Here is a 111,751-nt window from a genome sequence, read left to right on the forward strand (position 1 = left end):
CTGTAACAATGTCAATTAAAAAAATTACTACCAACACTTTACTCGTTTTGTTGCAATTTTTATTGTTCTTTTGATTATAAAAATAGAAAAAAATGAAAGTTATCGATTCTTTTTGACGAATATAATTAAGTGCACAAAAGAAAATCGAATTAGATTTTCTGAATAAAATATGCTTTTTAGTGAAAGAAACTATTGAAGCAATATTAATTGGCTTTATTTTCTTAACCAATAGCTTGTTTCCTGGCTATAGAAGCATATTATATAACTGGGACCATAAGCTATCTCAAAGAAAATATATTTCTATTACAGAAAAAACATAAGACCTTTTAAAAGGAATTTCCATTGGTAAGTTTGAATTATTTTCAGATTGAATTCAAAGTAAAATATTTCTTATTTGATTTTTTTTTCTTGATTAGTAATTGTTTTCTCGTTTTGAAAACTCTCAAAGAATATGCAATTGGCGATGATGTTTTTGTTACACTTCAATGTATCTGTTGTTCCATTATTTTCTCATATAGTTCATGTGTTTCCCTCGGTTTGAGCTTGTAACCCGGATTTGTTTTCACTCAAACTTAAATAAAGAAAAGAGTAGTATACCGCTGTTCAAAATCGATTTGTGATTTTGAACAACGGTGTACTACTCTTTTGTTTAGTTAAGTTTTCCAAAAACAGATGAAATGTCATGGTATAATTTTTTTTTTTAAAGAGGAAAAGAAAATATTTAAAAATATATAAGTGAAAGTCTAAAGAGTAGAGCATGCAACGACATACTAGATAGCATCGTATAACTTTTATACTTTAATGGGGTTTTCTTATTTGCCCATATCTTGATCTTTCCCTCAAGACTGTCACAGATTGACGACTTTAGACTAAAATCTATGACAAACAGGATGATTTCAACTTCCCAATAATTAATATCCCATTTATCAGAAGTAACATACCGGCTGTTCCGTCGTATGGTATTTATTCAAATGGTACGTTATGCTCGTGCATGTCCACACTATACTCACTTAGATACGCGATACGCAGAAACTGCTCCAACAGAGTTATGAGGAGGAAAGATTAAAAAATGAGATTCCGTAAATTTTATGGACACCAGCACCAATTGGTTGATCTATACAATGTGTCTGTGTCTAAACTAACTAATAACGTTTTACCACGTCTAAGATTGTGGTTTAATATCAATGACGTATATCTGCCAAGTACATGTACCTTTGGTATACTGCTTATGGCAATATAATGCCTATTAGTCAAATACATATTCACATTAAAGACTTAATAGCAACTTTTTTCTCTCGTTTAAACAAGGAGAAAAATATTAAAAACAAATTCAGCGAAACCATTTAACTTTTTGATAGTTCTAGTATTTCAGATGATTTTGTTGGGTATTTATTCATCAATTGCCTATTTAAAAATGCCCTTAATAACACATATATTATCATTGTCTAGAATAAAACAACTTGCAAAATTTTGATTCTTGTTTGTATTTTTTAATCTATACCCCTCCTTTTTAATTTCTTTCAGCAAACTTACAGAAAGCTGGTAGCATGTATTTCAAATTTGATGTTCAGAATATAGAAAGTATCGTTGTCAAGGCCGGATTGTTTGGGATAATTCTCATTACCAACATATTTGTTGTCACTATTTGGCTTTCTCGAAACATCAGAACACCAGTATATGTTCTCCTTTCCATTATAGCTATATATGACACACTTGCTATGATGTCAGGGCTTGTAAAAATGATTTCGTCTTACATTTTCGGAAATTGGCCCCATGTTGCTGCTTGCTACGTAGATTTAATATCATTTGTATTAGCCTTACTCTTTCATTCCTTATCAATTCTTTCGACAACTTTCCTTGCTATTCAGAGAGCTGTTGTTTGCGCGTTCCCATTTACAGGCCCACGGTTATGTGGGATTAAGACGACAACATTCTTTGTTGTTGTTTCCTTTGCAGCAGTGATGATTTTCTGTATACCTTTGGTTTTATTCCGAGATGTTCAAAGTATTGTTAAGCTATCGGACAACAATGCATCAGCTATGTACTGTAGCTTTGATAGCATCGTTTGGTTCAAAGATATGTGGAAGATGTACTCAATTATACGATTTGTTACTTTACATCTTACACCGGCATTTGTAACAACTATATGCATGATTATCTGCTTGTTGACTATCCATAGAAGACAAATGGTGTCAGGTCAGTCGTCTAACCGACAAATCAAATCAAGAACAACCATTATGCTGGTACTGGTTATGTTTATATTTGTACTGGGTGAGCTACCCACGACAGCGTTGATGTATTACTACAGTTTCATTCCCAAACAGCCAGCATGGATCAAGACATCAATGGGTGTATGGTTTTGTAACCTCACTCTAAATATTTCATACATGATAAATATATGGGTTTATATTGCGATGTCTAAACAGTTTCGAGATCAATTGAAAGAAAAATTCACTGCATGTGCAATCAATTCTGGTCAAGTGAAAACAAGCGACAAAAACAGGCAAATTACCAATGAGGAAAGTAACTTACCAACTGAGTGATATATTTGTCGAACTTGATATTATTACATTCGTAGATACTTTAGTGTGTTTTCACGGGTGCTTGGGACATGAACCCCTTTTTTGTGATTGTACTTTTTTTAACAGTAGCATGAATAGAACTCAATTAATTATGAAATGCTGCATTGTACTTTCCTTTCATTGTCAAGGATTTCCATATCGTTTCTTTCATATTTCATAATGATATCGTGATTATTTTACGAATAGACATTTGTCTTATTTACGGACATGCCTTGTCGACATCACAAACCCTTTACATAGTCCGGTTTGAATTATTCATTCGGACAAGAGTGTTGTTGCTAAACCACACATTGAGACATTTGTGGTTCCCATACTCTACTTACATCTACCGTATCCCTCTTTTACGTTGTATATACTGTATAGTCCTGTAAATAACATATTAAACCTTTACAGAGAGGATATATTTATACATTATCAGATTATTAAATGACATTTTCTAATCAGATTTATTATAAGCCCAAGGTTCAATATCAGCCGAAGAGCTAGCAGTTGATAAATTTTTCATATCGGTCTCTTAAGCATCCTTTAGGAAAATATGGAATTCGTGTGTATTTAATGCTTTTATTATGCTGTAAAATGTTATTTGCTCTAAGTATATGATAAATAAATATATATTATAAACTGTTCAAATCTGAAAGGGGCACTAGTTACGAGATATATAATGAATAGAACATTTGTTGTTGTTCAATCATAAATGAAAAAGAAATATTGAAATAACAAATCGTTTTTAGCAACCAGTATGGTCCATTTTTTCCAAATAAGCTACAGTAAGAAACATTGATGATGAATTTACCACTTGCAAGTGAATAACTCAACCTCATTAAATCCGTCACTCGTGTGAACTTTAATATAACCCCTTAGCTAGAGATAGATAACGTAGAATTGTGTATGTGTTGGATTATTTAAAGATAAAGAATGAAAGTGAAACTAATGTAAATCATTTAATTTTGTTTGACTGATTTGATCTTAAAAAAATCATTCTCATACAGGTAAAAATTATGATTAACATATTTTTTTAATCTATAAATGAAATTAAATAGACATAGAAGAATCAAATTGCACGAGTTGTCTTTCAATTATGTCTATATGCATGTTTATATGGGCATCAGTTGTCTTCATGAGGTTAGCACGACAATTAACTAGATGGCGTCTAGACTAAAATACAGACGAAACAAAGCTACATATTACCGAGTTCATGGTCTGTAAATTGTTCGTTCTAGACTTTACGCTTTTTAAAAAACAAATATGAGAATTTGAGTCAAATCAGTGAACTTGAATTTGACAGCTAGTGTCCCTTCAACTCAATATATGACACATCTGGACATTCACTGCAGGAGCATGATTCCATTGCAAAAATAAAGTCTCATTTTATTTCCCATCATTTTTTTTACGGCAATGTAATTTATAAAACTACCATGTTAAGCAATTGTCCTTCAAAAAGTTCTTGTTTGCTTCACATAGTTTCCTGTACTGGTTATAACTTTTATCTGAAGTGAAGCCACAGACATTAGAGAGTTTTGTTGTAGGTTACGTATGTTTTAAGCTTCCTTTCAATAGTTGCGAACATGTATTGAAAATTTATTATTGTTTAGGTCTGTTATATATTGCAATTTTATTAAAGAGTAAACAGCTTTTCATGTACTGATTTTTCTGGTATTTTTTGTAGCTTCTCTCATCGAGATTAATTTAAAAAGGTGGGAGATTAAGATTTCTAAAAAAATTGAAGGGAACAATTATTAGTACACTTTCAGTAGCTGCGTACAATTAATATAAAGGAACAGATTATTATTGTTAATTTTGTACTTGTATTATGTTACACATTAAAATGTCATGAAAAAGTAAAAAGCTTTTCATGGACTAGTTTTTCTTGTTTTTCTTTATGTAATTTCAGCGGTCGAGATGGATATTAAGATTTCTAAAAAATCATTATAATTTTTGGGAAACAACAGAATGTGAATTTTTAAAATAATAATTTAGCAGAAATCAATACCTGCCTTCTGGAAATCATGTCAAACATTGAAGTGATATATTAACAAGGACAATAATCCCCAAAAATGAATCTGCCCATTACCGGGCAAAAAAGAAATGCATCGTATTGATTTCCGTATTACTTTTCTTCATTAGAAAAATCGGACAATAGAGAAGTAAAATAAAAAATAAGGAGAGTTCATATAACTGCATAAAATTATTGATAAAAAATCCGTACAGTAAAGGTAACAATAAAAGGCCCCGACATGAAAAATGTGAAACAAGTGAAAACAGAAAACTAACGACTCAATTTATAACAAAAAAAGAAATATGACAACCATGAACAACAACCCTTGAACTTAACAGGCTCCGAACTTGGGACAGGTGCATATAAAATATGGTTGGAGTTAAGCCTGTTTGTGAGCTCTCGGTCCTCCTCTTACCTCGGACAAGGGTGTAACAGCACAGCATTAAAACACACTGTAAAAATCCGTTGCAATTGGCTTAACTCAATGGTACGACGGACCAAAACCACAAACAAAAAAACAAATGAATAAAGGCACCGATTTAAGAGAACTCGCAGCAACTGAAAGAAAGCTCAAACCAATTACAACTAAACAAAAAGTCACGTTTTCCAAGATTAACGTAGTAATCAGTGCACATTCTCAGTGTAAAGGCGTCATATACACAAAGGTTCAAGTTATGCATCAATGCAACGAAATCATACACAACACCATGATTAGCAACTCTGGTAGAAATCACCACAGATAGACTCATAGGTATTACCCGTTTTGAAAGTCAATAAAACTATTCGTTAAGATGAAGAGCTTTTTCTTCTGAATTCATTTCCTTCAAAGGGTCAAGATAAAAAAAAAAAAAAGTTAAAATCTACTGGAATATTGAATATATATTAAAAGATAAATGATTTTTTTTTATGTCAAAGCTTACACTCCTAAGTGTCATCAAAAAAGATACCAGAACACCATTTACACATATAGTTACATATTCAAGTTATTTACAACAAATGGTGCAACAAGGCATCCAGAGGTTATAACAACTACATTTAGACTGAACCACCTAAAATTTTGTGTTTAGACTTAAACAACTGTCATTGTTTAAGCAGCATGCCATAATGTCGTTCTCAGTGTAAACGTATGAAGCTACAATAATATTGTCAATATTAGGCCCAGATGTTTTTCTTCAGCGGTGTGAAAAACATTCAAGCAGAAATTAACTGTATCCCTTTAAATCATTCTGAAAAATGGGAAAACAGTGTAAGAAGTTTATTCAAAGAGATCAGACATTTTCAGTGGCGGATTCAGAGGGGGGCGTAGAGGGCGTACGCCCCCCCTTTGCTCGGACTTTTTTTTTTTTTTTTGTAAAATGATTTTATCAGACTAGACTTCGTGAACTTTGCCATTTCCCGTGTACTCTTTATTTTATTTTTATGCGACAATTCTTTATTTATAAAGATATTTTCGCTGGAATCTACTGATTATCAAAGTCATGTGTCTGTGATTCGCTATATGGTAGATTTGACCAGTGCATCGAAAAAACCGTCGCTCAGTCAATTTTATATTCAAATTACAGTAACACATTGCTTTTGCTGAGGACGACATTCATGACACATTCAAAGCGACACTGGATTGAGCAAGAACGTATTGACTTCTGTTTCATTATTCCACCAAACAGAAAGTAATACTCTCTATATATAGACTATTACACTCTCATGACAAAAAAGTTCCGCTTCAATATTAAACACCTACGAAAACATGTTTAACCCCAAACGCCCCAGCCTATTTTAAAATAACATAGCTGAATAATGATGCTTAGTCAGTATAAGCTCTATATACATTTAAAGTCTAATGTACGAACAATTTGATGTGAGGAGACAGTCTTAGATATTGGAGAGAAAAAAAAATGATTCTGATTTTTGCCTTTTTAAAAACAAAAATTCTGGTCGTATCTGGATTGAAAACAATAATCTTGTCCACATCTTTGCTATTAGAAACGAAAATTTCCAACAGAATTATTAAGCATTCAATGAACATGATGAATAAAAAACGGTTATATTTTATTTTGTGGCAGGAGTTTTCATGTCTGGCCGACATATCTGTTTCGCCGAACTGATAAATTGAATATTTTTTTCAAGACCAGACTGCAACCTGCCTGCTGGGTGTGGCCTATATGTCTCAACTTGTCGGCTGTCAATCATAACTTTGTTGTCATTTCAGACTCATTATGAGTATTAGCCTTTGGATGATTTGAAAACCCTCACTTCCCTTAATTTTGTTGGGTGAAATATGAAAACAAATATTTGGATAAAAATTGCTTGTTTAGTCTTTTTTAACTCGTGACTGTCGTAATTTAAATGTAATCATACAGCCCGGTGTATATCTTGTTTAGAACACGAAATTTGTGAGGTTATGATAAACTTATTACTTGCAACAAACCGGCGAGAATTTTCCATGTCTACTTCTTACTGATAAGTCCCATGCACATCAAATTTATCAGAACATAGCTTTGGATCCATACTACTAGCATCATTTAATGGTAGACAATAATAGGGAGAATACAGAATCGAAAATATCCAACCCTTACACTTTACAACAACTACAAAATATACATGCCCCACACCAGGACCCGTTTAAAAAGTGCATATTACACTTTATATTTTATGTTTTTAGACCAAATAAGGTCCCAAAATTTTTTAGCCTCGATCCGCTCGGCGAAAGTTTAAAACTTCGCCCCCCCCCCCTTTTCAAAATCCTGGATCCGCCCCTGATTTTTAATCTGTAACCCGGAAGAATACACTTAATGTTATAAGCAGATTATATCTGGAATGAAAAATAAGCATTAAAACAGGAGAACACGTTTGCAACATAGAAACAAAGGGGAAATGAATAAGTACAATAACTATTTTCTTTTTGTAATCTTAAGTATAAGCCAGTAATTAATAAAGCAATAATGCGGATTAAATAGATGCGATACGGGGATTTTTGATACAAACATCTTGATGCATTATACATGTTATATTCGCTGCATTGTTGTTTAGATGAATACAGGTTATACTGAATTTACAGAGGATAAAGGGTTTGAGGATTTAAAGCCTACACATATATACACACAAAGAAATTTCTAAAACAAGGATGTAATGAAGAAAAAAATATTAATCAAAGACAGAAAAAAACAACATTAAACAAAAATGAACATGCAAATTAAAAGTTAAGTAGGAAAGATCAGCCGATCAAATTTAATTAATAGCTGAGGAATCACTATATAAAGCAATAGATAAAGAATGTGTGTGTGGTGGTCTAGATACGTACTAACTTCAGTTCTACGTCGTTTGGTCTCTTTTTGAAACGCTGTTTAATTGTTAATCATATCACATCTTCTTACAACATATCAAAATTCGTCATCCATCGAAGGTACGAAAAAATTGAAATAAAATGAAAATTCATAGACACTTCTTTTGATTTTCAAAAGTCAAAATCCTTTAGCACCGCGTGAGAGAATGCACACGAAACATGCAGAGGATTGTGATTGTATAACTTCATTTTTCTTTTTCTATGTAATAGAATTATTAACTTAAGGAACACTTTGCAATCATTGGTAATTACCAAATATAAATGAACATGACTTTGTGTAATTGAATTGATAGAAGATTCCGGTATGGTCTGGTACTGAAAGTCAGGATGGACATGCATAATACCATGATTGCATGAATGTCATACGAAAAGCACATAGAACAATGCAGAAAATAGTATAGACTATAGTAATAAAAAATCATACGAAAAGCATATAGAACAATGCAGAAAATAGTATGGACTATAGTAATAAAAAATCATACGAAAACCACATAGAACAATGCAGAAAATAGTATGGACTATAGTAATAAAAAATCATACGAAAAGCATATAGAGCAATGCAGAAAATAGTATGAACTATAGTACTAAAAAATCGCAGCTAGGTGGATTCGTGTACTCCGGAAGGGTTGGCATTTCCTACTTTAGACTTCCAGCAAGTAACCCATGGGGTTGCTCTTTGGGAAAAATACATATTGCAAACCAACCAGGATGAAAAAACAACATGATTTTGACTTTTTGTATTTGATTTTTTTTTTAAATAAATCTAATGTAGCCGTTTCTATTTCAAGGTTTATATTATTTGAACCTATATGAATATTTACAAATATGAAAATAAAGATGTGGTATGATGCGGCAAAAGACCAACTGACAGAGAAAAAACAACGATAGGTCACCGTACAACCTTCAACAATGAGCAATAAAAGGCAAAATGACAAAAGTAAACAATACAAACGAAAAAAACAAAGCTAACGCGGGCCTTACAGTGGCGTAGCTAGGTCATTTTGACGTGTACGCCCGAACCTTGGCGAGGAATCCAAGGATCCCAAAACGGGTCTATGTCAAACAATTGCTGTAGTGGGTTAGAGCTAGGAAGCGAAGCCCCCGGAATCTAAAGAGTAATCTAGAATGGATACCATTCCTGTCATCAAAAGCTCATCAGTAGCAACATACTAAATGGATTATTTGTTATGTTAAATTATTCATTTTTGTTAAATTGATATATAATGGTCATTGGATTTAGAGAAAATGTCAAAACCAGTAATTTTTAAAATAAATTATGTTTAAAAAAGAACCGTTGGGGTAAATCACTCAACCAACAAACACACCTATTTTATGTCTAAACGCAAATGAACATGTAATCATTAATCTTCAGAGATGTTCAGGTGCAATATTAGATATGGTAATGGGTTTTGTAGAACCCTGGTTCTCGTCTGGTATATTCCTCGCAAAAGTGAATCCATTTATCAGTCCATTACAGGATTTTAAAAAAAATCAAACATTTTCTTTAGATATTTTTTTTATCTGGAATATTACTTTTGGCCCAAGTTTCATTACTGTCTATGCAGGGTTGTGCATTTATGAATTTAAAAAGCCATACAGTCTGTCAGTATAATACTGCAAAATGAATAAGCAAATTTATTTTCAAAACTTTGCTTAAGACAAAATTTGTAAAAAAATCTTGGATTCTGCTAAAGTTTCATTTAATGAGATGAAGTTTTGACAAAGAATTTGGTGTGTAAAAAATGTTAACCAGGGCCGTAACTAGCCTCTTTTAAAAGTGAGGCAAAATATTTGCCGAGCGTGGCGAGGCGAAAAAATTTTGGCGAGGGGTCGGGGCGGGGGGGGGGGGCTGAAGGCCCCCAGACGCTCTGAGAAAAATAATGCAAGATCGTGCATTCTGAGCTATTTTTTCAACAATATTCTGGTCTCATAGCAAGAACAATAATTCATTGTATTTTAAGACTTTTAGGTTTTAGTGATAACATTAAAAAAAGATCGATATATATATGATGGATAAAGCAAAAATCGTAATTCTCATAATCCTTAATACCGAATCTGTCTGTCTGTTCTTGTCTTGTATTGAACTTAGACTTTGGTGATTTTTTATGACTAGATTTAAATATAGTGACAGTGCAGTATTATACTTTAAGTACTTTAAAAAAAGAAGATGTGGTATGATTGCCAATGAGACAACTATCCACAAAAGACCAAAATGACACAGACATTAACAACTATAGGTCAACGTACTAGTACTAGTACTGTTAAAGTCGACACTAGGGACCATCTTGACCTTGTTTTACGATATTAATGATTCTTTTATTGTTGGAGACCATCCAGTAACTATCAAGATGAAGGACAGGAATTAAACTTTAACAATTGATCATTCTTATTTTTCTATACATTGACTTTGTGTGCGATTAGGTTCCGTGCACGTGTACTCAATATTCCCTTTTCTCTGTTAAAAGAGTCTGAACATGACTTAATGCAAGGGTAACCCTTCAATGTAAAAGGTCATATGGCAATACATTGTAAGGTTGTTGGGTTTTTTTCATTTTTTTTTTATACCGTGGAATTGGTGACCTTATTTCAATTTAAACCAAAAGTCCATGTCAGCTTTCTAGTTTTATCTACGAAAAAAGCCAGTGTTGTTCTCTTTTATATCAAGTACAATTCTCCATGCAGAAACGACGATTCATTTCTGTGTCTTGTAGCATCGTATATTCATAAACTATTTTCTCGCACATTGTCTGGACATCGGTTGGCATGCAACATTGCAAAGCCACACGTTTACAAATGAAAATCAACACTCAGACTAAAGTCATTAAGTAGCACAATAAATTAACAAAAGACAAACCCGGGACATAGAAGTACAAACAATAGACCGTCAACTCTGATAACTAAAAGTAAAATAGAAACATGGATCACGAAAAACATAAAGGGGCTACATCAGAGACTGAAGAGAACTGGCTTCTTGCAAGACACTTTCCGTCAAAACAATTTGACAATCTTTTTGTTTCCGTTTTTTTTTTTTTTTTTGAAAATTCAAACATGAGGCATTTGCCTCAATTGCCTCAATGTAGTTACGGCCCTGTTAACCCCGCCTATAACTATTAGTACCTGTTAATTTTGTCCGTAAAACACGGTAAACTGCATATAATTTCAACATTATGCTCTCAGTCGCCGGAAAATCAACAAATATACTATCTGATACCATTGGCTGAAAAGTAAATTTCCGCAATTACAAGCCAATGAAGAAAGAATTATAAAGCTGATGTGCTTCTGACAAGTTCTTTATATTTTCTTTAGATTAAATTATCATTTTATCAAAATTCAAGTGTACGCCCGGGCGTTTTGACGTAAACGTAGCTACGCGCCTGATTGTACGTATTATGCCCGACTACAAATAAAATTTACTTACTTACTTACTTTTAAATGATAAAACAATTGTTTTACAACGTTTTCCCTGAGACTACTATAACAGTAATCTCAGGTTTTCCTCTTGTTTGATTTCAATGATTTCAGTTCATTCAAGGATTTTACTATACAAATCCTGGGTTCATTCAGAGACTTATATGACCTTTTATACTGCACTCGTTCTATTTGAGCAGTCAAAATACGTTGACCGTATATTTCTATGTCATATACAGTCACTGACCTGATATCACTTTTCCTCATGAATATTTAAATAGAAATTGTCGAAATTATATTTAATTATTCATACGACCTCTTCAACCTGTCAGTCTTGTTTTCAATGTAAACAACGATGCGTTTAACGACTCAAACTTGTTTCTTTTACAATTTTTGGGAAAACATATTTCACTTATTAATATTTTTTTGTTTGCAACCTATAAATCATTATGTTTTATGTTTATTGTTGATATTTTAGTCTGTAAACAAACGAATTCGTTCACCATAATGTAATGGTAATGATGTACATTTCATCGTGTTGTATATTTCTCCGCCTGTGTGATATGAGGCCTTTTCAAAGGGGGATTTTTCCAAATATTTAAATTAAATAAATAACATAAACACACTAAACAACAATTCAAAATGTTTTCTTTTTTAGATTGCAGTATAAAGACAATAATAGTGCACTGACTTGACATATCAACGATATAAGGATTCGGCCCGAAACGGGGAAAATGCTCGGCACAGCCTCGCATTTCCCCGTTTCTAAGCCTCATCCTTATATCGTTGATATGTCAAGTCAATGCACTATTATTGTCTATATTTATAGATTATCGTTGATCATCTCAACGAGATTGATTTTCTCGCTTGAGCTGGTACATAGTCCTAAAAACCTTCTAGGGGGCCTGGAAATACATTTTAATGTTTTTTTTAGCTTCTTCATACTTTTGAAAGCCGAAATGTCATTGTAAAATTAATTGTTTTGTTTAAATTGTGGACAAAATTGATCTTTCAAAATTTCAATTTGGGAGGCTCCATGGGGGAAATCTCCCGCAAATATAGACAGTTGGCAGGTATGCTTGTCGCTTGTTGTAGCTAAAGTCCTTCTTGTCTCTAATTAATGATCATTAATAAAAACCCTTCAGTGCGGTGCTCTTTCATTAGGAGAAATCAAAACAAGTACCTGTCCCCTTTTACGCATGCGTACGTCGATGGCTTCCTATGATTCAAGATGGCGGCTTTAAATTGGTGGCTAAGGACACAAACATTTAAACTTAACTCATTTTAAACTTTTTCAATACAGTGTAAAGTCAAAATGTATGATGGCTTATTTGAGAAAGTGACCACACTACCGACTCTCATTTTAATTGTTGACAGTAATGTACAACAAACCTAGAAGTCGATTGACTCTAACAAGAGAGGTACGACAGTCGAAACATTCACACAAGCAATAAAATATGTAATAACACAAATTTTACAACATTTGTCAACTGTGGACTTTAATTTGAAATAACACAACCTTTCAAAAATTTTGTGATTTTCTTAGCTCTCCAATTGTGGCATCGTTATAGAAATTCTTTGAAAGGTGTTGTTATATAGTGTTGTTGCCATTGAATCCTGAATGAATGTACCCTCTATTCTGGTATTTTAATTAACCATTAAGTCCTTTCGTTTCATTAACAACAGCAAATGAGCAGATTTATCATCCAACATTGTGCCTATATTAGGAATATCATGACATATGCTGCTGCACTATTGTGATACATACCCAAAAGATTTTATATTTCTGAAAGCTGAATTGCATTAAGATTTTATATAGCTGGTGGATGCCAGTCCTTAAATTATTGGCTTAAAACTGTTCCAACTAAACTGGTCATGCTGGATATAGTCAGTACTCCAACTCTGAGTAGTTTTTGAGGAGTAATTATAATTTATAATCCACGGCACTGCATAAAGTTTTCACAGGACCATACATATTCAGTATGATTGTTCCTTACTTGGAAGAAGAAGAAGAGTAAATACAGCCATTTTTGTTATAATGTTACATCTGCAACATATTTCAATTAAGGAAAACAACCCATTTGCTCTCTGTCATGGCAGCCAAAAGAAATAACCTCCTACTCATATTATGTCAGTAGGAACCTATCCATAGTACATTTTTTGTAGCAATGATAAGTAAACGCTCCTAAATCTATAAGATTTTGATTTAATTTTCTGATAGTGCCAATGAAGATTTTTTTCTTTCTCAGAATGTTTATACATAGTCAGCAGGCTATCTAATGTTTAGTCTAGTTTATTTAAAGCATATCTTATTTGCTAAATTAATGCAATGAATACATGTATGTATATTAATAAGACACATGAAGCATACAGGGATGGGCACGATTACTGATAAATGTAATCGATTAATAATCGATTACATGAAGGATTTTTGTGCAATCGATTAATAATCGATTACTCAAATTTTAGTATGTAATCGATTACATTATCAAAAGTAATTACATTACTTTTCGATTACTGTCAATTACATGCTTCAACATTTCAACAAAAAAATAACATGCCTGAGTAAAACACAATTATATTGCTCAACATTTGTATAGTGGAAATTAAGAACTTTACCAAATACATCAATTAAAGCATTGTTTCTATATTAGAAGTTAATAGCTGTTGTTTAGATCAAATCTCTTAACATGCGTAATGAAGATTAGAAATATTTAAAAAATCTTGAAATTTTGACTTTCAACATAAATGTAAGATGTCATCGCATCGCAACAATCACTTATTCATAACTAATTGTTTTTCAAAGATTTTGCTTTCTTACTGACTAACGTTAGCTTTTTTGTTTTTACTCTTAAAAAAAAATTGTTTATGCATAGTTAATTATAATGTTTAAGGAAATATAAAAAAAAAAAGTAGAATAATTAATCAGTTCAGCTAATTTTTAAGATCAAAATTATTAAGATTATAATGACATGCATGATTTAAACCTTTTGTTTGGATTACCATCCTAATTACAGATTATTAAACTGCCACTGGAGTACAATTTATAACCTGGGGCTAAATATTGTAAATTTCCTTCTTAATTAGACATAAGATAATTGAAATAAAAACAAAGTATGTTTGTTATTGATTAGAAGACTTTGATCATCTCATTAGTAAAGACAAGAATGTTGTTAAGATTTGTTAACTTCTCCAATCAAATTATATACAAAATATATCTATAGTGTCAAAGGGATACATTTATCTATTTCTAAAAAAGAATTGCAATGCATTGCCATTGGTTCATTGTTAAAAGGATTGTGTGTTCTTTTTTAATTTAACTTATATACATGTATATCATAACATTTAAGAAATCAACTGTTTATCTATTCTAAGCTTTAATTTCAACTCTGATTGAAAATGATGTTTTCAGGAAATTTAATACAAATAAGCTTACTACTCTTAAAAATGTACTACAGAACTTAACAAAAGACGGACACATTTCTTTTTTAGATCTATTTTATTATTTCAAATCTATTTTCTTATTTTAATATTAAAGCTCTTGAATTATTGACAAGCACATACATCCATTTGTTTCAAAGGCTGGATATAAATTAAACTTAGGTAGGGGATCTGGTTGCTCATAATGCAGCTTGAGACAATAGATAGAAATAAGGCAGTTGCTTAACTCTCAAGTATTGTTGATGCATAATATTTTGTCTGTACTACAAAGAGATAATATACATATTTTCCTCTGAAATAGGTTATTTTTCATCAAAATATTTTACTAAAGTAATCGAAATGTAATCGAAAAGTAATCGATGATTACATCCAAATTTTTGCTATAATCGATTAAATTACGATTACATGTAATCGAAAATGTCTTCGATTACAGATTACTGTCGATTACTTGAAAAAAATGTAATCAATGACAATCGATTACGATTACGATTACGATTACAGATTACGATTACCCCATCCCTGCTTCAAGCATAGCAATATAGTACATGTATTTCCCATAGAAAGTAACCAAAAGTTAGTGTGCAATAAATCTTCAAAATTCATGACGTTACCAATGATAAAATCTTAGTTTAAACCCATTTTACTTTCAAATATTATATTGCTATACAATAAAAGGGTTATTGTATGAATTTTGGGGAATATTGTCCCTCGTAGAACGTATATATTGCAAGCTCGTGCAATATAAAATTCTACCTGGGACAATGTTCCCCAATATTCATGCAAAAACCCTATATTATTATTAGTTATAGGAAGTATAAGATCCATTTTTGTACATGTACAAAATGTAGGTCAAGATTATGATATTTTTTCGTTAAACTTAACAATTCTAAAAGCCTATATTATGTGAATAGTGGTCCTTGAACGGCAAGCTGGAATAAAGAATTTATATAAGAAAAGATGTTTTGGTATAAGAAAAAGTGTTGTTGCTTAATTCATTCATTTTGTCATACTTGATGTACGTCATGTAGATTGCAAACAGTTCTACATGTACTCAAAATATACTCAAATATAAAGACCTGCTGCACAGAATTCCAACTATTCACATCTGTCAACCTTGTGTTTTTATCAATCATGTTGGTCATTGAATCAATAAAAATAACATTGTATCACATTTCTAAAACATGAAAACAAAAACAGCCATTAACATGGTTAAGACTTAATAGATCATGTTATAGGTTTGGATGAGACTACAAAATGCATATTCACTAACTTTTTGGTGGTTGTGTTGCTGTTTAATTTGAAGTGTTTTTAATGATTAACAAAAAGTTTTATTTTATTGCAGACTAACATACATACAACTAACTCATTAGCCTCCTTACAAATAGTTCCTACAGTTAGTAGTGGTAACTCACAAAGTTCGCTTTTCTCAAGACACACAGTAAGTTTTATATCTCAATAAAAAAGAAGTAATTTACTGTAAAGTCTGGTGTTTTTTAAGGACTTGCACACTGTATGTATATGATGGTGATGTATTAGTTTGTACAATGTATGTGTATGCAGCAGATCTTGTATATCTTTGATCTTTATAAAGAGACAGGTACATGTAGTTTTGATATCTACACTGGACATGTAATAAGTATAAAAAGTAGAACTGTAAATCGAAAATATTTGCATTCATTTATTATTGTGATTTTTGAAGAATAGAAACATGCGAGATTAATTATTGTGATCTAAGATTAAATCTACTGTGAGATATATGTATCATACATATAAGAATGTGAGTTATTATAATTATAGTGATAATCACCAAGCCATATTATTCACATGAATAACACAGAAATGTCACTATTGTTTTTAAACTCATCTACAAATTTGGGTTAAAACCAAATTGATACCATGTTAAATATTAATAAATATATAGATCTAAGAAAAGTATAATGACAATACAAAACTACAATATTCCTTAAACATTTCATACAATATTCATTACGCTTTTATACCATGAAAATACTCAAAGTAAAAACAAAGCTTCTTTCCAAACTGCAGTTTTTAATATTTTCATCTCAATTATTACTAGATATAACTTTAAGTCATATGAAACCAGTGATCGGTGAAAAATAATATTACTCCAATTCTTGAACCAATGCATACAAACATCATAAACTCATTCTTCTGTGCATAATTCTATCATTTTTTTCGCATAAATTTCGTATAATCGCCAATCGTCAATTTTTTTTAAATGGGCCAGTGCTGTTGTGAAAATATGGCAGATAATTAAAATCAGTGTTTTGAAACCGAAGTTTAACGATTGTCACCTGTTTTTTCAACACTCACTAAAAATGCATGGATATTGAGCACATGTCTAACATGTACAATCAGATAATATTTGAAGGACATCCATGCGTATTGTGATCACTGGATTTTTACGAGATGGGTCACACTGAGGTCACTTTGCATATGTCAGGGAATTGCTTCCTGATTAAAATAAAGTAAACTTCTTCTATATATGAACAAATTAAAGAATTTTCTTCAGAAAAAAAGTATATGTACATACATTTGTAAGTTTTATAATGAAAACTATCAATTGAGTTATAAAAAAAACATATGCATTATTTTTTTTGATTTGAGGTTTCTTATGACTAAGAAAAGTGTTAAGCCTCTCCAGAAGATGGGGGAAGTGTACATTGTTGCTTTAATCTATCTATGATTTAGAAATGTATAATCTTTCTGTTTTATTTGGATTTATTAACTTAAAATAATGTTTACTTTTATTCTAAAAAATGACACTTTTGAATACAGAATTAGGATGACTATTTATATTAAACTTGTAGTAAATGACTTATGGCCATTTGGATTTGGAGATTACAACAATACATGACTTATAATTTTCTCATGAACAATGAATTGCAAATGATTCTGTGACTCGGAAACATTTATTAGGTATCTAGGATATATACTAGCTGTTACCAGAATATTCATATATCTTTATTTACTAGATTCTTATTTTTCTTGATTCAGATGGAGGTGTAAAAAGTTTATGCCCAACTTTTATCAGATAAAGATGAAATTCACAAAAAAATTACCCTGCTAAATGCTGGAGCTCTCACCAACACCAGTAATTTGATGTTTCCTTTAGGCAACACACACATGGGTTAAGCAATAGTTACTAGTACTGCTTTAAAAAAAAGCTTGTAGTAACTACTAGTTGGATAATTTAAACTTCTGCTGATATCTATGTCATGCCCTAGCTTACATGTACTGCCAGTGCAAAAAGACCTGTCCTTATTCTCAAGTGTGATCGAATGACAGTAATGGTTAATCCAAGTATGAATTCTATAGCTATTTGCTGATATTTTTGTTTTTATTTATAATTGAATATATATATTTATATAAAGGCAGTTATGCAAAGTAAACAAACAGATGTGAAATAAAGAAGATTTTAAAATCTCAAAAAAATTAAATGACTTTATACATGAAGTAAGTATAGAAATGGTTGAATTTAAAATTAATGCTTAATAAATCATTCTATATGAGTAAAGTAAACTAAAGAGGATTTCTATTTAAATTATTAATGTATTTTTAATATTGATTCAAACTCTTTATTTTTTTTGGTCAGATAAACTATCAAATCATACAAGTAAAACATAAAGTTAGTTTAATAATATTTTATTTATGCATTGTCATTTTGAGCTTCCAACATACAACTTTGTAATACTTTGGTCGATGGTAATAAAATACATGTAGGTTTGTTTGAATGACTTAAAGTATTTAAAGTTAACATGAGAAGAACATATATACAATGGGAGTTTTAAATTAGATTTTTTTCTTACAGCTGCAAAGTTTGATTTAATTATTCAGCTTGAAAAACAATTAAGATTATTAGTTCATGTAAGAAATTCATTACAAATGAAAAATTGGACAAAATTATGCTGTAACTTTGAAGTTTTGACATTTTGTTAGAGGTGAATCTGTTTGTGATTTGAATTGTAAAATAAGACAATGAGAAATAAGGTAAGAACAGACTCATAGAAATGTTCCTCTGTTTCAATCAAGTGTACTTCAGAATTTTTTTCAATATCAACTTTTAAAATAATCATTTTAATTTGACATGCTAACACACTAAAAAGACATAATAAGAGCTATGGTATACTAGATGTGGACATATATTTTTTTTTATCAATATACAAAACTGTTTACTGTACATGTATAAACCACAACCATCTTATAATGTTTGTTGTGTCACAAAATCATATTTTTACAGAATGGTTTATTCCCGTGATGTGTGAAGTCCTAACCTATTATTTAAGATAAACCATATCACATGTACATTACAATTGAAATGATATACAAAATATTCAGTTTGATTGCTCTTGTGACAGGGATTGAACTTAAGACTTTGGCAATTGTAGCCCACAGCTTACATTTTGTAGCCTAACATATAATCCTGTACAAGGAAATTTAAGTAGCTCACACCAAATTTTAGGGGCCATTGTCGAGTGGGCCCCTGCTAATTTCAAACCCTGCTGTGAGAATTTTGTGTAAGATATTATTTCTTCAGTTAAATTTTGATTAATATTCAGAATTTTAAAAATGTTTCATATGTGTTGAAGACTTGAAGTATAAATTTAAAAAAGATGTTGTATAATTGCCAATGAAACAACTCTCCACAAGAGACCAAAATGACACAGAAATTAACAACTATAGGTCACCTTACGGCCTTCAACAATGAGCAGAGCCCATACCACATAGTCAGCTATAAAAGGCCCTGAAATGACAATGTAAAACAATTCAAAGGAGAAAACTAATGGCCTTATTTAAATAAAATTGTCCATTGAAAATTTAATTTGTTTATCTTGTGTAGTTTGGTAGCTGTCTTATTAATGTTTATCTCAAATGTCCTTTTACTCAATTTAAACCATTTACTTTTATTTTATTCTTTAAATCATATGGTTTGGTAGCTGAATGAAATTTTAACATTTCATTGTCATGGCACTTGATGTAACTTATATGATTTACTTTTAATTTGATAATGATTGCTTTTTGCAATAATTTCAAATTAAAAGAAATAAAAAGAATGCATATATGTAGATCTGTAGGTACTGTAAAAGACTAGTTTTAATCTTTTTGAAGTTAAAATTTTAATATGCAGTTGGTATGTTAAATAGTTAAATAAGTGTACTAAAGCAACATAATATTCAATTATAAGTTTTTTTCCTCTCTCCCTTTATAATATATATATGTATATACAATGTACATTTACCCAATGTTTATGTTTTAGGAATGCAGAGTAATTATTCAAATATGAGGGTGAAAATAAACCGAATTTCTGTTAATCAGAAAGACATGAGGACTGAGGTATCTCCTGGTTGACCCTGCCTCCCCATCAAATCCATTTACACACTTTAAAATTATAGTGGATTTTTCAATACCCATTTTTCCTACCTTTTTTTCTCTCCTTTTTTATATCAAGATACTAAACTGGTTTTTTTTTAAATCTTGTATTAATTCGGGTCATTGTCTTAACTTTAAAATAATTTTATACGAATTGACTAGATATATACTTTTCCCTTGCAGTGAAATATCTAAAACAATTTTTTATATTTTTACATTAGAAGTTGGAGATATTTTATATACAAATTAATTGGTAGTGGATTCATAGTTTTTATCTGAGTTACTTCCCTTATAGCACTGAATACTCAATTTATAGCAGCACAATGTTTAAAAATATATATACATCTATGCATGGCCAATGCAGTCATATCAATATATTGTTCAGCTGTTTTAGGGAAATATCAGTAATTTGATCATCTGTTATTTTAAATATCATGACATTTTTATATTTCTGACAGTCTACCATCATTTTATCTGTAATTCTGTATAAGAAATGCATAAAATAAGGATATTTAAGAGGTAAAAGAACATGTCATAAACTGAAAATTCAATGAATTACAAGAAAATGAAATGATAAGTTACACGTACCTAAAAATACAAGTGACTCCTTAAGAAGAACTTAAAATAAACACACAAATTATTTTTAATTTTTTAATTTTCAGACAGTACAATATACATGTATGTATATATGCATATCAAATAACAAATAGGAACTTAGAATACAAGTTTGTACAGCATGATATTTTGATCACATTTGACCTTTTAACCTTAATTTTTTTAGCAACAGTTTGATAAGAGCACTGTTCAGCCTCAAGACCAAGTGATATTTCGTCCAACTCAGATACTACCCAGTGATGTAAACATGAAGCGCTACACTCACCAAGGTACACCGGATTTTGCGTTGAATCAATTTGCAGGTAAAAAGAAATGATCAGCAGAATTGAGAAAAAGAATTTAGAAGAAACAAGTAGTTACTAGTATTGATAGTTTCATGTAGAACAGTTTTATAAATGGATCATTTTCTTGAATTTTATGTTAATTTGTGGTGGTTGACACATTTAATTTTACTGCACTTCTTTTTTAGTTACAAGTATAAGTCATTAGCATTCCTCAGTATGAACCATATCATATTCTGCAAAGGCAAATTATTGTAATATGCAGTATAAATATATACCAGGATTTTGTATAAATTGTAAAGGAAGAACACTGAGTAAACAATATTTGGTTAGTGGGTTGTATTTTTTTGGGCTTAATGTCAGTGGGGTATTGCATGACCTTGACCTCTACTATTGTGTGATAATCTTTAGTTCATCATTGGGATTATACTGTCATTACTGACTATACATTTGTTTATGATAGACAAATATCCCTGAAATGTTGTTTTATATTGCAGAATGTAATTGTCATCTACAAAAGATTGAAAATATTAGATATGAATTGAACATACATGTATTGATCTGTTTTAGTTTGACCTTGACATTGGTTGAGGGTCCATTGTTTTTTTAATTTTGTTAGTGACCTCTTGAAGCTCAGTGTACACCCGACAATGAAGCTAGATTAAAAGGGAAATTGAAATGTGTAATCTTATCTCTTAAATGACACAATACTAGCTGAAAACTACCAAAAAAAACGATTGCTGAAACTAAAGTAAGGTTTTCAAATGAGGAAATTTTCAAACAGGAGTTGAATCTAACATGATTTAAATTTATGTATAAAATAACCGTGAATAACTTTTTATGGATGTAATTTCTCATGTCCCTAATATCCATGAATGAAAATGAAACTACAATCATTTAGGCTTTAATGATACTTATTTAAACTACAGGTTCAGATCAAAAACCAACTGGTAAGATTTGATTTCTTTTGTTGTAGTTTGCACTAATTTTTTAGATGGTGAAGTGTAGCATGACAATAAACTTGGGTTATCTCCCTTAAGATGGCACAAATTCTTTAACAATAAAATTGAGCTATCTCCCTTTACATTGCACTAATTTTCTAGATGAAGTGTAGCATGGTAACTAATACAGGTTATTTCCCTTGACATTGTACTAATTTTCTAGATGAAGTGTAGAATGGTAACAAATATGGGTTATTTCCCTTGACATTGTACTAATTTTCTAGATTAAGTGTAGCATGGTAACAAATATGGGTTATTTCCCTTGACATTGTGCTAATTTTCTAGATGAAGTGTAGCATGGTAACAAATATGGATTATTTCCCTTGACATTTCACTAATTTTTTAGATGAGGTGTAGCATGGTAACACATATGGGTTATTTCCCTTGACATTGCTTTAATTTTCTAGATGAGGTGTAGCATGGTAACAAATATGAGTTATTTCCCTTGACATTCCACTAATTTTCTTGATGGTACAGTGTAGCATGACAATAGACTTGGGTTATCTCCCTTGACATGACAATACATTTGGGTTATATCCTTTGAAATCTCACAAATTTTCTGAAGGGTGAAAAAGTTTGCATGACATTGAACTTGGGTTATCTCCATTGACATGAAAATCCTCTTAACAAAATTAATGAAGTAGATTTATTTTATAACTCTCTGTAACAGCATGTTGCTATCTACACTTGGTATACTTGCATATTTTTCAAACTTTCTTATCTTGCAGTGTTCACCACTTTTTGTGCCTTAAAGTTCTTAATTTTATGCATTGATTTATACTTTTACCCCATAACATAAATTGAAAAAAAAAATGATATGTGTATAAATGATTACATTTGATATATTTGGTATTGATACAAGTTTCATTTTTAAGGCCTTTGATCATTACATATCTACTGTGAGTTCTTTCTGATAAACTGTAAATTCAGAAAGTAATGAATACACTTACTATTGTGAAACACTCATTACTGGTAAAAATGCAAGATCTAATTAATTTGATCACAAAAAAATAATTTTATCACAAATGTTTTTTAAAGGAAAATCACTACTGAAATTATGAATGAAAGTTTTATGATTGTTAACTTGATACTGTCACATTTTTGCCTTGATGAATAAATCACAATAATTTTCAGAATAAACATGTACAGTACAGTGTGATATCTAAGATCATTGAAAAAGAAATGATCGTAAAAAAGGAGGGTGATGGATTTTTCAAGTAAGGGCTAATTTCTAAAGGTTAGGATACCCTTCTAGGTTTGAGTTATAAAGCAAAGTTTGTTTGGTATTTTGTAAAGAAAAGGGATAGATTTATCACATTTCAAAATATTCTCTTCATATGAGGACTGTGGTGTTCAAAGCATAATGTCAATGTTACATATATATCTTACAGAGTGTTTTATTAGTATTTGTTGGCACTATGCTTAAATTCTGCACTGCTGAATGTGTAACAGGGAAAATGCAGATTTTTTTATTTTGTATTTTAGTACTTCAAAATTTGAAAATTTAAACTAAAAGAAGCATTTAAAGGGCAATTTGCCAAAATATATGCTTGTTTAGAATTAATGGTGGTTGAATCTCTTGCAAAAAATTGAATTCTATCAATTTTGATAAATATTTTCAGCTTCATAAAAATCAGTCTGAGTTTAATTGATTGTCCTATTTGCTCATAGTAAAGGATTTGTTATGAAAGTTTCCCATTGTTTGAAATGTGGGACAGCCATCACTTAAACATCTTTTAATCTTTATCAAAACTGGATTAAACTTGCTATTGTACATAGTTAACTCCAAGCTTTGATTGACTGATTGTTGTATGTTTTTTTGTCCAGTGGCAAATATTTCTTGTAAATTCAGAACAACTGGCCACTTCAAAAGCTGACTACTATCTCATTGACAATTTAACCATTTGAACATTTTGTGCAGTAAATTGGTATTGCATTATAATTCTTTTTCTAAACTTTCATTTTTATCTCAACTGGCCCAAAGGGATCACAAACTTTTCTTAAACTTGATGTACAATGTAAGTCATTGTTGTCATTTTCTTGTATAAAAATCTTCTCCTCTGAAACTACTGGGTTAAGTTTAACCAAACTTCTAGCAATCTGGGGTTATTATTTTAAAAATTTGTATGATGACCCTGCCAGCTAACTAGCATGGCACTCAGACATGGTGATAAACAGAATATTGGGGTAAAATGAAAGTTATGTATTATACTTGTAAAACCTGGAAAAAATTATGAATAGAGAAAATTACTGGGGCCGAAATGTTGAGAATGTTGAATTCTTCTTGCTGGCCATTTACATCAAAACTGTCAGTCATCTAGTGCTCCTTATTGGAGTTATTGTCCTTGAATATTGCTTTATTGTCCAATAATTCACAGTGACCAGTGGGGATGAAAAAAAAAATCTCTCATAAAAATTGCAGTTGTTGTACATTAGTTTCCACAAACATGCCTGGAAAAAATAGGGTAGGTATACGTAGGTAATATGAATTTTACAAACTTTTTTTAGCTGTTTACTACTACGGAATCTGCCTGACTTTAACAGTGTTTGTTCAAAAATGGCATAAAAGGTGTTAAGGTAGGCACTAAAAATTAGGGTAGGTACGGTTAGCGGAAACACATGTATATTTTTTTTCCCGCCTCCTGTAATTTCCACAAATAGTTAGTTGTGAGCAGGGGTGGAAATTGGCGCTGGTCCAGTGGTCCAAGACCAGTAGAATTTGTGTCGGACCAGTAGATTTTGTCAGCTGGTAATCCGGAGGACCAGTAGAAATTTTTCGTTAAAATTAATGATTGCATCTCTATCTCGGTTTGTTTACAAAAAAATAAACCTGAGAAATTATTTTTAGGGTATTGGGGGTGCTATTTTTGGAATAAAGAAGAGGAAAGCAGCTGAGGAAAATAAAACTAAACATCTGTCATATCTTTTAGTGGTTATCAAATGAATGTCATTTTTTGCAGGACCATCAAATTTTGAGCCGGACCAGTAGATCTAAAGTCTACTGGTCAGGCTGGCCAGTACACTAAAAAGCTTAAATTCGACCCCTGGTTGTGAGTCTTGATTTTAGTCCAACAATAAACCAATTACAACAATGTGTTGGTTCTGAATTAAGGGGTTGAGATTAAGAAAGGATGTTTGTCATGTTCATTTAAATTTGGTGGGTTTTTTTAAAACCAAAATATAATTATGAAAAATTTCAATTTAGTTTTATACAAAATTTCACCCCTACCTTTCAGAAAATATTATCCTTTGTTAATAAGTCAGAAGAAAACATATGTGTCAAGTGTATTATTTAGAAACTATATTTCAAAACCTTTACAATGTATAAAGGATCTATTCAATTTTAAGACACCTTTTAATTGTAAATCTCTTGTAATGTTGTATGAAATATATCATCTAATAATAAAAACAGATTTAAAAGCGAGTATAATCCTATTAAGTCATTCCTGTCAATTTATTAGTCAAAAGACTGTGATTATTTTCTATAGAAAAGTCTCAGACATAATAAAAATAGTAAACTATTAAAGTGTTTTAAACTAGGCCATGGATGATAATATTTAAAACTTTTAAAATATGTATTATAAACAAAACAAAGAGACCATACAATTTTATAATGGCATAACACATTTATGATACTGTTGGGCCTTCAGGATGGAGGAAAGTAGCCCAGGACGCGTTTATGGATTCAGAAAATATTGTCTTATGCCTGGTAAATGGTTTTAGCTATTTAGATTGGTTTTTTAAACTTAAATTTGTTGGGAATTAAATTCAAAGTATAATTTTGTGGGATAATGATCCATAAACACATTATAATCACTAGTAGATTATATTTTCAGCAGTTATGATTTTGAGTCATTATTATAAGTTGAAGCAGTGACTTCTTTTTGAAGTTTGTTATTTAAATGATTTTGTGGAATGTAATTTGCTTGTTTTCAAAAATGTTGAGTATAATTGAATCTTGACTATCAGGTGTTCGAAATAACAAAATGACTTAAAAACATATTATCTTGTCTGCTTTCTTTTTATATGTAAATGAAAATAATTCATTTAGACCAAAATCTTGATTCTTTTACTGAAAGTTTTTAAATGTTTACTCTAGATTGAATGACCCATTTAAAGTAAATGTGCTATATATTGATTTGATTGTATCTAAAGAAAAGTTTGTTGTGAAAATATTGATATTATAATCAGTTTATTTAAGTATGAAATAGTAGAATTGGTTATCAGTTCAAAAAATTAAGGTAGAAATGAAATGAAAATTGGATCTTTTATATACTGTGGATTCATAAATATTAGTTGGATACCAATTTTTGTGGATTTCATGGGAACAAGGGAACCACGAATTTACATGTTCAACAAATTTACTAAATGAACATATGCAGACTTTGCCAACACCACGAAATTTAATATCGACACAATGCAAGTTTTCCTCATTCCATGAAAATTGCTACCCACGAAAATAAATTAATATCCACAGAAATGTAATACACTAGATCACAGATTAAGATTCGTGAATGGTTTCCATCCATGATTCCATATTATCAATATCCATATTTTTGAAAAGTTGCATATTGGTTAAGTTGTAATACAATCAACTTGTCTATTCTAAACTCACTTGCCCAAATCCAAAGGGACAAAATCTTAAATTGACTTTTACTGTCCTTGCCCATTGGTACAATAATAAAATCATGTAAAACTTTGCACTTCTAACTTACCTGATGAAAATAAATCCAGGAAAGCGCCATTTATGCAATTCAATTATTATTGTTTTCAATTTTCTAATATAATCTTTTTGATATATAACTCATGGTGTTCTATTAGGCCTGTACATGCATGATTTTCTGTAATATCAAAAACCAGTGCCTTCGCAGGACACATCCTAGTAGCACTAGTCCTATCGTCATCAAGATTTTTCTTTAATAGCTGTAAAAAATATCCAAATTGTGCTTCCTGTCTTTACATTTACCATTTACTTTAGTTATACATGTCACTCTTTTAAGGTAAAGAATTAAATATTTAGGAAAATTAGACAAATATATCATATAGGTTATACAAAAGGAAATGGTTTATAAGTCTACAAGTGCTATTTCTCTGTTATTTGACTGACAATAAAACATCTTATAATCTTTAATAGGTGACGAAAATATTTTAATCCCTAATCCAGAATTATAAGAAATGAATGCCGTATAATATTATATTTTTAAAACATGTATTATTTATAACAAGTTAATACACAAATATGATAGATTCATCTCAAGCACTGAATTGTATGATTATAAACATGATAATCTTAGTAAAATATAGATTTGTTACTGTAAACACAATCATATGAAATTATTACCGATGAAAAAGACATAATTTTTAGCTCACCTGGCCCGAAGGGCCAAGTGAGCTTTTCCCATCACTTTGCGTCCGTCGTCCGTCGTCCTGCGTCCGTCGTCGTCCTGCGTCCGTCGTCGTCCGTCGTCGTTAACTTTTACAAAAATCTTCTCCTCTGAAACTACTGGGCCAAATTTAACCAAACTTGGCCACAATCATCATTGGGGTATCTAGTTTAAAAAATGTGTCCGGTGACCCGGCCAACCAACCAAGATGGCCGCCATGGCTAAAAATAGAACATAGGGGTAAAATGCAGTTTTTGGCTTATAACTCAAAAACCAAAGCATTTAGAGCAAATCTGACATGGGATAATATTGTTCATCAGGTTAAGATCTATCTGCCCTGAAATTTTCAGATGAATCGTACATTCCGTTGTTGGGTTGCTGCCCCTGAAATGGTAATTTTAAGGAAATTTTGCTGTTTTTGGTTATTATCTTGAATATTATTATAGATAGAGATAAACTGTAAACAGCAATAATGTTCAGCAAAGTAAGATCTACAAATAAGTCAACATGACCAAAATGGTCAGTTGACCACTTTAGGAGTTATTGCCCTTTATAGTCAAGTTTTAACCATTTTTCGTAAATCTTAGTAATCTTTTAGAAAAATCTTCTCCTCTGAAACTACTGGGCCAAATTTAACCAAACTTGGCCATAATCATCATTGGGGTATCTAGTTTAAAAAATGTGTCCGGTGCCCCGCCAAACCAACCATGATGGCCGCCATGGCTAAAAATAGAACATAGGGATAAAATGCAGTTTTTGGCTTATAACTCAAAAACAAAAGCATTTAGAGCAAATCTGACACGAGTAAAATTGTTCATTAGGTCAAGATCTATTTGCCCTGAAATTTTCAGATTAATCGGACATTCTGTTGTTGGGTTGCTGCCCCTGAAATGGTAATTTTAAGGAAATTTTGCTGTTTTTGGTTATTATCTTGAATATTATAATAGATAGAGATAAACTGTAAACAGCAATAATGTTCAGCAAAGTAAGATCTACAAATAAGTCAACATGACCAAAATGGTCAGTTGACCACTTTAGGAGTTATTGCCCTTTATAGTCAAGTTTTAACCATTTTTCGTAAATCTTAGTAATCTTTTAGAAAAATCTTCTCCTCTGAAACTACTGGGCCAAATTTAACCAAACTTGGCCATAATCATCATTGGGTTATCTAGTTAAAAAAATTTGTCCGGTAACTCGGCCAACAAACCAAGATGGCCGCCATGGCTAAAAATAGAACATGGGGGTAAAATGCAGTTTTTGGCTTATAACTCAAAAACCAAAGCATTAAGAGCAAATCTGACAGGATGTAAAATTGTTGATCAGGTCACGATCTATCTGCCCTGGAATTTTCAGATGAATTGGATAATCGGTTGTTAGATTGCTGCGCCTGAATTGGTAATTTTGAGGAAATTTTGCAGTTTTTTTGTTATTATCTTGAATATTATTATAGATAGAGATAAACTGTAAACAGCAATAATGTACAGCAAAGTAAGAACTAAAAATAAGTCAGTATGACCAAAATAGTCAATTGACCCCCTAAGGAGTTATTGCCCTTCATAGTCAATTTTTAACAATTTTCTTAAAATTTGAAGATTTTCAATAACAATTACCACAGAAAGTACTGTTATAGATAGAGATAATTGTAAGCAGCAAGAATGTTTAGTAAAGTAAGATCTACAAACACATCACCATCAACAAAACACAATTTTGTCATGAATCCATCTGTGTCCATTGTTTAATATTCACATAGACCAAGGTGAGCGACACAGGCTCTTTAGAGCCTCTAGTTTATTTAAGGAATGACTGTAATATTTTTTCTGTCTATGAAGTAATAACATAAAAAATTTGGTGCACACTGAATAATGCGCGTAGCAGGTTATTTAACAGTGTGCACTACTTTTTTTATGTTATTTCGAATAGACAGAAAAAATATTACAGTCATTTCTTATAAGTTAATTCTATAAACCATTTTAAACCGTAGAAAACCATGAAAAAACATTGATGACGTCACGGTCACATGACTAAATTATGTCTATGGGCTGATAACAAAGTAACGTCAGCCAATCAGAAGACGCGTTACATCCAAAATTAAATTATTTGATGATCTTTACATCATTGTCTTTTCTGGTCTTTAATGGATAGTTTGTTGTCTCATTGACAATAGAACACATCTCTTTTTATCATATATTCAACAGCTTTAAAACATTGGTTTTGTAAAAAAAAATTATACAATACATCATTCTGTATTAAAGGATTATTGGCTAGTCAAGCATTTGCCCATGTCTTAAGATTTAAAAGATTACAATATATATTGAAAAAAGTTATACATGTAGATAATATTTATCTATACATGCATTTATTTGGAAAATAATACCATCCTAATACAATTTTGACAGAATATTCAATATCTTTTATTGAATAAGATGAATTTGATCTTTAGAGAAAACAAACTATGTTAAGAATTGATGATAAAACAACACATACTGATTTGACGTGTCAATCATTGTACTGTTACATTGATTGAAAGTATTTAATTTTATGACCAAATTTATTTCAGAATGTCTAGTTAGCCATTTCAAACTTATGATGGGTCAAAAGGGAGGGTTGAGTGCTGAAAAGAAACTATTGTACAGTCAAGCTTGTCTATTGATAAAGGCTAGAATTTTTGCTCTCCAAGTCTGTTATATGAAAAGAAGGAGATGTGGTATGATTTGCAATGAGACACTATCCATCAAAGTTCAAATGAAGTGGATGTAAGCAACTTTACACAACCATACAGCCTTCAACAATGAGAAAAAAACAACACCTTATAGTCGGCTATAAAGGCCATGACGTAAAAATATGAAACAATTCAAATGAGAAAACTAATAAAATACAACAAATATGACAGTCGTGAACCAAAGACAACCACTACTGGCTCCTGATTTGGGACAGGCACATACAGAATGAGACAGGGTTAAACATCATACATGTTTGAAGGCTTATTCCCACCGACTTTACTGCCAAATATGACCTACTTCCAAAACCCACTGACACACATTCAAATATTACCTACTTTTAAACTTGCACAAACGTATAATTTCTGGTGTAATATACCTGAAGTGATTGACAGACCAGTGCAAAACACTGTAACTTATCTAATAATATCTTATAACTGTTGGCTGCATATAATTTTCTTATTGAAAAAATTGAAGAATGTCCCTTTTATAGTGCTTAATATTCCTCAAAATCAGAAATCTTATTTTGACTTATTTAGCCAAATATTTAGGAAAGATAGTCTGAAAAAAAGATTATGATGACATATTCCAAAAAAATTCTGTCTTACTTTAAAGTACTGAATGTTACTCTTTTCTTTGACATAAAATTAAAAATTCACTTATTTTCATTGAAAATTTTAGAGTATCATTAGAAAAAACAAGTTTTGAAGACACAAAATGAATATATTATGATGAATTGAACCAATAGAAAGTTTTGAGAGTGACCTGTAATACAAAGAAGTTATGATTAACAATTTGTTTTTGAAAAAGATATCAAAGTAGCACAATTTTAAAAATTAAATTTGAACAAACCCATTAAGGTAAGTAAACTTTTAACTTTTAAAGATTTTTTTAAATCCTTGACTCAAAATTTTAAATTTAAATTTTAAGTATAATGTGTCTTTTAAATTTAAATTCTTTTTGAAGTCAATTATGAATATTTAATCTTGCAGTTCCGACGGATTAACTTGGAGAGTGTCTGTATTTGGCTAGTCTATAAAAAAGTTTTTGAGTAATAATGCACACTTTTATTAAGGACCTGATTTGCATGAAATCACACATGCATAGTTGATACTATGGATTAATGAACTATTAATATATCAAATGAAAATTCTTAAGTGACTTAAAAACAAATTGAACACAAATATTATCTTGTGGAATTAAGTTTTTAACATAAAAAAAGTTAACATATTTGAAGTTGATTGATTTCATTTGAAATTGGATGAAGATCAGGATTACGTTGTATCAAGTCCTTCTTTTGATACTTAATTGCTTAAATCCTTAGATACTTGGAATATTTCAAATAGATGACTTTGCATCACAGCATGATGTGATGGAAGTAATAGTTCTGAATTACTACTGATGTTATTATAGTACTGATGTTACGGTTAGATAAGCCATTCAAAATACTTTTTTTTGTAGCTTGATCAAATCTGAACTGACATGTTTTTTTTTGTTGAAAATGAAATTACAGGTGTATGCCATTTTCAATGAAAGGAAGTGCAGAATTACACATTGATTAACTTTTATATTAAAAAAAAGTGAAATTTGCTTTGAGAAATACTCAATAGGTTCAGTCAGTTTAAAAAGAAAATTTATGCTCCAATGATTGCATGAAACCAATGTAGTAGCTACTTAATTTGTTGATTCATATTGATATGGAATAATTCTTATAATATATGTAAATTTGAAGACCTTGGTATCAAATATTTCGTTTTAATTTAATGGTTAATGAATATTAACTCTGGATGTAGTGTTAATTGTGAATTATACTATTGATTCAAAGTTTTATAAGCACCATCAAGTCGCAGAATAATATCAGATACTAAGTGCCGATATTGTTCCTATGAAATACTTATTGAAAATCAAACTTTTACGAGTTTTAAGGAGAGATTGTTGTACAGTTAATAATTTAAAGAGATAGTACATGTCATACAAGTGATAAAAGCTATCTATTGGAATTCATAAAGGTTTGATTGCATAGATCAATAGATCGTGTAAAGATTGGTGGGAATGAGAAATATGGATCGGTTTATTGTTGTCAAAATTTAAGTAATGGAAGTGAGAAAATATTGGAAGTTGGGATTTAGAATTGCATTTAAGTGATGATAAAAGTGCATGTTTTACATGAAATAAGTGGAATATTAGTAACTTGTACTTGGCATATTGTAAACTTTGTCAAATGGAAGCCTTAGAGTGATTTGATTGAATTTGGAATTAAATTTGATACTTTATATAAATGACAATAGTATTACTGTGGGGTATAATAATTATACATAGAGTAGTGTCAGCATTTTTTGTAACAATGACAGAAGTTATATAAGATCTTAGGTCATCATTTCAGCATCGCTTAAAGTAGACCAAGGAAGTGTGCTTTGTCTTCTTGTATAAGAATGTGTGATATATACATCTGTTGAGTCCACATTCAAATTTACCTTCGGATAATAGAAGTATTGATGAAATTTGTACTGGGAATTGCAGTTTTTTATTCATATTAATACACAATGTAAACATATTGGATTTAAAAACAAAACCTGAGGAGATTTTTTCAAGACCAATAGCAATGGAATGTAAATAAAAGTTGATCTTGTTAATTAAAATGAATTTACGTCGGGAGAGACGTGATTCTGTGATTCCTATGTCCTATTTTGTGGTCTGGATGAAACATCCCGCCAGTTTGAGTGGAGGTAATGTTTACTTTGACTCAGGTGCATCTATAAGTGAAACTTTAGGTATTTTCTGACGAGGAAATTTCTGTATAATATAAATGTATAAAAGGCTTAAATTACAGCCAATAATTTTGCATCTATGTAAAACTTCCTAATATAAGTTGACTACATTTTCACAATTTGTAAAGGGTCTGCAGTATTTATCGATGAGACAGCATAAAAATAAACCCAAAAAATCCAAACAAGTCTGTTTATTATTCAAAAATGCACTAATAAAGCATAATAAGAATAATTTAGTGTACATTGATTGGAAAGATAGCTATGAGAAATTTCTTGACTGGTAGTTATTAATTATGTGTCATCACTATCTTTTAGAAAAAAAGTTTTTTCTAATAAAGTACTATACATACTTAACTTTAATAACTTTAAAGGGCTTGAAAAATGCTGTATAATTGTCAATTTCTCAGCTTTGAAGTCAGTTTAAGGAGAAAAAATGTTCTTCTGTTTTTGTGTGTTTGTAGTGCAGTAAACAAAAATTATTTTATGTGCAGATTAAATAATTTTGCTTATCCTTTAGGATTACGGCACAATATTTTGTCTATATAAGTTCAGAAAAGGTTGAACAATTAGAATATATAATCTAATTCTCTTTGAAGGATTATAAGAATTTAAACTGACCACTTAATTCACTTTAGTATGAATTGAAACATATCACTTCTAGCACTGTGCAGTAACATTAATACCACTGAAATCAATTTTTAGAAGAACATGGGTTCATTTATTGTTGGGTACCAATATTCATAATAGTATAAATATGGAATGGCATGGTGTCAATCAATTATTTGTATTTCAAAGAGAGATTATAGACAATTTAGTTATATCCCTAAAATTACATTTTGCATATTACCAGTATTACTTTCTAATTAGCTGACCTGATCAAAGGATCAAGCTACTGTAATCAGATGTCATTTGTTAACTTTTACACAAACTTCTCTTATATTCTGAATACCCTGGTAAAGAATATTGGTTTCAATAAAAATAATAAAATATTTAACTACACTTATGATTTTATGCAGTTTTGAATTTAGATTTCAGGGCTATGGTAACATTATATGCACTAGTGTGATTTTGATGGTGATGGTTGCTTTATTTCAGAAAAAGTTCCTATTCACTACAGAAGTAACAAGAAACAAATAGTTCCAGCAGCCGCCTTAGCACATGATCTAAATGCACCCCCAGATATAGTTCAAGATGTGGAGGACAGTGGGAGAACATCACGCTCTAGTTCACATTTGTCACCCAATACACAAAAAGCACCTGCCTTTTTACCAGGTTTGTAGCAGTATCATGGTTTTGTCTTAAATAGACCAGGTTTAAATCTTTTTTTAAAGGCAATTTAATCTAAATTTTTAACCAATGATAGTCGCTTACAGATTATCTATGGTTTTGAAATCAAAAAGATCAAAGCAAAATTTAAGAAAATAGCAATACATTTGTAAAAACAAACAATCTATTAAAATATCACTAATTTAAAATTAGTTCAAAATATAAACTTTTATGATTTGGGTAAAAATGTATATTTCCAAATTATAATAAAAAACAAATGTATATTCTTGCGTAATTTTTTGGGATAGTTAACTGCTTAAATCTGGTTTGTTTATTGTTTTTCATTGCACATTGCCAAATTCACTAAAAGGGCTGGTCAGTAAATGTGAAAGGGTGCACTGTACATAATTAACTTCAAGCAGGGGTTTCTTTTTAACCTATGAACAACTGGTGTATTATGGTAAAGTGATGTCTCTCTTTTTATTTTTCCTATTGTTTGTAGTAACTGAAGTTTGGGTTGATCTTCACAAAATATTCATTGTGTCAAATTTATGTATGAAGACAAGCTAGCTCTTTTTATATTTTACAGATTCTTAAAATTTATTGTTCAAGAGTTATGGGACTTAAATTGTTAAATTTTAAAACTTTAAAGCAAGTTTCCTGATAAATCCATTTTGATTTGTTTTGATATTCTAGATGGATCAGAATGTTTAATTAAATTTTTACATAATTTATGGTCCAATTTGATTAAATGATGTTTAGATTTGTCATTCCATAGTTTGGGGATTTTATCTGCTTTATTCAGAATATTGACATTGTATGTGACTGGGGATTTTATCTACTTTATTCAGAATATTGACATTGTATGTGACTGGGGATTTTATCTACTTTATTCAGAATATTGACATTGTATGTGACTGGGGATTTTATCTACTTTATTCAGAATATTGACATTGTATGTGACTGGGGATTTTATCTACTTTATTCAGAATATTGACATTGTATGTGACTGGGGATTTTATCTACTTTATTCAGAATATTGACATTGTATGTGATATGCATAGTTTTCTCTCTCTTTAATCCTCTGCAACATTATTTTTAGTTATAGAACCTGTAAATGTAAGCTCCTTTCGATTTTTCAATATTTTCAGATGATAATTCTAGAGTTTAGATACCTTAATCGACAGGTCAGAATTGGGGGATGCTATTTTTGTTTTGTTTATTATTCAGCATACACTCCCAGAGTAACTCGAATAATTCAAGCCCTTTCCGTGTCCGATTTTCTCCCACACGAGGGCTTGAACTCCTTATGATCATTGGCCGCATCGCCTGCTCTCTGAGAGAGAGAGCCAATCGGCGGCGATCAGGATAATGAGTCTGCGCAACTGTCTTGTAGTTGTCTTACCAAACACTTACCAAACACGTGTGTTCAATTAACACAAATCCGATAATAATTAATTAACATCAATTAACATCAGTTTACATCATTTAACATCAATTAACATCCGAAACTCCTCCTTCTTTAGCTGCCAACTTAAATCAAAATTCCCATATTGCATAGCGGTGTGAATTTTCCAGTTGACGGTCGTCTTTATTGAGGAAGACGTTCAGGCGTTAATGTAGCCTTCGTAGATCAGCGGAATATAACGACAGAATTATTCGGGTTACTCCCAGAGATGAGAATAACTGTGTTTACATCATGCACCCATTGTGCTGTTAATTTAAAAGAATTTTCGCCCTCTTCTTGTGAAAAAAGATCCACTCATTACAGTAAAAATGAAAACATGCCTTCTGGAATACTTGAGACCTTCTTTTTAATAGATTTACAATGTTTACAAAGACTAAAAAAGAATGAAAATAAATTTACATTTTATGCACATTATCTGTAAGGAAGAATTGAAACACTTCAAATTGAATGCAAATTACATGGTTGATGTTAAAATATTTCAATTTTTTGGTACCCAATAGACAAATTTCTCTTTTCAACTTTATATCTTTTGATATATGATTTAGATATTGCCTTTGTATGAATTTTGTCAAGTGATAAGATTAATCATGTTCATTTAAATTGTGGAATATTATTTGATTTTATCTATTAAAATACTTTCACATTAAGACACGTATGGAGCTGTTTACTTCATATAGACTTTTCTATTTGTTTGCTTTTCATTTGTTTTATTTGCTGAACAATTGATTTTATTTTTAAAGTTAGAATAACACCTTATATATTATACTCAATGAACAAGTTGAATGTCAGTGCATTTGTATTTATTATATTAGATCTTGAGAATACAATCGAATGACGAAAAGCATAGCATGCCACAACAGAGGATGATTCAATTAATTCTGTAAATATAGTCAGATTGGCAAGTTTGCACTGTCTGCAAATAATTTGTTAAAAGGTTGATTGGCGATCAAAAGATTTATGTAATCAGATGTCTAGAAGAAGTTCATTAGTCTAATAATAATTGGTCGGTGCTTAAGAACTGAACTAACTTTGAAATGAACACTAGAAAAAAAAAATGAAAAAAATGAGAGTCGTGCTTAATTTGTTAGAAATTTTCACTTGCCTTTTAACAAGTGCACTGAAAACTAAGAGAATTTTAAAAAAATCTGTGTTGACAAACTTAAGCTTGATATTATAATGGCAATGTTAACTCGTGCATAGTTTGAATTCAAAGAATGAGAAAAAGGTCCAGAGAACTTTTCGGCTGAAATACTTAGGTCTCAAATACTGGTATCGATTCACTAATAACTTGATGAGAAAATGTTTTCAGTCATGGGCAAACAATTTTCAGAAATTTTATCCTGGTTTGTTTATTTTCAAGAATATGCACTAAATCACTTTTTTGAGAAAAATTATAATCTACAAAATACAACTTTTTTTTACAGCATCTTAAAGTGGATAAAACAATTCCTTTTATATATGCCAAACAACAGTGAACCAACCAACGCCTGTTAAATCTTTAGGACGATAAAATCACTAAAGTGGATACCTCGATATGCAGGGTTGTTTTGATAAAAAAAAAATGTGAAAGCAGTCATAAAAACTACACTTTAAGGATTGCAACAGTAATTTATTGAGATCTACATGTTTTTGTGCCTTTTTAAGTATTTTTTATTTTTAAATTAACAGGTGATAGAGTAATATTTGCTGAAAGTCCATCAGCTCCAGGAATACCTGTAGTTTATAGAACACCTGAAGAAAGATCTTCAAATCCAGACAGACTTAATCTAGACAGGTATTTTATTTAAATGGCGAATTATGAACTTTTACATTACATAATATAATGAAACAGGAGTAAACTTAATTATTAAGTGCTTAGGTAAAGAATAAAGCACAATATGCATTAAATAATGAAGCTTTCGTACACCTTAATTTTTTAGAGGGAAATCATGGTCTAGATATATCTGTAGTTTTACCAGTATAAATAATGAACTCTGTGTCATTGAATTATCACTGATTTACTTATCACATATATTCACTTCAAGACAATATTCCTCTCCTTAGGAAGTTGAGTCATAGAAATAAGGGAGGAATAGTATAAAAAAAGACTACAAAATTTTCTATAATAATTGTCTTTCGAAACTACCAAGAATGAATCCAATTATGATTCCTTATTATTATGCATCAATGATACATTGTATAATTACAGCCCCATTAGATTGATTGAGTTATTTGTTGCTTGATATCCATTGGCTAACAATCTTTTAGACAGTAAAAAATAGTTCAGTATCACTTCATAGACCATTGCCTTTATTCTTTTATACAACATCTTATGAGATGTATTATGGCATACCCTTGTCCATCCCTCAGTTAGTCTGTCCATTGTCAGCATGTTGGGACAATAACACAAAAAGGCTTAAATGATAAACTTTTACAAATGATGACTTGGATGGAGAGTTGTCTCATTGGCACTCATACCACCTCTACCCCTAGCCAATGTAGAAAAAACAAACACACATCAATAGTAAAACTCAGTTCCAAAGAAGGCCCGATGTCAGAATAGGTAACAAAAGAAACTAAACAAGAATGACAATGATACATGAAATAACTTTCTCCCTGCATTCAAGACCCATTGGTGGCCTTCAGCTGTTGTCTGCTCTTTGGTCGGGTTGTTGTCTCTTCGACACATTCCCTATTTCCATTCTCAATTTTATTAAATTTATTCCTTTCGTTTTAATAAATTTTAGAATTTAAATCCTTGAAAAAGCCACAGGGCACAGCTTTTCATTGTTTGTAATAGTTATATATTTTGAAAAACCATGGTGTTATATATCTGTATATCTGTGTTATCTAACTACTATAATCTTTGCGCATGCACATGTGCATGTAGTACATGACAATTCCTCACCATTTGGGTCACCATTAATTATATTTTTTGCTAGAGTTACTATTGTTCTGTTTCACATTAAAGACTTATTGACATTTGGTATGATATTTTGAGGAATTTTTGAAATTGTCGGTCTTTTTTATTCTTTTGTATTATAAAAACATGAAAATTAACACAGCATGACAATTACTTTAATATTTACTACTCTGTTTAGAAAGTCTATGTTACTTATACTATGTGATTATATTATTGATTAATTGAATAATGAATCATTAATGTAATCTTTGCCTGCAAAATATTTACATTATCTAATATTTTCAGACGGAAACTAACAGTATGTCCAATTTTGGAGGGAGAAGAACAGCTACGTCTGCTCAATTATCAACACAATATGATCTGCAAAATCCAGCATCTGAGTTCATTAAAACGTTTGATATTCTTAGATTTGTATGACAATCAAATAGAAGAAATAGCGGGATTGAATGCACTGAAATCATTACGGGTTCTTATGTTAGGTAAAAACAGGTTAGTATACTAGGAGAGTTGGACCTAATCTGATTTTTTTTATGGCGGTTTACCCTTGTCTGTCTGTATGTACATCCCAAAGTAGGTTTCTGTTATTTAACTTTAGTTTGCCTCAACTAAATGTTATGAAACTTATACACAATGCTTATTACCACAAAGCACAGATCATGTATGAATTTTGATTGCCTCACTTTAACTGTTTCAGATTTATGCCCCTATACAAATGAAAAATTGCCAATTTTTTTAGTTTTCATTCTCTAACTTTAGTTTGCCTCAATTAACATTATACAATCCTTATTACCACAAATCACAGATTAAGATTGAATTTTGGTGGCGTCACTTTTACTGTTCTTGAGTTATGCCCCTTAATAAATGAAAAATTGCTGATTTTTTTTGTTCCCATTCTTTAAGTATGCCGCAACCAAATGTTATGAAACTTGTGCATCTGCTATTAACACTTCACACATTTTGAGGTACGTACAGTCAAACCTCAGTAAACCAGACCCTGAATAAACCGGATTCCTGTTTATTTCGGCCGAAAATTAAAGTCCCATTTTTTTCCCTTCAAAGACTTTGTTAAAATACCCTTTGTAAACCGGACCCTGTGTAATCCAAATTCCGGTCTTATGATGCAGTCCCAATACTCTTAATTGAATCAAAACGTGTCAAACGAAAAGACACGCCTAATATATCTCGAATAGAACTTAAAATAATTGGAACTTGCATATAAAAAATAAAATCACAGAGTAAGATATTTACATCGTGCTTTCGAAATTCTGGGTTCCCTGTTGTGAACCCCTTAACCAATGACCCTGATAATGTAGAACACCCGGATGACAACAAACAATATGTATTGAACACTGTAGGACAATGTTTCGACAGTGATGAAATTTTGTTTGAAAATATTCTGGCTTTTTAATCGGCAATATCAATGTTTCAAATTAATGATCATGGAAGTAAATCAAAACTCTTGTCTCACAATCCAAACAACTCAAATATTATCATGCAAATGAAAACAATGAAAAACGAAGTGAAAGTGAAATTGTCAAGTCGGAGACTGATGCTACCGAGGTATATTTGATATACGAGGACATACGAGGATATGTAAAACACGGTGATTTTTTTTTTAATTCGAGGAACAACCAGTATAGCCAATGACTATGAAGATTCAAAACAACGAGCATATGTTATTTCGTTGTTGGGTTCTGTATTTTATTTTATCAGTAAATAATTTACAATCAAACAGAACTTTTACATACAATATATTGGACAGCACAAGTTATTTAATTCTGGTCAAAACAGACACCTGAATAAACCGGCTCACTGTCCAAACCCGCTCATTTTCATAGTCCCGTAGCTGGCCGGTTTGTACAGGTTTTACTGTATATCTATCTTCTTTATTCTAGTTAAATTTTCTGGTTTTTTTCAGGATAAGGAGGATAGAAAACTTAGATACTTTGTTCAAGTTAGATGTTTTAGATTTACATGGAAATCAGGTAAGTACAGTGAAATATGTCTGATAGGTCACCCTGTTCACCACTAAATATGTCTACCAGACAGGTGGATTTATTAAGAATTGGGACAGAAAACAGTCATTCTAAAGAGAATAGTCACACAAGAAATCTTCTGATTTGTTTATAAATAATAGTTGATGACTATATACTGCAAAATAACTGTTTTTCAAATATTGTTTAACACAAAATACTATATTGCTACCACAACCTATCACAACCTATCACAAACTACAACAACCTACTCATTTGATTTATTAAATGATTTATTGATTTCAATTTTAAGATTAAATACGGTCTGAACCAAAAAAACACAATAACCTGAAACACATGGGGAAAAAAAATGATAGTTGTTAAAGCAGCACTGAAAAGTTATTTTTTCTAAATAGATCTTCTCTATTAATTGCATAAAGATCTTTAGCCAGGTATGAAATGCAAATTAAATATTTACTTGATTAAAAGAATAACAGAAATCTAAACAGACTTAATATTTGGATATACTACAAAACAATGTAAAGAATAAGGCCGTTTTTATTAAATAAGTTGGTTTACAGATCCGCCGACCCGAATTTTCGCTAATTCAAATAAAAATAAACGCACATTTGCCCTTAAAAATTATTTCCGCCGACCTCATATTTATCGATTTACTAAGAAAATTTTAAACGGTATTTTTGTGTTTACGTTTCGTAATTCTGGTTCCTATTACTGCATTAAAAAATCGTGAACCAGTGCACTGGAAACGTGACTGGTTAGCTGTTCACGTGTTTGCGCATCCTTAAACCCTGACTTCCGTTTAGGAAACAGATGATATCAGGGCATGGTTTGTTTACTATGAATGAACCAGTGTACATCCATCTGGATGTGGACGTCCTAAACAATTCAATATTATCAGACAAAAAATTTGTGAAATGCCTTCGTCATGAAACCATAGGTCAAGTCGTTAATGAACAATTAGAAAACTTTAATGTTGTGATTGAAGAAATAAGGGCCGGCAGTAGTGACCACGGCAAAATAAATGACAATGGAACCGTTACACCTGAAACTACACCGGTTGACGTTCTTATCAACTTTAATACCAAGTACCTTATGATAAAATGCTGGGAAATTCAAGAAACACCGGATAAAGAAAAAGTCCTTAATCCTCCAGCCCAGGATGCATTGGTTTTTGGGCATATTTTCTTTTTTAATTGACATGTTATATAGGTGTTGACATGCAATATGCATGTCAACACCTATAGATTTGCCTTTGTCTTTTAATATTGACTTGTTCTATGTGATGTGTTTTTGTTGTCGCATTTATTAATTCCACAAAACCTACAAAAGATGCTGAATAAAAGGTATTATCAAAAGGCTTTTCAAGTTTTACAGAACTATAAATAAGTCTTTTCAATCAAGTTTAAATTGTTTTTTTTTTTTCCTCCTACCCTATTTTTTTGTGGCTGATATCCGTAAACCAAGTAAAAAAACAAAAACTGGAAAGATCTAGTTTAAATTTATTTTTTCCCCTCCTCCTACCCGAAGATTTTTGGGCTGATGTCCGTAAACCAACTTATTAAATAAAAACGGCCTAAAGGGCTTTAAAAATATTAATCAATAGTTAGATTTAAAACCAAACGTTTTCATTAATAATTGGTCAGTTTCTAACATCCCTATATAATTAGCAATCAAGTACAATTCTTGAGTGCTTCAACAAACAATTCATATTTCAACATTAATCTTTAAGTAATTGGTGTTAAGCAACAAGAACCAATCATGATATAAATGAGAGGCTCTTGGCTTTTCAGAAATCACTCTGGTTTTAGAGTATGATCATTTTTAAAAATATGTAAATTTTTTCTGTTTTAAGATTACATTTACCCTATTTATTGTATAAAGGAATTTATCTATATAAGAAATCCCAAAATGTTTTTTTTATATTATTTCAGATTTCCAATATAGAAAATTTAAATCATCTGACAGAGTTACGAGTGCTTAATTTAGCAGGAAATCACATTGTACATGTAGATAACTTATCGGGTATGGATTCCTTAGCTGAGCTAAACCTTCGACGGAACAAAATCAAAACTGTGGTATGTATAATGTTAAAATGTAATGTAGGATCGTAAATTTTAACAATAATAATTCAAATTATTTAGATATTTAAAATCTTCTGATCTTCAAGGGAAGGGAATTTACAATGTATCTCTATTTAATTTAATTTTGTTTATTTACGATAAAAAGTGTTGCTTTTAACTTAAAAAAAATAACCAAAAGCATTTTGTTAATGACAAATCCTATTGCAAGTTGAAATTATGCATTGTTTATTTTAATGGCCTTTTATGGAAATCAGACAACTACAGTTGTTTTCTTCAGATTTTTAGAAGTTATGCAAAAACAGTAAATACAATATAAAATTGAGAATGGAAATGGGGAATGTGTCAAAGAGACAACAACCCGACCATAAAAAAAACAACAGCAGAAAGTCACCAACAGGTCTTCAATGTAGCAAGAAATTCCCGCACCCGGAGGCGTCCTTCAGCCGGCTCCTAAACAAATATATACACTATTTTTTGGACTTAATACATTTTATATGGTGTTTCATATTATCACCATTATGTTCTATTTACAACATTCTTATATTCCACTCTACATCATGACAAGTTTATCTCTGGGTCAAGTGGAAGTAATTTACTGTCATTATGTGATCTGTTTATTTGAACTATCTTCTTCAGTTTAGAATTAAAAATCATTAATGGAATTACAATTAGAATTCCTTTAAATCACATTTGAATGAAATATGTCAACTCATAAACTAAAACTTTCTATACATGAAAATTGAACATGAACAAAAAAATCCTTTTAACTTGGGCAGATTAGACATACCATTAATTATACCCCCGCTTTAAAAAAGGGGGGGGGTATACTGTTTTACCTCTGTCTGTCCGTCAGTCCGTCCATCAGTCCGTCAGTCCGTCCGTCAGTCCGTCCGTCAGTCAGTCCGTCCCATGAAACTTTCGTCACATTTTTCTCAGGAACTACACATCCACCCTTTCTGTAATTTGGTATCAACATTTATATATGTCAGCCATACCGTGTGATGCGTTTTCAGATTCATCACTTGACAACTTCCTGTTTACCGAACACTTGTCTGATTTTACACATTATAGCCAAGTTGAAAATTTTCGTCACATTTTTCTCAGGAACTACAATACAAGGATTTCTGTAATTTGGTATCAACATTTATATATGTCAGCCATACCGTGTGATGCGTTTTCAGATTCATCACTTGACAACTTCCTGTTTACCGAACACTTGTCTGATTTTACACATTATAGCCAAGTTGAAAATTTTCGTCACATTTTTCTCAGGAACTACAATACAAGGATTTCTGAAATTTGGTTTCAGGATTTATATAAGTCAGCTATACCGTGTGATGCGTTTTCAGATTCATCACTCGACAACTTCCTGTTTACCGAACACTTGTATGATTTTACACATGATAGCCAAGTTGAAAATTTTCGTCACATTTTTCTCAGGAACTACAATACAAGGATTTCTGAAATTTGGTTTCAGGATTTATATAAGTCAGCTATGCCGTGTGATGCGTTTTCAGATTCATCACTCGACAACTTCCTGTTTACCGAACACTTGCATATTTTTACACTATTAATATTATCCACTTGCGGCGGGGTTCGTCACATTTTTCTCAGGAACTACAATACAAGGATTTCTGTAATTTGGTATCAACATTTATATATGTCAGCCATACCGTGTGATGCGTTTTCAGATTCATCACTTGACAACTTCCTGTTTACCGAACACTTGTCTGATTTTACACATTATAGCCAAGTTGAAAATTTTCGTCACATTTTTCTCAGGAACTACAATACAAGGATTTCTGAAATTTGGTTTCAGGATTTATATAAGTCAGCTATACCGTGTGATGCGTTTTCAGATTCATCACTCGACAACTTCCTGTTTACCGAACACTTGTATGATTTTACACATGATAGCCAAGTTGAAAATTTTCGTCACATTTTTCTCAGGAACTACAATACAAGGATTTCTGAAATTTGGTTTCAGGATTTATATAAGTCAGCTATGCCGTGTGATGCGTTTTCAGATTCATCACTCGACAACTTCCTGTTTACCGAACACTTGCATATTTTTACACTATTAATATTATCCACTTGCGGCGGGGGTATCATCAGTGAGCAGTAGCTCGCAGTTTCACTTGTTTAATCACCTGTAAATTGTATTATTTTTTTTCTTTATATACATTTTTTGTATGTTCCCTTGGTGGGCTGTGTTGACTTTTGTCTCTGATAATTTCTCTTTGATATAAATCTAGAAATGTGTAAAGACTGCATCAAACTGGTTTCAATTACTTCAACTTGACCATAGGCTATTAGAGGGTAACACTTATATACAATAATTAGTTGATTCATAAATGACTTTTTCAACAGAGTAGAAAGGTAAATATTATTGAACTAAAACTCTATATAGTGCATTAATTGTTGTGTCTGCTAAAAATCTGTCTGCTCTCTTAGTCCAGTTATTTCAGCTTTTATGGAATTTTAAGAACTATTAATCAGCAGGAGTTATCTTTCTTTGAATGGATACTGTCTTATGGAAATCAATTTTTTGATGTACAAAATGTTATTTGGAGTTTGAGTGAAAAAAATGTTTAGGTATGTAGGTAAAGATAATATCATCAATTGCTTGTTAGCTAAATTGTGAAATCATTATAAGGTTAGGTATACTTGCAGAGTACCTTCAGAGTAGTCTACACACAGATAGGTTGATTATCTGTCAGACTAGTCTTCTCTTAAAGGAGGTGAGTATACCTAACCTAATAATGACTTTACAGTTCAAGTAGCAAGAAAGCTTACCAAAGATATTACCGCTACCTACACACTCAAGTCATTTGGCTGTAACAAATGAAAATGATTAAAATACAGTTGTTTATATCCTACTGAGTTGTTGAGTAATCTAAATGTATATTATATCAGTCTATACATATACATTGTAGTATATGAAATGTTGTGTAGTTTTATTAGATAAAAAGTTAATATGTATTACGACTGAAGCGATTTAATTGTACATGGAACAGCATTATCTGTCTACCTCTCAGTCAGAAATTACATTGACCAAAAATTTTAGAAACGTGGTCTGTTGGTTAATTTTTGACAATTTTCATTTTTTTGTAACCCAGAGTTATAGGACTGTAAAGCGTGAAAAATACCGGGTAAGCAATTTTTCACACGAAGCACTCTAACTCAAGTTTGCCATAAGTGGTTTACTTAAAACATCATCAAATTATTTTTTAAAGTCTGTAGACTTTTAAACAATATTCACTCTAGTCTTTTCAGTTTTTAGAGTAATGGGAATTTGAATATAAAAAGAAGCAATATCTAACGTACCACACTCTTATCCAAGTATGCCTTGAGGGATTTTATTCCAAAATTTGACAAATTATAAAGAGTGGTGGTTTGAGGATCAAGGCACTTTTTGACAATTTTCACTTTGTCTTTCTACAGTTAAGGGAGTTTAATCTTCAAAGTAGTAAGGAATTCAAAATTAAATCAGTTAAATAAACATGTTTAGTCATTGGAAAGAAGCATAGGACTTTGTAAAATAAAGTCGAAACTTTTTTTAAGAATTGTTGGGGAATGGAGTGTTTATGGTGCAGCAGTTTATTAATATATATTTAGTTTATTCTTGGACTGAGAAAAAAGTGGAAAAAATTCAGAAAAAAGAAATTGTTCAATTTTTTTTTACATGTATCATTTTGAGTGTGTACATAGATTTATAAGGTTTAAGTTTTCTTGTTTGCCAGTCAATGTTTCATTTCAAATTTGAGAATGGAAATGGGGAATGTGTCAAAGAGACAACTACCCCACCAAAGAACAGACCACAGCCGGTTTGCTAAATTTTGAAAGAGTATAAATTATTAATTTACGCTAATCAATTAATGGAGCATGTACCAAAAGTATGGACTATAAACCTATTTGAGCATTTTGTTTCTATAGAGAATAGAGTGAGTGGTGTTTCTATACTTGATGAATATCTGGTTCACCTAGCAACCAAGCAAACTTTGAACTAAGTACACACTTAAATGATGTACCTGTAATTACCAATTTTTTTTTATCATTAAATCAAAATCATGAACAATGTCACAAAAATTACACAAACATTGAGTTATTATTGCAGCAACAATTGTTAACAAAATGTCAGAATTTTAAAATGTAGTGGAGAATGGTATAATGTGAAACAGATTTATGATAGATTGCTCAGTTTTGGAAACAGAATAGATTTTATATGCTTTATTATATGTAATAGCAGACACTTAGGAATTAAACCAAGGTTAGGTCACTTCATATGGAAAACTTGTTCTTCAGGCGAAAAGCTAAATTTGTATTTTTTAGGGGGGTATTTTTCTAAATTGAATATTTTAGCAAGCGATACTTGAAGTAAGAGGAATGGTAGTTCAAATTTCAATTTGTAAAAATTTTGTTTTTAGAATCAGGAAATAATTGCACACTCCAATCAACTATAATTCGCTGTGAATTGATGAACAAGCTATGGCATTTTGAAAAAGACTGTTAATTTAATTTAGAACGAGAGATAATTCATGTTTTGTACAGAGAATGTCTGTATATTTTTTTTTAGGTTTCAAAAATATTGAAACAAGTAAATCTGAAGAACTACGAATCAATGTGGAGTGGCCTTTACTGTGAAATGCAGAATTTCCAAAATTTCCAAAATTTAGAAAAAGAGGGTAGATGAAGAAAATGAATAATATTATGAAATGTTTTTAATGTCAAATTAGTGTACCTGTTATAGGAAACAAGGAATTGATAAGTTATTTAACCTTTTAGTATGTTTCAGTATATGTGTAGCAAGTATCAGGTCATTTTTGTCATGTGTATGCCTCAATCAAATGTCTTAATACTATGGATTAATACATAGCTTAAGTCCAAGAAGGTATTATCAGCTCAGTAGTAAGTTCATCAGTAATGACATTTATTTATTACATAAATACCTTTCCAAATAATTCATTACGAATCAAATGGCAAAATCAAAAAGCTCAAACTCATCAAACAAATGGATAACAATGGTCATATTTCATCTATGTCCTGTGGTCATATACCTTAAGTTTAAAAAAAAAATATAAATTGACCACATATATATCAACTCTCATTTAACTTTGTACCAATCTGTTGAGATAAGCTGTTTCCATCTGATTTTTATAAAAAATTGATTTTGATACTTAGCTGTACTCCCACTCTTCCAGATAAGGGAAAGGGTTGAGTGCTCAAATACATGTTTTAACCTTGACACTTTCTATATTTTAGTTCCCAGTCAGGAGCCTGTTCTTCAATGGTTCAATGATTGTCATTGATTGCTGTCTCTCATATATTGTGTTTGTTAATCAGTTTTGTCATAAATCTGGTCGTTTGATTTCTTGTTTAAGATATGTTGAATTTTGTCATGTCTGGGTATTTTCTTTTTTTAGCTTTTAAATATTTAGTATGGGTTTCACTTGACATGCTTGATACATTTCAAACAGAAACAATGAATATTCTTGAATAATTTTATCTTTTTTAACCTTTGTAATCCAAACAAAGTACCTATGAGAGGTCAGTTAAGACAGGTTTTATTATATATGAGAGAGTCATACTATTTTTTTCATTGATTTATATATTCAAAATTTGTTGGAATATTGGATGGTGTGAAATAAGCAACAGCCTTACATATAAACTAATAGTGATTTGAGTAGATTATACTATAGTCATGTATTGTTTTGTTAACCTATAAACTACAAGTATACTGTAAATAAAAACTATTATATATAAACCAAGTTTTATTTAAACCTTTTTTTTAAATATTGGCTTTAAACATTTATTTTTTTTTCTTTTCAATTTATGCTATTTCTATGTTTTCATGCTTTCACATGTAAATTTATTTTCATTTATTTTTTGACAATATAAACTACATTTCATAATAACTATCTTCACATTCTGTTAATTGTGCAAAAATGATCTCAATCATCTAATTAATTTACAATTGATTCATTTCCTTTTGTCCTATTTAGTATTGAATAATAGATGTGAAATAGGCTTTCTTTATTTAGTTGTCTTTCCATGTTTTTTTACCTTTTGTTAGTACATATATGCACATTTCAGACCAGTTTCCAAATCTAGGATGCATTCGTATATCAATTTGTGTTGTTTATTTTCAATAGTGTGGATTCTTTTTTTTTTGTTGGTTTCAGTTTCACGTTTCTGGAAGAAATTGCTACTCTGAGAGATTCAAATTTGATTGCATCATAAACTATATACTCCAGTACAAAGTATCTAAGACTTTGTATTTTGTCCAGTTTTCAATTTTTTCAATTTTTTGTTTTCCTCTACCCTCAAATTTCATGGAAGATGATATTCCATGAATGTCAGTATCCTGAACATTTTTTGTCAAAAAGACTTTAAAGTCATGACAGAGTTGTTTTTCTTTGTTTTATAATTGAATGTTTAATCAAATAGATGATTTTTCAGGTTGATGTGGACAATTTACCAAGCTTACAGAGGCTGTTTCTGAGTTTTAATGAAATTTCGAGGTAAGTTATACAGAGTATGTATAATAAAAGGGTATTCGTTGATTTAATGGCATGTGGTGATGTATTGAATGTATAATTCTCAAAGCTTGATACATTTTTGAGAAAGTTTCTCTTGATTCACAGAGTTTCACATTGGTGACAATGTTGCTGAAAAAACCATTATGATAGATATAAAAAAAGAAGATGTGGTATGATTGCCAATGAGACAACTATCCACAAGAGACCAAAATGACACAGACATTAACAACTATAGGTCACCGTACGGCCTTCAACAATGAGCAAAGCCCATACTGCTAGGTTACATTTAATTGCTGCAGTCATCTTACATAGTTAGGCAGCATATCTAAAAGTGACTGACACAAAAGAAAAATTTATATCAAAATTATATGTATACAGTTTTTGTTTTACTTTTATTTATTTTTATGAAGGTGTTCTTCACATGCTGACTCAGAATAGATTTGGAGTAAAACCGTATTCTTCTTTATTCAATTGTCCAATTCTTACTGTGACACCTTGTTTACAATTGTAATTTGTCATTATTGAATCTGAATTGAAGTGCATATCAACTTTAAAGCTAGTTTATGGTGAACCACTTGGGCCAGGATTTTTTAATTTGTTGGTTTACGGATCCGCCGACCTGATTTTGTCTATTTCCAGAATAAAAATAAAATTGACTTTTCATGCTTTTTCATTCCCAACGACCCTAACAAATGCATTATCCCTGAAAAATAAATAAATTATCCTTTTTTTTATAAAATGAAATGCATTAATCACTAACAGAATTGATAACACTTTCTGTTGTGAAAAAATGAAACGTCCAGTTTACGTTTCTAAAAATAGATAAATCAATTATTAACGACCTTGACATGTCGTTTGGACAAATATTTTTGTGGAACGAAACTAGTGTTTAAAACCAATTACACAATAAGTTCGTTTCTCTTATTTGTCAATAGTCCGTAAGATGCATCTTCTCATAGAAATAGACTTGTCCAAATGTGGACAGGTGGAAGTTCAGGACATCAAGTTAAAGTACTGAATATTAACAGATCATTTAAAATTTTCTTGTTTCATAGATAATAAAAAAAATTCGTCCATTTGGATAAAAACGGGAATGCGTGACAACAGGTTAACCCGATATTCTAGTTTTTTCCAGTGGACGAGTCTATTACGTTTTTGACGCGTGTATTGAAAATTATTTTCTTACCACGCTTTTACATTTATTTCTTTATCAGTTTTCGTTCTTGAAGATCATTATTCACCAAGTTTTCTGGAATTGATTAAGAGCTATGTGAATTTGTCTTCCTTTATGAAATTTAATTACGTCTTTGTCCGTGCACCCCCTTTTTACGGGAAATTATTAGGCAGTGTCATGCAATTTTTATTACAACTGAGTAATAATATTTCATTAAACTAAAATTTAAGAAATGATGACAAAATAGGATAACAAACATATTATTAGAAAGGTGAAATATATATTTATTTTGCATATCAGTCTTCTGTCTTGAAAGATATTATTTAATTTTTTTCCCGACCGACCGACCCGACTTTTTCATGGAGAAAATCCGTAAACCAACAAATTAAAAAACCGTGGCCTTGTGGTAAGTCAAAGATATTTGGTATGCAGTTGTATAAGTATTGGCACATCTCATTACCATGGATATTATTTAGCCCTGCCCCCTCAGTTATGCTCTATTGACTTTGAAACTTTTGCTTAGTTTTCATGTATTAGGTTGATTAGGTCAGTTTATGGGGAACCACTAGTGGTAGGTCAAAAATATTTGGTATGCAGTTGTATTAGCATCGGCACATCTCATTACCATGGAAATTATTTGACCCTGCCCCTAAGTCATGGTTTATTGACTTTGAAATTTTGCTTAGTTTACATGTATAAGTTTGTGTTTGGGATTGATTAAAGGAAACTATGTATGATAAGTTAATGGTATTTGGTATGCAGTTGTATCAGCATTGGCACATCTCATTTCCATGGAGATTGTTTAGACATGGTTCATTGACTTTGAATATTTGCAAACTTACATGTTCTTAGTGTTGCTATTTTAATATTTTGCATTATTGAAATTATAAAAAAGCAAGACAATTCTCTGTGATAACAGTTTATTAACATTAGTTTTTATGCCCCATTTATTGGCATTATGTTTTCTGGTCTGTGTGTCTGTTTGTTCGTTCGTTCATCCGTCTGTTCATTCGTCCGTCTGTCCCACTTCAGGTTAAAGTTTTTGATGAAGTTGAAGTCCAATCAACTTGAAACTTAGTACACATGTTCTTTATGATATGATCTTTCTAATTTTAATACCAAATTTGAGATTTTACCCCATTTTCACGGTCCACTGAACATAGAAAATGATAGTACGGATGGGGCATCCGTGTACTGGGGACACATTCTTGTTTAAAGTATTTTTACAGTTTCATAACAATGTTAATCATTACAAAATATCAAAAGAGACATTAAAATAATGAAAAGAGGGTGAAGTATATACAAATAGGGATCAGATTTAAAATGAAAACCAACAAGCACTTTGAAGTTAAATTTTCATAGAACATCTTATAGAATTGGGATGTTATGAAAAAAGTGGATTGAAGTATTCTTTGAGTTGTTCTGTTTTAAAATTTAATGTAAGGCGGTTGATATAAATAGAAGATTTCTGCCCTATTGCTTCTAGTATATTGTATCATGATGACTACACATTAAGGAAATGGCATATAAAATAACCTGTTTATTTAAATGCATCAGTTGAAATTTCTGATCAGTTGAATATGTGTAATCATGCGATATATTAATTTTATTAAGGTTCTAATAAAAAAAAAATCAGATATCAAGTTACTTTTAATGATTTGTATGTGTTATTTATAACAGAAATAAGTTTAGAAATTAAATTTATAGAGAGTACTAGTTCATTACCATGTATAGGAAAGTTGTAATGAATACCTCGGTTTATAAAAAGCGAGTCGTCTTGTTGATAATTACAGAAGTTTTTTAATTAACTCATTCATCTCTATACAAAGTTTTCAATCTTTTGCTTTCTTCAATCTTTTTGTGTGTCCCACTTTTAACAAAGAAAATCAGAAAGTAAAATTGAAAAATTGAATAGTTTTTTAACTTGTAAATGCATTTAGAGTGAGAATTTTAAAAATTTGTTTTGTTTACTTGCGTGTGTGTGTTACAAGGCAATATTGATCAGAAACACCAGTTTGGTAATTTGGTTTATTTGAATGTGTCTTTATTCTGCCAAATATGATTTATATGGTTTCAGTATGATATTTGACATGTTTGACTAAGATATATTATAGCTATGTGAAGTGGTATTATAGTTTGTTCTCTTTTGAAAGTATAATGAGCTATTTGATATACTGTATCAATTTAAAATGGTCAAAATTGGTTGAAAAAAAGTTGATAAATTGTGGTATAGATGTGCATTTTCCTGTTGGATACAATTTTACACAGAATTTGAAGTAAATGCACCAGCATGTGTTCTGATTCACTGCAGCTATTACGTAACATTTACTGTAACATACTAACACAGATTTGAAGAAATAAAAGAAAACGTAGAAGTACAATAAATTCTTGACTGAATTTCAAATCTTCATATTTTTAAAAGTTAAATATAATGAGCAAAAACAAAGGTCTTAAAAGTTTGTTGACTTTGACTCGAATGGACAGTAAATAACTTATTGAGGGATTAAAGTTTTGGAGTGGACTATTAATAATGTCTCGTAGAGAGATGATGGATTTTGAGAGATTTAAACAACAGTTACTTCACTGTCTGTGTGAAAGACATAGGAAAATGGACAAGTTAGGTGTTAAGGGGATTTCATTTTCAATCAAAAATGCCAAAAAGGTAGACAATCAATCTCTGGAGCAGGATGTGACTCCGCGGCTTACTTGGAGGAGAAATAGGTAAATGTTTTCTTTATAGAAAGTACTCTTTTTTTTTAGGATTTATGGATTTTGATTTTGACAATTTAGGGGCCAGCTGAAGGACGCCTCTGGGTGCGGGAATTTCTCGCTGCACTGAAGATCTATTGGTGACCTTCTGCTGTTGTCTGTTCTATGGTCGGGTTGTTGTCTCTTTGACACATTCCCCATCTCCATTCTCAATTTTATAATTGTTTTGTCTTTTCAAATCTAGTTGATCATGGTTTTTGTTTGTCATCTGTATTATACCTCCTCTCTTAAAGTAGGGGGTTATGTTGGATCAACCTTGTTCTTCAGTAAGTTACTCCAACAAATATTTCTGTCACATTTTTATCAGAAATTACTACTACTATTGGGTGTTTAACGACATTGACTACCTATAAGAGTCTTGCAAGGTGAAAATCAGAAACTATTTTAAAGCAGAACTTTATATGTGGTCAGCAGCTTGGCAGTGAAGAATTGTAACACTCATAGTCAACAGCAGTAGTACATCTACAGTTATAGTAAAAGTGTGTGATATAAATCGTATCTTTTCCAATCTTTCCTAGATAATACACATGGGGGTAAAAAGAACCCTTTTAAATTTTGGTCAAGGGTTAAAGTTAAAGCATCAAATAAAAGACTGAGATGTGGGCATTTGTTTTTAATTTTCACATTTGACATAAATTGTCAACATACTCTAAGGTCATCTGGGTACTTGACACAAACATTTATTTGTTTCTTTTTGCTACAGATCCATAAAGATATAAACTCTTATTTTGCATCAATGATCCTTTTATAATTTTCTTTTGAAAAGCAGGATTAAAAAATCTGGCATTCATTGTTTGGACAGGGTGTCAAGTTTTAGAAATGATATCTGATATGTATGACCAACCACAATAGCCAATATTGCTAATATATTCAATAGAAAATAATGATAGAACTTCAATGAGTTTGCACACTTCAGTTTCGGAATTTACTATTAATACTAGAGGTTAGAATAATTTTGTTCAATTTGCACTGGATATGAACAGGGACATAAATCTTTGATTTCTCTTTTTTCTGAGAATTGATATCAAGGATATCAAAATGCTTTCAATTGAACTGCAGTTCCCATATCTGAGCAATGAAAATCTATTCAATAAGGTTTGAACAATTTTCACCTCCATCACATATGCTAAGATTAGTTTGCTCATGGAGCACACTGTATTTATATGTTAATGTTTCGAATATATACATAGATCTGTCCCAGTTATTGAAGACCATGTATGATGACTTGATGATGTACAATATTTTCTTGCTTTGCTCTATGATGTAAAGTGGTCTTTTTGTTATCAAACTGCTTTTTCTTATTTTGTTATTTTGATTTATACAAAACAAATCAGTTATAGAGTTAATGACATTTTTATAGGTGAACACCTTGTTCAACAAATTAAATTCCTTTATATCAGAACAGAAATTATGGTGCCATTTAAGAAATTTCATGAAATTAAAATGTAAATTGTTGTTTCAACGAAAGAAACATTTTCAGTATTCAAACAAAACTAATTATCTTTGTTATAAACTATTTAATCAGACAAGAGAGTAAATTTGTTGAAAGAGACGAGGATATTTTAGTTAAACATAAAACATACTAAAAGGAATCAATATTAGAACAGGTTTAAATCGATATTAGAGCTGTCCTACCTACCCATTAAAAGCTGTCTTTTATATATACTGTAAATATTATGCATGCAACCTTCAAACGATACCTCTTTTTATACTTTCAATAAGAATTGACCTATTGTTGATGTTTGTCTATATAAAATATAATGTGTAGTTTAACCCATTTGAGTTTCCAGTTTAATAAACTTGTCTTGTGGTTATTTAAAAAATAAGTCTTTTGGATAATATACATGCTGGAATTTGTTTTTTACTAATTGACAGTTTGTCTTTTTAAGAAGATTTGAAAGTAATCTTGGAGATTAGATACTATGATCAGTGAAACAGACGTTTGTTTATTTCACCCAAATTTTTAAATCTGTATATGGAAGGAGTTTATTTACATTTGTTTTTCACAGTTTTCTTGTTTTGGTATTTATGAAATTCATGTACCAGTAATATCATAAAAAGATCTTACTGATAAAAATGTATGAGTAAAGAACAACGGAAATTGGGATAATTTATTTTAATTTTGCAACTTTATTGGAATTCTTGATATGTGATTTCAATTTAGATTTGTATTTAATGGAAATGTACAACTGAGATTTCTTATTAATTTGGTAAATTTTATGGAAAATGAAATAATTTGAGATTGGAAATTTGATAAGCAACAAGTATACATGGATATATATAGAGCAAATAGTTGCATTTGAAATGGAATTATATGTGTTGTCCTTATAATGTAAAGACAATTTAATGCATCAAGGACTGAGAGGAAGCATAGTTTATCATGTGGCATTACAGAAACTATAGAGAAAAAGTGAAGAATTGTCGTAATGGCAGAAAGTAAGTGTTTTCTATTGTGAAAAAGAAATTGGTATTTATTTTTTTTTCTGGTGTTTTTTTTTTGTAAAAATGAAAGTATTATAATCCATAATTGATATTTTTTTATCATTTGTAAGCACATGTTGAAATATAGCTTTTTCTTTGCAATAATTTTCTTTTCATAAATGCATCTTATGAATGTTTATGTCATATAGCATGTTATAACTTCAAATCAGAGAAATATTACACATGATACGTTTAATCATGTTAATAGAATATTGATGAGTTTTTTTTTGTGCATATACATGTACAAAAAATGTAAAAAGGACATAATATATTATGTGACCATATGGGTTAAAAGAGTGAAAAATGAATAAAGTGTAATGATGTATTCACTTTAAACACTTTTTTAATTGGATTTTTTTGCAATTTTTACAGATTTGTACAGGAATCTGATGTGCAGTATTTGTCAATGTGTTATTTGTGGTAAATTAGTGTTTCTCGTTTCTTGTTTTTAGCTCACCTGGCCCGAAGGGCCAAGTGAGCTATTCCCATCACTTTGCGTCCGGCGTCCGTCGTCGTCGTCCGTCGTCGTCCGTCGTCGTTAACTTTTACAAAAATCTTCTCCTCTGAAACTACTGGGCCAAATCAAACCAAACTTGGCCACAATCATCATTGGGGTATCTAGTTTAAAAAATGTGTGGCGTGACCCGGTCAACCAACCAAGATGGCCGCCACGGCTAAAAATAGAACATAGGGGTAAAATGCAGTTTTTGGCTTATAACTCAAAAACCAAAGCATTTTGAGCAAATCTGACATGGGGGTAAATATGTTTATCAGGTCAAGATCTATCTGCCCTGAAATTTTCAGATGAATCGGTCAATCGGTTGTTGGGTTGCTGCCCCTGAATTGGTAATTTTGAGGAAATTTTGCTGTTTTTGGTTATTATCTTGAATATTATTATAGATAGAGATAAACTGTAAACAGCAATAATGTTCAGCAAAGTAAGATCTACAAATAAGTCAACATGACCAAAATGGTCAGTTGACCCGTTTAGGAGTTATTGCCCTTTATAGTCAATTTTTAACCATTTTTCGTTAATTAAAGTAATCTTTTACAAAAATCTTCTCCTCTGAAACTACTGGGCCAAACTAATCCAAACTTGGCCACAATCATCTTTGGGGTAGCTAGTTTAAAAAATGTGTGGCGTGACCTGGTCAACCAACCAAGATGGCCGCCACGGCTAAAAATAGAACAAAGGGGTAAAATGCAGTTTTTGGCTTATAACTCAAAAACCAAAGCATTTTGAGGAAATCTGACATGGGATAAAAATGTTTATCAGGTCAAGATCTATCTGCCCTGAAATTTTCAGATGAATCGGTCAATCGGTTGTTGGGTTGCTGCCCCTGAATTGGTAATTTTGAGGAAATTTTGGTGTTTTTGGTTATTATCTTGAATATTATTATAGATAGAGATAAACTGTACACAGCAATAATGTTCAGCAAAGTAAGATCTACAAATAAGTCAACATGACCAAAATGGTCAGTTGACCCGTTTAGGAGTTATTGCCCTTTATAGTCAATTTTTAACCATTTTTCGTAAATTAAAGTAATCTTTTACAAAAATCTTCTCCTCTGAAACTACTGGGCCAAATTAATCCAAACTTGGCCACAATCATCTTTGGGGTATCTAGTTTAAAAAATGTGTGGTGGACCTGGTCAACCAACCAAGATGGCTGCCACCGCTAAAAATAGAACATAGGGGTAAAATGCAGTTTTTGGCTTATAACTCAAAAACCAAAGCATTTTGAGGAAATCTGACATGGGATAAAAATGTTTATCAGGTCAAGATCTATCTGCCCTGAAATTTTCAGATGAATCGGTCAATCGGTTGTTGGGTTGCTGCCCCTGAATTGGTAATTTTGAGGAAATTTTGCTGTTTTTGGTTATTATCTTGAATATTATTATAGATAGAGATAAATTGTAAACAGCAATAATGTTCAGCAAAGTAAGATCTACAAATAAGTCAACATGACCAAAATGGTCAGTTGACCCCTTTAGGAGTTATTGCCCTTTATAGTCAATCTTTAACCATTTTTCATAAATCTAAGTAATCTTTTACAAAATCTCCACTGAAACTACTAGGCCACAATCATCTTTGGGGTATCTAGTTTGAAAAATGTGTCCGATGACCTGGCCATTCAACCAAGATGGCCGCCACGGCTAAAAATAGAACATAGGGGTAAAATGCAGTTTTTGGCTTATAACTATGAAACCAAAGCATCTAGAGCAAATCTGACAAGAAGTTAAATTGTTAATCAAGTCAATATCTATCTGCCCTGAATTTTTCAGATGAATTGGACAACTGGTTGTTGGGTTGCTGCCCTCCAATTGGTAATTTTTAAAGAAATTTTGCCGTTTTTGGTTATCTTGAATACTATTATAGATAGCGATAAACTGTAAACAGCAATAATGTTCAGCAAAGTAAGATCTACAAATAAGTCAACATGACCTAAATGGTCAATTGACCCCTTAAGGAGTTATTGTCCTTTATAGTCATTTTTTAACAATTTTCATTAATTTGGTAAATTTATGTAAATTTTTACCAAATATAGTTCTCTGTTACTAATGGGCAAAGTTCATTATAGATATAATTGTAAGAAGCAAAATCGTTCAGTAAAGTAAGAACTTCATACACATCACCATCACCAAAATAGAATTTTGTCATGAATCCATTTGTGTCCTTTGTTTAATATGCACATAGACCAAGGTGAGCGACACAGGCTCTTTAGAGCCTCTAGTTTATATATATTAGATGGTTGGTTTTCTCGTTTAAATGGTTTTACATTAGTCATTTTTTTGGGCCCTTTATAGCTTGCTGTTCAGTGTGAGCCAAGGCTCCATGTTTAAGACCGTATTTTGACTCATAATTGTTTGCTTTTGTGGATTGTGGATGGAGAGTTGTCTCGTTTGCACTCATACCACATGTTTTTATATCTATTGAAACCTAATCATCAGTTTGAAAATACCAGAAAGTGTAAATTTATAGACAACTCTATAATTATGGAACCTACCATCATAATGTTGTCAGTCCACTTGACTTTAAACTTGAAGCAAACAAGAATCAATATTATGACTATACGTTGTGTCTCTTAATTTTAAACATACAGTGTACATAATAATGATCTCTAACTTTTACTGTGCTTTGTACAAAACCAATACCTTAAATTTCACCATGCTAACTTCTTATTCAAAATTTTACTTGGAAAACATGTCTCTCTTTTTTAACACATTATTCAGAACAGTCTTGTTACAAATACCAATTTTAAAATTTCTTGGTTAACCCAACATGGGATTTTTAATAGATGCACATATTTCTGGAATGGAATTCATATTGTTTGCAATGATTATACACCCTAAAAGATTTAGAAGGCCAAATTTCCATAAATAATTGCAAATATACAAACCAGACAATCGTAAAGAGATTTGCAGAGGCCAACTACCCAAATTATATAAACATCAACTATGTAAAAAGTATAAAAATGGTTAGAAATAGGTTGATAACCTATCATATTCAATATATAAATAAATTAAGTGTATATCAGAATAAGTCAAGTAACAGTTTAAAATTGGTGCTTCAGATCCATATCAGTTATAAAGTCATTTAAAACGTTTTGAAATAGATTTAAACGTGATACACCGTATTGAGTAAGATTTAAATATGATATAAAGTCGGGAAAAAGTATGCTTTTCAAAGTAATAACCAGTCATCATATTTTAGTTGTCAAAATCTCAAGTTTCTGTTGATTATATTCTCTATTGATTCTGTCAGAGATTTTAGAGACAGTTAAAGAAGGCCAAAAGGAAGATGAACCTTAAACTTAGGATTTTATGTTGTTATTCATGTGACAAATATAATCTTTCTTTGCATGTTAAGATTCCTTTTGTGGTTAGATTTCATAAGTTTGTTAGAGGATGATTGCTATGAGCAGATTTTGAGAATAAGATACAATAAAGAGATTTTAGAAGAATGACAGAAATTTCATAGCATTTGACATCCATCATATCCATCTTAAATGGTGCCATGTGTTATCAGTGATAGTCTATAAATCTAAAACTAAGCTCAATACATAACAATAAAAATATTTTTTCTTTGGTAATTAAAGAGATTGGAGCCAAAATGACAGACAGAAAATTTCAGCAGTACCTGTATTTCAAAAGTGTCAAAATTTATGAAAGACAATACATATTTACATTATATTTAAAAAAAATGGTCTAGTATAGTTTTTGTTTGAAAATTACAGAGCAATGTGAGGGGTTAAGAACATTATTGTCTTTGATAACTTTGAATTGAACATTAGCTGTAAATTATATTTTGCATATCAGTCCAGTGAACTACTAATAACTCCACATTACATAGTATGATATATATTGTATACCCATCAAAATGTCCACATAAATTAAGAACTGCTTAGCCAAATGGGTTAAATTTTATATGAATTTATATGAAATGAAAAAACGCATTTGGTTTTTAGTTTACCAGAGTAATGACAAACAAAGAAAGAACATGTAATATACTTGTTTCTGAATGAAAGAGATCATAATAATGCTTCAATCATATGATTTGATATGGACAACCAATATGTACTGGGTTTGATTTTTGTCAGTTCCACTTTTAGTTTTACTGGGAATTCCCTTTATTCAAAAACAAAACATAGTGTATTGTTTTCTGGATAATAAAACCGGTTTAAATGAAACCACAACTACATGTTTGATGACTGCAAATATAGTAAAAAGAATGTAAAACTATAGGTTTATACTGAGGGTTTATATCAGTCAGATAGAATGATTAGTTTCATGTACAAGTTTGTATTTCATTTTTAGCAAGTTGAAATATTAACAGCGTTTTTTGGTTTTATGTTATGAAAATTGAACTCAAAATATCTTTTCCTAAATCATTTTTTCTCTATTTCAGTTTTGAAGACATTGCTTGCCTTGGAGAATCTACTAGTCTGTCGGAAATATCTCTCGATGGGAACCCTATCGCTCAGGAACAGTACTATAAACAGATTGTACTCAGACATATGCAACAGCTTAAACAGTTGGACATGAAAAGAGTTACAGTGAGTACTCAGTGAAATTTTTTAAGATCTATGATAAATATATATAGTTCCATACTTTTAACAGAAAAAGTGAGGTAAAGGGGGATAAATTATTATACTGACTGGAATTTAGTGATTTTGAGTATTTGCATAAGATGTACCAATGAATTCAAATTGTTATAATTGTACGAAAATTGAAGAAAAAAATATCTGTATAACAAAATAAATTACATTTACTGCAGAATGTTTATGAAAGTAATTGTGCAATTTCACCTAGCAAAATGCATAAAACATGGAGTTTTGTCTTCCCATATGAAATGTACCTGCTGAAACACAAATTTATGTTTTATTCATATTGGTACTCAGGTACAATAAAAACATATTGCATGTTTTGTTCTTGCACTTTTATTTAGTAAATATTGGCATGTTTGAACCTTGCACTTTTATTTAGAAAAATTGGCATGTTTATACCTTGCACTTTCATTTAGAAAATATTGGCATGTTTTGTCTGTAGGATTCTGGTACCTCTGTGTCTAGTCGTAGGCCTGGACTATACAATCCACTGTACCATTTAATGTCATTGCCTGGATTCAGATCACATTTGGCTAGCTCTAGTTCAGTCATTCCTGCTGAGAACATCTTAGATGGGTCAAGTACTGATAACAAGAATGTTGCTGGTAATTTGATAACACAAAAATCTTCCAGCAGCCATTTCACTCCAGCTTTTCAAAGAACACATGTATCCTCTTCAGCAGGTGATATGAGTAAAATTGGTCTAGTTGATGACAGTGACAACAAAGGAAGAAACTCTCTTGGAAAGCCAAGATTTATGACAGTGAAAGCAACAAATTGGGCAGTCAACACCACAGTGTCATCTAAAGCTAGTTCTGTGTCAAACACAGTGGTCCACACCACACCACAGAGACAAACCTTCTTACCAAATAAGACTGGCATGGCCACTAAGCCTCAAACACCTTATACGCTATACAGGTCATATACTTCAGTGGAACAGTTAAATGATAACAGCCCTAAACCATCCATGAAGAGACATACTTTGAGCTTAATGGACCCCTTGAGTACCTCTCCAATGTTTACTCTGTCTCCTGTAGAAAGTAATGATGACAGAGTTTGGAAATTTGGATCTGAACCCTCTGTTCATCAAACTTCTGTCAGTGCAGATAGACCTTTTTTGGAAAAGAACTTAAGAAATGAGTCTGAAACTTCAGTTGATCAAACTTCTGTGAATAATTCTATAGATAGTATTCAAAATGTTGAAAAAATGACAAGTGAAGCATCAAGACCTAACTCAGAATATTCTGAATGTTCTGAATCTACCCAAAGCACTAAAACTTTGACAGAAACAGATTTTATAAATAATGGGTCAAGACCTATCTCTGAATATTCTGTAACAAGTGATAAAACTTTACAACCAAAAGATGGAGATGTTCCAGAGACCACAGGTACTATTTCTAGACCACTCTCAGAATATTTTGAAATTAGTGAGAAACAATTGTCTGAGAATGTTCTTCAAGGCAAAAATGTTTTCAAATTTTATTCTGATTCTGATTTGTCAAAGACAACTGAATATAAGACAGCACAAGAACAAAATATCAGTTCTCTGATAAGCGATTCGAAAAATATTCTTGAAAAAACTTATGATAGAGAAAAACAAGAAAAATTTATGCCATTTTGGAAAGTAATTGATAATAAAATTGTAAGAGTTACTTGTAATGAAGAAGAATTTGAAAAAATGAAATTAGACAGGTCAACTGCAAGGAACATGGAAGTAAATAGGTCAACTGTGAAACCAGAGTTTAACTTTAATGGGGCAAATGGAGATACCAAATTAGAAAACATTCTCAAAACGTCCTTAGATGAGAAAATAGAAGTTTCCAATGAAATGGCCAATCTTTTGAATGATAGTGGGCCAAAATCTTTAGATAAGGAAGTACAGTTAAACCAAAAAGTTGAAAAATCTGAAAAAGATATTGTCCTTGAGAAAGAAACAACTTCTTTGTCTACAGACAAATATGACATTTCTATAACAAGAAATTTCTATCAGAAAAGTTATGGAATTGACCAGGTTACCATGATCATCCCAAAATCAGCCGAAGCAGTTGAAAATCCTAAATCCAATGACACTGTTAAAATGCCCAAGTCTGCAGCTGAAGAAACAAAGAAAAGTAAAGAGTTTGAAAACATGCATCAGTCCTTTGACACTCAGAAAAATAAAGGTCAGAGAATTGACACTAATCAGGAAGAAAACCAAGCTAGTGGTGAACTACATTCTGTCAAAATAAATAATTTACAGAGCTCAGCAGACAGCAGGCAGTCTCAAAAGGCACCACCATTGAAGCCTTTAAAGACTTCAGAATCATTTCCAAATTTAAGGACAGCAGATTTAGGTTCATCTGGAAAAATTAATGAAAAAACGTTGCCTGAACTCAGTACAAAATCTGTAAGAAAATTGAAGGAGGACCAAAGCAAACATTTATTAGTTAAGGAACCACTAATTGCAGAGAGCCTGGCAAAAAAGCCAGACAAACTGACTATCTTTAAAGAACCACCATTACAAATCCAGAGTAAAACAACCATGGCTACTATACATGAAACTGAGAATGCAACCTCCCAAATAATGTCTGTACAAGGCGTTCAGCAAAAAACTGGATTGTCGAAATCAGTTTCTGCACCGTCTCTATCTGCTGTAGCTTTGTCCGATAATACAGCTGAAAGCACCAGTACTTCTTCAACATCTTTAGACCTAAGTTTAGGTATGTCTTCATTGGGATCACCAATAACACTCGGGAGTACAGAATCTATTCCCTCTACACCTTCACAACCAACTCGTAAAAATTCTGGTACAACTATGGGCCTATCAGTAGTGAAACAGTCTTTCAAGGCTACACCATTAATGTTGACATGTTCGGCTGTGTTTCCAGTAGTTGTATCTCCTGTGAGGGTAATATATATGCATGCGTGTGCTGCATGGACAAATTGAAACTAACAATAAAATTACAAGTTTCCAATTCTTTTAATTTGATAGTTTAAAAAGATTTTGTTTACATACAAATAAACGTCTAAAATTCTTTATGCCTGTAGTTAGAAAAAAAAAAGAAAAAAATATTTTAAAAGTTTGTGGTTTTTGTAAATGTCTTATTTTTAGTGGCTTTAGCAATGGTCCAAAAGACAGTACCCTCTAAAAACTCTTAATTGTAATATAATGCTTTATGTATAACCTTGAATATTTGTTCTCACAAAGCTTTTTAATTAGACATCAAAATTGAATACCAGGAAAATAAAAGTTTGATTAAGTCCTGTTTTTCTTATCAGCTGATTTGTCAAAGTGATGTTCAGTTTTAAAGATAATTTCTTAAATAATCAGATATTTTTATTTGGTTTGGACCCTTAAGTGAATATAATGTTATAGTAGGTAACAGCACTAGAAACAGGGAAGTTATGCAACTAATATTTAAGAATATATTCATATTCTGTAGCCTTCAATGGATCTGAAACTTTGTACTGATTCTAAGCCTAATAAACCGATTTGGAATTATAAAATATACTTAATTAATAAAAGGCTTGACATTTTGATTAAGTATAATATGATGATTTGATTAATGTGTAAAAAGCTTATTGATTATCTGTAGTTAACATGCATGCATGTATATCATCCATACATTTATGACACCATGCTTCATTGACTTTATAATGAAATATTCATCAGTGTTATTTGATGGGCACTGAAAGCATTTCTAACTCTATTAGATATTCGTTGCATTTTTCATGTATTTCTTTGCATGGGTAATGTTATTAAAATTGGACCCCAGACACAAGAGACTGTTTTCAAGGGAGATAAGGTGTTTGAATGTGTAATTCCCTTTTGTCAAGTTTCAGATATATGGTCCTTCGAAAACACATTTATAAACTGTTTGTTGTCTCCCTATAAAGATTTTATGGGTTGATTTAGGACAAAGTACATATTTTGAAGGATTTTTTTAAAAAGGGTAATTGTGTCATTTACTTTGATATGTCATTATGTGTCACATATATTGATTGATTGTTGTGTTTATTTAACATACAGTGTCAAATATTTCATGCTTGTTCAGGACAAATGTTTTGCCTAGAAACTGTGAAGGTTATTGGTATGAACCTTATAAGAGGTTAGCTTTGTTTATATCAGTTTTTAGTGGGGTTTGTGTTGCTCAGCCTTCAGTTTTCTATGTTGTGTTTGTAAACTGTTTGTCTTATGATTGTTTATCATTTATCGCCATATCTGTAGCCTCTTTATTAGTAAAAGACCGGTATTGATAAAAGATCTTTGACTCTCTGAAATCTATGTACAACATCTTTCAATTAATGGAGGATCTGTTGCTGTCTCAATGAAATTACATCCCGTTTCTTCTTTTTATCATAGGAAATTATTAATCAGATATACGAAGATGTGGTATGATTGTTAATGAAACAACTCTCCATCCAAGTCACAATTAAAAGTAAACCGTTATAGGTCAAAGTACAGTCTTTAACAAGGAGCCTTGGCTCACACCTATCAGCAAGCTAAAAAGAACCCCAAAATGACTAGTGTAAAACCATTCAAAGATCACATTCAGTCTTAAAGAAAAGACCATTTAAAGTTTTGTTGCTGCAGACATGCAATGAGATGATTCTTATTTGGTCAGTTCTTTTCAATAAATGGCTATCAATGGTATCTGAAAATGTTTACTTTGGTAAACTTGATAAATGGGGTTGCCGTCTTAATTGATGTTTAACCCATATATGTATCTTTATATATATGTGAATATTTTATGTCTTATGATAACATTCAAAATGAATTCAAAAATACATTGTACTAAATGCTATTATGTAAATGAAAGTGTGAATAATAGCCAATCCTTGAAGAAATACAAACTTATAATTAAATGTTTGTATATTTAAACACTGTAAAAAAGGTTTATTGTATGATGTACAAGGTCTCAAACTAAGGATGTTTGATGTCATTCTGAAGAGAGATATTTAACTTTATGAATTGGTGTTTGAAATCCATATATTCATATTTGAAATAGTTTTTGTATCAATAATGGTGTTGCTTTAATAAGATTTTACATATTAAAACTGCATGCAATTTTCTCATAGATAATTGGTGTGATCAATAAATGACTACTTTTAGTGTTTTTCATAGTTATAATGTTTATAACATTAGTTATTTGCTTCGTATTGTTTGGGGGTTGTCTGAGTTATGTCCCTTTTGTGAAGAAACAGATTATTCTTCGTTTTCAGTGAAATTTCATAAGCAATGTATAGATTTAAATATACTCCCAGATAACAAAGCAGTGATAATATAGTTACAGACAAGAGTGTGTTTCCATAAAATTCCATTCTACTGGAAAAGGGTACCTTCTGTTCATTTTGCTTTAATTTCATACCCTGTAACTTGTAAAGAAATCATTCCTAAATCTGTAAACCAGGAAACAGGAACTATTGAGTTGGCCAATATGAAGATTACTTATTGTTAGAGTTTTTTTAACAGTACACTTATTTATGCCTCATAACACGTACCCAAATGTTTTTATTTGCACTTTTGGTGGTAATTCATGCAGAAATTGCAGGTTTCCCCATATACCAGAGTTAAAAACAAGTCAAAAACAATGTTGCCTTCCAAAAATTCAACTTACTCATCCTATTTTTCTTATGGAGGAAACCCCTAAACATCCCTACTTTTCTTATTTAGATGTTAGAAACCATAGGGAGAAAAAACTTGACTAATAACATTCTTGACAATGTATTTCAAATAATTTTCATCAGATGTTTTACCTTGATTTCAATTTTCACAAGGTAAAACTAAGATCATCTTAGTTTTACCTTGTGAAAATTGAAATGAAACTGTTCATATTGTTTGAAAAACTTCAATTTAAATATAGAATAACACCTATAAAACAAATATATTTTTAAATATTGACCCTAGAAGAGTAAGAATGCATTGAATTGTAATGTTAGGTCTGTAGAAAGAATGTATTCTTATTTCATGACCTGCAAACATAGACATTTTCAATGAAATGCAAATATAATATTAAAAAATCTCCAAAAGTGGTGTGATTAGCTATTCCCTTGCTGGTACAATATTGATCATATTTTATTCTCATATACCGTTTTATTTCTTTCTCAGGAAGAAGAAAGAAGGATAGCATTAGTGATGGCAAGGAAAGATGATGAAAAGAAAAAGGATATAAACAAAACACAGGTTTTAAAGGTAACAGTGTTAAAGTATTTTTTCTAATTTCTTCTGTAACTTTTCTGTTCTTAAAAATCCTTGGCTTTCAAATATTAAGCTTCGAGCATTCCTGATCAAGGTAAATGGAAAAAAAATATGATATGCATAAAATTTTGAGATGTTGTTTTCATGTTTTTTCAGTCATTGTCAAATTACTATGTACCTACGATGAGTGTGTTTAAAGTAGACTGGATGTACATTGAAGCCTATATTAAACATTTTTGTTAGTTCATAAAAGCATCCATAGTCTTTGATTTTGGTTATGTTCTTGAAAGCTAGTTGAAATCATACACATTAGTTTATCAAAATTATTTTTTTTTGAAAGAAATTTATTACATTTTTACCTGTTATGTCTGTTTCTTTCGTTCACTCATCGTTGTCAATATAATGGAATTTTATGTGACTGTCATTCAAGTGAGAGGTTTAGCTAGCTATAAAACATGGTTTAATCCACCATGTTCTGCATAAGGAGATGTCTGTGTCAAGTCAGGAATATGACAGTTGTTATCCATTAGTTTGATATTTTTTAGATTTTGATTTTGCCTTTTGAGTTTCTATTTTGAAATTTTCTCAGAGTGAGGTATTTTTAAAAAAATTTTTTTATGACAGATAAAAAATTCCAAAATTTACATTGATATAAGAAGATGTGGTGTGAGTGCCAACGTTATCTTGATTATAGTTCTGATATACTGTGGGTCACAATGGTTGTAGTATAAGTGCTTCTGTTCATACTTTTGACAAAGTTATGGCCCTTGAACTCTTTGTACAGTGGTTGTAGCTCATGGTCCATTCCTGTATGAAAAACATTTTCACAAACAGTGAGCATAAACAAGTTCAAAACATTCAGATGTCAAAATTTTCAATCTAGGTTCAGGGGAGATTATCCAAACTTTGAAATATTTTTTCCCTTCTGTCAGGTTTTGAATGAATTTACTGAAGAAAAAAAAATCAAAGAAATCGTTTTTTTTAAATTTCAAATTCATGTATCAAGTTTAGCATTACCGATACTCTATCAGAATATTGCGGATTAAAATGAGAGAAATTGCATACTTCAAACATTCTGAGATGTGCCCATCTGAAGTAAGATTATCTTTCCTTTCCATGGTCACACATTCAAATGATTTATGAAAAACAGACATAAATCCATTAGAAACAGTCTGCTGCATGAAAACATTTTTGTTAGACAAAATTAAATAACAATTGCTTTAACTGTAACCGTTATAAATCCTCATATAAAAGTCTTTGTTATTGACTAATTCTGTGATACATGTCTGGGTCTACAGTGAATGGATTTTATTGGGATCAATTGATAATTAATCTACTATTTGTTATAATGGGCGAATAACAAATTGTTTCCTGTCGGAATGGAAACATGGTCCTGATTTTTAATTGTCTGTGTATTTGAATATGGAGTCTTTATTTGAAATTAAGTTGAAGGATGGGTTAAATAAAAGAAGTCAAAATGACTAAGACTCATCTTAGGTCTGGAGTTAAAGAAAATACTGCATGGATTAGAAAACCTTAATAATGTTCATTATTGTTGACACTATACATAAGACTGGAATTTGTATAAAACCAGAAAATTAGATGGAAGGTGTTTTTAGTAAAATATCAAGTTATTTTTATCCGCCATTTAGTGGCATTATGTTTTATGGTCTGTGTGTCCATTCCTGTTTTTGTCCATCTGTCCCACTTTAGGTTAAAGTTTATGTTCAAGTCAGGGTGAATTTTTTGTTACCAAGATTTTTGTTGAAGTTGAAGTCCAATCAACTTGAAAATTAGTACACATGTTTCCTATGATATGATCTTTCTAATTTAATGCCAATTTTAGAGTTTTCACAGTCCACTGAACAAAGAAAATGATTGTGTGTGTTAGCCATCCTTGTACAATATGGACACATTCTTGCTCATCATCTTTTAAATAGGTTTTGGAGTTTCAAATGTTTTGGTCTGAGCATTACTGAATATATATCTACCTCTTTTGAACTATCATAATTTGTCATAAAAATTTAGACAACAAGAATAAATACATAAAGATTGTTAAATACATGTAACAAACTTTTATTTGTTTGCATATATATTGTATACAAGACAAACCTATAAAAGTTTAAGTTCTCTGAGAATATTTACATAGATTATAGAAACTATTGCAAATGATATCATAACATTTAATGAGCTGGCATTTAGTAAAAGATTAGAATACTTTTATCCATGTCCCGTTTTATATTAGTATCAAACGTTTTATTATATTATTTCTGTATGAATTACTCCTGATTCAGAATAAAAGGTCCAATAAACCATAATTTAGTTTCATGCAGAGTGAATTTTTTCTCCAATTACAATAAGTATGATTAATAACAAAAGGAAACTGTTTGAATAATTTATACTGTAAAATATCAGCTATCGGTAACAGTAAAGGAAAAAAATGTGCTCTGACGTTTCATATCTTCTGTTGACATGAAATAAACAATGTAATGATGAGCGCTATAAACAAAACAATAAAGATATTGAATTGTGTTTAATGTGAACGGAATATATTATGTTTTAAACCGTGTTCAAATTATCCTTTATCAGAAATGGGATAGTGAAAGTTTAGACTTAGATTTTAAGTTGCATTTTGTCTTCAATTGGAAATTTGTTTCAAGCGTTGTTTATTGGAGATATGACAAAATCTTATGAATTTTCTGCAATGAAAATGTCTTCGGAAGTCCTAGTACTAAATAGAATTGCAGTAAGTTGTGTAAATTTAGACTTTTTAGTTTTTGATACCTATTGAATTACAACTTGAACATGTAATTTAAGTCATTGTAGTGTTAATTCAATTGTTTTAAAGTACTTAAAAAGAAATGTAATATTTCATTTTGTATAAGTTTTCATTTTGAATAAATAAACAGATAATACACAAGTGCTATTTAGAATGTGATTTAAATATTGACTTAGTTGGTATGATGATAAGCAATGGTCATTTTTTTTGGCTCTATAAACTAAAGGTAAGCTAAATTGGCATTTTAGCTACTTACTTTTTCTCTATAAGTCATTAAACGAATTTAGGAGTATTCACACTTAGAATACACTACTTTCAGTTTATTTCATTGAAAAACTGTTACGATCAGTGGGTGCTAGTGAACTTGTGATCCAACGTCTAGATGTTACATGCTTGGTTGATATACAAACACTCTGCACTTTTATTCATATAAAGGAATAGATTTGGATTTTGTTGATGTGAGCCACACAAATTAGAACAATGGTAAACCTGTCTGTCTAGATTTCTACTTGAAATCCTCCAAATAATTGTGAGTGTTAGGGTTCATGTATGTACATAGACTTTCTTAATTGAATATATAATGCGCTGTCAACTTAAATTTTGGTAAGTAAAATTGATTGATATACTGCCAGTAACTTTCAGAAGAAATTTATCTGGTGAAATCAAGACAGGTAATATAAACCTAGTACCATCTTGAAACTCAGATTAGTCTAATTGATATAATTTGGTTAAAGCTGTTTGAAATTATGAAAAAAAGAAATGAAAAAACTAGCCAAAAGAGAATCTCAAAAAAAAAAGAGTATTATTTGAATTAACAAGTAAGACTGAGATGGACAGAAGTTTCGTCAACATTGCTGAAGTCAATAAGTGGCCCACTGGTTCCCGTAGTTCACCTAGTGTACCCTTAGCCTATAAACATTCAGGTTGTAATTTTGAACTCAACAGGTTAACTCTAATTTTAATTGACTTAAGGATTTCTAGTTCATGCCAAGTTTGCAGTTCTTTCTGGGGACTCTGGTTTTTGCTACCAGTAGAATATGGCTGCGGTGAAATAGCAAATAGTGCAGAAAGGTCAATCAATCAATCTTTAACTTGCAGTGAGTCAATACACCATATCCATCCTTATCTAATATATATTCCAATCAAATTTTGAATTAAAGTTTCCATAACACTTTTTATGGAAAGTGTTGCATTTACCTGGCTAACGTGGTGCTCCACATCTTTTAAAGGACCCAGATGAGCTTATATAAGGGTAAGTTGTTGTCAATAGAATTGTAAGTATGGATGACTAAATAAAGATTGAATTGAATTAATTCCAAAGTGTGCTGTGAATTCTCTTTTACTCAAAAGTTTTCCTCTTTTTATTCTAGGAAAAGAAGAGATTAGCAATCAACAATGCCAGACGACAGTGGGAGGTTATGCAGGGTAATATGATTAACAAATCTGGTAAATTGTCACGGACACCAGACTTGTATGCAAATCATGTTGGCAGCATACCTAATGCAGAACTTGTTTCACCAGATGGCGCTGATGAAAATATGGAGGTGGAGTCTATAAATAGGTGGGTACATGGAACAAAAGCCCACTCTTGCTGTTTTTTATTTGATAATATTTGCACCACACATATCTTTTTATATACTTTTATGTTGATTGATTATTTGCGGGGTGCTTATTTTTGCTGATTTGGTTGGTTAAGGTTTACCACAAATTTAAGTGTTCAATATCTGACCTTTCCTTTCAAGCTGTATGAAGTTTTTACTCAATCCATGAAAATAAAAGCATCCACAATAATTTAAAGTAGTGATATGCAAATGAATTGATGATTTATCCTTGATTATTGCATATTTACTGGTAAGAAATAATATGTTTTGTTTAAAAACAGTAAATTATTTTTAGTTTATTCTTCTTTTTCTCTCCCAATTATTGATGTATTTTCATTTATTATCTATCATTTGAACAGTAATAATTATAGAACAACTTAAGTTAACAAAGAATATCAAAGAGACCATAAACAGAAATTCACAAAAAAGACATAGTAGTCTGCACTGTCTTCAAAAATGAACAAATATCTATTTATTGTGTCAAGCCTACTCCTGAATTTGTATGAAACATTTGCCACTGGACTTTAACCAACACCAATCTTGTTCAAAGTCTAGACAAGTTCTGAATACGTTTAAGATAGAATTTTCTGTCTGGGTCAGGCACAAATCCAACAACTGATGCTTGAAATTTTGAACCCCTGCTGTATGGCTTTATGGTTCATCTCCAAATTAAATTGACTCTATGATTTTAAGTTTACTAACTTAAGGTTAGTTATTCTCTCCAAGCTTTCTGGCTCCTGTATCAATAAAAACTGGGGGCCCTGATATAGGCAAGTATGATGGAAGCTCGAGGATTATCCAGGAAGTGATTTTAAACAACAGCAACCAATCTAACAATCAAACCCACTAAAATTGGCTCTTTACCTCAACTGTAATACATTGTGATGGTTTTATCCAGTTTGATACTGCAACACCTTGTATAAAACAAACAAACAAACAACTTATTGTTAATTTCATTACTAAGGCAGTTCTTGTACTTCTCTTATCATGATAACCCTACTCATAAAATCTCCATAAATATAATTGACATAAAATCCTTTGTTTATATAAACTCTTAAATCTACATTAATCTTCAAACAAGACTATTAGATATAATGAAACTAAGCAAAATTTAATATGTAAAGAATATGTTTAAACTGAACAATATTTTAACATGGTATTATATGTTTGTCCACTGTAAAGAGATCAAGGTTTAAATGTTTAAAGATTTATAATTTGTGTCATGAAGTTCATTTGGGTTATGTTGACAAACTTGATGATCACTTTAAACCAAGAGTTCTCAAAAATGATTAAGATTTTGTGTTTTGTTCCCAAAATATTTATTAATTTGCCAGCCTTTGAATGTTGAAACTGTTTACTTTAGCTCACTGGCTGTCATAACATTTTGAAGACATTGCATGTCGTCAACATTGGTTCAGATCTTTGCTACAATTAATAGTTGTTACTACTTATATAAACAAAACAATCTAAAAAAAAAAGGTTAACAGTGTCCCTTCGTTTCAGTTTCCCATCATAAGAAGTGGTTCCCCATTTTTGATATGCATTTAAAAGGTACACAATTCCAAAACTGTTTAATTTCTATTTAAAACACTGCCAAATTATTCAAAACTAAATGTAGCAGTTAAGCTCTGAACTTTTTTATTTTATATTAATCAGAATTAGACTTCTTGAAATGACCTTTTCAAGCTTTTAATTGATCTGTTTTCTTTTAGAACAATATTGCATGGACCTGCACATTTTTGCAAAAAGGTTGCCTTGGTAACCTCTGTATATGCTGTAGACAATGTTTTCCCTACCCCCTGTGTTGACTCAGCAAGGTACAGGGGATTGGTTATAGTTCTAATTAATATTAGCTTATGTTATTACATAAAAAGGTTTTATTTATTTCAAATATTTTTTTATATCTCAATTCAATGTGTTGTACTTTTTCATGTGCAAGTTTTACTAAACATGGTGCTTGTATTAATTACATATAGTCAGGATATACTAGCAACAATCTAAGCTTTACTTATATTTGCACAAAATCTATTATTTAGAAAACAGATAGACTAGAGTATTCAATGTTACTTCTTTTAGTAATATATTTTTCATTGGTCAGGTGTAAACATTGGGTGCAATGTGAGAGTTTCACAGATATGTACAAGAAGTAGGTCACGGTGATTGCATGTCTGATTAGTTTGTTTGTGTTTAGCCTTCTCCCTTTTTGGTATGCAGTTGTAGCTGCTATCATACACAAGTCTAGTCAAACCTCTCCCTGTTAGTTTGTAGTGCAGAAATATTGTACTGAATATGTATGACTACTAAATTTAATAAATATTTTTTTGTTTTTTTACTTTACAACAAAAATTTAGTATTAAGGCATAGGTTTTAAATAGAAAATTATCCACAACTATTAAGAGTTTTACAAGCAAACTATAAAGACAACATTTGAGCTAACACCACAGTTGATGTGGAGAAATGCTTTTCCAAATAATATTTGGTGTAATCTACTGGTACTTTTATGTATTGATTTGATGGCAGAACTGCTTGTAACATTTAATGTACATAGAAATAGGTCATTGCTACCTATGTTATAGAAAAATATTTATTGAAATGATTTAAATTATTTTGATTTTGAAGTTCTGATTACATCTTTTTAAATCACAATTAAAGAATTTGTGAAATTTCTGCTTCTAGACAAGCTTACAGCTATTCCTAGTCCCTTGTTGAATTTGTTTGATGCAGTTTGAAATTAATTCTACTGGATTAGGTATTATTTTAAATGGGTCAAAGTGATCCAATTATTTAATCCTGTCTGACTTGATACAAAGGTTTAAATATCTAAATAAGACAGTCACAGTCTTAATATGAAACTAGTTTGCCTTGTATACCTACATGTCTGCTTGTAAAGGACTTACCTCTTATTATATTATGGACAGGGCTGTCACATTTACGAATTAAAGATTGGGAAAACATGTATAATGAAGAGTTGGGTAATAACTTTGACATACATGTACAAAAACAAAGTGATATTAAGTTTCTTTGAACTGTAGCATTTTCTTTGACTTTATAGCTGTTATGAAGATTTTTATATTGAAACCTTACTGTTTACTGTAGCAAAAAATAGATATTTTTTATTTTATCCTAAATGATACAAAAGTTTTTCAAATCTGTAAAGTCAACCCAATAAATGTTTTCGGCTAATGAGTCAGTTCCATTGATACATCTTCAATATAATATACTTATGGGATGAAGAAAGTTACTGATCAGCATGTATAATGTGTAATAATGTAGCCAAAACATTTATTTGCTTGTGCTGCTTCTTCATTAAAGGTTTGATATAGAATTGATAATAGCTGTTACATAGGTTCTAGGGCTTCAATGTAACGCATTAAAAACATATGTATTTGTTTAAATTTATTTTTATTTAATATTTCTACAATCGTACATATTTGTGGTTATAAAATTTTAAATTGCCATCATCTTTGTGGTTGAAAATGTTATTGTTTATATAGACAGTTGTTTTACATTGCTGTGACCTTTTATTTTGTTGATCAGGCTCCCAAAAATTTTGCAAACAGATCTTAGGCTTTCAAAAAGGATTGTATTGAACATTTGGGTTTTCGAACATACTTTGTAAATCATTACTTTCCAAAAGATTTTATTTATTTTTTTGGTCTTTTTTGGATGAGACTTTTTGTTTATGTTTTTTCTTTTTGATTGGTCAAACTATAGCATATTCAGTAAATAAATGTTTCTGACATATAACTTTGTCCATACTCAGTTTAAGTTTACACTTATGCAGTAGTTAAAAACTGTATAGTATAGCGCTTTTTATAATCGGTCTACAAAAAAAAGAAGACATTATTATGTTTCCAGTCTGTTCATCAGATCAGCTATCGTTCTTTCTTAGTCATTTGTCCTGTATCAGTTTGAAGTTGAAACTTTTGTACTTTAACCCTTTCCTCCATAATGATGCTTTCTGACGCCACCCCTTTTACTCCATAATGACGCCTTTTGACGCCTGTGTAGTACCTCAGTTGAAATGCTTTGACTACAAAATGTCTGCATCAGACTTTAAAAAGTTTGTATCCAATATGAAAAAAATATTTATGAGAATATCTGACTTGAATTTCATTGATGAAATATTCTTTTTCACAATGCATTAATACTTTAAACCTGATGATTTTTTTTTATTGAAAAATCCTTATGCGAATCAAGTATCTGAAGAAAAAAAATCCATGGAGGAAAGGGTTAAAGAAATTGCTAAATGAGGGGGTCAACCAATGAGGGTATGTCCCAGATGTTAAATGAGCAGGTGATAGTACTACTACTAGCAGGACATGGATTAAATGGAATCATTTTATTGTTATTAGATGTAATAGAATTATATCCAGATTGCATGATATTATAGTATCATAATTGGAAAAAAAAGTGAAAAAAAGTGACTTCTCAAACTCTTTCGAAAGTCCATAATATATAAGTTTGAAACCAATTAAAATTAATATCTGTTCAAGGCTGACTTAAAGACATGCACAATACATGAATCACCTAGTATAAAATTGATATTTATAATCATTGTAACTAAAGTTTTATTTAAGTGTATCATGAAATTGAAAAAGGAAAGAAGAAATGTCAGAAATTTACTACATTTATGTGATACTAGAAAAAAAATTTGGAAAATATTTCAGATTAATGAAAAAAGTATATTGAGACGAGGATAAATAAATTATTAAAAAAAAAAATATATAACTACAATGAATTGTAAAAGTATCTGCTTGGCTTTTTTTTGTATTCTATGATTACATTGTAGAAGAATACCAGGTCCTTTAATGTCAATTTTTGGTGAACTTGAAAGGTAATTATAATTTTGTTTTTGGATTTTTAGATGAATAGATTTTTTTTTACAAATTGGACATGGTGTACATTGTACAAATTAGAATATTTCAAATATACACATCATCATGTAAAGCATTTTGTAATTTTTGGGAAAGAAGTATTATGAATGTATTTGTATGTAGTTCTCATTTAGAAATATCTTTTTGTATAATTAAAAAATGTAGTAATAAACATTTTCCCTATTTTATTTTCCCCATATCCTTTTTACTCCATTATTTTTTGCCATATTTTTTTTATAGATGTAAACATATTTTTTTTTATAATATAAGCATTGTTGTATATATTATTATTTGGTTTTCTCCACTACTCAGTTGTTTGCTTGTTCAGTGTCCATTGGAAAATCCAGAGAAATACCAAAGAGGTGGAAAGCTTTCTTTTTTTATACATATGAATAAAGTCAGCTTTTTTTTATTTTGGGGTGTTGAGGTATTGTGCTTCCAAAAGTTTGCTCTGACGCTTGCCTGTCAGATAAAGATTTTTTTTTCTGAAACATGGGTCATCAGTATTAAAGTCATTATCTTATTGGTTAATTGCAATTGTAAGTTATTGCAAATTGTGACATTTTACTGCTACTAGAGTTGCAACAGCTTTAAGCAAAATTGCCAAAGATGGTTTTAGTTGTTTTATTTGTTGTTTCTTGTTTTTGTGCTCCAAAGAAGGGTATGTGTTTGAGCTTTTGATTTTGCTATTTGACTTTGAGGGACTTTCCTATTTTAATTTTTCTTGGAGTTTGTATTTTTGTAATTTTACTTTCTACTACATGTATTGGTATCTATGGTACGAGTTGAGATATTGATATTTACAGAAGTCAGAATATTGCTGTGTAAAACCTATCTTACTGTATAGCAGGAATATATTTTCAACTGGAATTTATTTGATAAATTCTAGTCTACAAAGTTGCGACATACTTTCAGTTGTCTTGGTTATACAATATATATAGCACTTTCTGTCCAAAATAGTCACCATATTTTGTTCTTTCACTAAATTATATACTCAGTAGATTTCATCAATCAACTTTTACAAAATTATATTTACAGGAGATGTTTGATGTACTGTCATTTTACTGTTACAAAATTATATAAAATGTATTTAAAGTTGAAACCATGCATGACAAAAATGAAATCTGGAGCCCAACATACAGTCATCAACTATAGTCGTTTGTCTTTACAATATATCAAGGTCTAAATTGTGCATAGTCTACAAAAGTAGTGATGAATTAAACAGAACCACTCTAGGATAGGTCATTCAAAGAATAATATACTGTATGAAATTAAAAGATGTGGTATGATTGAGACAACTATCCATTAGAGACCAAACATTTATTATGTTAATGTAAGCAATAATCATCACATTATATTTAAAAGCAGATCTATTTCCACCACATTATATGTTTTTTTTTATATACAAAATGATATTGTAGAATTGTATAATATAGGAAAATTAATTTGTAATTTTAAAATTTACATTTTATTTTAATATAATTTTCTAGAAAGTCCCGACTGAGACAATCTCAGTCCGATGAAGACCTGAGGTAAAATTTGTTAGCATGTTCTAAAAATGACTAACAAATAATACAGTATATATTACATTGGAAATGTTAATATTAGAAAAAATAACCACATAGTTCAAATATACTTTATCAAAACCAATACCACTGCATGCTCTAGTTAACCCTCTGTCTGTTTGTCCCTGCTTTGAACCTTTCTGCATGATATAGCTTATGAGCAGTTTTGATTAGTCCCCTTTTCCCTCCATTATATTTTACATCATTACAACAGTGGTCCATATTTAATTGTCATTGTGTGCTCAGATTAAAGGTGTTTTATAGAGTCTTAGATCCTTTTTAACTTGTGACAGTATTTTTTTTATGAAAGTATCATAGAAAAATGCATATTTAAAGAAGAAACCATGCATGTGTTAACTGATTTTCTTGGAATGGGTCATTTGAATTTAAATTTTATCATTTTGTTTTTTTAAAAAGAGTATTGATGAGGCGGAGCAGATTGATATTATTCATGTTATTGGTCCACAAATTTTCCAGAGTGTCATCTATCGAAATTATGGCTTCAAAATTTGATAAATTTTATGGTAATATTGTGATAGAATTGACTTTTTCTCAAAATTTGTTAAACTTACTTTAAAGTTTTGGGTAATTATTCTATTGTTTTACTGATCAACTGATTATTTGCCCAATTACATCAGCTGTAAATTTGTTATCTATCACCTCTAAAAAATAATGTCATTTTGTTTTTTGCTCAATATTTTACAAAGAAATTATTTTGCTGATCTACCTCCTTGCAACTAAATATTCCAAGATAATTTCAAACTGAATATATGTTTCAGCTGAGTGACTCAGATCTCAAACCAAACCACATTTGTTATGGAAGTTATAGCATGTTATTGAATATATAAATAATCTTAATAAAAAATATATAGAACTAATAGATCAGATGTTATAATTGTTTAAATAAACCAATTTTTCAAGACGCTTTGGCCATTGGCCTTCTTCAGTTCTTTATTTTTCCTCTCAACTACATGGCTGACATTGCATTTGTATTTTCTTTTCAATCATTGAAAAAGATGTTATAGATAAATGTCCTTGGAAAGATCAGATGTTATTAATGAAATATTTTTCAAATATGTCAGCCTCTATTATTAGGAACCTGTAGATTATTAAAGGTTCATTAGGATTTTACTCTTTTAGATTTTATTTTTTTGTGATTTAATGGAAACTGGTGTACACACTTTTCACTTTTAGTAGAGTTTTGGTTAGACAACTGTAGTTTAGTATAAAAGTGTCAATTTAAAACCAACTTAAACAGAAAAAAATAAACCAAGAGCTCCTGCACCGTTTGGGAAAATCCATAAAATGTTACTTGATTAATCTTTAAAACGCCTTAATACTTATACATTTCAGACATTTGTTTTCATGTATTTTTATGCAATTTTTTCATTCAGTTTATGGAAAAAATACATTTTGAAGAAAAAATAACCTCGGTCAAAGGGAACTAACTCTAGTAAGACTACCATTTTTAATTTATCATACAAAAGTATCAACCATTAGTTTAAGTTGCCATTTAAAATATAGTTTTGCCAGTAAAAATATATAAACAGAATAGTTTTACTTACCAATCATACAGTTTACATATTTTAATACTTATATATATCCAAATTAATTGTCCATTTCAGTGAAAAACAAAGTAGTAGAGGAAACAGTAGACCAAGCAGTTCACACAGTAGTAACAATTTTGATTTACCTGATATCCCTAAAGAGCGACCAAGGACTAGTAGTAATACACGCAAAGTCGATGGGACTAAAAACCTTAAAGAAACTATTATATTTGGGTACGTTAATGAACCTCATTTACTCATTTTATATAGATAAAATTGAGAATGGAAATGGGGAATGTGTCAAAGAGACACCAACTCAACCATAGAGCAGACAACAGCTGAAGGCCACCAATTGGTCTTCAATGCATTGAGAAACTCCCACACCCGGAGAAGGCCTTCAGCTGGCTCCTAAACAGATATGTTACTAGTTCAGTGATAATATACGTATATGTATAGATGGATAGTTGTAACAAGTAGTAATATACAAAAATTAAATGATGAAAAAATGTCAAATTGTAAAGATTAAGTCTTAATTTTCAATATCTTATACATGTTTATTTTGTAAGGCTATGAAGATGATAGTTTTCTATCATCTGAAGATGTCTAATATTTCTTTTTTAATTTGTGAGAGGGAAGAAAACAGTTTAATTACCTCAATTTACATCTTTTATTTTGTAGTCAAGGAGACAATAGAACAGCAACTGATCTCAGTAACTTGGCTGACCTTGAAGGTGACACTTTGACCTTGTATGGTACCCAATCTCTAGAAGCTTTAGACAGGAATTGGGGAATGCAGGCAGCAGGGGCAGTAACTCATATTATATTCAAATTCATAGAATTTGAAGATATTGCTAAACAGCTGTATAAAGTGAGAACAAAGTTTCCTGGTGTTCAGGTTAGTATCCAGGGGCAGTATCTATGTCATATGTATGTTCCCCCACTACAATGAACAGCACATTTTAATCAAACTCCCACTCTTAAAATGGGCTATTTTATATATAGCCTCTCAGCTATTGTTAAATTGACATGCTCTTACCTCCCCTACATGATCATTGGTTTCCATTTTATTTTTCACTATCATTTATTGTTCTACTGTACTACATATTAACCACTAAAAAATAAATCATTTACCTTTTTTTTTAATCAAATTGGCAGCATATGCATTTGCATAGTAGATACAAATCATTGAATGATATTCCACAAAAAAAATTTGTATGTAAAATGTGATGTCATTATTATACATTCAGGTATGATACATAAAATATTTGAGAAACACAGGCTCCTTGGGGCCTCTATTTTGAATAGTCTCAAGTAGTTCAAAGATTTAAATTCAAATTTGAAATCTCTAGTTTGACATAAAATATATTTTGTTAATCCAAAAACAAACAGTTTACCTATGTAACAATTTAATGCATAGAGTATCAAAACTTAGAACAAATATTTAAAAGTTTGGACTAAATGGTAGTTTCTTGTATTGAAGTGAAGGATTTGACAATTTTAAGCCATAAAGAATTTAAGTATATAGATTTTACTGTACAATTGAAATGAAACACATGTACAGTAAAATGAAGTTTGGGAATTTCGTGACCTCTCTCAGGACTGATTGATAATTATATCAACAAGATTGTCCAATATTGATTGACATAGATAAATCTTTTGTGAAAGGATTTTTAACATCGATTGTAAGTTTCATAGTTTGAAAAATATTATTGTGGATTACATAAGTGTTTGCATTTTTCTATATTAATCTATAAATTTATTAAGAACTTTTCCATTGATTATTCAAATTTGATAGAAATAAGTTTGTACTGTTACTTATAAGAAAATATTTGAGTATTTTTATTGATTTAAATAGATTTAATAGTCCAAGATCAAATGATGTGTCCACCTTAGATGCCTATTCTTCTGTGATTTAGATTATGATTTATGGAATTTCTTGATTTGTGAAATATAATTCAGGTGAATACTTTTCTATGTGCTGGATTTAAGTGTACCTGGCAAGACAACTTTTTTTTTTAAATCAATTTGAATTTTTCTGTTAATTTTTCATCTCTTTATTTAAAAAATTGAAATTAATTATCATTATGACAGACCTTATGTCTTTTTAACTGATACAGAATGTTCAAATTATATTAAGGAACAATATCCATCTTCAGTAGTCACTGATTTTGAGTAAATTTTAAAAGTAAACTAATAAAATAATAGCAATACCCTTTTAATGCACAGTTGTTAACTATTTTAAATCTTTACATTGTAATTATAATGAGAAGTGTGTATTTCAAGGTTATGTTCCTTCAATTAAATTTATAAGTTTCAAAACTTTGTAAATTTATTTTTTATAATTTGAATAGGAAGATAATTATATAAACATTTATTTAACTTCAAAAACCTTCAATTACTGAAATTGTAGACGTTCAGCACAAGCATTCTTTCTTAAATACGTACAACAATTTAGAAGAAAAAAATCACAGCAGTGATTTTATGTCCACAAAGTTCTTTAAATATATACTTATGCTTCATTATAGGTATAATGAGTGTATATATATTTAAAAATATGTTTTTGACGGGTTTAAATAAATAAGTTAATGTTCGGCCTTAGTAAATAATTCCATGTAAATGAGATATTATAGGTCGTATGGAAGACATCACAGTTAATCTGTAAAATTAATCTGGAGATAATACCGCGGATAAAAGATTTAAAATCGGTGTATTGATAGGGAGTTCTCATACATACAGTGAAGTATATATTTACTGAATAAAATACTTACTAAATTGTGCTCTGGATTGTATATTCATTGGGATGTCAAAACACAGAATTATGCTTTTTCAAAATGGATAACCATTTTCATGAATAATTCTGGATATTTGAATATCAACATTATTTTAAATGTGTGAAGGGGTATGTAAGTATTATAAAATGCAGTTGATTATCAATTAACAATTATGGTAAATTGGTTGAAAACAGACCAATCAATGCAGTTGAAGTTTCGGATAACTTGATTCAAAGTAATTATCTCATGTGGGTCTTTGTAATTCCAAGTAGGATCGTCCTGGAAAAAATAATTACCTTATGTGGATCTTTGTAATTCCAAGTAGGATGCTCCTGGACAAAAGTAATTATCTCATGTGGGTCTATGTAATTCCAAGTAGGATCCTCCAGGACAAAAGTAATTATCTCATGTGGATCTTTGTAATTCCAAGTAGGATCTTCCTGGAAAAAAGTAATTATCTCATGTGGATCTTTGTAAATCCAAGAAGGATCTTGCTGGAAAAAAGTAATTATCTCATGTGGGTCTTTGTAATTCTAAAAAGGATCCTCCTGGAAAAAAAGTAATTATCTCATATGGATCTTTGTAATTCCAAGTAGGATCCTCCTGGAAAAAAGTAATCTCATTTGGAAAATAGTAATTATCTTATATGGATCTTTGTTATTCCAAATACAACTCTCCATGACAATCTAGACAGTATCTGTGCATTATTATAGTTTTTCATTGGCCTTCCTTACTATCAAATATGCCTATTGAGAGTAGCCAAAAATAGAGACAAACATTCACTTATTAGCAAGGATGTAAACCACTTAAGTCACAGTTCTGCTTTCAATAATAAACAAAACCTTTCCGTGTAAGTATTGTACCAAAGGCTCCTGGCTATGAACAAGCACTAAGAGAATGTAGGGGAGTTAAACATGTTTTTGAGCATTCAAACTACTCTCCCCAAACTTGGGTGGTTGTTCAACAATAGAATGTAGTGTAAAAATTGATTGAAAAGGGGCTTGACTCATCAGATTGATACTACTAGATAATCACAAAAAATACAACAAAAATCAAAATTTCATGTTCATGGAGAGTAATTGAAGTACAGTGTACCACCAGTATGTAATTGACTGCCAGATTTTGTCATCGTACCAGGTCACTAATTACAGTTTTGAATTTCCAATACCTAATACAGACCAATTTGTATTTAATCATTATTTTTTTGTCAACTATTGTGTTGTCTAACCTCTTTTAACAATAGTTTTATTGTTTTTTCCAGACGTTAACATTCAGTGCTACAAATATTCGAAGTTATCAGCAGATAAATGCATTATCTAGTGTGAGGAGATTCGATAATTTAATAGTAGAAAATGAGGGAAATCCTATCACCAAATTCACATTGTGGAGGTCTTATGTTGTCTTCAGACTTGCTCACTTTGCCTTGAAGAAAATCAATGATATGGAGGTAAGTTATCTCCCTTTCACTTCAAATTTTGATAAAATCTTATAAAATGTGTAAAGTTAAACTTATAAAATTTATAAGACAAGTTTAAGACAAATTCAATTTAGTGTTTATAATTAAGTATGACTTCTTTTTAAATTTGTTATTGGACGTCAGAGCCAAAATTCAATAGAAAACAGGAATTATGGACCTACACATGAGTATAGCACTCTTTTGTCTATAAATCATAATAGATCTTTTGTAAAGCATAATTAATGGCATATTCAAATAAGATCTGAATACACTCTTATTCATTGGTGTTAACGTTGTCATTTGTCATTTATCCCCATGACATGCTCTGCAAGGGATATGGTAATGGTCATCTGTCAAAAACACTTCAATACTTTTTGAAAGATAGCTTACATACTTGGTAGGATTATTTGGGATATTTTCTTAAACCTGCAATATAATCAATTTGATTTGATGCTGTTTATACCCCACGCAACACAGTTGCGGAGGTTACAATGTTTTTGACCTGTCCGTCTGTCCATCAGTTCTGTTCTTGTCATCGCAACTCCAATGAAACCACACAACAGAATTACATGAAACTTTGTAGATAATAAGGACATACTATGTAGATGTGCTTATTAACAGGAAATAATGATTCAACTATCTATATTGGTGTTAAGCTTCTTTAAGTCTAGAATTTTGGCATTTGCTACTGCAATAGTTTGCCATCACCACTCCTCTAAAAATCCAATACAGAATTTCATGAAACTTTGTAGTTAATGTGGACATAAAATGTGGATGGCATATCTACAAGAAATTTGAATCAGTCTAAATTTTTAGAATTTATGAGTCTTTGAACATAAGAATTTGGTAAGAATTTGTTTGCCCAGTGGAAATGTGGGTAGTTTAGCATGCTCACAAGTGTTCTTTTATTACTGGAGTTATTGGACTTTGACCTTTCTTTAAGTATTGCTACCGTGACACAGTGTGTGTGCAACTTCTCTGAGAGTTCATATTACAGAAAGCTCTCATTGTTGATAAGATTATTTACCATCATGTGTAGGTATCTATATTTTACTACCTTTGTGATTTTGATTATACAGGTAACAGCAGGAGATATAGTAAATGCTGAGAAGCTGTATGGTCCTGTTTCACACATAACAACATCACAACTTCCTCAGTCTAGACTTCTGTCATTAGTAGGAGAGGCAAGGTATGTAATAGTAACATTACAGGTGCTAGAGATATCAACTTCACAGAGATACTGTATATTCATCAAGATATCTGCCTATTGTAGGCTCTGATTGTAAATTAACCAGTCTGTTTTTGTCTCTATAAGAAGAGGGAAGGTTGGGGAAATCATTTATAAAGTCTCCATGCCTTAAATCCTTACAACATACTTTTACCTGGTAAACACACTAACTTTAAAACCCAACCCCCTATTTTTTCTCAATTATTATATCATTACAGTAAGTAACTATTAGCAAACATAGGAATTTAAGGTACCTTTTTGTAATGCATTACCATTAGGGTTATAGAGAGACTCTTTAAGCAATGTAATGGCATAAACAGAAGCAGATATTATAAATTGTCCAAAAAATTAGATTGATTTATCTCCCTTTGTACTGAGACACGCATTCACAAAAGTTATGGCACACATCATATTCTATTAGAGTTATCTCCCTTTATACTGCGACCGAGTAACAAAAGTTATGGCACATATCATCATATTCTTTTAGAAATTCCAGGAAAATAACACCTAGAAGTATCCACTATTTTTAGGAGAAACACTTTTGTTTCTTAAAGGAATATTTCGGTTCTTTACTTTCTCCATTATTTTATGTGCTGATCTCAAGCATTTCTTACGTAACTGTACCTTCTTTAACTGACTGTTAATGTAAAACAGATTAGACCTTTTGAACATTGAACATTTGCATTAAGATTTATTCTCATATTTATCACAGAATACTTAATGATCTCTTAATATTTTTGTTTGATTTTTACCTCTTTACTGCAATAAAAATAATGTTTAGCAACTCCTTATCTATTGATACAATTATCTATAAGGTCTTGTTGAAATGCAGAGGGGTGGTTGTTTTAAAAGGGTTTAAATCTTGATAGACTTTCTTTGCTTGTACGGTATCTGTTCACAGTATTAGCACCCCAAAAAAAAGAGGTATATATGTAACACTCCCAAACGTGTCCTTCTCCCCAAACGTGTCCGATTCCCCCAAACGTGTCTGTTCTCCCCAAACGTGTCCGTAATATTCAATATTCCCCAAACGTGTCCAATTTCATTACCCCCAAACGTGTCCGATAATTGTTATTCGCTAAAACGTGTCCATTATTACACGCCAGAACGTCTCACGTCTTTCAGCGCTAATACATGCATAGCCGTCAAAAATCAATAACGTTTATAGCATTTCTATGATGGGGGACACAGTTTAGGAAGTGGTCATTTGTAGTTTGTCAGTTGATAATGATTAGCATAAAAAAAATTGCAGATTTAATCTGTAACATATGAATTGACTTTTGACTGAAATTGGTTATTGTCCAGTTGCAAGTATTTCATGCGCATTTAGAGAAACATACGTATAATGCTTATACTGTTGAATTAATGGTTTACTATGTAAATTATTTTGTACTAATAAACTCCGTTCAAGCCATTTATATTCATCCAAATATTGCATGGCCTTTTTTTCAGCAGAATTGACTTCCCTTCTTTCAACAGTTCTGATATTTTAAAAGCTCTTAAAATCATAAACTGGTTACATATATCTAGTTTTTCAATAAATTTTAGGTTTCGAACATTAATAAAGACATACGAACAAGAGACAACGTCCAGTGCCAAATATTTCATGCATTATTTGAACGATATCAATAAATGCATTTGTCATTTCGGGGCCTTTTAAAGCTGACTATGCGGTATGGGCTTTGCTCATTGTTAAAAGCCGTACGGTAACCTATACTAGTGATCACTAGTAGCTGTTAGTTTATGTCTCATTTGGCAATCATACCACATTTATACTGTAGATAGGTTCTTTTATCATACCGGGAATTTAGGATTGGGCTTAAATTTTTACGATTATTCAGGATTAACACTAGTGAGGGGGAAAGGACCTTTATCGGGACTCCGGGATCGGATGTTTTTAAGCCCGGGATTTCAGGATTGACCCTCTCGGGATCCGGGAATTCTTTATTCGAATTTCGAACCTCGGGATTTCGTTATTTTAAGCCCGGGATTTCGGGATTTCGTGTTTTTAAGCCCGGAATTTCGGGATCAGGACCCCTCCTACCCCCTCACTAGTTGGGATTTTAATCTAAAAAGGAGTTAGTAAAAAACGATTATTTTATGACTTCAGTAAGAAATGCACAGAGAATGGGACATTCTCCCTACACGAGTTATCTGATTTAATATCTACAATTTAACTCAGCATTTACATCAAACATAGCTTAACGAAGGCCCCCACTTTTACTCAGGTTATACTGCCGGTTAAGAAAAAAGACCTAAAGTTATTTTTCTATTTTTTAATGAAATTGTAAAATGAGTGTACACTAATGAAACAGCAATAACCAAATAACACATGTATTTATTATATTGACACGAATGATAATTCAAGTAAAAGAAAAAAATATGGACACATTTGGGGAATTGGACACGTTTGGGTGCTCATACAAATGACACGCTTTGGCGCTGCTTTACAACTAGACATGTTTTGCAGTTCAGTGACGTCGACGTGGACACGTTTGGGGGAATCGGACACGTTTGGGAGGAAGGACACGTTTCTGAGTGTTACATATATAAATGGTGTTAAATTTTAGTTCTATATAATAATATTACTGGTATATATATTTTCTAATAATTAATCTAGATTAATAATTAGTACCATTTGATTTACTGAAGTGAGGCCCATTATACATTTTTGTTCATGGAAAATATTGCTTACAAGTTTAATGATTTCAGTGAAATTCTATTGAAAAATTTGTATTACCAATTACCCAGTATTTTTCAAAATTATAATTTGGATGTCGGTTTTGCTTCTCTTTTGATTATATTCTAAATTAAAAATGGTTTTGCTATATTAATATCCTATTATAAATTTTTTTATACGACCGCAAAATTTGAAATATTTTTCGTCGTATATTGCTATCACGTTGGCGTCGTCGTCTGTGTCGTCGTCGTCCGAATACTTTTAGTTTTCGCACTCTAACTTTAGTAAAAGTGAATGGAAATCTATGAAATTTTAACACAAGGTTTATGACCACAAAAGGAAGGTTGGGATTGATTTTGGGAGTTTTGGTCCCAACATTTTAGGAATTAGGGGCCAAAAAGGGCCCAAATAAGCATTTTCTTGGTTTTCGCACTATAACTTTAGTTTAAGTTAATAGAAATCTATGAAATTTTGACACAAGGTTTATGACCACAAAAGAACGGTTGGGATTGATTTTGGGAGTTTTGGTTTCAACAGTTTAGGAATTAGGGGCCAAAAAAGGGCCCAAATAAGCATTATTCTTGGTTTTCGCACAGTAACTTTAGTTTAAGTAAATAGAAATCAATGAAATTTAAACACAATGTTAATGACTACAAAAGGAAGGTTGGTATTGATTTTGGGAGTTTAGGTCCCAACAGTTTAGGAATTAGGGGCCAAAAAGGGACCCAAATAAGCATTTTTCTTGGTTTTCGCACCATAACGTTAGTTTAAGTAAATAGAAATCTATGAAATTTAAACACAAGGTTTATGACCTTAAAAGGAAGGTTGGTATTGATTTTGGGAGTTTTGGTCCCAACAGAATAAGGGGCCCAAAGGGTCCAAAATTAAACTTTGTTTGATTTCATCAAAATTGAATAATTGGGGTTCTTTGATATGCCGAATCTAACTGTCATGACTGTGTATGTAGATTCTTAACTTTTGGTCCCGTTTTTAAATTGGTCTACATTAAGGTCCAAAGGGTCCAAAATTAAACTTAGTTTGATTTTGACAAAAAATGAATCAGTTAGGTTCTTTGATATGCTGAATCTAAAAATGTACTTAGATTCTTGATCATTAGCCCAGTTTTCAAGTTGGTCCAAATCGGGGTCCAAAATTAAACTTTGTTTGATTTCATCAAAAATTGAATAAATGGGGTTCTTTGATATACCAAATCTAACTGTGTATGTAGATTCTTCATTTTTGATCCTGTTTTCAAATTGGTCTACACTAAAGTCCAAAGGGTCCAAAATTAAACTTAGTCTGATTTTAACAAAAATTGAAATCTTGGGGTTCTTTGATATGTTGAATCCAAAAATGTACTTAGATTTTTTTATTATGGGCCCAGTTTTCAAGTTGGTCCAAATCAGGATCTAAAATTATTATATTAAGTATTGTGCAATAGCAAGTCTTTTCAATTGCACAGTATTGCGCAATGGCAAGAAAAATCTAATTGCACAATATTGTGAAATAGCAAATTTTTTTTTAATTAGAGTTATCTTTCTTTGTCCAGAATAGTAAGCAAGAAATATCTAATTGCAAAATATTGTGCAATAGCAAGATTTTTTTTTAATTGGAGTTATCTTTCTTTGTCCGGAATCAACTTAAATCTTTGTTAGATACAATATACAATGTATATTCACTTTTTACTACCAACTGATAAATTTAAAATAATCTTTACCATTCAGTGATAACAAGCACTTTATTTTACATCTTAATATTTTATGATGTATTTAAATGAGTAGTTATTGTTGCAAACTCCATTAGAAATTTTAATTGAGATTAGTTTTGGAATAAGGGTAAGGGGGATGTGATTAAAAAAATTGGGTTCAATTTTTCTCGTTTGAAATTTCATAAATAAAAAAGAAAATTTCTTCAAACATTTTTTTGAGAGGATTAATATTCAACAGCATAGTGAATTGCTCTAAGAGAAAACAAAAATTTTAAGTTCATTAGAACACATTCATTCTGTGTCAGAAACCTATGCTGTGTCAACTATTTAATCACAATCCAAATTTAGAGCTGAATCCAGCTTGAATGTTGTGTCCATACTTGCCCCAACCGTTCAGGGTTCAACCTCTGCGGTCGTATAAAGCTACGCCCTGCGGAGCATCTGGTTACCAGTTATAAAATTCCATTGAAACTACAGATAACAGATTTTCTATTACTTATACCACAGTTGATTCAGAAGTAAGTGCTGCATGGAAAAGGCTGTGAAATTGAATTTGTAAAACAAATTTATTCCATATACAGTTTAAAATTAGTATATAGTATTTTCTGGAACATCCCTAAGATAGTCCCCTGCATTATTTTTTCCTGGTATGGAAATCGGATAAATATCTATAGAGTTATACATTTGTTATCTTGGAAACTTTCTTTTTGAGATCTGTCAATGAGAACACCTATTAGATGGATTTTTTTCACGGCAATGTTTGGAGACATTCCTTTATAACAATACATGTACATTAAATATAAGTAATGTTACTATTCAACAAACATTATAAATTGACAACAATGAGAAATTTTACATCAATTTGCCTGATGGAAGCAGATTTTTTCACTACATGACATTCTTGTATCATTATTATATAAGTGAAAACTAATAATTTTAGTTCAATTAATACAATTTCCCTTCTTTCCCTTCAATCACCAGTTAGGGTGAGATGAATTAATCTAAGTAAGATTGTTTTCTGTTCACTATTAGTGATTCTTTCTTGGAGATTTTTTTCCATCAAAGAGAGTTTTACCGACCAAGATGGAGACATATTTAATAATAGAATCTCCTTTCATTTTTTCCTACAGCCCAAACATAGACATTTTAACATATGATTTCAACAAAGTATTACAAACTTTGGAAACTTGCAGGAGTTATCCTTGCAATCTGACATAGCTAAGCACTTTTATATATTAATTTTTGTACTTACATTTAAATTGAATTAATTAAAATAGTTCAAGTTTATCATCATCTTGTTAATTAAGTGCAATGAATTTGCAAACTCTAATGATGAATGATGTCATGCACCATGATTTATCAATTGAGAACAAATATGTCTTTATTAACTTTAAGAAATGTATGCTTTTCTACAAAATTTTAAACTTTTGTGTATAGTTGTGAGTCATCATAATTATGTCCAAGATAAACTTATGTATTTGTGATATCCAAATCTTTGGAAGGTGTAATTTTCCTTATGATTTTCTTTTTTTATATATCTAAGGTTTGTGTAAATATATATTATACTGGTATATATTTAAATTTTTGTTTTGCAATGAACTTAGAAGTAAAAAAAAAATACAGTCTTAAACAAATAAAGAGGTTTTAGAATTGTAATTCATAGCCTAAATCACAGAAAGTCATTGATTTTATCATATTGTCAGACCCATGTATACAAGAAGCCACTTGAAAGTGCTTTTCCTCCATATCAAACCACTCATGGTGGTGTTTGAAAACTTCAAGATCTTTTGACGCAAATATTTCACTTTTGATAGGCATTTAGCTTTCTCTCTTGTGAAATAATATAAAAATATTTTATAAAAATTGTAACAAATTCTTTAAATAATATTTTTTGTCAATATCAATACATGTATTTAGATATATGAATGATGTTAATACCTATGTCAAATAATGTTATAAAGATGTAATGTGTATTTGACAAAGGATTTAAAAGGAGGGAACACATAGCGACAAATGACCTGTAACAATTGATCACAAATCAGTTTGTAACTGTGAAATACTGAAAAACCATATTCATATTTATCTAACGTTTTGCTTCTTTAACATTCAGTTAAATTTATTGTCAGTGAATAATATTTTGTTGAAACACAGCCCAATTTGAAATTTATTTAATCAATGTAATCATGGCTTGGTTTTGACTTTATGGACCAGACAAATTATTTGCTAGATATTATTGATATCAGTTATGAACTGTAGCGGGGGATCTAATCATCTCCTAGTAGTTTGAATCGGCTATTACGAAGCATTTTGTACCGATTTACGAACCTAGGCATTGTTTAAACGTGTGACTTAATTGATTATATTGTTCTTTGAGAAATAATTTGTTGTTTAGATCTGTTACGGGGATGTGATTTATTGACGCTTGGATTTTTAAAGTGCTTCTAAGACTAACTACATGGAAACATTCTGATAAAGATGGAACTTCAATAGTGTATTGGGTTTTATATAAGCTGACCATAAACTTTGTGAAATGGAAAGTTTTAAATGTGTGTTTGTCACGTACTTAAGATAAAAAAATCATTCTGGATAAGACAAGAGGAATTATATACCTGGTTTCTATGGGAACAAATTATATCATTTCACGTAGAATGATCTTCTTAATTGGAATTATTTGCATGAAAACTTAACACAATTAGATCGGTGAATTGATCGCTATTTACAATTTTTGGTTTTTTATCAACACTTTATCTAAGAAGTAAACAATGCCTGTTTTAAAGCAGCTATAAGTTACCAATTTTATTGAGGATTTTACGAGGTATTACCATTAAATGGATATCATAATGATAGGATTTTGTCACCAAATATTCTTTCAATGGATGTGAAAGAAAGATAATATCAGGTAGAAAAATGGAAAAATATGTTACAATTCAAATGAACAGGAAAATATCATCTTAATTTCATGTTAATATTTTGGAATTTTAAGTGTTCATTGGATTGATTAAAATGAATTTGCTGTATCTGAGAAAAATTGAACATTTTGTGTTGTTTTCCATAATATTTTAAAAGGAGTTAATTTTCATTCATCTGACTTGATTAAAACTTGGCATACATGGCCTTGACATAATGTGTTTTGACTTAGAATATACTAAATTGATGAATGATCAGAATTTTATAAAGATGAACCTTGCTTACTCTCCGAAAAAACAACAAACTATGTTAACACCAAGGGAGTCGTCAATGGCAAGAAATCATCTGGGAGAATTAACTAAAGCATTTGCAGCCATTAATACAAGTAAAATTGAAATCAAAACTAAACCTCCTCTGAAGAGAAGTTATTCTGTTACACCTACGGGAACATCACAGGGTTTGGCATACCCTAATGGAGGACGACCCAAGTTGCACAAAAGTCACTGGCATAGTACTAACGATTTGTCTATGAGAAAACAGAATGACCTCACTCCTCCTCCTCGCTTTACCTCTAATGATTATACCTCAAGAAGAGCTATTCAAAATGACCTACTCCCGTCACCTCGTTTAAGAAATGAGGTTATTGCAGCTGCAAAAAAAATCCAAAGTGAGGTTCTAGCGACAACACATTATATAAAACCAGATATTGAACAAAAAGCTGCTCAGTACACACAAGCAGAACTGCTTAAGCAAAATTATGCTGAACATGTGTACAAAAAGTTGACTGCCTCAGAGGAAAACATGCTTCAAAAATCAGCTTACTTTCAAAATTCTATTACTACCAAACTGAACAGTAGTTCTCAGACTATGAATAGTACATTACAAAAACAAGCTTATAGTGCCTCACAGCAGCCTGTTCAGAACTCCATCATGCAAAAATCTTATATTCAGCAGGAAGTTAAACAATCAGTAACACTTAAACTGATATCTGTTCAATCAGCCGAAGAGGTGTCAGAAAATAATGAGTAAGTCATGTAAAATGAGCAGTGTTTTGATCAAAAATCCATACTAGTAGAAAATAATGAGTAAGTCATGTAAAATGAGCAGTGTTTTGATAGATAATCCATACTAGTATAAATTATAGTGATATAAGAGAACATCAGTACTCTTGGATATCACTAGTATTCACTACTATAAAACTAGAAATGCATAGAACAAAGTCATGTCTTGGTACTTTGTTAGTATTCAGAGTTCGCGAAATCTTTTTTCCCCTGGTGGTCCTTGAAGAAAATCTACTGGTCTTTACTATTAATTCTATTGAAAAATACTAAAATTGTGTCAGTCCTATGCAAAATTTTGGTGGTAAAATCCTGAGGACTGACACTTTTCGCGAACTCTGAGTATTTCATTGACATACAATCATTGCTGGATTGTGCATGCCTAATCTTATATGATTGCCATTGTTCCTTTTTTTAATTTTTTTTTCATATTTAGAATTGTTTATTAAACAGACAAAGAGTCTCAGGCTGCAATAGAAAAAATCAGCAGCTATTCAATTATATATGTACTGGGAAATAATAAAAAAATCTGGTAATTATTCACTATGAATGATCTTTATCAATGATTTTGTAATTACATCAAAATGAAATCGAACAACAAGAAGGGAAGATTCTGAGAAATAAATGTTTTATGTCCTTCTTTTCATGAGAAATATTGTTAATTGCTTGAATATCGACAGATTTTCAGATACTATATGTTAATCCATATTTTGTGCTTTTCTCATCACTTGTCGTCCGCCGTTGTTGTCCCTGGTCCATTTACTTTTAAAATTGTTCAATAGGTCAAAATTTGTCTGCCCTGAAAGGAGGAGGGGCTATAATGGCCTAAAATGGCCCCAGATTTACAAGATAATAAAAATTCTAACAGAGCAGATTTTTCTCCATAAATTATTAGAATATGAGTCAATGACTTAACAAAGTGCTTTTATCTAACGTAAAAAGGTTAAATGACGTCACAATGGTAGGTGCAAATGACATCATAATTGGGAAAATAAGCAAATTACAGAAATTTGGATGGTTTTTCTAAATTTTTACCACCGCACCATGCTTGCACCAATTAGAAATTTTAACATTTTGACAAGTTTATACATATCAAACTTTGGATAAAAAATCTTGTTGGTGCAAGGTTGGTGCGAAAGTTTATTTTATATTTTTCATAACCAAGCGAAGCAAAAAAAAGCTGAAATTTGCCTTCCAAATTGGACCTATTCATCTGACAAAGTTTAGTTTATACATTCTTATGCCTATAGGAACTTTATTTTTTTTGTTTAAGAATGTAACGTGTATTCCTAATATTATTTCTGTAAGTATATTTAGTTAAATTTCTTAAAAAATCCGAAAGCAATGAACTACATGTGTAAGGGAGTCAATAACAACTTTGAGGACATTATTTTTTTAATAATGAAATTTTAGACAGACCATCAATATCACAAAATCTGTACATTTCTTATGTTTCTGCTAATTATCAATTCAAAATCTGGCGTTTGAATGGGGCAATCTTCTCTCTCTGGTATTAGAGTTGGATCCATGATTTATGTTAGAGAGTGGGGGGGGGGGGGGGGGGTAAGGGGGGGGGCGAATTTAAAAGATTATTTTGCTTAAATTTACATAATTGGCGAGAAACACGAAATTTATTTTGAAAATGAAACTACCTATATTCCAATTGGATGTGTCTTTGTTTGCAATGAGCATAGAGAACAAGTTCTATAAAATTTGATAGTTAGAGAATGAAAACGGCATAAGGTAGACTATCCATATATCCGTATATACATTTTATAATCATGTGTAAAAATAAAGCGTAATTTTAAAAATGTTTTAAAAATGTTATGCCCCATTTATGGGCATTATGTTTTCTGGTCTGTGCGTCCATTTGTGTGTGTGTATGTTTGTTTGTTCGTCTGATTGTCCTTGTGTCCCTCTCCAGGTTTAAGTTTATGGTCAAGGTTGTTTAAACTGACATCAGACTCAGACTTCTTTTGACCTGAGTTTTACTGGGTGTATTGTTGTGTGTTTATTTTTTTTTCTTCTTTGGCTAGAGGTATATGGTGGGAGGGGGTTTGAGATCTCAAAATAACATGTTTAAGCCCGCCAATTTTTGCACCTGTCCCAATTCAGGATTCCCTGGCCTTTGTTAGTCTTGCGATTTTGGCATCCATATACTAAAGACACATTCTTGTTTTCAATTATTTTGACGTATATAATGAATATTCAGGGCTGTAACTACATTGAGGCAAATGGGGCAAATGCCTCATGTTGGAAATTAAAAAAAAAAACAAAGAAAAGATTTTCTTCATATCAAATTGTTTTCATGGAACGTGTCTTACAAGAAGCAAGTTCTCTTCACTCTCTGATGTTGCCCCTGCATGTTTTTCGTGATCCATGTTTCTATTTTACTTTAAGTTTTTAGATTGATTGATTGTCAGTTGCTTAACGTCTAGTGGCAAATATTTCATGCATATTCAGGACGAGAACAAGTTCACAATTAATACAATAGGTAGGTCTTGTCACAATAGAGGCCATCTGGGATGATGGTCGGGGAAATTTGAACTGCCACTGGAAAATGAGGGTATATTGGATAGGGACAGAAATTTTGCCTTGCAACAGGCCACCTACGGACCCCTCAAAGAGTTGTTACAAGGGTTCTTAACGTGCAAGGAATGTGGTACTCTATTTACACGAGGCATCGGATTTAACGTCCCCATTCTGACCGGACGTGACTGCGAACTTGATACATCCTGCACAGACAAACGGACACCCCACTTTGGCAAGCGTTTCACTGCCGGTCGGGAGAAGACCAAGTGACCATATTTCTATTCCCCAGTCATCCTTTAGTTTTTAGAGTCGATGGTCTATTGTTTGTACTTCTGTCTTCCGGGTTTGTCTTTAGTTCATTTATTGTCCTACTTTATGACTATAGTCTTAGTGTTGATTTTCGTTTGTAAACGTGAGGCTTTGCAATGATACATGTCCACCGATGTCCAGATATTGTGCGAGAAAATATTTTAAGAATATACGATGCTACTCTGGACACAGAAAAAAAATTGTTGTTTTTGCATGGAGAATTGAACTTGATATCAAAGAATACAAAACTGGCTCTTTTTTGTAGAAAAAACTAGATAGCTGACTTCATAGTTTGAATTAAAGTAAGACCACCAATTTCCCGATATCAAATCATTTAAAAAAAAACATCAATGTATTGCCATATGACTTATTACATTGAAGGGTTAAACTTGCATTAAGTCGTGTTCAGACCCTCTAACAGAAAATAAAGAAATACGGAGTAAACGTGCACAGGACCTAATCGCACACAAAGTCAATGCATAGAAATATACAAATGATCAATGGTCAAAGTTTTTATTCCCGTTCTTCATCTTGATAGTTGCTGGAGGGTCTTGAACAATAAAAGAATCATTACTCGGTGAATATATTTTGCCTCACTATTAACAGAGGCTATAGTTAGGGCTCTGATATTGTCATGATAACCTTTTCATATATTGTCAAAATTGTGTAGGAAAAAAGTTACCCTTTCCCATATCGATTTGGTTTCATGTGGTTTTATGTAGAAGTTGAATACTAACGTGTCAAAAGAGAAGAAATGGTTGATAAAGATACAGCGGGAACACCGTACAAGTTGACAGTCTAAGAATTTGTGGGAACTTTATTGTCCTTATCATATATATTTGATAGTTTTCTTAAATTTTCACTTATTTTAAGCTTAAAAGGTGAACTATTCCAGAGGCACATCCTATCACCTTGTAAATAAAAGTGCCCCCCTCCAACCCCAAACCCTACCTGAAACATAACTACTGTAATGGAAATACACCGACATTTAAAAACATCCTTTAATGCATGTGCCTGTATCTATTTATTTTAGATAATTAATATTAAGGCCACACCAATTTGATTCCTTGTTCGACGGACCCGCCCGCACCTATTTTTATCAAAACAGAATTTTTTTATTTTTTTTATATTCCCGCTTCCCGCATCCGGAAATGTAATCATGTCCATTTCCCGCACCGTTTTTTTTTTGTAAATATTATAAAAAGATATCAACATTTGTTTTTAAAATCACGGTCTAACCTATATATAACGATTTTAAATATAAAAGCACCCCACCACACTTTGCAAATATCTGTGAGAATATTTGTTTCAGCATGAAACCTATTTATCCAAAGCGGGAGTGCTCCGATATAAATTTATAACAGCAAAAATACCTGTAAAGAACAAAAAGTTGGTTACTTTCCCCTTACTTATATTCCCTATCAAAACATGTTCGTTGTTAGAATAAAGTACAAAGAACTTCTGACGGATTTGCCTTCAACTGCAATTATATTGTATGCTGGCGAAACAAAACTATCCATAACCGCTGCATGTTTATGCACCTGTCCTGATTGATTGAGGGGCCTGTCGTTCAGCAGTTATCGTTTGTTGATGTTGTTCATTGGTATTTTCCCGTTTGGATATACATGATGTATAAATTTGATCGTTGGTTTTCCTGTTCGAATTGTGTACACTAATAATTTTGGGGTCCTTTATAGCCTGCTGTTTGATCTGTATGAAAGCCCTGTGTAAAAGGCCGTACTTTGACCTGTGTTTGTTATTATCAGGTTGAGAACAACCCTCCCTCAGACAAGGGGTCATTTTACTGATGTAGAAAAGAAAATAGAAATACCAAGGATTTGTATAGTTCTTCTATACAAAACCTTTGAAAACTTAGAATTTTGTACTCAAAAAGAGGAGAGTTACATCATATTTTAAACAACTTTTTCTAAAAGAGGGGTCCACTTATTTTGAATAATATTAAACTGTTAAAGTAAATGTGTTAACATGTTTAAAATCCAGGAATATTACAAAATTCTTGGACATGTTTTGACCATTTAATACCAGATAGATATATTGTTCTTTGAGAAAATATGAGCCCTTTTGTACAAACAAATATATTATAACTTATATTGATCCCTCATAAAACATGTAAAAAGGATATCTATAACATTAAGGGGTTGTCCCCAAACTGATTATGACTTGGATGGAGAATTGTCTCATTGTCAGTCACACATGCATAGACCAGATTTAATTATTTCTTGGTGAACAGGGAAAAAATACTTCAGAAATTAAAGAAATGTCAAAGTACAAGTGATAAATCAAGCTTTAATATTGTCAAAACCTACTATTTTATGTTTACAAAAAAAAATTATAATCGTCGCCTTTACTTTTCAAGCTTCGCCTCAAAAATTTGCAAATTAAATATTTTTTTATTAAAATTTTCAATTCGCTCGCTCGCCCCAAATTTTGGAGTCCAAAAATCCGTAGAACAAGAAATTAAATTGGTGTGGCCTAAGATTTCTTAGCGCTAAATTTTCTTTTCTTGTCTTTAAATTATTCTTCTTGTCGCTGATAAGTGAGACCCCACCCAACACTAGATGCACAATCTGTATATATATCAGCAATACCCGGTGTTTTGTTTTGTTTGTTGATGTTTCAATATTGCTTTCCCCCTTAACATTTACTTTAGAGTTTGTTACTTTTTATAATTTGCATCTTGAATTGCCTTTCTGTTGCAAAATATTTAAAATGAAATCTTGAAAAATAGAAAAACAAATTGCTGTTGCCATTGGCACAGATGTGTTGCTAGGGAGAAACAACAGCCAATTTGGCAAAAATGTGCATTTAATTATATAATATTGAAATAGTGTACAAGTGTAAAGTTCACTACATGCTAAACAGGTTTTATTTCAAATATAGATGGATTAAAGCTGTGTATTAATCATATTTGATGAGTTTAACTCCACCATTATATTGGTTGCTAAGCAACAGAAAGAACGAGCTAGACTCAGAATTTAATTATTTTTAGAAGGTCTATGGTATAGACTTACAACATGACAAAGTAGATGAAATTTGGGGGTGGGGTCAAAAATGGCCCTTATAGCCCCTAGTACTAATTTCAGACAAATAAAGCAACCTATTGTTGGGTTGCTGCCCTAAATTGGTAATTTTAAGTAAGTAACAACAAGAATGTTTACTAAAGTAAGATCTACAAAAACATCACCATCACCAAAACACAATTTTATCATGAATTCTATTTCTGTCTATTATTTGTGTCCTTTGTTTAATATGCACATAGACCAAGCAGGTTCTAAAAGAGCCTCTAGTTTTATGATAACATGAACCTCATCCACAATGCTAAGAACCAAAAACTAGCAGATCAATTTCAAATTTGGACAGTTAAGTAACTTATATCTAGAGTTATGACCCTTTTTAACTCGGACACATTCTTCTTTGATTTTATGATTTTTTTTTTATGTTTTATAAAAAGATAATTAAAACAAATAAAAGATGTCTTGTTGAATAAAGAGGGGGAGTCGGAGGTGTCCTGATTCCATTTCCCCCCCCCCCCCCTCAATAAAGATGAAGTAAAAATGTATTGATTTACACTGTAGAACTGTTAAATCTGAAAAACTTCAAATTCATGAGCCACTTCTGTTATCAGAAATATCTCTGTATGCTTGGAAACCTCTGATTCTTGAACAATTGCCCATAATTGAACAAGTATACATTTTACCTTTTACCCTTGTAAGTAGAATATTACACGGTGATAAATATATGTCCTAAATTACATAATGTAGTTGACTGCAACTTAGAAAGTACCAATTATATATAGTGTTTCTTTTAAGTACAAACTTTACTTAAAACTTTAAAGTATATTCCCTTTCATTTTCACATCAAAGGGTTATATTTACTGTAAAAATATGAGATCTATTTAACATCTGTTTTACAGTATGGCAACTTGGGATGGGATTTACTGTAAAAATGTGAAATCTATTTAACACCTGTTTTACAGTATGGCAACTTGGGATGGGATTTACTGTAAAAATGTGAGATCTGTTTAACACCTGTTTTACAGTATAGCAATTTGGGATGGGATTTACTGTAAAAATTTGAGATCTATTTAAAACATGTTTTACCATAAGGCAATTTTAACTTGGGATGCGATAACTATTTGAGATTTTTGCAAATATATGATGTGAATAAAAATTGTCAAGAATATGCAGACAAACTTTGATCTTGTCTTATATGGATATGTCATCAGAAATATTAAAATTTGTGAAGAAGTTGGTTAGCAAGGGCAAATGAAAAAAAGGAAGTCTGGTTTACAATCCTAGATAAAACTGGTTCCTCTCTGAGTTTGTTTTTTAACCAATGTTATGAATGAAACAGTTCCACGTCCTGTTTTATGGACCAGACCATTTTTACAGAAGATACTGTATAGCGGGTTATTTTCTCAGGGTGTAAATTTTTGCTTAATTTCGTGGATAGAACAAAATTGCTAAAATAAATTCTGCCGTTTTTAAAGTTCACATGCAAAGGTATTGATAAAATTTTTAATCTGCCAAAATAATAACCACCAAAATATTTCGTATGCCTTATTCAATGGAAATTGCAAAATTTTACACCCACGAAAATAACCCGCTATACAGTATGTTATAAGAACTAATATAGGTTTGAATCTACACTGAACTGTCCATTTTTCTCAAAACTTATAAATGCGGAAGAATATGTGTATGTAAGAATGACATATCAAGTGTTATCAAATTTCACCAGTTTTGCAATTCTCTATTTTCATGTTTTGGGTATTTATTCCTCCTATAACAAAGTGTCTGTATGTTACAATGTTTAATGATATAAAATGTTCAATGATGTCATTTAAAATAAATCACAAATCAATAACAGAGATTACCTTGTCATTGCTTTTAGATATATAATGTTGTAATCTTGATTTTCAATTTATAAAAAATGTGTAATAAACTTTCCTGTGTGATAATTTTAGTCACTTAACCAAGATTTTCAATACCGTTGCACATAACTAATGCTTTCAACAATGAATAATACAGCTGATTGTTTACACCCATGTACGATTTATTGTCATTATAAAAGTGTTCAGAAGAGTTATTACTTTTAATGGCTAGAGTAATCCGTAATGATCTTATATTTTACAGAAGGAAGCAAGTTTTGTCAATAACAGAAGATAAATCGAAGAAATTATTAGAAGGGAAGTTAGATAAATCACAGAATGAGTTTGTGGGTAGAGCTGGTCTGACACACCAGCCTGTAGAAGCCGTTAACACTAAACAACAGGTTAGTTCACAAATCTTTGACAAGAAATAAGCTGGTTTAAAAAGGCTCTTACATCAATCAATTCAAAATCCTTACAGTAATATTGAAAACTTGTTAAATAAAGAAGATATAACGTGTCAAAGAGACAGCGATCTAGAAACACACAAAAAAACAAGCATCAAGAGGTCTGAAAGTTAAACAATCAAGCAATCATTGGTGTATACATCTCTGCTTCTCTCCTTTTTTGTAAAAATGTTTTATATCTTGTCAACAGATTGTTTTATTCATTCTGCTATTAAAATTATAGACCATATTTGCTTAGTTTTTGCCATTTGAAAATCTAAAGGACTATTGGTAATGAAAATAAATTGATAATAATGTCGCTTGGGACATCTTTAACCAATTACAACATTTTAGTGTACACTTTAAATATACCATGAATGCCTCTGATTCTTAAAAAGAGACTTTGCTTGGTTAAAATTCCTTTAAAAAGATATGATTTAAAAACTTCTTTATGGGAATAATGTCCCTTTCTATTCTACCTCAAAAAGTTCTTGGTCCTACCAAGGAGGATATATAGATAGGTTCTTGTAGAAATCAACTGTATTTAATTTCTCAATAATAATAAACACTTCCGATATTGTTGTAAGGAGTACATGTTGAAATGAAATATACTTTTTGAACGATTTCTGTATTATTTTCTCAGTGTCAATGGACAATATACTCAGTTGTAAGTAAAACGGCAATTGTGTTATGTTTTAAACAAATACATGTACAATGCATTAATCTTTGAAAACGATCAGGGGAAAAGACACCAACATAAAAATCTGTATGACACAGACACACTGATATTGGTTCACATCTTCCTTGGTTACTATGGAAATCATTTATGTTTATTTTCCAAATTCTTCAAAAATATTTCAATGGGTGCATGACCATATTTAGATTTATTTTTTAGGTTTTGAAATCTCAATTGCTCTAATGCAAAATGTATCTTAGTTTTACTTCAGTTCACAAGGAGCAATTTTGATATCAACAACCAGTAACATTTTTGAATCAAATATTCAGATATTTTATTAACATGTAAAATATTTCTAGTGTAAATGTTTAAAAATGCAGCAATGTAAAATTCTGTCACTTCTTAAAACAAAGCATGAAGGAAGTGAAAACAAAGCATGAAGGAAGTGAATAATGAAAATATATATATATATATATATATATATATTCAGATATGCACACTTGGTGATATACATAAAACTAAAAGCAATTTTTATTATGTTTTTGTGTCGTATAGGTGGTGGTTAAATAGATTTATTTATAATAAGAGCTAAATTTGTATTGTACATTATGTTTTGGTTAACCATATGCAGTTTGTTTTGTTTATAAAGTATTTTGTTGTATTAATTTTTTTTTTTTTTTATTGTTGTTTGTGTGGGTAATTTATTCGAAAGAAGATACTAGTTGCACATTACATTAAACTGCATTCAATGTTACTCAATTGTAAATGAAGTGTAAATTTTTTAAATGTATTTCTGTTTTTTATAAACATATCAATCAAGCCATTTTCCTAAATATATATAAATGAAATTATTGTCACTATGTGTTAATCAAACAACAATCAATCAATCAATCAATCAATCAATCAAGCTAGTAAAAATAGAACCCTTGTTAAATCAGCTATCATTGCCAAAAAGGCAACAAATGAACTCACAATAAATTCAAAGAGCACAAGAAAAAGCATGACATGAACTTTTAAGATTCCATTTTATAACTAATCACATGATTGTTGAACAGACCTTGATGGAGAAGCATCATATAACAAAAACCTCTTTGGAAGACTTAGGTTTTTCTTAAACTTCAGAGATAAGAATTCAATTAGTAAAATTGTGTAAATGTGTATGATAAATGCAAATGTATATCTCTGATATTCTCCATGTTTGGTAATATAACTAGATTTTTTTTCATAATTATGAATGATTTTATTATGCAAGGGGCACCTTTTTTAGGGAGAGGCAATTGAGAAACCAATGAAATTTAAACACTTTTACCAACAACTACCGGTAATAGGCCAAGCAATTATGTATCCTTAAAATAGAAGTTTTTGCTCAGTCTATGAAATAACGAGACTCCTATTGGTTAAGAAGTTTGTATAATCTGGATGGATGCCTGTTTAACTGTAAAATTGGTGCTATAACCTTTAAATGTCTGCCTTTGAATACTTCTTTTGTTGGGTTGCTGGTTCATTTATCAATATATTTACCATACATCTTCGTTAATCAATGTCAATGTTCATGGGTATATAGACTTTAGTTCTGACTGGTGACTAATCCATGTGTTTTTATATATATATATATACATATATATCTTTATCTACATAATATTATAATAATTTGTAATTTTTTTTTCAGGAACAGAATGCAAGAAGAAATTTTGCTAGGAGTTATGTAAATGAAATTACAAAAGAAGCGATATTCACGGACAGAAAAAAAAATGAATTATTAAAACAATGGCCAATGATTTTTCATGAAATGGTCTATTCGTCTATGAGTGACATGTCGGACATGCAAAGTTATATGAAAAAATGTTTAGAAGAGTTAGAGAAAAGCTAGCAGTGGTATAACAATAGTTGTATTGCCTTTCAATGGGCCGTTGCTAAGTGCCATGAGAAAGTCTTTCAATAGTTCTTCTGCAAAGCCGTCCAATGACAGAAATATTTCACATCTGTGACTGTGATGTATAATGGCAGCAAGAAGTCAAAAGATGGTTCACTTTATTGTGATCACATGATATTCAAGGGTACTTCAGAGATGTAAAAAGAAGTTAGATGCACCTTCCGAATCAAAGATGATGAATGTACTGTGCAAATGGACTGACTTACAAAAAATGTTAATTATGAATGATTTTTTACAAAAAAAGATTTCACTTATGATGAGACAAATTAATTTCTGATATTTTGATGCAGTTTATATAGGTGCTTTTATATCAAATTTTGATGTGTAAAAGGAAAAACAGATTTTATTCAAAAACTTCTGCCAGCCCATATCTGTTTTTAACACACATACTATTATATGTTCATAAAGGATAGAGTAATAAGAAAAACATGTTCATTATATCAAACTGTTGTGATTGGTCAAACATATTTAAAAAAGAAAAAAACAATGTAAATTTTGAATGGTTACTTTTTCTGAAAGTTGTCAGAGATTGGTTTTATGGCCTGTTTTAGGGTCTTGGGACCAAGTCCAACATGCCCAAAAACAGACCATCAGATGTCAGAGTAATAATCAAGGGCTTCTTCACATACTGATGTGTTATCATTTTACATGTTTCTTCAAGACCAATGCACACATTTTTTTTTATGTAATTGTATCTTGCCATTTATATTTGTTTATCAATGGAAGTCATTTATTTAATGTTGCTAAATTTAAGAGATATGTTTCAATCAAACTATGATTTCATATTTGAAAAAAAGCAGCTAAGTTAATCTCCAAGATGCCTAAAATTTTTGAAATTCATGAAAATTCAGCTCTGTTAAGTTGTTACCTAATATTTGATTTCAATTAAACATGTGAAAAATTTATGACAGTTCTCATTGTGCCTTCTAAAGGACAGTAACCAAGTAGAAGTAATAGAAAATAACAAACCACATTCAAAATTGAAACCTTATTCAGAATTAATTTTGTTTCTATTATGCATGGTTGCTGTCTTATTTTCTGGTCTTTAATTTTGTTTGACTTGTTAAATCTCATACACATAGTTTATGCTAGTGCTTGAAATATTTATACATTTACAAACAGCAATAACATTTACCTTGTGTGGGCTTATAACTCCCTATAAAGAGAAAATAGTGCTAATATAAATTCAATCACGATTAGTAAAGCAGGCTTATAATTTGTAAACTATGAGCCTTTTCAGATATTTTTGAGTGTGATGAGATATATTATTTAACATTATCACTTGGGTCACTTTATCAATTGGTCAATTTCAATGTTATAGTATTCATGAGAAGACTACATTCATTAAAGAAAAGGATTGATTTTAGTATTTAGGAATAAGATGTTTACTAGTGTAGAAACCATCATTTTCCTTTGACTTGACATTGTTTGTAACTGCAATAGCATTTATCTGCAAAAGATAAAAAATGTAAAACAGGTACATTTGTGAAATCCACAAAATAGTGTGTTGCATTTATTTATATAAAAATCAAGTATGAATGGCTGTAAGGTGAAGAAAGATATTCAAAAAATTGGCGATTGTGTAAGTGTGTTTAAGTATGAGAGAGAGAAAAGATATTGCAAAAGTAGACTGTGTATCATTGCTATGAAGAAAGATGTATGATTAATGTATGTCTTTTTTGCCTTCTAAAAGAGTAATGTATGTTGTTTTTGTATGATTGGAATACTGGGTACTTGACATGGAAGTATGTATGTATGTATCAGTATATCCTTTAACCTTGGTTGTTATGGCTTACTAGTATACTCAAATTGTATAAAGGGAAATTTTTACTCTTGTCTTTCATGTTTTCACAAAATTTATAATGTTCACTGTTATATTAATTACCATTTTCTCAATTTTCAATTATTTGTTTCAAAATTTCCTCATTCAAATCTGTTTTTGGCCTAAAAATATATGGTCAGTTTAGTTTTAAAATGTATTCAATGTTTTAATTAAAAGTTAAGACAAGTTAGAAGTCAATTTCTTGTCCGACAGAAAAGTGTATCATACACATCCAGTTAATTTGCATCCTTTCCCATAATTTTTGCTAATTTCTTATGAAAAAAGGAAATGAAATTTTACATGACTTTCTTCCATTTTCAATAATTTAAACAATGATACAGGGGACAAGATAGCATGCATATGTTATGATGCTTTATTTGGTGAACATAATTATATGTAAAAGAATTCTATAAATACTTGCTCAAAAACTGGAATGCAGCCTTTAGATCATTTTCAAATTTTAACTGAAAACAAAATTAAGTAATTAGACAAAGGGAGGTAATCCGTGCATTTCTTCAATCAAATGAGGATAGTTTGTATGTAACATAAGTTAAATGCAGTTCGCATGTTTTGTGTAACCATTAATTAATTGTAATATTTCCTATTTTGTGCTCAATATTTTATTTATTATTTGTTTGTTAATGTTATAAACAGTAAAATTGCCAAACTGTTTTATTAAGAGGCTAGGTATTTATTATTTATTATTCACCTAATTCACAAGTTGACAAGGAAATGTGATTAATATGAAAATGTCACTTTAAAATAAAGGTGATTGAAGTTCTGTTATCTTTTTATGTATGAATATAGTGCTTTTAATGATATAATGCAGACAATATAAAGATAAGAAGATGTGGTATAATTGCCAATGAGACAACTCTCCACTGGAGACCAAATGACACAATAGTTAACACCTATAGGTCACTGTACAGCCTTTAACAATGAACAAAACCCTCAAAATCCATATTATATAAGCATAGATACTGTAAATTGAAATAATCAACTGTTTTGCTCAAGTGGGAACAACAGACTCATTTTTGCAAAAATGAAATACATTAAAATATAAAGTTTTACAAATAACCAAACAAACTTATGCATATTAGGCCAACTAAAATTAATTAGTAGATTTTCATCCAAATTTTTGAAAAAAATGGGGCGGGTGGAAGGATTTTATTTTTTAAATTTTATTTCATATGATACACTCGTCACGAGTTCTTCATGCCTTGGGGTATATGCTAGTGGAAAACAAGCTTGTATAATGTATATACATGCTGTATAAGGAATTCTACACTATTTTTAAACTCTTAAATAAAAATCCCTGATTGGCAACCACTGTTATACATGTAATTGCCGCTTTAGAAACCTATTTATAGTATACATCAAAAAGAAGAGAAATGCTCTCTTCAGTTGGACTATACCTACACCAAATTTATTTTGCTTTCTAAGCAATGGTTTGTAGTCCCCATAAAATCAATAAAATGTATTGGTACAATTGTATGCAACACAAGTACAAACTGTATTGTGAGTACAGAATAAAATGTAAACTCAGTGTTGAAAGTAATTATGATGTAAAACATGAACTTAACCAAAAAGTAGTTGTTGTTTAATGACTAAATTGAAGGTATTGGGACAGTTACAGAGGGTGTTTGCTGTTGGTCAACAAAATAACAACAGCCAAGGGCTTGTTATAATTAAAATGCGTGTTTGTCGACTTTTTTTTTTTTCAATATACGGTCATAAATCAAATAAGTTCGTGCTTGTGTCAATTTGTTTAATCCAGTCATGTTTTTTTACCAATTTGTTCTACGATTCTTGCGCTTTGGATATCATTCACAGTCCACATTTCCTGACACAAAGTCATTGTATAAATAAAGAAAAAAACACGGTTTTCGATTCACTTGTGACTACCGCAGTTTGCGTTTCAGCGTAACACGAATATTTCATGCTCTTCTCGTTATCAATCACTATTCTCGGAAGATGATGTTGTCATCATAGAGCAGCAGAATATGTCGACTTAATCATTTTCGTTTGATTACTCGAAGAAATACAAAAACAAAATTTGAAACAGGAAGTTTTGAATGAAACGAAATTATCGATGGTTCCCGGTAACGGACATGAACAAAATCCGGAAATCGTATTTTTGTTAAATAAAAAAAATCGGGGCGGGACCATTTCAGAGGGGCGGGCGGGGATGAAAATCTAGCAATTAATTTTAATTGGCCTTACTTCAACAAGTGTACAGGAGGTTACTCTTGACAGGTTTCATGAATAAAAGTCAAACAGGAGGACACAAAAGCAAATTACCATGTGTGTACAACATTTGATGTTTTTTTTTAATGTCTGAGGGAAATGCAATGCCGTCTTCAATAATGATTTAAACTCGGTAATGAGCATTTGTTTTGGTTTTGGTTTTGGACATAACTTTTTTCATCTTTAGAACTTGTCTAAGTCTGTACTAAGAAAAACAAACCAACGAAAGCTGAGACATCATGACAAACAGGAATATCTCCATCACCAGAAACAAATAGAGTTATTCCCCTTTTTGTACCCCTGCTTTAAAAAAGTAGGGGAATACTGTTTTACCACTGTGTGTTCATCTGTCAGTCCATCATCATCCCTCAGTCCGTCCATCCGTTCCCTGAATATTTTTCGTCCCATCTTTCTCGGGAACTACATTATAAGGATTTCTGAAATTTGATTTCAGGAGGTTTTATATAAGTTACTTATACCGTGTGATGGGTTTTCAGATTCATCACTCAACAAATTCCTGTTTACAAAACACTTACATATTTTTACATCTTTTAGATTATCTACTTGTGGCAGGGTTATCATTAGTAAGCAGTAGCTGGTAGTTTCTCTTGTTCTTTTTGCAAGCAATAACTAAAATGCTATAACAGGGAGGATGGTAACTAAACACAACCACATGACTACTTGTTGGTTCAGGGAGGTACATTTAAAATGTTTTTGAATGTTGGCTCGTGCCCTTACCTTGGAATAGTGTTTTATTTGTCATATTTTTTCTGCTGAAAAGCATAATGAATATGTCTTCAACAAATGAATATTGCCCTATAAAAATGTGTTTATGATGGAACTATAACTGTGTAGTTAACAACAAGGTTGAAAGAGATCAATGTCCTGAACTTTGACATTATAGTTAGAAAAATTGAGGTTCACAGGACAAAAATATCTTGAAATTTAAAAAATTATCAAAAACAAAAAGAACAACACTAATTGAAACTAAAGGGTGGCTAAATGGATGTCAACAATGAATAAAAAATCACACTTTACAAATGTTCTCAATTTTTCTTTGAACTAAACAGTTCCTTTCATAATCAAGATTTTTAGTGATAAATGCCACAGGTACAGATCTGCTCTAGCTTATTCCATTTCCAGTGGAATTTTTTGGTCTCAACTACTTTTTAAGTAGCAGAAGCCAGGCATAATTATTACTCTTCCATAAAGCAGATAGCCATATCATCTTATACTTACTTTCAGTGAGGGTGACAAACTATAAATGACCTCTCTGTGCTGAGATTTTGACAGCCTATCAATGTCACATGACTTTGGTCTCAATTTCACGCTTCAATTGTCTGGTGTGCATACCTGTGAAGACTGTAGATAAATCTTGTGGTTGAAAATATATTTTTCTCAAATTTATTGCAATTAACATACACTAGGAATTTCCCCGACACTTGACATCAGTACACATAATTTGATGCAATAACCAAATTCATATAGTTTATAAGTTTTACTCATCACTGACTGGGCTTCCGTCGTCCATGGAATTCTATTGACCTCTCCCCCTCAGTAATAATCAATTGACTGAATCTTTTGCATGTTAGTTCTTTATAAGGTCAGTTTAAGAACCACTTATGATTGAAATGATAATTGGTATCGGTTGAATTACCATTGTGATGTCTCATTTCCATGGGGATTGTTTCACCCATAGTCATAGTTTATGGAGTTTAAAGTGTCGCATAGTTTACTTGTTAAAGTGTGGCCAAATTAAGTTAAACATTTACATTACATCAACATTACATTAAGGCGAGACATATTTCTATCAACAATTTCTTTCAGTTGGAATGCTAAATGTAACAATAGAACATGATTGTTTTTATAAAATTACATCAGTACTAGCCAGGAATCAAACAGTGGACCCGTCTTCTTTAAATAAACTAGATCTATATGGACAATGCAATGCCCCCACGTTTCTGCTCTGCCATATGTATGAGTCTAGTTCCACATATTTCAGATTTGACAAACAGTGATGTTGGCATACAACTTTAAATTGTTATGCTGTCTGCAAGACACAAATGACGCCCCCGCATGACCATAGGAAATTGTAGATTTAACACCATCTATGATCATCTAGCTGTAGGAGGAGATAGTCGGCCAAACCATAATCTCTTTATGCACCTAGTAACCAAAAAATGACTACCTGTCATTTAGAGATTATTTGAGAAACAAAATCAAAATCCTGTGGCCATGCACACCTTTATTATGTGTTCGAACATCCTACAAAATATTAAAGCTGTATCTTCAAAACTGTAGGCGATATCCAGTCAAACCATGGTCTCTTTATGCAGCTTATAACAAGTAAGTCCAACTACCTATCTTTTTCAGAATATTTGAAAAAAAAATCAAAATCCTGTACATGTTTTGTATGAACATCCACTAAAATATTTAAGTTTTACCTTCAAAACTGTAGGAGATAGCCAGACAAACAATTATCCTAATCTGAATGGACAGGCAGATGGACAATCAGGTGTATATAAATATGATGCACCATATTTTTTCGCTAGAGCATAGTAAATGGGGAATTTGTCCATGGGACATGACTCAAGAACTGTAAAATGACACCATCCAATTTGTACTTGATCTGAGTTTTGTGGTAACATGCATAGTGTATAGATATAGGCAAACTAAAGTTAAATGAATGGAAACAAAAAATTCAGCTTTTTATCCATTTGTAACTTGATCTGGTTTTTTTTTCTAATTTTAAAGAATGAAAACCAATTTGGGGACGTACAGACAGACAAGGGTAAAACCTAATGCACACAGCGGAGGGGTAAAAAATTATTATTATTTTTAACACAATTAGCCACCACTCTACTTTTAAAGTAGAACTATGCATGTCCATCTAATGGGGCTTTATTATGAATCTGCTAGGTGATGGCAAGCACTGCTACATTACAATAACTTCAAAAGTTCAACCAATCAAGGTTCTAGTTCCAGCCTAATAAACTTTCTACTAATGCATTCACACACATAAATATTTCGATCACTTCCCAATGCCAATTCTAAAACTATCAATTTTACAAAGTATTACATTTACTAATTGCGACTTGGATGGAGAGTTGTTTCATTGGCACTCATACCACATCTTCCTATATCTACTAAACACTTTATCTGGTATTATCATGTTCTTGGATTACTTCACTTGGATTACTGTCTTTTTGAAGTGTATTCCACATAATGACATTTGAAATGATTTCACATAATCGTTAATTAACAGGTTATTGTAATGCAACCCGACTGGTGCCACATTAAGATCTTATGACCTGAGATCACACTCATTTTTTTAGTTTTTAAGTCATATTTGTGGACTGCTGTTTATTTTTCCATGGCGTTGTCAGGTTATCTTAGACTTATCAGTTTGAATGTGCTGCCTCTCCTAGATGCACGCCCATGTTCTAGAACACAGTACTATCAAGGATTTCCGGAGGAGTTGCACCTACAAGTTATTACCGATATTTTACGTAAAATCAATTATCTCCCCTATAACTTGTAGGACAGGTAAATTTGATTATCTCCCTTTATTATAAATAATGAGAGCAAAGGTGATGGGAACAATTAAACACCCATACAATTAGTATGCTGGACTATTGATGGCATTTGGCATTATTTCCTGGAATCGATAAAATGAAAAAAGAATATTTCCAATAGTTCAAAAATACCAACCAATGCATACACCAAAAAGTGTTAAAAATAAGTACAAATAATTATTGAACAGCAATAAGTCCTGAAAGAAATCACCTGATAATTGCTTCCTTTGTAACTTAATTGTAGATTTTAATCTGCTGACCCT

The 111,751-nt window shown here is 31.0% G+C and overlaps 1 protein-coding gene across 17 annotated transcripts; it reads left to right on the forward strand.

Annotated features, from left to right (window-relative positions):
- The first annotated feature begins 12,536 nt into the window (after nt 1-12,536).
- LOC143072534 (leucine-rich repeat-containing protein 49-like) lies at nt 12,537-106,447 on the forward strand. Of its 17 annotated transcripts, none has more exons than XM_076247506.1 (23): nt 12,537-12,747; nt 16,110-16,205; nt 20,940-21,075; nt 21,984-22,004; nt 34,020-34,196; nt 37,327-37,432; nt 38,846-39,049; nt 40,479-40,545; nt 42,486-42,629; nt 49,095-49,156; nt 60,507-60,654; nt 66,794-66,877; nt 71,033-71,223; nt 72,976-73,080; nt 76,056-76,100; nt 77,631-77,672; nt 79,331-79,486; nt 79,931-80,147; nt 83,285-83,470; nt 84,559-84,668; nt 101,055-101,193; nt 101,879-101,902; nt 103,581-106,447. In XM_076247506.1, the coding sequence occupies exons 1-23, from the start codon at nt 12,706-12,708 to the stop codon at nt 103,779-103,781; spliced, it is 2,703 nt and encodes a 900-aa protein (XP_076103621.1). In that variant the 5' UTR covers nt 12,537-12,705; the 3' UTR covers nt 103,782-106,447. The 17 variants fall into 17 exon arrangements, with proteins under 17 accessions (XP_076103621.1, XP_076103627.1, XP_076103624.1 ...); XM_076247512.1 differs by lacking the exon at nt 72,976-73,080 and adding an exon at nt 73,362-73,409; XM_076247509.1 differs by lacking the exon at nt 101,879-101,902.
- Nucleotides 106,448-111,751: the final 5,304 nt, after the last annotated feature.

This window comes from Mytilus galloprovincialis, chromosome 4 (assembly GCF_965363235.1).
Source record: "Mytilus galloprovincialis chromosome 4, xbMytGall1.hap1.1, whole genome shotgun sequence".
Classification (NCBI taxonomy): Eukaryota; Metazoa; Mollusca; class Bivalvia; order Mytilida; family Mytilidae; genus Mytilus; species Mytilus galloprovincialis.

Bases quoted from the DNA above. Each gene is read 5' to 3' on its own strand.
- LOC143072534 (XM_076247506.1), top strand. From the start codon at position 12,706: ATGTACAACAAACCTAGAAGTCGATTGACTCTAACAAGAGAG. The intron at 66,878-71,032 runs GTAACAGTGTTA...TTTTTATTCTAG, and splicing joins ACAAAACACAGGTTTTAAAG to GAAAAGAAGAGATTAGCAAT. The intron at 77,673-79,330 runs GTAAAATTTGTT...TGTCCATTTCAG, and splicing joins CAGTCCGATGAAGACCTGAG to TGAAAAACAAAGTAGTAGAG.